At 40.2% G+C, this 140,935-nt stretch overlaps 10 protein-coding genes, 1 long non-coding RNA gene and 2 other non-coding genes across 32 annotated transcripts in view; 9 read left to right on the top strand and 4 right to left on the bottom strand.

The window, feature by feature from the left end:
- arl3b (ADP ribosylation factor like GTPase 3b) overlaps nucleotides 1-2,550 on the bottom strand; it is a 3,094-nt gene extending 544 nt beyond the window's left edge. The window contains exons 1-6 of the mRNA XM_038736657.1: nucleotides 2,343-2,550; nucleotides 1,689-1,832; nucleotides 1,430-1,546; nucleotides 1,213-1,263; nucleotides 524-709; nucleotides 1-421 (exon numbers count right to left, since the gene is read on the bottom strand). The exon at nucleotides 1-421 is cut by the window's left edge and continues 544 nt beyond it. Coding sequence (XP_038592585.1) covers nucleotides 374-421; nucleotides 524-709; nucleotides 1,213-1,263; nucleotides 1,430-1,546; nucleotides 1,689-1,832; nucleotides 2,343-2,345 — 549 coding nt within the window. The 5' untranslated portion in view covers nucleotides 2,346-2,550 and the 3' untranslated portion in view covers nucleotides 1-373. The remainder of the gene's footprint in view (nucleotides 422-523; nucleotides 710-1,212; nucleotides 1,264-1,429; nucleotides 1,547-1,688; nucleotides 1,833-2,342) is intronic.
- A 681-nt stretch (nucleotides 2,551-3,231) lies between these two features.
- sfxn2 (sideroflexin 2) lies at nucleotides 3,232-13,287 on the top strand. 2 transcript variants are annotated; one of them, XM_038736655.1, is made up of 12 exons: nucleotides 3,232-3,519; nucleotides 6,693-6,952; nucleotides 7,888-8,058; nucleotides 8,147-8,245; nucleotides 8,795-8,870; nucleotides 10,423-10,508; nucleotides 11,816-11,876; nucleotides 11,973-12,039; nucleotides 12,126-12,175; nucleotides 12,269-12,318; nucleotides 12,408-12,455; nucleotides 12,878-12,977. In XM_038736655.1, the coding sequence occupies exons 2-12, from the start codon at nucleotides 6,798-6,800 to the stop codon at nucleotides 12,975-12,977; spliced, it is 963 nt and encodes a 320-aa protein (XP_038592583.1). In that variant the 5' UTR covers nucleotides 3,232-3,519; nucleotides 6,693-6,797. The 2 variants fall into 2 exon arrangements, with proteins under 2 accessions (XP_038592583.1, XP_038592582.1); XM_038736654.1 differs by lacking the exon at nucleotides 3,232-3,519 and having other exon boundaries at nucleotides 6,798-6,952; nucleotides 12,878-13,287.
- A 2,296-nt stretch (nucleotides 13,288-15,583) lies between these two features.
- On the top strand, nucleotides 15,584-28,359 carry timp2a (TIMP metallopeptidase inhibitor 2a). Its single transcript, XM_038736656.1, has 5 exons — nucleotides 15,584-15,993; nucleotides 23,078-23,178; nucleotides 23,321-23,429; nucleotides 26,025-26,149; nucleotides 26,281-28,359. The coding sequence occupies exons 1-5, from the start codon at nucleotides 15,858-15,860 to the stop codon at nucleotides 26,476-26,478; spliced, it is 669 nt and encodes a 222-aa protein (XP_038592584.1). The 5' UTR covers nucleotides 15,584-15,857; the 3' UTR covers nucleotides 26,479-28,359.
- Nucleotides 28,360-41,333: 12,974 nt separating this feature from the next.
- On the top strand, nucleotides 41,334-62,633 carry LOC119915654 (cytohesin-1-like). Of its 5 annotated transcripts, none has more exons than XM_038735297.1 (13): nucleotides 41,334-41,421; nucleotides 49,491-49,573; nucleotides 56,843-56,907; nucleotides 57,439-57,505; nucleotides 58,037-58,155; nucleotides 58,722-58,915; nucleotides 59,205-59,353; nucleotides 59,841-59,952; nucleotides 60,189-60,191; nucleotides 60,565-60,641; nucleotides 60,760-60,831; nucleotides 61,353-61,507; nucleotides 61,608-62,633. In XM_038735297.1, exons 1-13 carry the CDS (start codon nucleotides 41,334-41,336, stop codon nucleotides 61,684-61,686), a joined length of 1,263 nt encoding a protein of 420 aa, XP_038591225.1. In that variant the 3' UTR covers nucleotides 61,687-62,633. The 5 variants fall into 5 exon arrangements, with proteins under 5 accessions (XP_038591225.1, XP_038591223.1, XP_038591227.1 ...); XM_038735299.1 differs by lacking the exon at nucleotides 41,334-41,421 and adding an exon at nucleotides 43,432-43,459; XM_038735295.1 differs by lacking the exon at nucleotides 60,189-60,191.
- LOC119915655 (E3 SUMO-protein ligase ZBED1-like) lies at nucleotides 52,703-55,708 on the top strand. The gene is made up of 2 exons (XM_038735301.1): nucleotides 52,703-53,407; nucleotides 54,175-55,708. Exons 1-2 carry the CDS (start codon nucleotides 52,936-52,938, stop codon nucleotides 54,876-54,878), a joined length of 1,176 nt encoding a protein of 391 aa, XP_038591229.1. The 5' UTR covers nucleotides 52,703-52,935; the 3' UTR covers nucleotides 54,879-55,708.
- Nucleotides 53,888-54,699, bottom strand: LOC119915656. Its single transcript, XR_005446977.1, has 2 exons — nucleotides 54,639-54,699; nucleotides 53,888-54,506 (listed from the first exon to the last, which is right to left on the bottom strand). It is a non-coding gene; the product is annotated as an uncharacterized LOC119915656 (long non-coding RNA).
- Nucleotides 62,634-64,122: 1,489 nt separating the features above from the next.
- Nucleotides 64,123-88,180, bottom strand: LOC119915653 (CDP-diacylglycerol--glycerol-3-phosphate 3-phosphatidyltransferase, mitochondrial). Of its 2 annotated transcripts, none has more exons than XM_038735294.1 (11): nucleotides 88,025-88,180; nucleotides 81,756-81,966; nucleotides 80,197-80,274; nucleotides 77,427-77,526; nucleotides 77,120-77,309; nucleotides 74,741-74,919; nucleotides 72,759-72,940; nucleotides 71,207-71,498; nucleotides 69,327-69,475; nucleotides 69,116-69,246; nucleotides 64,123-64,718 (listed from the first exon to the last, which is right to left on the bottom strand). In XM_038735294.1, exons 1-10 carry the CDS (start codon nucleotides 88,138-88,140, stop codon nucleotides 69,127-69,129), a joined length of 1,617 nt encoding a protein of 538 aa, XP_038591222.1. In that variant the 5' UTR covers nucleotides 88,141-88,180; the 3' UTR covers nucleotides 64,123-64,718; nucleotides 69,116-69,126. The 2 variants fall into 2 exon arrangements, with proteins under 2 accessions (XP_038591222.1, XP_038591221.1); XM_038735293.1 differs by lacking the exon at nucleotides 88,025-88,180 and adding an exon at nucleotides 87,547-87,617.
- A 2,150-nt stretch (nucleotides 88,181-90,330) lies between these two features.
- Nucleotides 90,331-95,412, top strand: socs3b (suppressor of cytokine signaling 3b). Of its 2 annotated transcripts, none has more exons than XM_038735876.1 (3): nucleotides 90,331-90,351; nucleotides 92,285-92,630; nucleotides 92,741-95,412. In XM_038735876.1, the coding sequence occupies exons 2-3, from the start codon at nucleotides 92,502-92,504 to the stop codon at nucleotides 93,296-93,298; spliced, it is 687 nt and encodes a 228-aa protein (XP_038591804.1). In that variant the 5' UTR covers nucleotides 90,331-90,351; nucleotides 92,285-92,501; the 3' UTR covers nucleotides 93,299-95,412. The 2 variants fall into 2 exon arrangements, with proteins under 2 accessions (XP_038591804.1, XP_038591803.1); XM_038735875.1 differs by lacking the exon at nucleotides 90,331-90,351 and adding an exon at nucleotides 91,264-91,492.
- Nucleotides 95,413-105,565: 10,153 nt separating this feature from the next.
- Nucleotides 105,566-108,508, top strand: tha1 (threonine aldolase 1). Its single transcript, XM_038736345.1, has 7 exons — nucleotides 105,566-105,927; nucleotides 106,772-106,855; nucleotides 106,943-107,031; nucleotides 107,125-107,310; nucleotides 107,490-107,627; nucleotides 107,715-107,907; nucleotides 108,006-108,508. Exons 1-7 carry the CDS (start codon nucleotides 105,642-105,644, stop codon nucleotides 108,305-108,307), a joined length of 1,278 nt encoding a protein of 425 aa, XP_038592273.1. The 5' UTR covers nucleotides 105,566-105,641; the 3' UTR covers nucleotides 108,308-108,508.
- A 460-nt stretch (nucleotides 108,509-108,968) lies between these two features.
- trnal-uag lies at nucleotides 108,969-109,050 on the bottom strand. Its single transcript has one exon. It is a non-coding gene; the product is annotated as a tRNA-Leu (tRNA).
- Nucleotides 109,051-109,441: 391 nt separating this feature from the next.
- eef2k (eukaryotic elongation factor 2 kinase) lies at nucleotides 109,442-123,814 on the top strand. Of its 12 annotated transcripts, none has more exons than XM_038735605.1 (19): nucleotides 109,442-110,253; nucleotides 110,903-111,159; nucleotides 111,708-111,767; nucleotides 113,075-113,175; nucleotides 115,579-115,639; nucleotides 115,744-115,781; nucleotides 116,402-116,573; nucleotides 117,436-117,585; nucleotides 117,674-117,806; nucleotides 117,899-118,026; nucleotides 118,512-118,728; nucleotides 118,835-118,899; nucleotides 119,706-119,783; nucleotides 120,511-120,576; nucleotides 120,996-121,127; nucleotides 121,901-122,089; nucleotides 122,204-122,328; nucleotides 122,477-122,655; nucleotides 123,331-123,440. In XM_038735605.1, exons 2-19 carry the CDS (start codon nucleotides 110,911-110,913, stop codon nucleotides 123,438-123,440), a joined length of 2,253 nt encoding a protein of 750 aa, XP_038591533.1. In that variant the 5' UTR covers nucleotides 109,442-110,253; nucleotides 110,903-110,910. The 12 variants fall into 12 exon arrangements, with proteins under 12 accessions (XP_038591533.1, XP_038591535.1, XP_038591532.1 ...); XM_038735604.1 differs by having other exon boundaries at nucleotides 109,445-110,131; nucleotides 110,906-111,159; nucleotides 118,509-118,728; XM_038735600.1 differs by having other exon boundaries at nucleotides 109,445-110,131; nucleotides 118,509-118,728.
- Nucleotides 123,815-127,416: 3,602 nt separating this feature from the next.
- trnal-aag lies at nucleotides 127,417-127,498 on the top strand. Its single transcript has one exon. It is a non-coding gene; the product is annotated as a tRNA-Leu (tRNA).
- A 152-nt stretch (nucleotides 127,499-127,650) lies between these two features.
- polr3e (polymerase (RNA) III (DNA directed) polypeptide E) overlaps nucleotides 127,651-140,935 on the top strand; it is a 14,661-nt gene continuing 1,376 nt past the window's right edge. The window contains exons 1-19 of one of the 2 annotated variants that reach the window (XM_038735793.1): nucleotides 127,651-127,800; nucleotides 128,596-128,709; nucleotides 129,712-129,762; nucleotides 129,906-129,983; nucleotides 130,068-130,183; nucleotides 131,312-131,394; nucleotides 131,690-131,797; nucleotides 133,703-133,752; nucleotides 133,844-133,963; nucleotides 134,151-134,236; nucleotides 135,054-135,098; nucleotides 135,201-135,292; nucleotides 135,711-135,831; nucleotides 136,059-136,140; nucleotides 136,256-136,315; nucleotides 137,384-137,541; nucleotides 137,695-137,756; nucleotides 137,868-138,313; nucleotides 140,521-140,598. In XM_038735793.1, the coding sequence (XP_038591721.1) occupies nucleotides 128,671-128,709; nucleotides 129,712-129,762; nucleotides 129,906-129,983; nucleotides 130,068-130,183; nucleotides 131,312-131,394; nucleotides 131,690-131,797; nucleotides 133,703-133,752; nucleotides 133,844-133,963; nucleotides 134,151-134,236; nucleotides 135,054-135,098; nucleotides 135,201-135,292; nucleotides 135,711-135,831; nucleotides 136,059-136,140; nucleotides 136,256-136,315; nucleotides 137,384-137,541; nucleotides 137,695-137,756; nucleotides 137,868-138,313; nucleotides 140,521-140,598 (1,875 nt within the window). In that variant the 5' untranslated portion in view covers nucleotides 127,651-127,800; nucleotides 128,596-128,670. Of the gene's footprint in view, nucleotides 127,808-128,595; nucleotides 128,710-129,711; nucleotides 129,763-129,905; nucleotides 129,984-130,067; nucleotides 130,184-131,311; nucleotides 131,395-131,689; nucleotides 131,798-133,702; nucleotides 133,753-133,843; nucleotides 133,964-134,150; nucleotides 134,237-135,053; nucleotides 135,099-135,200; nucleotides 135,293-135,710; nucleotides 135,832-136,058; nucleotides 136,141-136,255; nucleotides 136,316-137,383; nucleotides 137,542-137,694; nucleotides 137,757-137,867; nucleotides 138,314-140,520; nucleotides 140,599-140,935 lie in introns of both variants that reach the window. The other variant, XM_038735792.1, reaches the window with a different exon arrangement.

Below are 140,935 nucleotides of genomic sequence, written 5' to 3'. Positions count from 1 at the left end.
GGGAATGTTTGAGGTTGTGACTGGCTGCGGATGGTGGCTGGGATAGTGATGGTGACGTGGGTAGTCTGGGTGGAGGAGGTTTGTTTCCCGGCATGGGTTCCCTTTGAAGTCAAAGCCCCGCTCCTCTTTGTAGAGGCCCATGTAGGACGAAGTGTTGAGATTAATAAACATCAGCGATACAGGAATGTAAAGAATACAGGGGATTAAAAACTCCAAGTCCATGTTGGATTAGTAGTGTGTTTACATTCACAGGTATATCCCATCGTACTAAGGCTCAGGAGGGTGCAATGTGTGTCAGTGTGTGTGTGTGTGTGTGTGGTTGCTGCTGCTGCTGCTGCTGTTCCTCCTGAGTAGAAGAAGACTAGAAGCAAAGCTATTTTTTCTTGGAGTTCACACTCTTGCAGACCCAATTCATCCCCTCCTGAAGGTGAATTTAAGAGAAACAGCAGCACGGTGAGAAGAAGAGAATAATGGCACATAAAACAAGAAGTGCAAAATAAAAACAGAAGGTTGTCACACTCACCTGAATCCCCTCAGCAGTGAGGGCAGAGCAGGACTGGATCTGCCACATGCGGTCCCGAATGGTGTGCAGATTGAGACCCTCTGCGATCTCGGAGGCCGGCGCAGCTGTCAGCAGGTCCTGCTTGTTAGCAAAGATCAGCACCGGAACGCCGCTCAACTTCTCTTCATCCAACAACTCAGCCAGCTCCTGCAAAACACACAAACATCTGTCAGTTATAGATAAAGGCGCACGCACAAATACTTTCACAGAAGGAAAAAGAGACTCTAGTAAGAGACTCAAGTGCTTCATATCAACAAAACACTGAGCAGTAGACATGAGACTGTGATTAACAGCGATAGTTAGGTCACAAAAACTAAGACTTAGGGGCCAAAACATGCATTCACATATCAAGGTCACCAATCCAAGAACGGAAAGTCTTGAATTTGACTTGCCCCAAAATAATTAAAAATGACACAAGAAACACAGTATAATAAAAATGACAGAACAGTAGACAGAAATTTATTGTGCAACAATTTTGATAACCAATGAATGAATGAATAAGCAAAAATGCTCCCAAAAATGACTGGTTCTAACTCCTTAGTGAATTCTGTATTTTCTGGTTTACTTAGACATCTATCAGTGTAAACTGAGTGGGTATGTCGGACAAAACAAGTAATTAGCATTATTAGAACAATACGTGTTGTACATACCTGACCCGTTTCCTCAAATCTTTTTCTGTCAGCGCTGTCGATGACATAAATCTGGAACAAAATGGAAGTTTTCCTTGTAAGCATGTGCAGCAGATCTTCAGTGCATGTGTTATAAACCGTAATTTCACCAAGGCTGAACGGATCAAAGCCGGAATGTAAACTCAAATTAAAAAAGCAAAGCTTCTTTGCTGTGTTTGGTGCATCGAACTCTACTCACCAGCACATCTGTGTTTTCAAAGTAGTTCCTCCAGTACGGCCTGATCTTCCTCTGTCCTCCAATGTCCCAAACATTCAGTTTAAAACCCTGAGACTGGACGCTTTTAATGTTGAATCCCTGGAGAGAACACAACACATCTAGGAAGCAGGTTATAGATAGGGGGAGCATATTTGCCAAAGAGCAAGGCCACCCATCCTTGTTGTATTTATCTGTTTTCTCAAAGAAGGTGTTTTTTTATGTATGAAACTTTCCTCCATACCTGTGTGGGGGTGATGTGGCTGATGTCCTCAGATGCCAGCTGTTTGAGCAAGGTGGTCTTCCCGCCGTTGTCCAGCCCCAGCAGTAGTATCCTAACCTCCTGGTCGGGTGTGCTCTTTAGCTTACGCAGGATGGACAGCAATCCCTGCAACAATCAACGAAAACAGCCATGTGATGTTACTTTGCCAGAGAGAGAGAGGGGGGCAGGGGGAGCACTGTTGCAGCTAAGCACCATTGCAGAAATGCATCTCCTCCATCCAGCCACCAGGACTTCTCACTTGTAGGCCGTGCAAGTGCATTTCTTTCATCTTAAACACGCACTCTCCTAACAGCAACAAAATGAGGACAACAAATCCCGTGAGCAGCACATCATCATCTTTTATTTTCTTGCGACCCGTGTTGTTTCGATGCGCGGCCAGTTAACGACACGCAAACGGGAGCTAAACGTAGCCAACGTGCTAAGCTAATCTGCCCTGATGACTGAACGAAGCAACAAGGCAGCTTTTGCAGTTGAGTATTTTTCTCGGCAAGTCGCGCGCACCGGCAGCCGTTAGTATACGTGTCTTCGCGTGAGTGCCACTTAGCGCGAATATCGGCGCATTTTGAGCTTGATACTGAGAGTTGATGTCTAATTATTACGATAAATTAAACTCACCATCTTGTTGCCTTCTCTCCTGGAGACGCCACCGAGGGTTACTAAGGGGGGTGACGTCAGACGCACAGTTACGCACGAAACTCAAAAGCATGGAGGACGGTGGTGCATTCGCGTGATCCTCGGATGGTCCCATCTCCCGAATTGTTAAGTGCTGTGTTCAGGTGTTTTTAGGTCGGGATTTGGAAACAACATGGATTGTCAAAGTATGACAAAACAGTTTGAAGCTTTCTATTACAAAGTGTTTTTTTGTCCCAGAGTTGTTACTGAACCAGTACATCAGCTGAAACCACTAAAATACTGAATAAAACTAGTACTGCGAATAAATTTCCTAATAAATCAGTCAGTCTACACGGACAGCAGACTAACACTTATAAGCGAATACCATCACAAATTACACGTTATCAAAATATATATATACAATAAGTGATTTCGCACCATTAATCAAACGTTTCTAACCGTCAACCATGTTTTTTTTTTTTTTTTTTATTGAATCTTGAATTCATCTCTTACAAAGATCTTTAGCCAAAACAAAAGTACATAAAACAATAGAATAATAGAACGGGACACAACTATAAACAAAGGGATCTCGTGCAAGAAACAACAAAGGCATTACAGAACAATATTTTAACCTTTACATATTTAAACTGCTTTACTATTCTTTGAACGAAATAAAGTTTTAATATAATATTTAATTTCTATCTTAAAATGTCGCTTCTACCAAATTATTCTGAGTTGTTGTTCCGACTTCGTTGGTCGTCCACGTGAATTTTCCCAGTAGGGAAGTCCTTTTTCCTATTATTTCGACACTACTTGAATGCACAGTTAGCTCCTGCTAGAGCTAAATCCTCAAACGTAGTCCAACAAGAGCAGCTACACGTTTAATTTTGTGGACAGTTAATGCGCACAGACTTTGCACTAAGTGTACTGCGCGCAAATATGTTTCCTTTCTACACAAGATGCAGAACAAACCCGTAACAATGTCAAATAGGAAATTAGTCGGCCAGTGTGTCTTACTGTTGATATAAAGCAATAAAGCGTCAGGTTGGGGTCTCGCGTAAGGAGCTGCCCCAGCCTGTGATTGGAGGACGGCATGCCACGTGCACATGTCCGATGCCACACGAGTACATCTGATTACCTGGCAGGTTGCTCTGTTGGGCGGTTGAGAGATCTCGCAAAGGTATGTTTTCTCTTTTTGTCACCATAGATTGCAGCTCATGTGTCGATGCATCGGTTTGGTGTTTGTTCCGTATTTCGCAGTTTGCAGAAGTCAGACTCGGCCGGGTAACTCGAGTAATGTTGCATCACTCTGCGCTCCGACAGACGTGGTTCCACATTTCACAGCAGTTTGATCGGTTGACTGAAACACAAGACCCCCTGCTCTGTCCACACACCAAGTTTGTGTCTTCGTTGGAGGAACTGTACATATAATCTAGCACATGTTTTGCGCGCACAAGCGTTATGTGTTTAGATTATGGCGGTGCCATGGCCTGCAGATCCAGTTTGTCAAGCCTCTTGTGAACTGGAGACGATCCTGCTTGTACAGTACCTCCAGTTTGTGAGAACTTGATAAACCATTATCATGCAGCATGCACTTGGCCTCAGTGGTGGAATATAACTAAGTACATCTACCCAAGTTGTGTACTATTCTGTGCAGCTTCACTCCACTACATCTCAGAGGCAAATTTTACTCCACTACAGTTGTCTAACAGCTTTAGTTACTAGATTACAAAGTTTCCCTTCCTGTCCAGTGAAAACAATGTATCTCCAAATGTGATGAATTTTTCTGACAAACTGAAGGATGCAGGAGGATTTGAACCCAATAAACCCAAATCCCAATATTATTAGAGCTGGGTTATCGATAGGTTTCGTAATTAATCATTTAGTCAGTGAAATGTTAATAAATAGTGAACAAATTCCATTCACATTTCCTTATAACACGTGTCTTTTTAATTTGCTTGTTTTGTCCAACTAATCATCCAGAACGTAAAGATACAGAGGTAAAAGTGAAAACAAGAAGTAAAACAGACAGTCCTCACATTTCACTTGAAAAATGACTGAAACGATTAATTGATTGTCAAAACAATGCAGATTAATTTTCTGTTGATTGACTAGTCGATTAATTGACTAATCATCGCAACTCTATTTATTATCCATTCAGATATTCGGTTTACTGTCATAGAAGACGCATGCTCACATTTTCTCATTTCCCCATTGAAAACGATTTGATTATCAACACAGTTACACGTGTTATTTACTCCCAGTGAACCATTTCAGCTCAACCTTCCTAATTCCTGCATCAGTTTATTAAAATATCAGTTCCTTGATACAGTTTAAGTTGCATATCTATGAAAAGCAAATCTTCTGCAAATCGTCAAATATATCAGTGAAGACACGTGTGTTGAAACAATTAGGCGACAGAAAATTAATCGACAACCGTTTTTATGGCACATTTTTACTTCTCTGAAGTAATTTATCAAGCAAACATTCACTCTTTTCAGCTTCCCAAATGTGAGGATTTGCTGCTTGTGTCTGTCTTTGTAAACTTTAATATCTTTTTTTGTCTTTGTAAACTTAATATCTTTCTTTATTTTGGACAAAACAAGACATTTTGCAGCTTCAATCTTTGGCTCTGGGAAATTGTGATGAGCAATTTCTACTATATTCACACATTTTATAAACTAAATGATTAATCATAAAAGGTAAACTGATCATCTGTTGCATTCTGTTTTTTGATATAGTGTCTCCTTACATTACTGTGTAAAGACCTAGTTTCCCTACAGGGAGCTGCATGGTTTCTCCCTATGAAGCCATCACTTCCAGTGTTTGTTTTTATATTCCTATTGATAAGTCGTGGTATGCAGGGACACGTTGACTTTTGGCTTATGCTCAGTGTTCCCCACAAGGTTCAGCAGGCCTTTACCCTACTTTCTAAACAAACATATCCAGAAACAATCCAGTTCCAGCCAGGCTGAGCCTTCAAAGAGCACTGATACGCCTCTCCTCCTGTGCCCTTTACTAAAGGTGAAATCACATGGTGCAGGTTTCCACAGTAAATAATTAGTAATATAACAATGAAGATGCACTGTGGGATGTTTGAATAGTTTGAGCTGCAGTCAGCAGGTTCTGGTTCCTCTGGTTGTGTAATAGGAAGCAGAATGCTGCAGCTGCAGAAACCCAAAATGACGACGACCTGTGGAACCATTTACCAGGATGTGGTCTGTGATTTCTAGAGGAAGTTTGGCCCTTGAGAATTTTTAGGCAGCAACGAGGGTTTGTTTGAATCCAAGGCCATATGTTGGCAAACAGCAAGTGCAGCAGCTTGAAATGGGGCAAGAGCTGAAAAACTGCAACTCAGTGTGGTGAACAGAACGTTTCATTGACTCTCATATAAGACACATAAAAGCAGCACATTTAAGAAGCTGAAACCAGCAAATGTTTGGCTTTGTTGCCTGCAACATGCCAGAAACAAGTAATCGATCATGACAACATTTGCCATTCTCTGATCAACTAATTATTTAATTGACTAATTTTTGCTGCTCCAGGTTTGGTTGTGCCAGGAACTCGTTATCTTTTAGGGCTTAATGCTTTTTTTTTTTTTGTGATTCATTACCAAATACTTTTCTCCATAAAATGTCGGAAAATAGTGAAGAAATACCTATTCAGATTTTCGACAGCACCAGGTGGCTTCTTCAAAAACATTTTCTTTTATTCGTCCAACTAAAACTAACTAATTCATAAAACTCATCAATATTCAGTTTACAATCATACGTGACAAATAAAAGCATTAAATCCTCACTTTGGAGAAGCTGAAACAAGATAATATTTGTCTTTTTTGCTTTACAAATGACTAATCTGCAACTATTTTGATAATTTATTGAAAAAAATGTCAAATATTATCTGCTTCCAGCTTTGATGCTTTTGTCACGTATGATAATAAACTGAATATCGTTAAAGTTAATCGGCAACTATTTAGATAATTTATTATTCATTTTAATTTTTTGTCGATGGACTAATCATTGCAGCTCTATATGCGCGCACACACACACACACACACACACACCTACACTTTTGGGAAAATCCTGTGGGAATGCGAGTTCAAAGGTAAAGCAGTCGGGGCCTCTCTGACCCTGTGAGCTAAACATCTGTTAATGTTGGATCAGCTCAAAACAAGCCTGGCTTTTGTGACAACAAACATGAGCCAGACTGTGATAAACTGACAAGAGACATGCATGTAATTTATTCATTAACTATGAATCTGTGTGTGTTCTAGTTGCAGCTGCTTTTTATTTTTTTGTTTAACAGCACATTTAGCATTTAGCTAATTTTATTATTATTCCCCCTTTTCTCCAGGCTTCAGCTGCAGCTGCTGAGTAACCGCCTGCAGAGCAAACAGAGCTTGTCCACAGATTTAAACTTTTTAATGCATTAAGTTGGGGCCGCTTTTTAACAACCACCATGGCTTTGAGCTCATTCGACATCGACGCACCACGGTGGGATCAGTCTACGTTTATGGGCCGACTGAAACACTTCTTCAACATCACAGACTGTCGAACGGCGCTCTTACCTGACTCGCACTTGGACGAGGCCAAAGCTTTAGTGGATAGCTGCAGGTAAGAAGTTGGACTCTTAACTGTATAACGATCCTCATGCACATATTGTATCTTTTGTAAGTCATCTTTTCAGCAGTTTGAGAGAAAATTCAGCCTAAAACATCATAGATGTCAGGCTTTTGCAATAATTTGGGCTATTAACATCAACATCTTTATTTATGCATATATTATGAACTTTATGCCAAGTTTCTAAGGTAACACCTTTTTGTAATTGGTGCAAAAACACAGAAATATTAAATGGCTTCATAAGCCTAAACACATTTTAAAATATGAAATGAGTTTTGATTAAGTGTAAAATGTCCGACAGAAGTACAGATATAGCGCGCAGTATGTGAAATCTAATGAGTTGTTTTTTTACTTTGATATTTTGCCTCATACCCTGGGTTCTGCATTTTAAATGTGTCGTGCAAGTTTCAACATAAAAAATGTGTCAAAAACACAGGCTATGCAAGAATGGGGTTGACTGTATCAAAATTAGTCATACCATCAGCCCAATTTTAATACAGATATCTGGCATTTTGAGAGTCCGATAAACAAAAAATGTCTGCAGACACGTCTGCAGGCAGCCTTGTCAGTGTGGCTACTGTGGAACGATGTTAGTGCTCCCCCTTGTGAGTTTCGGGAAGTTGGTGAAAAAGTTAGTTTCGAGCCCTAATTTCTTCAGTCACCATCGTCTTTTCTAAATGTTAACATGTTTCCCCCTTCTTAAATGACAGCTAATCTAATATAAAACCGTCATTTGCTAGCCTTTAAATATATATTGTTATACTGTAGAGAATAAAGCAGTTGAATGACTTCACTTCTGACAAACTGTACCCTACACTACCCTACATTCTGAAATCTACAACAAAACAAATGTACTTTTTATTTAATTAATAATAAATCCATCAATAAGTTCAATAAGTGTGTTTTTGTGTTTTTTTGGCGCTCTGTAGGGCAGGATCCGTCCCTCCTGGCACCACAGAGGAGCAGCTTCACTATGCTAAGAAGCTGTACGACTCTGCCTTCCACCCAGACACAGGAGACCGCATGAACCTTATCGGCCGTATGTCCTTCCAGGTCCCTGGAGGCATGGCCATCACCGGCTTCATGCTGCAGTTCTACAGGTACCAAAGAGCAGACCCCCTGCATGTTACCACATCCTGTGGTTTCACAGAGGAAGCTTTAGAGCTTTCATAACTGTCTGTTTTCTAGGACAGTTCCTGCTGTGGTGTTCTGGCAGTGGGTCAATCAGTCCTTCAACGCTCTGGTCAATTACACAAACCGTAACGCTGCCTCCCCCATCACGCCCAAGTAAGTTTACTGCGCATTTAAGATTTCAGTTGATATGGACTGTTTAAAGGAACCATAATCCTGAATTTGGCCTCTTTCAGACCTGATTATGTAAATCTGATGATTTATCTTTCCTGAGTCACTTTTACATAAAAGTCACAACAGCAATCTTACTAGTAACATTTCCACAACTCTTCCAAAACGGCACCCTAATGTCAGATTAACGTAAAAGCAAGGGCAGCATAAGATTAAATACACAGAGATTAAATGCATTTACTATTTATCTATTAAGAGCACTGTATATATAAATGTATTATCTCTATAACACAAAGACACAACAGTCCAACCTTAACGTCTTGTTGTTGAGTGCCTGAGAAAATGTATTCGCTGTGAGAAGAGTCAAGTGCCATTATTTAATGCAAAATAAATCTGTTTTACACTAGTGCAGCCTGTGAATGAAGAAACGAGGAACATTTAATGGCAAAGTCTTCACTTTAACAGATAGATGAAGCCAGCAATGTTGTGTATTCAGTGTCTGAAAAAAGGTTGGGGTTTTTTTGTCTCTCTCAGGCAGATTGGAGTCGCCTATGTTACAGCAACCAGCACAGCATTAGCAACAGCAGTCGGACTCAACCTCTACACAAAGGTACAAACGCACACTGACCTTTATTTGTCCAACACTTGACACTAATTGGTCTGTTTTTAATGATACTTAATTTGTCGCCAAACTAATTAGGATAACTTGAAATGCTGAAACACTCAGGTGTGTCTCCTGTCTTGTAGGACTAGTGCTCTTTTAGCTCTTTTAAAACAAGGCGTTACCTTGATCAAATTAATTGTGGATATTGATCTTAATATTGAAGCTTTCAACCGCATCTTTGCAGTCTTCAGCAGTGGATGAAGTTTACTGGGGTTACAATCTACATATATTTTGATGAGAAACAATGGATTTGATATATGAATGATAATCTCATGATTCAGATCATGTCCAGGATAAAATTAGTAAGTGGACTTTAACTTTAAAAAATTATTTTGCTGTCCTAGCACTCTGGACCACTCTCCCTCCTACCATTAGATCAGTTGAGTCTGTTGACTGTTAGCTTTTTAATTAAATGGTGTGCTACAGGCGGTATCTGGTGGCTGAATGCTTTCTGTGGACGTATGTGTGTTGCATTTGTATAGGGGTGTACATGTGTATGACCGCTTTTAAATATTTTCACTTAAAAATAAACCTTGTGGTTTTATGTTAGTGCTTGATATTATGTACAGCATTTTGTAACCTGTGTTATATAAATAAAGATTTGCTTAGGTTGGGTTTTAGTTGAAAGCTACCCAGCAGTAATGTGGTAATTAGTTATAAAATCTGCCCCACCTTTACCAGCCTAAACATTAAAGTGATGTAAATGTGATTATAACCCAATAATATAATATACATAATTCAGAAATTTGCCACTCTGCATAGTAGTAAAGCAAGTACTAAAGAATTAGCATCAAAATATACAAAAAATTTTAATATTAACTTACTTCTTATAACATTTCTACTAGGTTACATGCTCATACAGTTTATGGAGTTTGTGAATTAATTTCATACACTTTAACATGGAAACAGTCCTTAAAAACAATTAATTTAATGTTTACAGGGTGTTATGCTAGAGAATGTAATGCTAAAGCAAAGAAATGTGGATTGGGCCAAAACCCCAGAGTGAGAATGACAGAAGCAACTTCTCAGAGTTGGAAAATGTCTCTTGGTTGGTCAGGGGCTGGGCTGCAGCCTGGCCAGCGTGACGTTGGCAGCGTCCTGTCACCCTGCCATCATGCCTGCCATCATGCCGGACGCTGCTTGCACCCTGAGCAGAGTGCTGTCCCAAAAGCTGCCCCCAGCGTTCGTATTCCTCTGCCTACAGGCTCTAACTCTGAGATGGATGTGCAGACACTTAGCCAGGTCCTGGTAGATATACGGTAGGTGTTTGCAGTGCACTGTTTATTTGAAATTAGTGCAAGTAAAATGTGTTTAGGGACCGATAAGCAAAATCAAAATTTGAATTTCTTAGAACCGGATCCAAATTAGAACCAATTCTCAATTGCCAACCCTGTTGACAGCAGGTCCTAATCAGGTGTTTGAAATTTATTCATTAAAATTTAGATCAGGGATTGCATCTTTAACACCTGACTTGTTTCATCTTCACTTTGTCCTGCAGAAAGCTCCTCCGCTCGTGGCTCGCTGGGTCCCTTTTGCAGCGGTGGCGGCAGCCAACTGTGTTAACATTCCTATGATGAGGCAACAGTAAGTCCTGCTGTGTCACTGTTTGAATATGTGGAGGCGTTTTTATTGTGTTGTGTCATGCATATTTTAATGGCGAGATCTGCTGAAATCAAAGTGTCGTTCTCAGATCAGATATTCTGAGAAGCTCAAAAAAGCTCACAGCACTGACATTTTCTGTGTTGGACCCTGAAAGATCTTACTGACCCTTTTAAATAGGGTGTGACGTGTCTTAACAAGGCAGCGTTTCATGCTGAGTAGATCTTAGTATGTTTGTTGAGTGCCAGTGCCGTGTGGAGGTCAAATGTGAATGGAACAAATCTAACAAAATATTTAGTTTTGGGGGTTTTTTGTACGCTATGCTAGTGGCATGGTGCTGGGGATGGCAATGTCAGTTAGTCTGTCAATCAATGTCAATGTTTGTTCGTTCCCAGGGGATGTATCCTACTGACTCTGGTGATTCCCTGACTTTTCCTCCAGCGCCACCAAAACTTGTTATATTAATCAGGCCATATTGCTAACCAGCGATCCTACAGGCTGGTAGATTACAGGTTGCAGAGTTGTGCCCTGCTGCCGCTGAAAATACTGAAGACAGATGTTGCCAATTGGCAGCCAAAAGCACCAGATCTCACCAGCCTGTACCACACAGGCTGCTGTCCTCTAACCCAGTATAATCTCATCAGCAGATAAACAGAGCAGGTTGCAGCTTAACATAGAGGAAGTGGTTAGCAGTGAGACTTAATACAGCACTTTTAGCTAACTAGTTTCATAAATGTTTATTTTCCCAGACAGGATAGTCAGACTTTAAAGCAGATGTTGCTCCAAAAAACGTTTCTCTTCATTGGTGTCTTTGTTTCCTGCTGGTGAATCAACAGTAAAATCAGCTCCTGTGTTGTGGTTTCTGTCGTTGCCATGGTCACACAGTGGCAAGTTGAAAGAAGTTGATAAACTCTGAATGCAGCGCCACACAGCTGTCCCCTCTCAATGCTGCTGTGCTGCTGACGTGTTTACAGTGAGAACAATGGAGGCAGCAGCGGCAACCACTCTGTCGGAAAGCACCTGCAATCTTGTTAAAAACATTGTCATATATATTTTCTGTAGCACTCTCCAGTAATTGGCCTTGTGAAGGTTTAATTTAGTCTTGTCTGTTGAACACCTCTTTTAGTTTTGTTTTGAACACTCCCTGAAGCTCCTGTGTGTTTTACAGTAAAGTTAAAAATACTCACCAAGTAACAGTTTGTTTACAGGGAGCTGGATGATAAGACAGCTGTTTCACAATCCGTTTCCCTTTTTGTTCCATTTCACCTTCATTTTTGTCTTTCTGTTTTCAGGGAAATTCTGAATGGCATTGCTGTGACAGATGAAAATGGCAATAAGCTGGGCCACTCTACGGTCAGTACTTTAGGACATTTATAAGAATAAAAAAAGCACAATAGTTATTTTACTATTCATAAACTGTCGTTAAATCTTCTTTTATCTCACCCGTAGAAAGCGGCTGTAAAAGGCATCACTCAGGTGGTCATCTCTCGGATCACCATGGCCGCACCAGGAATGAGTATGCAACAAAGTTTAATGTTATAAATATCACATTCTTCAAGTTGTCCTCTTCCGCTCTTGACCTTTTTTCTTCTCTTCTGTCAGTCATCCTCCCCATCATCATGCAGAGGATGGAAAAATACAAGTTCATGCAGGTCAGACCTTTTACCTTCATTACCGTCCTCCTGCTAAAGTCCCCAACATGAAAGTGTGCATCTGTCATCAAGCTTTGTTCTGTCTTTTCATAGAGAATCACGTTTCTCCATGGACCACTTCAAGTGATGATGGTGGGAGTGTTGTAAGTAGAGACTGGGATTGTAATGTACTGAGGCGTGTTTGGAGAGGAGAACTTTTTTTGACTCTTGTTTCTTTTGCTTTTTTTTAAAGTTTGATCTTCATGGTTCCTGCAGCCTGCTCGCTGTTCCCTCAGCGATGGTAACAAACATGTTTCTGTACTTTCAGTTGTAGCTTATAAGTGTACTCCACCGATTTAGCATTGTAGTCCTATAATGCTGTCCAATTTAAAAATGATCAAAATTGGTGCAACAGAATCAAAGAGATCATTTGTCTTCCTTGTTAAAAATGCTTGGCCTTTCATTGTTGCAACCAATACCTTACTTTCCTAATTATACCTGTAGTAGTTCCTTTTTTTTCAACAAAACTGCGTTCTCTCGAAAAAAACTCTCTCAAAAAAACGCATTAGTTTCTTTGTTTAGTCTGAATAATTCTGCATGAGCAAACACACCAGCGTTAGTTTGTTTAATCAAACAAAGTACATTCTGACCATGCTTCTCTTCTTTCTGTTTTCCTGTCCACATACCCTCATCTTCCCCTCTGTCTGTGTCTGTCTACAACAGCTCCATGACTGTGTCGAAGCTGGAGCCCGAGCTGAGAGACTCCATCGTGTCGCAATATGGAGACACAGTACAACGCGTCTACTTCAACAAAGGCCTCTGAGGCTGATTTGCTGAACTGAACTTTTCAACACACAAGACCGAATACACATGTTTTTGCATAAATTGTCTTTGTTTTCTAATTATAGTCCTAATGAAATGCTCGTCTCCCTACGTCATCTTCAAATCTGTGCTTATTGGTGGGAACTCGCTGTGGGATTTTTGATCAGTACGTCTTTTTAACTTTTTCTCCTGTTTTCTTACATTAAACAGACACAAGGGACATTGTGTACTCCTGTTGGGAAACCAAATGATCTCCTCTCAGGAACAGAGCAGTACTTTGCCAGATTAAAACTCTGTTAGTTTGTCCTCCACTGGATGTTTCTAGTTGTTTTCGTTAACTCAGAATGCTCTTGAACAGCATCATGCTCCTTCTGTCTGCAACGCTTCCTTACAATCTGTGCCTTCTACAAAGTGGCAGGAGCAACAACACTTTTCTCTCTTTCTTTTTTTAAACTCTTGTATGCATGGGTTAACTCATGGGTTAACTCTGAGACAGTCATTCGGTGTGGTGTGGAAGCTGTGTGATAAAGGTGGAGGATACTGCCCTCTTCTGCCAGGATGGAGGTAGATGTCTGACTTGTTTGCATGATTTATCTGAAAGGTTTGCACATCGGATCATTTCACTTTGAAATCCTCCAGAATAAACTGGAATAAAACCACAAAAATATTTTAAATGCAGTACCCAGTGGGGTTTCTTTATGTATTTGTATGTGATTTAATTAGCATTTTTAAAAATTAGGCAGTGCATTCACACCATATAGATGAAGAGGTTTCAGTTTGATGAAACTAAGCTGACAGGAAACAGACCGTGGCGGAAGAAATACTTTTACTTAAGTAAAAGTTTCAGTACAATGTAAAAATACTTTCTACTTACATTAAAAGTTGTGCATTTAAATTCTACAGAAGGAAAGTACTAGTTCTGCAGTAAAATGTACTTGAAGTATCGAAAAAGTACTAGTTCTAGAGTAAATTGTCCTGTGACTGATATGATGATATTAGATTGTTAATACTGATGCATCAATCAGCGTTTAGTGTTGGAGCTGGTCCAGGTGAAGCTAGTTTTAACTACTTTATATAGCCTACAGTTAGTTTAGTCCAGTTGTTCCCAACCTAGGGGCTGGGGGCCCCCAAAGGGTTAAATCTGGGGGGTTGGGATGATTAAGGGGAGAACAAAGATAAAACAATAGGAAAATTTCTTTAACAGGGAAATCTTTCTTTGGTGGACATGCTTTCTCAGAACTCAGATACTGATGTTTTGTAAGAAGTCACAAGCCTAAAAGGTTGAGAGCCACTGGTTAAATCTCTAATGTATTTTATTACCTTTTCAGTTGCTAAAAGTTTAATCTGTGAAGTAACAAGAAACTCCAGCTGTATAAATGTAGTGCAGTAAAAGCTACAATATTACTCTCTGAAATGTACAGGAGTAGAAGCACAAATTCACATGAAATGGAAATCCTCAAGTTATGTACAAGTACTTTGGTAAATGTAACTCCACCACTGCAGACAGAATGAGGAAGTTCAGCATTGCACTGTGACAGAGTTGAGTGAGTCACACCAAACCGGGTGTTTCAGATGCGGCCATTTTCCAAAAAGGAATTGTCCTCCAAATGCATACATTGTTTGTAAAGTATTAGTTATAATTACAAATTACAGATTTATCTTTCATGGCTTTACTTTTTTTTTTTTTGATTTATACTGCTTAGAAATGCTATATAGGGCGGATGGGGTCAAAGTAATACCAACAACTTTCACAAATGGACAATATATTTTGAGCACTGGTGAAAGAAGTATATTCAGATCCTTTACATAAGTAAAAGTAACAATACCACACTGTGAACTTACTCCACTACCTCAACCTTTGAATATATGTGATGTTTCTGGATTAATATTACTGCTGCATTAATGTGTATGTTGCATTTAGTTGCTGTAGATGTTTATGATTGAGCTAATTTTAACTACTTTATATTGGTTTAATCTAAAGCAGTGCATCATATTATTTAAGATCATCATGAGTTTGTAGCTCACTCCTGTGAAAAGCACCTTTCTCTAAAAAGTCACCCTCTCATGAGCTCAGAGAAACAGCCCTGTTTTCAGCATGATGATGCATTTTCCATCTGATCCTAGCAGGGTTTAAATAGTTTATTTATCTAAAGAAGGAGAAGAATTCTCTCAACCTATAAAGGATTTAATCTTTCTTTCTATCAGAAACATTCAACATCACCAAATCTGGAGATACATGGTTTTAACTGGACATGGCAGGGTATGAATAACTGTAATATGAAAAGTCACAAGTAACTAAATGTGTCTGACAAATGTAGTGGAGTAGAAGAAGTATACAGTTGCAGAACATTTGTACTGTACTTAAATAGGTGTACTTAAATTAAATTGTTAAATTGTTAAATTCCACCACTGATTTTGAGAATCGGGGGAACCCGAGATGGTACTTTACTTGGAAAAGGACCATAATTAGATTGAGGGACCAGGATCTGGGACCTTCTGGTCGAGGAAGCTCCGGTTGTTCCAGCCGGAGGACGCAGCGCCCTCTGCCGGTTCAGTCGTTACCGCCGAGGGGAGGAGTCGCACGAGCAGCTTTATAAAACCGCCTTGATCACAGAAACGAAAACACTCACGAAAAGACAGACAGTTACGCAGACATCTCCAGGGACCACCTAGCACGCAGTGAAATCTCACCTTTGCACCGGAGCTGAGCGAGCGGACCGTCCGGTGTTGTTGACGCCGCCAGGTCTCTGTCGGTAAAAAACAAACAAATAGAAGACAAAAGCGGAGGGGGACGCTGCTGCGTGCCGCTGGATCTACACTGCATAGCATCTGCGCAGCACACAGAAACGAAGAGGGTGAATCAAACGTCGCATCAGTGTTTATGAAAATGCCGTTTTCCGTTAACGGCGTCCTTGGCACGCTCGCGCTGCTGGTCCTGTGGCGGGCGGAGGAGCTCGCGGAAGCCTGCAGCTGCGCTCCGGTACACCCGCAACAGGCATTCTGCAACGCCGATGTAGGTGAGTACAGCACCGGGGACTGTTGTTGTTGTTGTTGTTGTTGTTTACCTAGCCCATGTTGCACCAGGCTCCTGCACAGATGACAGCGGTTTTCAGCCACTCTGCCCGCCTCCGGTTCTTCCTGAACGGGCTCACAGAAGCTGCTGGAAACCGCTGGAAAGCCTGAAGGTGGAGGGTGGTGTTCCTCAAGGCCATGGCCCGACAGTTTGCGTTGCGTTCAGATTGCAGACGCACGCAGATTGTCATATTTTGTCACGTCATGTTGACACGCGCACACTTCTTTCACGCCAAACTAGCCGCAGGAATAAAAACAAATGTTGTCTAGGTGTCATGGAGGCATGCTTTGAAGGAACGCACACCCACAAACACATGCTCGTTTTGAAGTCCACATACAATTATTTTTAACATCGCATTAAGGAGTTAATAGTGCGCAGTGTCACCCACCGATGAGTTAATGATGACCTTAATGAACTTTATTGTTAAACCGCTCTCCTTATTTCATTGTAACCCCTCAGTATAGCACTGTAGAGCCCACAAAAAGAGCACTATACTGCTGTATCTCTAAGTGCACCATGTTTGCGTAAGTCAGTGAAATATACAGGAGTGAGTCATGGAGGGACCGTCGCTGTAGCCGACATAATGTCTCATGGCTTCACCCACGGCAGCTCCCGGACGAAGCAGCGTCGCCTGGCTTCTGCAGGGCAACGTGGCACATGAGAGGAAAAGAATTAAACAAGGAGGGAAAGAGCGGAGAGGAGGACAAGGGATGGAGAATGTGAAGAGAAATTTTGGGGAGGGGGGGTGTTGAATCAACCACAGAATATGCCATGCTTTCCTCTAGTTTTTGAAATTTCCATTCCTGAGGGGTGGTGCTGGGAGGAATTGCAGGAATGCTGATGGGGTTTTCCCAACTTTGCTCCGGTGTAACACAGACACACACACACATACACATATTTTCATATAGCCCAAATACACAACTGTAGGCTTGCTGCCTTGCATCTATGACATCTGGCTGTCAGTCCAGGGTGTGTTTTTAGGGGGGGGAAAAAGCAATAAAACTCTCGGTCAAAGTTAAAATATGCATGGTATCCTTGAGAATGAGAAACCTCAAGACCACAATACTCTGGCTCTGTCTTTTCTTCCTTCTCCTGACTCCTTATTCATACACTTCCACATGCATGTGTGTTTGTGGACACGATCTGTGTAATTTCTTATTGAAAATTGAAGTTCTATTTTTAGGCGTGACTCAATCTCTCGCTAAGCTTGCACATTAAAAGGCGTGCAAACCGCTCCAAGTCAACACTGGTTGATGTCATTGTCGGATGATAATTTCAGGGTGGACCTCAAGATGAAACTGTGACTTTGGTGGATCTGAAAACCACCAATCTGCTGGGAGAAACACCCAGATAAGGAGCTGCAGAGGTAAAGGCTGGACTGTAGGAAAGAGGAGAAGCAGGAGTGAAATGGGTTGTGCAGGCTTGAAATGAGCAAAGAATCAGAATAGAGTTGGTTGTCCAGAATGTCCATGTAGGCAACAACAAAGTGACATTGTCAACAGTTATGTGGTCTGAAGTGAGATGCCACTCGTTCACACGTGTTCACACACATACTGTACGTGCAGGGACCAGCGGCATGTGCGTGTATTTGTGTGTGTGTGTGTAACCTGTTTTTCATGCTAAACGATACCCCAGGTCAGACCACAAGCCATAAAGATCCAGCAGTGTCATGCATCCACCACAAAATCTCACTCACACACACACACACACACACACACACACACATATGTACATGTGCAAAGACAAACAACCTCTTTTCATATATAAATCTGTTGCCCAAAAGGGGAACTTCCCCAGCAGCCCTGCCCAGTCAGACTGTCCTGAGGCTGGGAGGCATGGAAGACCAGAGTCACCCTGCTGTCTGCAGCAGGGGACATGCAACAACACACTGACTGTACACGTTTCCATTTATATAGACATGTTTTCTTCATGAAATACACTTCACTTTCATCATAACAAAAACAGTATCCTGAAACAACAAAGTTACACCCAGTGATACAAAACCTCAAGTTGCTCTGTTGAAAATAAATCAGACCATCTTGGAGGATATTTGAAAGAGCCTGGTGGATTCTGATAGCTATATTGTAGAGTAGAATAACATTGAATTACATTATATCAGCTAATGCTTTGTGTTTAAAGTTTGTTTACATGAACACATTTATTTCAAGAATCACTCATACCTGGTTGAGAAAGAATTGTCACAAGGATTTGTACAGAGACATACATACAACATAATAAACTTAATAATTAGAGACAACAGGGAAAATAAATATAACTAATAAGCTGCAATAATAGACATTTTTTTATCAACAAAATTATAACGTGTATTGTGAAAGAAATTGCTTGTAGTGATTAATCAACAGAGAATTATCATCCAAGTATTTTCCAGCTCATTGTTTTGTTTTTTTGGCCCACAGTTCAGCCTCACCACTCAATGAATGTCATTTCCAGCAGCAGGCAGCTGTTTTCAGTGAAAAAGCTCTAAAAACCCACTGAACACTCCCTGCTCAGCACACCAGAGACCAGCTGGTGAATTGAGTGGGATTTAGCAGCTGAAGAGGCAGATATATCCCTTAGGAGTTGGTACAGACCAAAAAAGAAAGTGAATATTGGACATACTGTATAATGTTGCTCCATAACTGCTAGATGTAAATAAGCAACTGTTTACCATATCAAAGTCATTATGACGGCATTGTCTTTGTGTCTTGTTCCACTGCCCGCAACAGACCAAAAAAATCAATTTATGCTGCTTTAAATATTATAGTGCTAAAACAATTGGCTGTTTGATTTAATTTACAACAAATTTGACAGTTCATCAACCAAAATGTTTCACCAGTTGCAGCTTCCCAAATGTGAGGATTTGCTTTTTTCTGGTTTTAATATAAGGGCAAATTGAATATTTCTGAATTTATTTTAGACAGTTAGTTGGACAAAACAAGCAATTTGGTGATTTTACCTCAGGCTCTGGGAGAATTTGATGGTAATTTTTCGCAATTTTCTGACATTTTGGAGGCCAAATAAGGGATCCATAAATCAAAAGTCATCTGATTAATCAATAATGAAAATAATTGTTAGCTGCAGCCCTAACCTACTATCAATAATATAAATTAAAACGGAAATAATTATTAATTAATAATTATATTACTAAATTAACTAGAATTAAGAAATGTTGATAATCTGACTCTTGAGCTCTTATCTCCTAGGTCAGTCTCCCTAAACAGACAGCAGCGCTGCTGCAGTAACTATATCATGAAATCATGGAAATGTCACAAAGAAAACCATCTTTGCGGCGCAGGTCTCCATACAGATGTTGTCAGAGGTCAGGGGACAGGCTTTGTTTGAGGGCAGTTTATCTCTGGTCAAATGAAGATGGCCTGTATACGTCCGGAGCAGAACAGACCACATCACTGGTCACTGGAGTTTGAAAAAATAAATGCATAGTTATTCAGTTGATTGAACGGGGGGCATTGAGGGTGTGTGTGTGTGTGTGTGTGTGCGCGCGCGTTCATATGGGGTTTGCATGGAAAACATTGCGAAGTGCAACTGATACGCATGTATAAGTCATTAAATGTCGTTCTGGTTGGGAGGGTAGGGAAGCATTAGAAATGTGGGTCAGTTGGTGTTTTTTTTGGAGGGGGCTCCTGGCTGCTGATTGACTGCTGGTGATCAGATGACTTAAGGATCAACCTGCGGTGAATCTCGGCGGCCTGCAGGCCCCCGGTAGTCGTGCTGTTTTAGCATCTCACTGTGTAGTCTGCTGCCTCCGCAACACGCTGTCTAGACTGCACAGGATCATCTGCTCTGGCTTTATTGCAGGGGGAAACTGAGAAGTAAACATGTCTGCAATGCCAAGGTGGACAGATAAGCTCCCACAATAGCAATCCATTGTGCACAACAGGGTAATTTCCCCTCAGTATTGTGTCCTGCTGCTGATTTCTTTGCTCATTAGTTTGTGGCTCAGACTGAGGTCAGGAAATGAGCGCGGAAAAACTGCATGGAATGCAGGAGAGTGTGCCAGCCAGGTGTACTGCTGCGTGTTTGTGTGTGTGTGTGTGTACTCTGGCTGCTGCTGCAGATTTGCATAAGCATCAACTGTGCAACTAAAATGCAGAAGTTTGCTTGCAGCATTTATTTGTGCTGATAGACCATTTTGTGTCTGCTCTTGTGCTAAATAATACAGGTGGGCCTCCATTTGTCCAAATTTCTCTTCTCTTCTTACTTTTAATAAACCAGACGACGACGACGACGACGACGACGACGACGACGACGACGACTACTACTACTACTACTACTACTACTACTAACGTTACGTCTTCATCTTCTTCTTCGTATGTATTCAACGTTTGAAGAGCTGTTTGTCCGTTTGAGCTACTGTAGAAACATGACGGCAGAACATGTTACTGTCCATTTAAGGAGACCCACAGTGTATGTAGATAGAAATGTCTCATTCTAAGGTAATTAACACATAACAGTTCATTATGTAAGGTCTTTATACAGCACTGAAAACATAGAGGTTACAAAAGACGCACAATGCTTTAAAAATGGAGATAACGAAGCATATTTTCACACAGTCTCTCCTGGAAGACTTCATAGTGATGCATTTATTTATATAGTTGTGTAATGAAGGAAAGAAAGAGAGTTAGAGACAGAAGTCAAACCCCCATCTATGCCCATTAGAGCTGCAACAATTAATCGATTAACTATTAAATGAATCACCAACTATTTTGATAATCGGGTTGAGGCATTTATTTTTTTTTTTTCTGATTCTAGCTTCTTAAAACGGAATATTTTCTGGTTTCTTTCCTCCTCTGTGACAGTAGACCAAATATCTTTGGGTTGTGGACAAAACAAGTGAGTGCGTCATATTGAGCTTTGGGAAATACTGATCATCATTTTTCACCATTTTCTGACATTTGATTGACCTAACAATTAATTGATTAATCAAGAAAATAATTAACAATGAAAAAATTTACTTAGGTCTTAATGTCAGATTGTCGCTTTCCATAAAATACAGAAATGGTTCGACAAAGCCCCCTTTAATCCGATGTTGAAGAGGTGTGGAGTTAAATACTTTGTCGTAATGCTGCTGTCAGATTTACTCAAAATTATTACACTTTGAGGGGGGCAGAGGTACTATCTCTTATAGCAAAGTCTATTGTGACTATTGTTTAGACCATCACCTTCTAAATTACAATCACAGGGTGAGAGGTGTCAGAATGTGGATGGATTTAACACGTCTGCTTAACAGTTTGTTGGGGGAAAGCCTGAAAATGCAACTGAAGCCCCGTTCTAACGTGATGGTACCATACTTCCCTGGTCAGAAAATGAATCCGACAACATTTTTGATTGTTTATTAATTATTTTAGTTATTCATCAAACACAAATGCCAAATACATACTAGTTCTAGCTTCTAAAATGTGGGGATTTTCTGTTTGACGTCATCAGAAAATGAATATTTTGGGGTTTTGGTTAGTTTGGTGGGGAAAAAACAAGCCATTTGAAGATGTCACCTCCGACCCGGAGAACACCTTCTGGCTATTTTTCACCTTTCTGACATTTTACAGACATGAACATTTAATCGATAATGAAAATCATTGTTAGTTGCAGCACTAACAATGCAGCTGTAATTACATGTGCAGAAAAGCGTGCATGTTTGGACCATGGCGAGGAATGAAAAGGGGGGGAAAAGGAAGTGGCGAGGGAAGGAGCCGAAGAATGAGAGACGCTATTAACTCTGGGAGCCATGAACCCCCATATTTGTGTCTGCTCCAAGCCATAAACTAAACCCAAGGGTGTAAGAGCAACAGCAGTCAACTGTGTGTGTGTGTGTGTGTGTGTGTGTGTGTGTGTGTTTATCTATGTGTACGTGTCCTCTGTTCCTGCTTATTTTATGTTTTTTTTTCTCTCCCTATTGCTCATATTTTCCATTCTGAATAAATGCCCTAAGCAGAGCTGAAGCTAGATGTAGTCAGTCATGCCATTAAAACACTACACACACACACACACACACACACACACACACACACGGTGAGAAACATGCCTCTGGCCTGCACTTTCTCTGTATATCAGCTTTCATGTTGTATTCCTAATCCTTAATTCTGGACATTGACGGTTTCCTGGTCATGTTTTGAGGCAGGAAGGTTCGTTTGGCAGGTAGAGTCAGTTTATGTGTCTGGCAGGTCTCATGCAGGTTTACACCCAATAGAAACTTTTAATTGTTTTCATTGACTGGGCTACTGTTGATCTCCAAGCTGAGCTTCTCCAGCTCATTTTTCTTTATTGCCAGTGCGGTGCATCAGTGTGGTATGTGCATGTATGTGAGACTTGAGGCAGCTGTGGAGGATGTTCAGCGTGGGATGGGGTGAACAAGAATCTTAGGCTTGGGTGGAGTTTCAGTATTAACAAATGTCTCTGGAAATAATGTCATGACGTTATGAATGATCATGTCTTTAGAGCGATTAATCAGACAGAAAAATTATCTGCAACTATTTTGACAATCTGTTAATAGTTGGAGTCATTTCACAAGCAAAAATACCAAATGTTTTCTGGTCAGTGAGAATTTGCTGGTTTTCTCGGTTTCATGTTATTGTAAACTGAATATCTCTGGTTTTGGAACTGTTGGTCAGACAAAACAAGACATTTAAAGATGTCACCTTTAGGATTTGTGATATTGTGATGGGTATTTTTCACAATTATCGGATATTTTAAAGACCAAACAACTGATTTATCGGGAAAAAACTCATTAGATTAATCGATAATGAAAATGGTCGTTAGTTGCAGCCCTACATATCTTGTTATCATTTTATATTTTTTAATTTTCAACCGTGCTCCAGTCTTTTCACATGAGCAGCCTTTTAGTGTTTTAGTGTTGTTGTTTTTTTCCAAAGAACATCTTGTTCACATACCTGGTTGCTTGAAGCACTCCCTCTGCATCCTTTTATTGGAAATGGTTTTTGCATCTTACTTTCTTTCTTTTGACCGGTGGGGTCGTGTGATCTGGTGCAATGTTCCTCTTGTTTCCCTCACAGTGATTCGAGCAAAGGTTGTGGGAGAGAGAGAGGTGGATTCTGGGAATGATATCTATGGGAACCCCATCAAGAGAATCCAGTATGATGTCAAACAAATCAAGGTGAGAATACACTGATCACATTTAAATCCTTAATTTGATATATTTTCCATCAGATGCCTCCTAGTATTTTAGTCAAAAGGGTTTGATGCTTAGACTTTGACTCCTTCATTCTGACTTTGGTCCCCCTCGCTATTTGTTCCAGATGTTCAAGGGGCCTAACGAGGACATTGAGGCTGTCTTCACTGCTCCTGTGTCCGCTGTCTGTGGCGTTACCCTGGATGCTACTGGCAAGAAGGAGTACTTGATCTCAGGTGTGTGTTACTGTGTTTTGTCTGTAATGAAAGCAAAGCACTGAGTTTCTGGAGTGATTGTCCCGTTGGTCATTTTACCCATTAACTAATTAATAAAAAAAAAATCCGAAAAGCATGTAACAAGTCAGTGGTGTTCATGCTAACACTTAGAAGAATAGTTAGACATTTTGGGAAATACTCTTATTTGAGAAGATTATCTCATATCTGTGAGTTAAGTATGAAGCGAGAGCCAAAGAATGGTTAGCTTAACTTAAACTGGAAACAGGAGGAAACAGCTAGTCTGGCTTTCTCTCGTATTTCTAAAGCTCACCAAAAACATGTTGTCTTTTTTACAGATATGTAAAAACAACATGATGTTGTTTTAAGGGGGGTCTCTTCAAATTCTTACACTTCGGCAACAATATATAATGTGTTAATGAGCTTTAGAGGTGCTGGTAAGCAACCTGTCCACCTGTTTCCAAGCTAAGCTAAGCTAACTGGCTGCTGACTGTAACTCCATACTCAGTGTATACCACGAGTGGTATCAGTCTTCTCATCTAACTCCCGGAAAGAATGCATATTTTGAAACATGAATAAGCAAATTTTAGTATTTTTATGTTTAAAGTTGGAACCTTTGTTCGATGTCATTTCACTCTCTACCCCCAAACTTCCTGTCTCTCTATTGTGTTGAAAAAGCCTAAAGGCCATTGCACAAAACTCGGTACAGTAATAAAGAATGAAAATAATCACTGCAGCTGTAATCTTAAATTTACAAAATGACACCTTTTAAAGCAGGTTTAAAGTTCTGTATTTTAAATTTGTAAAACGTACATAAAATAATACTACAAATGCTAGAATGATTACTTTCCCTTTAGTGGATGATGTGGACGTATGAGTAAGAAGAAGGGGATTGTAAAGAAAGACATCTTTGATTTCAGTTTTGGGTGGATAAACGATTCAACATACAGTGCAAACAGAAAGTGAAGAATAGACAGACGCATAGTAAAGCAACAGGAATTCACAGACAGATTATCAGATATTGACTTGAGTTGTAAACAACTGGGCAGACAAACATGAGATCAAATAAAGACTAACAGACCATTTTGTGTTCTGGAGGAGTAACTGTTTATGTTATTATGGGTAATGATATGCTGCTGACTAAACCCTGTGGAGCCTGGAAGCGACCTTGTCTGTCGTGCTACAGCTTTAGCTCCTGAGACTTGTAAATGTACGTATCGTATATCTTGCTCTCCCTTCTCAAGGTGAATTGACCATGAAATGAAAATAAAATATTTCAGTCTACAAGATAACAGCCTGAAGGGAACCTTCTCTAGGTGGCTGAATTTATTTTGACTTAGTCACTGTCTATCTTTAACCCCTGAGCCTGCATTTTTACATCTGCATAGCCTTTCTTCCACTCCAGTGTGATCAGTTGCATGCGCCATTTTGTCATTTTTCTAGAACAGTAGCCTTAAAGCAGCTATAATCAATATTTGTATATCAACAATTAATCACATGAATAATTACCCGTGATAGGGGGTTACTCATAGTGATGGATTACTCTGTAATCCCCATCAGATCTACAGCTAAATAACAAATTTCAGCTCATTGTTTTGTTTTTTTCCTGTTTTGGTTCACCCCCACTGCTCACATCTTGTCTTTTTTTGTCTACAGCAGGCAGCTGTTTACAGAGAAAAAGCCCTAAAACCCACTGTACACTACCTGTTAAGCACCAAACAGCAGACAGACACAGTTAGCGACTAGCTGGTGAACATAGTTGTGCATTCAGCATCCAAACAGACAGAAACAGTATTTACCTTACTTTTGGACAGAGCCAAGCTTTTTCTCCCTGTCTCCAGTCTTTATTATAAGCTAGGCTATCTGGCTGTTGGCTGTAGCCTATTCCTATGTTCGTATGCTAAATCTGGCTGGTGGTGTTGTTGAAAGCAGCAGATTGAGACATAGTACGGCGAGTAGAGGAGACACAGGATCATGATGTCATGCATGCTCTGGTTTCCACATCACTGACGGAGAGGCACCCACAAACACTTGCCCCTAATTACATAGAGTTGTAAGAGGAGGAACTGCTGAAGCCAGCGTCTCCTCTCTCTCAGACTCTTTTTCATTTAATTTCTTGCAAAGACAGTTAACTTTCTGCAGACCGGGGCATCTTTTGAAATGATTCATCTTTTGTCCAGTTCAAAGGGTTAATGGTTGGAAGCGTTGCAGTAAAACATGAGTCATCCCGTCCGCAAGGACATACTGTTCAAACTTCAACATGTTGATAGTTGCTCTGCAGACAGATAGTGGGGAAGTGAAGAGGACACGGCCTCAGCAGATCTGTAAAATCAACTTGAAATATCTTCTTGTTTTGACTGGTGCCACTTGTGCGTGAAACCTGAGGACAGGTGGTCTGTGTTGATGCTTGCGAGCACCAGTCTAAAAAATAACAAGATTTAATCAGATTTACCTGTGAATATGTGGTGTGACACTCACAGAAAGCATTTATACAAGCATCAGGAGCTGGGTGTTGGTGTTTTCCTGCATGTATGATCTTGTTTTGTCTGAATTTTCTGTCATTGTAAAAGCTTTTATCACTCTCTCGTTCTTTTACAGGCAAGGCCGAAGCCGGTGGGCGCATGCATGTAACCCTGTGTGATTACATCATGCTCTGGGACTCCTTGAGCAACACCCAGAAGAAGGGTCTTACCCAGCGCTACCAGATGGGCTGTGAATGCAAGGTAAGGCAGTGAAGGAGGACTGTCTGTGTTTGTGTGGTTTATCTTGGACTACAAAACCAGACATAACAGACCAAATGAGACAAGACATGAGCCAATATAGTAATGGGAGATTGTTTTGCGTGTCTCTGCAGATTGTGCGCTGTCCCTCTTTGCCCTGCGAGATCTCCGCTCCTGAGGAATGTTTGTGGACGGACCTGATGATTGAGAAGCAGGTGCACGGACGCCAGGCCAACCACTACGCATGCATCAAGAGGTCGGATGGCTCCTGCTCCTGGTACCGCGGCGTCACATCGCCCAAGAAGGAGTTCCTGGACGGCGAGGAGCCTTAGTCACGTGGCACACCTGAATGCCCACTGCACAGCCTGGCGAAAACAAATGTAAACGATTCCTTTGAAATTTAACAATATCAGGCAAAGCGATTTTTGATAACAAGGCTAATGTGACATAAATTACGTGATGGTCTGAAAACAATCTTTATCCTATTTTTGTTGTCAGCAAGTATTTCGGTCAGAGACAGCAACATGAGGTCGCTTTCAGCCTCAGCCTTGCTCAACATTAACTGACTCTGAAGAGGCTCAGAGGTTGTTTTCAGACACAGCTTCTGTAAAAAACAAATCAAATAGCATCATGAGACATAGACTGGTCAAGTGATGATGCAACTTCCTCCTGAGGCTGGCGTCAGGAGGATATAAATTCTCGGTGATACAGAGCACTTCCTGCCCCACAAAGCTCTTTAACAGCTCTGCTCTCCACAAATCAGTCCCCGATCTACGGACGATCATTCGTTACCCACCGTGTTTCTACTTTTATTACCTCGTTCTCCATTTTATTCCAAAGCCAAATTCCAAGTTGCCTTTTTTAAATGACTGTCTCCCTCTCGCCAAAATACTATTACTTACCGCATCTCTCATCTCTGCTGAGAGCCGTTTGGCCACTGGTGATGTTGGACGCCCACGACAATGCTTAACTGTTTCCTTTAAAAAGAAACATGAGTCATCTTGTATGGCTGATCTTTTCTAGGGGGATTTTTTTGTTGGTGAAAATCATTTCCTGTAGTTATTTTAATTGAAGCCTGTGGCCGTCACAGGCCTCACTGGACCAGTCTATGCTGAGTGAAGATGAGCACTCAAAATTTAAACCTGCTCATGAGGTAAACCAACACCTCCTCACTGCCCCACAGTCCAATCAGAAATAACCAAATTTCTCACTCTTCCTCTTCACCCTCTCCCTTGTTATCCCCACTATGTAGCTGTACAGTACCTATGCATATACTTTTGTTGTTACTTGATAATTATTATTTACTGCGTTAGAACTAGATTTGCACTTTCTGAGGATGAGTTCAAGTAAAGACAAGAGCCTGAGCACTCTGATGTCGCTCAGACCGACAGATCCACTTCAGGTGCAGATTTCGCGGATTTTGAGTGCTTTTGGTGATCCATATATTTACAAACGCAAGCTTATTCTTGCTATCTTTGTCATAACAGATAAAATAGTACTTGCAATGAAAGAAAAACAAATAAGTGGCGTGTGAGAGGTTCGAATATAAGGGATCTTTTTGCAGATTTTATGTGTGAAAGAGAAACAAAAAGAGCTTGTGGGATGTTATTTCAGTGTCTTTGTATTATCTATTGATTGTAAATGCCAACAGCAGTTTCATGATTTGCCAATATATTCTCGCAGACGGTTCATAATGAGTAATACGGTCTTTACGTGCTTAATGTTAGCTTTGATTTGTCTTTCCTGCTCCTTCCAGTTATTAATGAAAGCTTTATCGCTGTCATAGAAAGCAAGTTACTCAATCGAAGTTTACAGTGCTGTTTTATACACCTCAAGCTACATTAACTAAAAAATACAGTATATATATATGATGGAGTATTAGAGGCATAATTTAAAATTAAAACGTAAACTCTTTCCATTTTCCATTACTTTGTATTTTTTCAGTGTTATTATACCTGTCATGATTTTTGTGTGTTTTTGCTGTCTTTGTCTACAATGTCTTTAGCTGTAGTGCCGAGGTGAGAAGGTCCTCTTGCGCTGGAGTAACGTGAGAGTGAGAGAGCTTAATCCTTTTGGAGAGGTGTAGAGAAACGAGAAATGTGTACCATGTGTGAATAGAAGACTGTGCATGTGTTTGATGCTTTGTGTAAGTCCGGGCAAAGGACAAAATATTCAGTATTATCAAATAAAAACCACATGTTTGAAAGAATAAACGCTGCCTGTGTGAGTCATTTGACTGGCTATTGTCTCAGCCAAAAGTCAACAAGTATATTTTCACTTACCACATGAAATGTGAAATGTTGTGTTTTGTGAAACGTTAGAGGAATCACGCAATGAGTCTTTTTTTTTTTAATTAAAACATCTTTAGAAGTGAGAGAATACATGAAACAGAGTCTATGACCCAGAGCTCCTCTGGTACTGTAGGTTGTTCCAGAGTGTAGGGCCAGCTAAGACCCTGTCTCCTTTGGTTTTCAGCCTTGACTTTGGAATGGCTAGCAAATCCCTCCCTATTTCATGAAGGAACTTAATGGAGGTTGCTATTTTAGACTGGGCACTGGATCTTCTTGGGATATAGACCTGTGTGTCATCAGCATAACAGTGACACTGGACATTATATTTGTGTGTATATGTCACCAACAGTGAGCATATAGATGGAGAATAAAATGGGACCCAGAACTGAACCCTGAGGGTGCCATAGGGCATGTTTGTGTGGAATGAAACTGAGCTGGCCATAGTCACAGAGAAACATCTATTACAGTAAATCTTCAATTATTAGCGAAGTCCCAATTAGCCGCCTACCCCGTATACTGGCCTGGTGTGCGTCTACTGCCTGGTCTGTAAGTTTTTTGGATGTATTAAACCTCTTAAACCCCGACGGTTAACCTGCTTTAGCTAGATCTAAACTGCTTAGATCATGGATGCAAAAATGTTTAAACTTTTGTCAGTATGAACATGCTACACATAGTTAGATCGGATAGTTTCTCCACAATTGTTGTGACGTAATTGTTCAGTTCATTTAAGTGAAACAATGAGCCCCAAAGTCTAATTCATTCAGATTTACTGGTATGGTGAACAAGAGATGGAGGGAAAAAAGTGCAGACTCCCTTCCTTTGAAGAGGCCGTTAAGTCTGCATTGTATCCATTCCTCAATTATTTATATTCCTTTAGTCTGTAAGGATCCATTGATCAAAACAATCGAAACAGCTTTTTATAAAAATTCATTCTAGTGTTTAACACTGTCATGTGAAGTCCATTTCTCACTGTCTGCTCATTTCTGCCACTTCTCTCTACGTCCTGCATGTCCTGCACCATGTTGGTGGGTATGCTTGTTTCCGTTACCTTGCTCCATAAAAAAATTAAAGTGCATAAGCCAACTGTTGGAGGTAGATCAAATGAATGATATGTAACTGATATTATATACAATGTAAAAAATTTAGAAATTGATTTGGTTCTGGTTCTGACTGGGACAACTGAGTCCAATGTTGTCACACAAAGGTCATGAAAGGAGTTCACTGGAAGGTCAGTGTCAGAGACGAGAGGCAGCTCAGAAGACAAGAAAAAATCCATTTGAAAATGTACTAGCTGAACTAAATTTGCAAGAGCGAATGTAACTTCAGGTGGCGAAGAACAATACAAATTAAACACAATACTGCGCTTATTAAATATGCAGACAGAAGTTCCATGCTGTTGGTTTTTAGGCCACATGATAGAACAAGATCAAGAATGAGGCTCTCACCATGTGTGGGCCCTGTGTGGTGGGGAAAAAAAATGACTTTATGAAATGATACACATGAATATTAAAACCACCAATAAAACAGACCCGGTCATAATTAGATAGAAGCAGAAACCATTTCTGAACAAAGTATTTAGAAGAAGGAAAAATCCCTATTCAAGGCACTGTATACCTCTGCTTTTAACCATAAAATATCAATATGATTAGATGTAATAAAATAATTGCACTACACTGGCGCTGCTCTCTACCAGCTGTTATTTTATGGTAGAAAAGTTACATACTGTTGCCTGAAACATGGGAGCAAGCTAGCCAATAAAGCTAGACAGAAACCGACACACTTACAGATGTCCAAGTGTGCTAATAAGTTAGTACTTACGAGTCCAACAGCAAGAAGGCCAGCTTGGCAGTGGCGCTCCAACGGTGCAGCAGGTGCAATGTTGCAGGGGGACCCAGCGGATTACAAGGGCCCACAAGGGACGGCAACAAGTGCCGTGTGGATCATGATCAGGTGTAGCGTGTTTCGGTTGTGGTTGTGTGATAGTTGCAAACAGCAGGCTGTGGTGGTTTGAGTCCAGGAAAAACTTTAGAGATTAGATTTGCGTTTATAGATGTCCGTGGGGCTGATCAAAGGTTGCGGGTTTACAATTGCATAGTGTGTCTGTATGCCTGTGTGTACATGAATGCGAAAATTATTAAATTATTATTTAATGATTGTTTGCACCGAGGACAATAATAATTACATTACACTGCTAGCTAGCTCTTATAGCTAGCTTGCTGAAGCGTCTTGTTGGTGTGTAATGTGGTGCCGTAAAGCATTACAGTGTTCTTGGGATAGATTTTGTGCCTATACAGGCGCTGCGGGCCCAGAGTGGTAATGACAGAGACGCCATTATCCCTATTACAAGTCAGTGTACAATCAAAACACACCGATCAGCCATAACTTTATGACCACCTGGCTAATATTGTGTACACCCCCCGTTTGCTGCCAAAACAGCCCTGATCCGTTGAGACATGGACTCCACTAGACCTCTGAACGTGTACTGTGGTATCTGGTACCAAGATGTTGGCAGCAGATCTTTTAAATCCTGTAAACCGCGTGGGGCCTCCATGGATCGTACTCATTTGTCCAGCACATCCCATAGATGCTTAACTGGATTGAGATATGGGGAATTTGGAGGCCAAGTCAACAACTCGTTGTTGCGTTCCTCAAACCATTCCTGAACTATTTTTGTTTTGTGGGAGGGTGCATTATCCTGCTGAAAGAGGCCACTGCTATCAGGGAATACTGTTCCCAATAAAGGCTGCACATGGTCTGCAACAATGCTTTGGTAGGTGGTACGTGTCACAGTAACATCCACATGAATAGCAGGAGCCAAGGTTTCCCAGCAGAACATTGTCCGAAGCATCGCACTCCCTTCATCCCATAGTGCATCCTAGTGCCACATGTTCAGACCAGGCCACCTTCTTCGAGTGCTCCGCAGTCCAGTTCTGAGGCTCACATGCCCATTGTAGGCATTTCTGGCAGTGTACAGCTTGACCACCCTGACTGGTCTGCAGCTATGCAACACACTGCAAGGAAATGTGTGTTCTGACACCTTTCTATCAAAACCAGCATAATCTTTTTCATCAATTTAACCTCCAGTAGCTCATCTGTTGGATCGGACCACACGGGCCAGCCTTCGCTTCCCACATGCATCAGTGAGCCTTGGCTGCCCCTGACCCTGTCGCTGGTTCACCACTTTTCCTTCCTTGGACCACTGATAGGTACAGACCGTTTTGGAGATGCTCTGACCCGGTCGTCTAGCCATCAAAATTTGGCCCTTGTCAAAGTCTCTCAAATCCTTACGTTTGCCCATTTTTCCTACTTCTAACTCATCACCTTTGAGGACAAAATGTTCACATATTACCTTACATAGGCTATCTCACCCACTGACAGGTGCTATGGTAACGTGATAATGACTTTCACTTCACCTGTCAGTGGTCATAATGTTATGGCTGATTGGTATGTAGTAAATTTGAAATGATGTTGCTTTGAGAGGGACGTAAATTTAGTTACCTACATTTACTTTTCTGTATTTCTTTGGTCTGCAGTAATTAATCCTGACAGAAGACACAATGCCAGAGTATGAAGGAATATCATTAACAAAGGAAGACAATCCATGCCCCTGGGAAAAGACAGGATTTCCATAGGTGCTGGGTAACACCCCACTGGAGCTATTAAAATAGTAAGAGACAGAATGAGGAGGGTGAGGTGTTGAGGTTACCATTGGAGGTGATGAGAGTGTGCAGGATATGGAGGCATGAGATAAAATAAGAGAGGAAGAAGGGGGTTTCGGAGTGGGTGTGTGCTGTGTAAGTAAAACACTAGACCGCAGGGAGGCCTGAAGGGAGGGGATGGGATTTATTTTAGGTTGGATACTTTCAAAATCTAGCTTTCTCATGCTAGTTTCTCCAACATTGCCCTCCTGAACTTTAAAATTATCAATAAAATCCAGGTTGTCATGTTTTGTGAAATGTCTTATGTGAAATATGTTTTGTGAAATATCATTGTGTTTTGTGAAATGGCTTTTGTGAAATGTGTTTTGTGAAATGGCTTATGTGAAATGTGTTTTGTGAAATGTGTTTTGTGAAATGTGTTTTGTGAAATGTTGTTCTGTTTAGTTTAAATGTTATCGTGTTATCGTGTACCCCACGATCATCTTAATGAGAAACATTACTTCCAAATATTTGTAATGTTGGTATTTTAAGCAGTCAAACTTGGCCTTCATTTGTTGTTAAATTCCCACCGAGACTGTCAGTTTGTGAGGGACGTACTTGAAAGCGGTGTGGAGAGGTTGTGATGGGAGAAGGCCAGACAAATACTCTTACATAGATGTGGTAATTGACTCAACTAGGAAAATATTTAAGAAATGTTCAGGCAGAATCCAGACGGTTCTGTCATCTCTGTTCTTTCTCACCTCAATAATGTTAAACAGAATTTATATAATAATCACTTCTTCCTACACTCTGGGACACTCAGAGGGCAGGTGAATATTTCTAACGGAGGGTGTAAATTCATGTGTGGGTGACTGTCCTGACAGTTGCTTTTGACTTGTGTTTGAAACCAGTTGGGTAACCTTTGAGTACGTGAGGGATGTGAAATGTTGCTACAACTTCCGCTTTGCAATCTTGGCTACCTAAGACGGCAACAAAATAGAAGAGACAGAAATAATACTGAAGTTCTCATCCAAACAAGCGCAAACAAATGTGAACAAAATTATTGAATTATAAATGAAAGAAGACTAAACCCACCCACACCCTCCCATTTATACATGTTTAATTTTCACTCATTGTTATTTTTCTAATAAATAAAATGATGAGCTGAAGTGAGTGTGCTGTTGCATATTTGTGTGGAAACATACTTTCAGGATGCAGTGCCACAATAGGTTAGGCTTCAGATTTAGCCTTTTTCACACCTTAAATCAAGATAACATTTTAAAAAAAAATAAATACATGTACATAGAAACATAATTGATGGTTTAAAGACAATTACAATAACAGTTTCAATAACACCATACTCAATAATGGGCATAAGTCCTATACTTTAAATATTTTGAATGTACTTTTCTTGAATATATACATTTTTATCTTCTTAATTTTACGTTAAAAATTTATAAAATTATATATTGTTGAGGGATAAACTACCAAATAGAAATGCATTTAAAGAGTGGTATTTAAAATTGGATCCACCTTGACCTGCGACAATATTAATAGAAATGTTAATTATAAGAAAATAATTAGATAATATAATTTTTACTTACAATTTAAGTTACTTTTTGTTGCTAATACAAGTGTACTTTTACTTAGGTAACATTTTGAATGCAGGACTTTCACAAGAATTTCTACTGTGTGACATTTAATCTTCTTTTACTTAACTACAAGATCTGAATACTTCTTTCACCACGGATGGACAGTTAGCTTGAAGGCAGTGACAGTGAAGGAGGATGATCTATATTTTACATTAATACATTATCAGAAGCCCTCGAACTTGACATATTCCCTTTAAAAAGACAGAATTCACATATTCATTCAAGTATTATCACTTGTTTTCGCACATAAACCCAGATGCAACAGATTTTACCTGATAAAATACATTCATATCAATTATGTCCATCAAAATTAAATCAATTTGATCCAGTAAAGCTACACCTTCAGAGACCTGGTGTAAATAATTCATGTATTTCCACATAACCTCTGTCCTTTGTAGTTGTGATGCCACCCAGTGGCCACCAGAGAACACAGCAGCTTCTTCAAGCTCCACTAAGTCACAGTCACTTCAACAAATGCCATCCTTTACTCAGGAAGGTAAGGCAATTGCATGCACACTGGGGGTGGCCAACTGCGTCAACCATATGGGACATAATGTGCAATATTATGGACATAATCACTGAACAGTTTGAATTAACCATTTACACTTACCTTCGCTTGAGATTTGATATTGTACAATCATAGCTACATGTCACTTCTCATACATATCTATGCAACTCACCAAGAAGCCTTACCATTTACTACATATTCTGGCATTGTAAATATTTTAAATTTGCTCCTTAATATTACTTGATATTATATATTTGCACTTTTTCCTACTTTTTACTGCAACTGATGCAGAACCGTTTCCCTCAGGATAAATAAAGTTCTGTCTTATCTCATATACAACAGAATAAAATGAATAAAACACACCTGCCTGCCCAAAGACATTGAAAAACTCCACATCACATAAACTAAAGACAACAAATTACTCATAGGTTAGTAACTAGTCACAATCCTGAGACTAAAAGCACAAAAGGAAAAAAAACACAGTGTTGTAAAAGTATTTTACTGATATAAACAGTATGTGGATCATCCATATCATCATATTAACACCCACATATCTTCTTGCAAAATGCCGCATATGTGAGTCGTGACAGAAGCCTCTGCCAGAGAAAGAAACACCCAAAATTGTATCAGCTTGTGAATCTGACAGTTTTGAGTTCAAGGTTGAGCCATTACACACACATCACCTAAAGCATTTGAACAATAAGGGTCAATAGTTTAAATGTGAAGACACACAAATTGGATTATTTTGTTCTTTGGTCTGCAGTAAATTATTCAACAACACACCAGTTTTCCTCATAATCAGATCTGGATTGTTTTTTTAAGATCTTCCGTCTAATGGGTTGCCATGGAACTGAATTATTCCCAAAATAAGTCTTTCTCTGCGTCATAAGGGCCCATCTTCCTTCTTTTACAAGGTCCTTTCCCTCCAATCTCTTTTTATCTTATGAAATATGAAATATGACTGAACTGGTGCAGAAAACACTTGTTTCAAAGACATATTAAGTGATTATTACTTTGCCTCATTTGTTAAATTGTAATTTCTTTAGACACTTTCAGGTTGGGTCACTGCTGCTTTAAATGCTGTATATCTTTTTAAAACCACCTGATACCTGTGAATGTTTGAAATGTTCCTCCCCTTAAAATAGCCTGTAGAGCTCACATATCAAAAGCAACATTATCTATAATATATCCTGGTTATCATAAATCATAAATAAATTCCTTATTGATTCAGACTTGAAACATATTTTGAAAGAAGCTTTTCAAGATTTTAGAGCCTGTAATTGAACCCAGTATCCTCTTAAGAAGATGTACTTGAATGCAGCCAAACATAAAGCTCTGTCCTTTCCCTTTCAGAATTCAGATTATGTTTTTTTTTTATGTTTTAGAGTTTCCAGAGTGGTTTTGACCTTGTCTTTTAACAAGTTCCTCTCACCAGACTACAATGCAGGCAGCTTCCTCCCTTTTATCTAATCCAACAATGACTAAAACTGACATTGGCATCTGATGTTTTGAGTTAAAACACTGTCGGATGGATTGTTGAATTTTGGTACAGATATTCATGGCCCCCTCAGGATGAATTGTAACACATTTGTTGATCCCTTAACCTTTCAGCTAGCTCTGTCATCAGGTCAAAAATTACCTAATGCCTGCAGAGACATCCCATCACCCTTGTCTGTACTATGTGTTTACTGCTAATCAGCAAATGTTAGCATGCTAAGATGTAAATTAAGATGGTGAACATACCGGTTGTAAACATTAAAGCTACTGAACATCATCATGTTAGCATCTTTATTGTGAGCCTGTTAGCATACTGACAGTAGCATTTAGCTGGCTTAAAACACTGCTGTGTGAGTAGCCTACGGCCTCTAGCAGATAGCATCGCTGTAGATGTAACCTCTTTGTTTTTGTCCTTTATTTTACCCGTTTGTGCCCCTTTTGAAATATCATATTTTTTTGGTTTGTGATTATGAGTTAATATTTACACCCTATATTCACACATTCAGGTTAAAGACGTAAACATATATTTCTGTAAAAGAAAATTAGCCAAATTGGTGACTTTAGTTTTGGTGTGTACTTTTGGGTTTTTCTAAACATGGCTGGTTAATTATCTTTGACAGAAACCATTACCTCTGTGACCTGAATGTATGCCAATGTAGGCACAAACTGTGGCCAGGTGAGTTGTTGATTAGTTTTGCGAAGACATTAGCATTAATATTAAACTAACTTTTATTATAACCATAGACTGTAGATAAAAAGATTATAACACAAATGGTAACATTCATGTTTAATATTGTACATGGTCGCTTACAAATAAATGAAATAGTTAGCTAAATCAATAATAAATATTTGTTCTAAAGAAATACCACTTAAAGGTTCAGTGTGTAAGTTTTCGTGGCATTTAGTGGTGAGGTTAGGTAAATGACTCACTGCATTCACTTGCTCCTCAGACGAAATAAGTACTTTATAATAAATGTATTAATTCTAATGGCAATTGTAAATTCAGCCGTAAAAAAAACTTTGTACTTTTTCTTCATGAGGTTGACAATTATTTCTCGCAGTGTATGTAGATAGAGATGTCTCATTCTAAGGTAATAAAAACACAACAATTTATTATGTAAGGTCTTTACACACCACTAAAAACATAGTTATGGATATTATATTGCATTCCTGTCAAAAGATCTTTCTAAATATTACACACTGGACCTTTAAGTATTTAATGAAATATATATAAAATAAAATAAATATGTTAAAAACAGTTTCTAATGAGCAATAAAAAGGTGAATGATACTGCATCTTACCCATGAGAGGGAGAAAATATGTTCAGTGCACTTTCTTGGTCTCTTACATGCTAGTTTTTTTGGTTGTCATAGCAACCCGATGTGTTTATGAAAGAAGTCAAGGGCAGCTGCTTCGAGAGAGGATGTCACAGTCTGTCTCTCTGTCCCTCCTCTCCACCCTTTCCCCAGTCCCATCCACCAGGTGCCCTCAGACTGCCTCACCCATCTTCACCTCATCTGTTCCCTCATCTGCCCTGCAATTATCTTGCCTGCCCCGCCCACCTCCTACCCAGCATCTCACTCCATAATCAGCCAGTGTCTCTACATATACTGTATATCCCCAGATGCTTGGTCCCCCTAAAACCAGGCATTATAAAAACCATCAACTGATTTTTTTAAAACGTGTGACGCAGAGAGAGAGAGAGAATATAGACATGTGCCAACACGATATACAAACTTTATTTGATCATGAAGCCTAATCTTACTCTAAAATTCTGTGAAGTGTATAAACTACACTGCAGACTGGAGCTTCTGTTAACAGTGACAGACAGACTGTATCCTCACTGCGCTGCATTATTATAAACTATGATGAACTGGTCGTGGGTCACATCTCTGTCTCGTCCAGGTGCTGTCTCTTTCTTTTTATCTAGTTTCAGTTCTCATGAATTTCTCGCGTGTTGTTGACTGTGTAGTTTCTGTGGCTGCTTTGACGTTCAAGTTCGCTCTCTGCTGTAGTGTAAAACATTCTTGTTGTAAACTGTTGTTAATAACTGTTAGAAACGTTATCTTGGCCATTCAAATTAATACAAAAACATGAATATTGCTCACCATTTAGTATGACTTTGTTATATATGCTGACCTTCTCTCAGCACCACCAACTATGATTGACTTCGAGGGTCTCTGTCAAGAGGTTCCTTCTGAGTCCTGGAAGGACTTGACCATAGCTCTAGCCTCTCTGTCTGTGAACATTGGGCCTGCTAGCTTTAAGCCTGCTAAACTTTATCCTTCACCTCAGCCAGCTAGACTCCAGCCAGTTTCCCAGTCTGCTAGCCTCCAGCCTTCACCTCGACCTGTTGGCCTTCAGCCCTGCCTACGCCTCGTGTGCTAATACCCATTCTGCACCCCGGCCTGCACTTTGCCGGCCTCCTTGTCCTGAGCTGGCTAGCCTGCCACAAGGTCCAATCCATCCTTAGTTGTGACAGAGGAAGTGAAGAAAAGGTGAGTACATCTGAGAATGGTGCTACTGTATTTTTTATTTTTTCCATCAGGAGAATCACGTATGCAAGAGATGAAAATAATGTGAACAAGCATTTGAAAGTACTGAATCCTGTTATTATGTGTTGTTCTTTTTCTGCCCACTTTGCTGTCAAGAGAGTTTTTTTTTGTCATCCGGACAGACACTACTCATATTGCGAGAGGTAAGACATCAGGAGATGAGGCTGATTTTTGATGAATTATGATTTCCTCGCCTTCAGCATGTTCATTTTATATACCGTATCCTGCCAAACAAAAAAAACATTAATCGCCCTACATGTAATTGAAACAACAGGAAGTTTTGACTGTTTGCGGATTTCACATCAACACAAATATTGTACTTTTTACTCCACTGCAGTTAGTTCACATTTATAGTTACTTTGCAGGTAAATATTTTATATGTACACAACATATAATGAATGACAACATATAATGAGTTTACTCATATGCGATTTAAATGAGCAGCAGCAGCAGCAGCAGCAGCAGCAGCAGCAGCAGCAGGCAGAGCAATTTTAACCCAGCTGTATATATCATCTATATATATAGAAAGGTCAATTTGTACGCAATTTGTCAGCATCATGAATCTTGGTGCTGAGGAAACAGACTCTCTCTCTCTCCGTTTTTGTTTATTTTATATGCAAATTGCATTAAAAGTTCACTGGGGCTGCTTACATCATACCGCCTACTCTTGCTCTGTTTTTCAGCACTACCTGCCACCTGTGATGTCTGGTTTCTAGGTCAAGATGTACATAATATTTAAGTGTATTTTGTGGGTTTTAATCTTATAAAGCCACAATATACTGTCAAAGTTGAAAAAGTTTTACGGTCAAGATAGTCCTGGTTGTCAGGGGTGTTGTCAGATCTGACAGAGGGAAAGATCACACACTATGGAGTAATAGGTGGCAGAAAAAGTTCAAGAGTGAGTGGGTGAGGCCAAGTGCAAATGAAAGAGGTCAGCTCTACAGAGAGAGAGCAGGAAAGGAAATTTGATGAGAGAAAGAGAGAAATGGATTGATGCTGATAGGAAATGTAGTGCAAGTCCCAAGTTATGGGAACTGTGGAATAAAAATCAAAGAACAAGGAAGTAAATTGTGTTTCAAAGGAGCAAATTCAAGGTCATTCGTATCACACTCACTCACAGTGTTAACCTAAATAGCAGCACCACTCCTTCATGGCAGATGCAGTATATAAATAACTAAAGTGGATGTACATGTAGATTCTATGTGGAGTAGCAGCTCCAGCACTTGCTACAACAATTGCTAGCATTTTACACACAATGTTACGGTGAGTTGTCATACAAACATATGCATGATGGGAAAACCCTTTCATTCTTTGATTAACTAAGGCCAAGTGATACTTCTACTGCCAATATTGTTACTTAAAATTGTTACTTTTGATATTAATACTGCTACCAACACTACTTCCTTTGTACTGATATTCGCTACATTTCACAAAAATTTCAGTGCCAACCATAGACTTTATATAAAAAGGTGCCAACGTAAAAACATAAAGTAAATAATAATTTTTATCACTTTAGTTTTTGTCTGAGCTCCAGGAATAACACATTATTATACATTCCTTTGCATTTGATAGGTTTATAGCTACGAGTTCTTCCACTATGATAAAGGTTAAATTTACTTCTACTGTTGAGACCTTTATAACTGTAATAAACTGTTAATAATACTCCTAATGTTACTTCTGCCATAACTTTCTATAAGCATGACTGCCATATAAAATTAATTAGGTAGACGCTTTAGTTCAAAACAACTAGCCGTACTGTAAGTGCAATAAACCTCCACAGAAACGAGAGCTAGGTGGGGGGGTTGGCTTTGTTTTTCCTACCACTCATTCTAACTGATTGATTGATTCTGTGCTTAGTACTAGTTTTTGAGATTGTAGTTATTGTTTTTGTGTTGGATTACATACATTAGTGGAAGTAAATTTTCTCAAGCGCTGTACTTAATTACAATTTTAAGTTACGTTACTTGAGTATTTCTGCTTTATGCTACTTTATTGTACATAGAATAACATTTCAGATGCACGTAATTATACCGTTCACTTAATATTCACAAGTTACTTTGCAGAATGATTTATCAATTTATAAAATATGACGCATTCTCATAGATTCAAATCTCTAACAGATACTGTTGTATCACATAAAGACAAAAATACCCCAAACATTAATAAAAAATCTCCCAATAATTTAATGAACACAATCAACAGACAATACAGTCCATAACATGGACATAGAATTAAAACACTGTATGCAACCTATGTAAGTTTTTTTGTTACATGTTATTTATAAAAGTGTAATACTTAATACTTAAAGGATATTGATACAACATAAATACACCTACATACATTTTGAATACATGACTTTTATTTATAACTGAATGAGTATTGCTACTTTTACTTAAATAAAGGGTATTAATACATCGTCCACCACAGACATGCAGCATAACGTGTGTGTGTGTGTGTGTGTGTGTGTGTGTGTGTGTGTGTGTTTGCTCAGCTCTGACTAAACTAAACTGGGCTCTGATGTGTGTGTGTGGGGGGTGTGAAACAGGAGGATACAATGTGTGTGTACATTTGTCATCACTTCCAAGAATACTTTAACAACTGTTCAAAGTGACACAGCAGTGGGTGTGTGTCTATATACGGTAATATATGTCCTTTTTCTCTTACGTGAATCACTAAAATCTATGTAATACATATTGATAATGTGTATTATAAAACGACAGGTTTTTTGTGTAGTGCAAGTGTGGAGTGCGTGAGGCTGAATTCAGGAGTGAGGTCAAGTGTGTGAACAAGAACGAGGAGGGAGGAGAGAGAGTGAGAGTGGAGAGTGTTTTTCTGAGAGTCTGTCAGAGTCTGGTGGCAGTCGGGAGGTAAAACACTACAGCCTGGGTTTTTCAAGGGCCAGAGCTTTAGCCTGCTGCTGATTTGTTCTCCTGTTAGTTAAGTATGCTGCCGGCTTAAAGGGGAGTAAAGCAAAGAGATGCTGAGAGAATACCTTTAGCCTCGAACGCCCTTTAGTCACAAACTCTTGAACACATACTGTGTTGTGATGGGGACTGTGAGCGAGCTGTGCGCCTCCAGTTTCCAGGCTTTTCTCTGTCCTTCGGTACGACCAGGGGCACCTGCTGCAGCCACAGGTAAGTGTTTTTAAGAAAACACACTTTTCTGTCATCTCAGAAAATAAAAATGTGCATGTACATATTTGTGAGCGTGTGAATAATTAAGCAAACAACCTTCATTTTCACCAGAGTAAGTGATTTACGAATCAAGTTGTCATCTTTGTTATTATCACAGGTCTTTGCCGGTTATACGTTGCTTATGTGACTCTTTAACGCTGAGAAAGAAGACAAACAGTGAGACATGGAGAGCAAGACTGGCACAAAGTGTGATTAATGTGCAGTTGCCCTGGTGATTTTCTGTTAGGTTATCAAGACACAGAGAGCTCTGTAGTGTTTGTGTGTGTGTGTGTGTGCCATGCTGTGTTTTTGACATTTTTGTGTCCATGTACACGCGAATCAGACAAACTGTCATTGTGTGTGTGTGTTTGTGTGAGATGGTGGGCTTGATTTTGAGAGCATGACGCACACCCATCATCCTCTGGTCCAGGATCCTCCTCTCCAGTGGGTGCTGAAGTGACATAATCTCCATCGCTGCCCACTGATATCCCTCTGTGCAGGTGCTTTCATACTGTATCAATGTGCTCATTCAAAAGCCATTCTGACACAATGAAAGCAGCTCGGTACTTGCCCTGGTTATTTCCATATAGCCAGACAGTTTTTAAGACCGTTCTTTCTATAGCTGGACTTCCCCCTCTATTTTCTTGTCATTTCCTCTGCTTTCGTCTTTGTTACTTTGCTTTGTTTGTCCTTATTATTTTTTTTGCCTTAAGCCTCAAGTGCTCTGTGATGATTTAACAGATAAACCCTTTAGCCGTGAAGCAGATTTACTCAAAAGGCTATATACCGTAGCTTCCTTAGAAATGATTACTATCTTTACATTTACCCTTCATCTGCCAAAAGTATTAAGTTTATCTCTCATGCAGTCAGGCAGATTGGTTTAATTTAACCAGGTTTTGAGAAGCAGCATCTGTGGGAGACATTTCTCCACCTCACTACAATGGAGGTGAAGGAGATTTTATTTGTAGTAAAATTCATATTTGAAACCTCTCTTACAATGTCCCTCTTACTCTGTCAACAGTTTTTTACCAGCTTTCTACCAAAGAAATAGTCCTCATGAAAACATATCACAGCTTGTTACTAACTAGAAGGGAAACTATGTTTTGTGTTTGGGTGAGCTGAACCATTAAAGTGTTAAATTGCAGCAGTTCTTCCCTACCGTTCTTTAGCATATCCTGTTATTGGTGTGTCCAGACCCTGAATAAAGCGCTGATTCAAGCGCACAGCTGCAATCCTTTGCCCTCCTTTCCTCTATCCTTCCCTACATCCTCTCCTCTCCCTTCCTCTGTCTCTCACACACAAGCCATCCATATCTAATATCAAACCTGCTTTCTCAGCCTTCACACCCATTAAAATATGTCTCTCTTGTTCAGCAGGTGGGGGAGTATTATTTTAGAGTCATTTTCTTACTTCTTGTTGAGTTGGATAAATTTCATTACTTTGTACATGCATATACACAAACCAAGAGGGTAGACTTGAAAAATATGGAACCTGTGAGCATGCAAACACATTATTTGTTTTCATTCCTCATTCATTCCTTTTCTCTTTATAACCATACGTATGGAAACTGTTTATGCCAAAGAATAAAATTAGCTGGAATGTTACAATGGCAACTCCACACGTATGAGATACGATACAAAATGATGAACTATTAAGTCATTTAGAAAGTCAAAACTGTGACATACTATGTCATAAATTTGATCTACCATAAGTAGATAGATAGATAGATAGATAGATAGATAAAGGTTGTTTGTGCTCAGTCGCTCTCTGATTGGCTGCTGCCGTTGAAGCCACGCCTACCTCATCCTGTCTCTGCGCCGGCTGTCTCTCCGCAGAGACAGTTGTCATTAACTGCCAGTCTAACGGAAACTGAGTAAGAAAAAATTGTGAAACCTTTCGACCTTTAAAGTTACTTTAAAAGTGAACAATTTAGCGCTGTTCTCTAAGCCGTCGCTGCCCAACATCACAAACATGGTTTTAAAGTCGGAAGACGGAGTTGGTAAGTTGCCTGACCCGCTTTAACTAAGCTAGTTACAGTCGGTTATAGTGAGCAGGGCTAACCTTGGGGCTAACCAGGTTAGCGGGCTAACTAATTTAGCAACTAACCTAATTTTATCTAACGCTAGATAACGGAAGTGAGCGCGTCTGAATAAAATACATTCTGGTGTGTTTCTGCATTTAATTTCCTATCAGCACAGCGAAAGCAACAAGTCCTCATTGGAGTGATTTGTTAATGCTCTTTGGCAGTCTTTATTAACTGGCACAAGGGATCCATTATTATTAATCTGGATTGAGGCCAGACCCCATGGGGGCTTGACCTTATTGTGCAGCACTTTATAGTTCATGTGTCTATAAATACAACCAATGCATCCTGTTATTGGGTTCGAAATTAAGGAATTGCTCTCCAAAATACGGGGTTTTCTCTTTTGGTTGATTTGGCTGCATGCACATCTCTGCTCACTTTCCCAGCTTGTGACAAAAGTGTTGGACACATAGAGAGGGAGAAACTGCCACAAAAACATAAGAATGAACTTGGATTATAAATCAGCTTCTTTACAAACGCACTAGTGTTTCCTCTGAGAATTTGAGCCACTCTTACAGGATGTGCTTTACAGTCACGTACCTTAGTCTGTCTGGAGAGGAAAAACCTGTTAAAACAGATTACAGATGTGCTTTAAAAGTAGATGGCTTATTCTGTCCGGGGGGGGAAATGCTATCAAAATGGACTACCAATAACATAAGTTGATTTTTAAGTAAGGTAGCTGCTGTCAAGTAGGAAGTACTTTTCAAAGCTTTTTTCCACTTGACAAAGTCAGTGCTACCTTATTTTTAAGATATAATCCTGGTAGTCTATTCTGATAACTTTCTCCCACCTGACAGATACTTCACTTTAAAAAGTTTTTCCACCCTGAAAGAGCAGCTCAGGTTGTCAGCAACTTCGTCTCGCTGTCACTTAAGGATGTTTTTCTTTTCTGTGCAAAGGCACATTTTGTCCTCCCCCGTTATTCCCCTGCTGCTGGATTTGCTTTTGCTTCTTATTGGACTTTCGAGCCTTAAGGCCGTGTGAATGCGATCAGTCAGCAGGGAGTTTACCATAACCGCAGGATTATATCACGTCTCTGTTGAGCTTGTTATCCTCGGGCCAGGGAACATTCATTGAAACACACAATTACCACCTTGTGAACACAGAAATGGACAATTATCGCCTTCAGAACAGTGTTAGACACTGAAACTCTCAATCTCTAAACACAGATAATTTTCTAGTCATAACCAAACTGCTTTGCCCTGGGTCCTGGGTCAGCTGCCATGCTGTGGGTGAAATAATGAGACAAGCCAATGAGGGAGCTGTTGTTGGTTTGTGTGTGCGCTCTTTTGTATGAGCAAATGCGATGAGCAGAGAAGGAAGTCTGATTTTATTCTGCCAAGAACAGAGAGCTGTTGTGTACAAATGTGTTATTTGTTGCATTTTGGTGGTTGCTGGTGTCCAGGCGAGGTGCACCCTCCTTGTCCCTTTTCCATACACTGTTATGAGGAGGAGACATGCGAAACAGCACCTCCCCGCCGTCTTTCTCTCTTGGACACTGGTGTCCACGTGGGGGAGCTTGTGTTTGATGCTGTGCTCACTGAGGGAGGGAGGAGTCAAGATGGACAGAGGGGAGGAGGGGGGATGAGAGTTCAAGGGTTTTCCCTCACACGCTCAACCTCATTCTCATTTAGCTGCAGGCCCGCTCCCCTCCTCGCCCCTCTCCCCTCTCCTGGAACGAGTGCCTGAGGATTAAGAAGCAGGGAGGCTGGACTAGAGGACCACAGGATTGGGATTGGGATTGGAGGGCACGGGCAGGACTGGATTATTGTTGTGCTGCTGCAGACACCAGACTGGACTGCAAGAAACAAGCTGTTGTGTACTGGAATTTGTGGCTACGTTAGACTCGTGGACTCTGGAGCCAGAGTTATAAAAATAACTGGAGCAAGAATCAAAACTACTAAATACTAAAGAACAGGGTGTTTTTTGGCTGCACTGGGGATACTGGGACCATTGAGACTGGTGGTGCAGTCACTCAGCAGACAAGCTTTCTCTGGTATGAGCCTCAAGATTAATGACACAAATGTGTAGGCGTTGAGTGCGTCATCATAACTTCTGCATTAGAGCTGTTTTGCAGAAATTTATCTGAATGAGTGCGTGGATATGTGTCGTCACATCTTCCTGAGAAACCTCATTGGAGCCGGAAACCTAGTTAGATGTATACGTGCGGTTTTATTTTTTTGCGTATGTCATTGTGTCTTCAGAGGAAGTAATGTGCTGCATAACGTACAAACCAGAGTGGAAGTAGGAGGACAGAGAGTGAACTTTATGCCTGGATATGTTGGGTCATCCAGAGCAGCTGGTCATGAGCAGCATTGCCGCAACAAGGTGTCCCATTACTTGCTAACATAAACACACACTCGGTGACCTCGAGACTATGCAGGGAAGCTGGTTGAGGAGCTTGTCGTTATTTGCGTCAGAATGTGTGTGTTTGTTTGCTTGAGAGACGGATGATATGACAGTGTAAGCCGTCATAAAAAAATCCACTTGCTCTTACTATTACCTCTCTTAATGAAAAGCTAGAGACAGGGAGGGAGTGTGAATGCCAGTTTCACTGCCTCTCTGCTCACAATGGTGTGTTATTCTTGTCCTGAGGTTTATAATAAGAGGTACTCCGGCCTACTTAAACTGTTTCCTCTGTGGGCGAGGGGTACGTATGTGAGTGTGATGAGCGAGTGCGTCACTGTCTGTGTTTTTGCAATATGTAAATTATATCAGTATCCAAGGCTGGTGCACCTGTCACACCACCTTGGACTTGACATAATTTGCCTTGTACATAGCCACAGGTGTCTGCATGCCCTGAGAAACTCCATTTTAAATGGTCGGACAAAAGGTCCTCTTACTAGCTTTTTTTGGAGCTTTCAATGCATGTCATGTTTTTGGGCAGATACGACAATTTATAATAATGTCATATTTGTTTTTGTAGAGCTGAAACAATAAGTCAAATAATTTACTAGTTGATTGACAGAGTATTAATCAGCAACAATTTAGAAAATCAGTTAGTAGTTTATGTCACTCTTTAAGCAAGAATTTCTCCTCAAATGTGAATATTTGCTGAGATTTTCTTTTTCTTCAATGATAAACTTTTGGGTTTTCTTTGTCAGATAAAACTAACATTTTGTCAACATGCGTTCAGCTTTTTTTAAATTTTTTTTTTTTTTTTACTATTTTCTGACATTTTATCGCCCAAACATCAAGAACATTTAAAAAAAATAATCATCAGGTTAAATCTATAATTGAAATACTTGCTGTATTAGATCATTGTAGACTGTAGCCGTGTAAACTCTAGTAAGTTGACCTTGAGTTAAGATATATTTTAGCTCCCTTAGCCCAAAATGATTTGCTATACTTTCAGTACCTCAGAAGTTCATATGATCAAACAGACTTCTTCTGTTAATTTACATACTTATTAAGTTAAATGAATGTAATATATCATTGTAATTACTAAAATCATTGTAAAATGCTATACATAATGATTAAACATACTAATACTTTGTTGCCCAGAGAGGTTGACACTGAGTAACTTGGTCATGAAGGCAGCGTGATTCCACTAATGAGGCAGACAAACAGCAGCAGCAGCACAGCTTGATATGTGTTCTGTGGCTCCTTGTTACTCTGCATTAATTGCACCTTCTCTTTACCTTTTGTCACTGGTTAGAGAATTTATACGCCTCAGAAAGTAGCCATGAGGCACCCAGTGGAGAGGAACAGCAATTATAAATGACGGCGAAGAGGTGTGATGTTTGAAAACCTTTTTAGATGTGAAACATGAAATATGCAGTTCAGCACAATAACTCCCTGCGTTCACTCTCTTATTACTGGAATATAATCTTTCTTTTTTCTCTGTCGCTCAAGTTTTCTTGAGAAAAACCACAATGTGGTTCTGTCAGTCACTGCCATTTCCCTCCTCACCTTATCAATTCCTCTGCAGACACACTTGTACAGTTAAGTTGGCTTGTAAATGTAAGGCGGGGTGGATATTTGAGCTTAACAGATATCAACTCTAATGTACCATTTTTAAACTATTATTCATTAGACATTTGATGTTTTGTTTGACGTTTATGATTCATGCTAAATGCTGCTGTTCATCTGATGGACTATACTATTTGCTAGTTTTAATAATAATAATAATAATAATAATCTGTATCTGTATGTTGCATCCTTTGCAGTGGATATAAGTCACAGTTAAGAGGACGTTTACGCTGATAAAGTAACTCCTTTTTGTTTAATCTGTACCAACCGTGTAGATTTACACAAGGTGGGTTAAAATCAAGAGTTCACTGGAGAAGCAGCTGTCTGGAAAATATAACCAGTGTTTGGAAGCAGCATCTGTTTTACAGCAGTATGTATCTCAAAGGTGCTAACAATAGCTACTGGCTGACATTAGCTACTGGTCATACAAAACCAAGTAAGGTAGCAGCAAAACTCCTGAGTGTAATTAATAGAATTTATTGCTTAAGTATTTGCAAAGTGAGCCTATTTAACTTTTGCTGAACAGCAGCTACTGTGGCCACAAGTAGAAATTTAAGGATAAGAATAAATGCTAACATGTATTGTAATGCTAGTGTGTCACTTGCATAGTAATATTAGGGATGAAGCGGTATGAAATCACAATTATATTTCCCAAAATTATCATGGTTATCAGTATTATTATGGTATTGTAAAAATGTGCCGAAAAAGATTAAAATGTACTGATATACACACTGCAACCATTTCAACAAGTTTTATATTGAAAACTGCAAGTAAAAGTACCATTTTGTTTGCATAAACAATAAAATGAAAGCCAATACCTTTTGTAAACATATGAAAACCATCTAAGTGTGCATTATCAAGATTTTATATTTTATATTGTATAGGTAATGCAATGACCCCATGCACTATTACATGAAAACAAACAAGTTTTTAAAAGACAGTGAGCCCAACAACTGACATACAGAGGAGTCTGTAGCCTTTCTCCTGTTCTGACACTTTTGCATCTAAGTTGATAGCTGCTATATTTAAAATGACCAAGATATGCTGGTTGGGTGACTAAACTGCCTATCGTGTTATGTGCATTGGACAAATAGTCTGCAGGCACACAACGCACACAGCAGAAGAGTAGCAACACTGAGAGCTTCCATTTACAAGCTGTTAGCAAGTCAGACAGACAAACCAAAGCTAAAAGTTAACTTACCCTGCGTTCACTAGAAGGTAATTTTCATCAAGTTTCAATCGTTTCATCCCTAAGTAATATCCATCTAAAGTTTGTATACAGTAGCTACTATGAAGAATGTGTTATTTCTTCCTGGTTGAAGATACTCGAAGGCGCCTCTTGGAAGAGAGACGAAACGTCTTCGAGCATCTTTAGCCAAGTCCAGTTGCCCTTGATTTTTTACCCACCTGGGGTAACTATGACCTGGATGACTGAGAATCTTCATAGACATGTAGAAGTAGTAGTTTTCTCTCATTCGTCTCTGCAGAGTCTCTCTGTCTCCTGAACATACAGGTTGTCCATCATTAATGTAACATTGACAACAGATAGAGAAACACTGTTCTCATCAAAATGTCACCAAATGTGTAGCTGAAAAACTGTGAAAACATGTTTGATTTGTACGCAGTTTTTCACGTATGGGTTTCGTGGTATTTAGTGAAAAGACGTCTGTTAATACATTTTTGACCAACACTGACTGACAACATTTTTCTGTGATTAAATGGCCTTTTGTTTTATATTGTATAATTTGTTCCATCTAAAATGAATGTTGCAACTAGAATGCAGACGATATTTATTATTTTTATTATTTCCTCCTCCTAATATGACCAAAAAGTCATCATGTTTCAGCGTGTGTGTGTGTGTGTGTGTGTGTGTGTGTGTGTGTGTGTGTGTGTGTGTGTACTATATCCACTGTGTGTGTCTAAGAGAGAGTATTTGATCTTTGTATCTGAGTGCTACATGTGCTTCTTTCCTCAGTGCCTGATGACCTCAGTCCAGAAGAGAGACAGGAGCTGGAAAGCATCCGCCGCAGAAAACAAGAGCTGCTGCATGACATACAAGTAACAACACACACTTCCTCCTAACGCCTTTATTTCTTTAATCAATTTGTTAAACAAATTTCCAGCTGAATTTATCTGTAGTTCACTGTAGCTATGCCCTTCAGCTGTTACTGCTTGGGCAAAGTGCTTTCTCAACAGTGCAGCCAAAAAAAAGGGAGTTTGGTTTTGTCCCTGCTGTGAACCCTGTTATTGTCTGGACTGTTGAAACATTTTAAATGAAAAGTTCACAGTTCTTACAATGTAAAAAATGCGGGACAGAATCCGCAGTGCTCGTTCTGTGCAGAAAACGTTTATCTAAAGTTAATATGAGGCTGCAGATGTCTGAGTTAGACAAATCAAGTGGATATCTTTTAAAGTTACTGCATTTCTTGTGTAAAATTCTTCTTTTTTGTTGAGCTGCAGTGGAAGGAAAGTAACAAAAAGAGGGAATTTGGTTCTAAAAACACAAATTTTGGAAGATATCTACTGATCCACAAATCTTTCAATACATTTTTGCACAGAACGAGGACTGCACGTTCGGAAGGGATTTTTTAATTGTCAGTATGAACAGGAGGAATAATTACAGCAAAAATGGTTTCAATATTCATATGTGCACCTATTGTTTTAAGACAGACTTGAAACATGATGAACCTGTCCTTTTAAACCTTTTCAATTATTTCAGGGAATTGAAAGAATGACCAAATCATACAGCATGTTATCTTTACCGTATTTCCCTCTTTGTCTGAACATCACATTGTTCAGGTTGTTTTTTCTTATCTCTGTGTCCTTGAGTAGATTTGTACCTTCCTGTCTAGACCACTGTGCCTAGGGAGGTAGGTGTGGGTGGGTGGAGGGTGGGGGTTGTGGGGCCTAAAGGCGTATTACCACCAGAGCGTTACTGTATGCATTCACGATAGATGATCCTCTTTGTGTGGGATCCACGTGTACGAGGGGGGTGTACCTCATATATATGTGTGTGTGTACATACTCTAGCTCTGCCTGGGGGGACAGGTTAACCCCCCCCCCCCCATCCCAGTGCCTCGTACAACCTTAAATAAATTAGTGGTACTGTCTGTTTCAGCTCTTAATCTGGGTAATATGTTTTGGAAGATGGGAGAAAGCTGGCTTAATCCTCATTAACAAAGATAAATAAATGTTAAAAGTAGTCCCAAAATCATAAAATAACTAATAATGACCCTATACCTCTACCGTTGTGTATGGGACTAATTTCATCCAACTCCCATATAATGGAGTCAAGGGCTGCAAGATTATTTTCATTTGGGCTGATTAACTGATTGACAGAAAAATTAATTGTCAACTATTTTTATAATGGATTAAAAAGGTAATTTTGTAAACAGTATTCTCCCAAATTCCCTAGTTTCAGTTTGCCAGTTGTGAGGTTTTCTCTCTCTTAATAAACTGAATATTTGTGGTTTGGACTGGTGGTACAGTAATTTGATGACATTAACATGAGCTTTAGAAACTTGTGAGACCCATTTAAGCCAGATGAATTGATAATGTTACTTATCAACAATAAGACAGCAAAAAGATACTGAATCATACATTGATATAAACATTTGAGAATAAATCATACGTAAACATTTGAGAATGCAGGATCGGATACTTTTTTACATGTTGCTTTATTATTAAAATTGTTGTTGACTTAAGTTTACCTGAAAAAGTGTGGTGGGAGATTCTGCCTTAAAGGACAAGTTCACATTTTCAGGTCTGTCTTAAAACAATACTCACATTCAACAAGGACTACAGATGTTACTTTAGAGCAAGTGTATAAGCAATGGATCTCTTTATGGCCATTATGGAGAGAAAGAGACGGACAACAGTTACTGTCAATGCACATATGGGCATGTACGTATTGATTAATATTGATAGATGTAGAAATTGCAGTGTTTCCATAAAATAAAAATAAAATCACAGTTACAAAACATACAACTTACACAAAATGTGAGGCAGATTAAAAAAAACACAATTACCAATTGTAAAAATATATTAATTTAAACTACTAGGTTATACTACTATACATCATTAGAGTAGTAGGGCCTTTAAGATGTCTCTCTCTGACTATATCTGTGTAAGAAAGTGTATACCCTGCTTTCAGAAAAATATGTCTCCTCTCCCTTCCCAGAGGGGAGTTATTATATATTTCAATTGCCGTGGCCTGAAATGACTTCTTGTAGCAGCCCTTACTGCAGAAATAATGGAGTTACCGACTTTGTTGTCTGACCAGTAGTTTGTACTGAGGATGTGAAGTGTTCTCCATAATGTTGAGTAGTCTGGGCAACATTCCTCTCTCCACATACAACGTGAGAGGCTCCAGGGCACAGAGCGAGCCTCCGAACTTCTGCTAATCTAAAAAAAAAAATGTTTTTAATTCCTAAATTATGGTTTCAGTGACTTATGATGCTCTAAATAGCATCTCACAAGGTTTACACCCCTGATAAGGTTCCTGTGATGAAACGGCAAATACAAAAATGTTGGTATCAGCCTTTAAAAACTTGTATTACTTGGTTTGTAACTTTACTTTACAGTGAACGGTTAAACCATTAGATATCTATTTAGATAAAATGTTTGATAACCAGAGAAGAACGAGTGCTCTGCCTCAGCCTACTACCAGTACTGCCAGTATTACACGGCATTCTGGGACCAGCAGCAGTGCAACAACAATTCAGGCTCAAAAGCAGTAACAAAATATGTGGTGAAAGCCCTACACCCTTTCAACACAGTAGAGTCTCTGTGATATAGGTATGATGCTGAGAGAATCAATTTAGTTACCTAAGATGTCGTCATTCCCCACCAAACAAACTACCCATAAAGGTTCTAGGCCTGGGCGAAAAATCGATTGAATGAATTAATTCGAATTTTTTGTTGCGGGCGATTTAAAAATAAGTAAATCGAGTTTTTGTGTAATAGCACATTTTTGGCTCCCCGGGGTTTCCGTAGTGTTCGTTTCCCATAGCGACAACATCATACACTAAACAGCAACAGCAAGCGACAAAATGGCTACCGGTGAGAGCGGGAAGTTTGTTCCCAAGAAAAGAATAAAGTCATCTGTTGTTTGGAACTGGTATGGGTTTGCTGCGACAGATGTGGAACAACAGACACCACGCTGCAACATTTGCCTAAAGCCTATCGCAGTGAAAGGCAGCAGCACCACAAACCTATTCCAACACCTGAAACAGAGACATCCAGCCGAATATGAAAAATGCCAGTCTCTCCGCGATGAACAAAGCCGCACTGACCAACAAACCTTAGCTAAAAAACAGCTAACTGTAGCCGAATCCTTTGCACAAGGCACCGCATATGACAGGAAAGGGGCACGGTGGAGAACAATCACCGAAGCGGTCGCTTTGCATATAGCCAAAGACATGGTACCCATATATACCGTGGAAAAGACGGGGTTTATTAATTTGATTAAAACGTTAGACCCCAGATATGAGCTACCCAGCCGCAAGTACTTCAGTGAAGTCGCCTTGCCCAAGCTGTACAACATTACACGAGAGAAAGTCAGCAGAGAACTGGGGGAGCTGTCCTTTTATTCGGCAACAACCGACATGTGGTCCAGTCGGACTATGCAACCTTATATGAGTTTAACGGTGCATTTCATTAACAATGGGTGGGATTTGCGGAGTATTTCCCTCCAAACGTCATACTTTCCCGACGACCACACCGGTGAACTTGTTGCCAAGGGACTGAGAGACGCTCTCGACTGCTGGAACCTGTCTGAGAATCGTCTATGCTGCATGACAACTGACAGCGGCACCAATATGACTAAAGCCCTGCGAGTGAACGGATGGCCAAACCTCCAGTGCTTTGGACACAAACTACACAACGCTATTGGTAAGTCTAACAATAAGTAAAATAAAATATTCAATTTTGACAGAGCACATATTATATATCTATTATATTATTATATTTAATATATTATCCTCATCCAAACCGCAGTCAAGCTAGATGACGCTCGTCTTTTCGTAATACTACTACTACTACTACTGTCATTTAGCAGACGTTTTTTTCCAAAGCGACTTACACCTAGGAGAACAACACAAGCAAAATATCTAATAGAGGAGGGTCCAGCATGGATAAGTTTTGGTTAGATTGCTGTGAGTCCCGCTGGACACAGTTGCTGCCATGCAGTAATAGACGAGTTGTTTCTTCTTTTTTTTCTTTTTTTTTTTTTCAGTCAGCCAACCCAACATCTACTCAACTACGAAAAGACGAGTGTCTGACTACTTGACTGCGGTTCATCCACCGTTTAAAAAGTTTAAGTGCTGTACGTGATTTATTAATATATATATATTTTAATTAGGCCTGCCTAGCAAAAAAAAAAAAAGATGTTTCAATATGACATGTCCATTTGATCTGTATTTGATTCATAAAGACAGTAGAATAGATTATTTTAAAAAATGGATTCAAATTTCTCCACATCTGCACATATGCCTATAGTAAACAAAATTCTATTTGTGTATCTGCAGTGTCTGAGTTTTGGAATGACAAAGTTTTGAAATACAGAAGAAAATAAATAATTTTTAGATGGATGTAGACTGATATTTATTAAAGTCCCCAATAGTGATGTATGTCTTTGTGTTTTATTCGTTATCAAACAGAGAATGGTGTTAAGGATCCCCGCATAGATCGTGCAATTGGAGTTTGCAAGAAAATAGTCGCTGCTTTTTCCTACAGCTGGAAGAAAAGAAGAGAGCTGGGTGTAGCTCAGTCAGAGCTTGGCCTTCCCCCTCATCAGCTAACAACAGAATCGCCTACCAGATGGGGCTCCCGCCAAAAGATGATCGAGCGATTCCTGGAACAGGAGAAGGCTATAGCCCGTGTCCTGGGGTCTGATGTTAAAAGCCGCCATCTTGTGCCATCTTGGCAAGACATCGAGGTTTTGGAGTCAGTAAACAAGGCGGTTAAAGGTCTCCAAGACTTTACGGATGCGCTATCAGGGGAAATGTATGTCAGTGTCTCATACATCAAGCCTGTTATCCATCTGTTCAAAACCAGTCTTTTGCTGCCTGAGGACAACGACACGGAGCTTACCAAAACAATAAAAAGGAAGATACTGGGATACCTTGTTGAGAAATACAGTGATCCTGTCAAGGATGAGCTCTTGGACATGGCCTCTCTGATGGATCCAAGGTTCCGGACATCCTACATCGACCCAGACAAGGTGGAGCAAGTAAAAAAAGAGCTGTCAGTGAACTTCTGTCTTTCCCCACTGACAAAAGCACACCACAGCCTGGTCCAGTTGTGCAGGTGGACCAGGAAGAGGCAAGGCCTCAGCCAGACCCCAAGAGGAAAAAGACCTTAGCAACCTTCTTCAAGAAGAGTGTTGTTTTGCCAACCTCTGACCAGTCGGAAGAAGCTAAAATAGAGACTGAACTGGCAACCTATCTGCTCTTGCCAGAGGCAGACCCTGACACCGATCCGCTGCAGTGGTGGAAGAGCAACGAATTCAACTTCTCAAGGCTCAGTCACCTGGCCAAGAAATACCTCAGTATTCCTGCAACAAGTGCCCCATCTGAGAGGCTTTTCAGTGTGGGGGGAGGAGTTGTCACATGCAGCAGAGCTTGCCTCAAGCCAGAGGCAGTGGACAGGCTGATTTTCCTTGCCAAAAATGTTTAAATGTTATTGACAGCAACTTAAGCACATATCTCATGTTCTGCACCTCAGTCAAAATGTGATTTTTCTTTTCTGTTCATACTTTCAGGGACACAAATGGCACGGTATATTTTTTTTAAAGCAAAGTTTGCACTTTATCAGTTGGAGTTGATGTGTAATTTATTTTGCACATTTTGTACTCTGCTAAATTTTGGTTTACATTACTATTTTACCCAAGACAGAGGTGTTGCCTCTTTAGGTTGTTATTTAAAATTCTATGCAAAGTGCAATAAAAGAGAATATTTTTTGTTTTTGGTTTGAAAAATTTAATTCTGCTAAGAGTAAGATGTGCATGTTCATGTCATGTATCCCTGTATGTTGTTGCATTGTTTGGGCTAGACACAATGAAAAATGTCACTGTCTAGTTTTCCTCAGATTTTAATATATTGTTAATGCTTTAGAAAATGGTGCTACTTCATCCCAGAAATGGGGGTTACATTTGTCTTGCTTTTGATTAAATAAAAGCAAAATTTGCTTTAAGTAGTCTGTCGTTTGTACTTATTGCTTTCCTTAAGTAGGGGGGGAAATCGGAAAAAATCGTAAATTGAATTAAAAAAATAAAATCAGAGATTTTATTTTTAGGCCATATCGCCCAGCCCTAAAAGGTTCAATAAGACATTCAAAAGGATTCAGATTTGATGCTACCAAACCTCATCCCTAGTCCTCGGTCAGCAACCAAAACACACACACAGAAAAACCCACACAAACATGCCCTCGGGGCAGCAGCACTGTGCGAATAGATTGATGGCTTTATTACGGAGGTCGACTCTCGTTTGGCGCTTTCCTCCTGAAAGCCCCGCCCTGTCTTGCTCCGGCGGGCTGATGGGTAATGAGCCATGAAATATTCCAGTACAGGAGACGGAGGACGCTGTTCGTTTATATGGGTTTATAACCATTGACGCACGTGGAGTAATCCAGTCAAGTGAAGTTTTTACCTTCTTTACCTGGTTTTCACACATATACACATACTCACGGAGAGTTTCAGATGATTAAAGCTCTAATCTGAGACACCGGCCTCTTCTATAATTATCCTAGTTCGTCAGTGTTTCTCCGTCTGTTTCCCCCCTCAGTTCTTTCCTCCCATAACCCCTCTGCCTCTGAGCTCTCCGGAGCAGCTCCTCTAAGCCAGGCAAAGTCTTTGATCCTGCATATTCCCGTCTCCCCTCCAGTGTGGCACTCAAACAGACCGGGGAGGGAGTCAGGGGGGATAAATCTGGGTCAGCACAGGGGAGAGGAGGAGCCAGGAGATGGTAGCAGGGGAATGGTGGTCAGCTCTGACCCCAGAACAGGTGCTACAGCTCCCACAGAGAATTTTCTGCAGAGGGCATCTGTTCCACATAACTCCTGCCGTGAGGAAGAATGAGTCGGACTCGGGGAGAGTGAATCACGTCTGCATTTTTAGGGTTTTTTTTCTGGGTCATCTCTTTACTAAGAAGTGTTTGTCTGGATGTGTTGGTCAGTGAGATGTGGCTGGAGCAGACAACCATGTGTGATGCTTTGTGCTGACTTAGAGATCAAAGCATCTCCATAGAGGTCAGAAGTCACGTCACACGTATGTATCTGCTGTTGTTGCCTCCTCTTGTTTTTCATCACTCTCTCTCTGTCTACTCTCAGAGGCTGAAGGATGAGATAGCAGAGGTGACCAATGAGATTGAGAACCTGGGCCTGACTGAAGAGAGGTAAAGTATCTCTCATCAACCATTTTGGCGCGTGTGCGTGGGCAGCTATGGTCCACTCAGCCTTTGTTTTAGTGGAGGTGCATTCATGAGGGAAATGTCCAGAAAAATCTGCCTGACCTTCAGAACAGAACCCACTGTAACAAACTATTGTTCACATAATCGATTAATCTTTCAGATATTCTAAACACAAGGTCTACTTACTATTCTCGGAGCTTTCAACCATATCGAAAGCTTCACCTCCTTCAGCTGAGCAAGGCTGCGGTGTGTGATATGTGTCCCCAAGGTTGAGAAAGAATCTCCACACTCAAAGACATTTAGTTTACAATTACATAAAACAGAGAAAAACATCAAATCCTCACACTCAAGAAGCTGAAACTAGTGAATGTATGGCATTTTTTGCTTGATAAATAACTTAATTGATTTAACGGTAAATCTATTGTTTCAGCATTAGTGGGTTTAAAACACTGACAATGTGTTTGAGTTTGCAGAGAGCCGTTTATTGAGGTTCTATTCTGTTTAATCTGGTTTTAGGAAAAGCATGCAGAGGAATAAACAGATGGCCATGGGCCGTAAGAAGTTCAACATGGACCCCAAGAAGGTGAGAATAAATGTTGAGCCAGGCTCTTCCTTCATGTACCGCAGTGTAGTGCTGCAAGTAGTGATTATTTTCATTGTTGATTCGGCTGTTGAGTATTTTCTTGATTTATCATTAAGTCTATAAAAACCTCAGAAAATGTACACGCCTGTTTCCCATAGTCCACAGGGACGTCTTTTTAAATGCCTAGTGTTGTCCTAACTAACTAGCCCCAAACCCAAAGTGACTATGTATGTGACAAAGTACTATGATCGTGATTTAGTTTCTCCTAAGTTCTCACGTAAGAGAACCTGCAACCAGAGATTTTTGGTATTTTTACTTACAATTGTTCTTTTAGGCAGTTGCAGTTCTACATTAATGTCTGGTGAAACCGACACCCTGTCTTGGACTTTTTAAAGCATTGAAATAACAAGTGATGGTGTTTGTACCTCACTGAACAAAAACTAATTTCTTTCTGATCTTCATATTTTGTGTATTTGTATATTTAGTGTGTGATGTTAAGACTGGGTTGTGTGTTCTGATTTTCTCCCTCAGGGGATTCGCTTCTTGATTGACAGCTCCCTGCTGAAAAACACCAGCGATGACATCGGCCAATTTCTCTACAAGGGCGAGGGGCTTAATAAAACGGCTATTGGCGACTACCTTGGGGAGAGGTAAGTGATACTAACGACGTCCCTTCCAACTGATGATTTTTCTACAGCAGACATTTTGACTTGTCACAGCAGGAAAAACACAGGTGTAACTAATAAAATTAACAATAGCTCCGTTCTATTTAAGTGTTTCAGTAAGTCACCTGAAACTGAAGCAGCTAAATGGAATTGAGCCATCATTAATTATATTATTTACTCCTGTGCTTTTCCTGTTGTGACATGTTAAATAGTCTTCAGTTAAAAAAAGGTCTATTCGTCATCAGAAGTAATGAGAATAACGGACTCAGAGAACCTATTCTTCAAAAAGCGATAATCCTAGTATAAAATTCAGGCCATATCAATAGATTATACTAAATATATGAGCTGGTGGTGCATTAGCAGTTCTAAAAGATCATCCAGTAATCTGTTATCTCATTTGTCACATCTCATCCAACTCCTTTAGCTGTCAACTCAGTGAGCGAAACAGAGCTGCGTTCAGTTCTTGATCCTGTGTTCGTTCTGTTTACTCCCCCCTGTGTGCGTGTGCATGTGGGGGTGTGTGTTTGTGTGGGCTTGCGCGTGTTGTGCAGAGATGACTTCAACATCGAGGTTCTGCACGCCTTCCTGGAATTACACGAGTTCTCGGACTTGAACCTGGTTCAGGCTCTCAGGCAGTTCCTGTGGAGCTTCAGGCTGCCTGGTGAGGCTCAGAAGATCGACCGCATGATGGAGGCGTTCGCCCAGCGATACTGTCGCTGTAACCCCGGAGTGTTTCAGAGCACAGGTACATAAGGGTGTGTGTGTGTTCAGGAAACAGACAGCCCTGGTTTTGTTGAGTAAGACATAAAAACTAAAAAATACAGAATTTATTACCGGAGTCAATGACAAAGAGTCCTTCTCACATGATGTATTCTGGCCCCATATTGTATGTAGGGCTCTGAAATATTACATCACAGACTCCTGTACACTTTCCGCTGCTTATTGTATCAAAATGTAAATAATTGAAATCAGCTGATGGCACCGAGGCACGCAAAAAACTGAAAAATTGTACACCCACTTTGCTTGTTTTACAGACACCTGTTACGTGTTGTCGTTTGCTGTGATCATGTTGAACACCAGTCTACACAACCCTAACGTGAAGGACAAACCCACCGTTCAGAGATTCACAGCGATGAACAGAGGCATCAATGATGGAGGCGATCTGCCGGAGGAGCTACTAAGGGTGAGAGATTTTCCTTAAACAACTCAAATTTAAGCAACACAAACAGTCTGAGATATACTTGTTCAGAAACAAAGTATTATTTATTTAGTAAAAAAGCACTATTACAAAAACACAGTCGATTTATCTTATATAAATTATTACTATATATTACTTTGATGAACGTCACATGGAGCTGCAGTCGGTTTCACATCCCCAACACGCAAACTAACAAACTCACTCAATGCTGAGGATCATTAATATTTTTCCTGCCATCAAATAAAAGGATTTTGAAAGTGTTTGTGCTCTTGAGCGTTTCAAAAGATAGTCAGGACAGTCCCATTTCATAGAAAATAGGCTCTTGAGATGCGAAAGCAATTTCTGCTCTTCTACTTTTTTTTTCTATGAAACATGACTGCCAGTAAATATCCTGCTTATATTCATGCTCATATTCCACCCAATAATCCATATTATAACATTTCACCACCTTTATCTCACCCCCCACCTGTAGAACCTGTACGACAGCATCAAGAATGAACCCTTTAAGATCCCAGAGGATGATGGGAACGACCTCACACACACCTTCTTCAACCCAGACAGAGAAGGATGGCTGCTGAAACTCGGTGTGTGCATCCATGTGCTGTGAAATATTTCATTTACTTTTTGTTAAATTAAAATAATTCAGTCTGGATCCGTCAATCCTGTAGTTAGTCACTGTGAGCTGGAGGGCCCTCTAGTGGGCTGGATCTGTAACAGCACCTATAACATGTTGCCTTGTGTGGAACAAAGTAATTTTTTTGTAATACTCTTTTGTTGACATTCTTCTTGTTTGTTTGTATTTCATGGGTTTTGACTCCAGGAGGTACGTACCCTTAAACTCCCCAGCTTTAATGCACTGCTTTGCTTCTGAGCCGCCCACACCCCACCCCTCCTGCCTTTTTATCCTACTGGCTGTGTGCATTCACCTTCACCTTGATTCAGAATAAAGAATTCATTATTTGTATCTAATGTCACCCTGTGCTGTATGTTGTTGAGCCAAGATGTGGACACATCTGTTTCTAACCGCTGGGCCCAAACTTTACCCTCAGCTTTCATCTTTGCGATCAATCGGCTCAATTTAACCTGCTGATTTGTGCTGTCAGTGTGCTTAAAAGGGTTGCCGTCGTCATATAATTCCAACAACTGAAGTTTTCTGTCTTTACTGAAGTCATGGATCCCCTGTAATCTCTATTCAGGTGGACGAGTTAAGACCTGGAAGAGACGCTGGTTTATTCTCACAGATAACTGCCTCTACTACTTTGAATACACGACTGTAAGTACTTCCTATTTGGCTACACTGGAGCTTAAGAGATATCTGCTAAATACTGTACGTAGGCTTAAGTAAGTACTCTCTCATTGTATTTATTGTCCCTCTCTCTGCTGTTTATAAGGATAAGGAACCCAGAGGAATTATTCCACTGGAAAACCTGAGTATCAGAGAAGTTGATGACTCCAAGAAGCCGGTAAACTCTTTCTTCTATCTTTTATCTGCCACATCTAGTTATAATTTCCTGTTTCTGCTGTTTTTCTCTCTTAGTAAAAGGTATTTAGCTTAGTGTCACGTCAGGAAATAGCGATGGAAATAAACAAGGTGATGAATGCAAAAAAAAACAAATGTATCCAAAAAGTTCAAATGAAAATTAAGCTATTATTGGTGATGTCTTTAAAATCTCACCTTTATGCCCCACTAAATGTTGATATTCTGTATGTATCTTGCACCTATTGTGGTTGGACATCCAAGTTGCTTTATTGAAACCTCACTAGGTGTCATTCTTTGTTTTCATCTTTAAAACAGTGTTGGGAGATACAGAGCAGCATCTTTCTCACCACAAATAAGTTATTTTCTTAATGATTTATATCCTGTCGTCAGGAAATCTATTTATTCCCCCCCCCCCCCCAATCCCGAAAAACGCATAACATGTTGGTTTTTGCACTTTTCAGACATTTCATGTTGACAGATCTTGTTTGTTTTGCTCTCTCCCAGAACTGCTTTGAGCTCTACATCCCGGACCACAAGGATCAGGTGATCAAGGCCTGCAAGACGGAGGCAGACGGCCGCGTAGTTGAGGGCAACCACACTTTTTACAGAATCTCCGCCCCGACCACAGAGGAGAAGGAAGAATGGATCAACAGCATCAAGTGAACCACATTTAAACTCCCTCTCTCCTGCAGATGATCATGATTATGATTTCCTAAATGTCGTGTTCTCTAACCCTCGTTAATCATCTTCCACCTGCAGAGCTGCCATCAGCAAAGACCCGTTCTATGAGATGCTGGCTGCTCGGAAGAAGAAGGTCTCGTCTGTGAAGGGGCTGTAGAGCTGCTGAGGATTAAACATTTCTTTACTTAATGCAGCTGCTTGGATGTGGACCTGATACTCTCGCTGCTGCAGTGGACCTGGACACTTGGACCTGCCACAGAGGATACAGCTTTTGAAGAAGCTCACCCACAGGTTTGACCTTATGTTCATAGTTTCATTTCCCGTCTGGAGATGAAATGAATCAGTCATAGACCTCTTTTTTTTAATCCTCAAACACCTCCTTTTGAACACTCTGCTCCTGCAGTACTGTGTCAATGCCGTGCCCTGTGGTTAGGACTCCCACTCTTAAAATCAGCTGTTGAAATGTGTCTGATTCACTTCAGTGCCGCTCCACACAGACAGTGTTTGTGCTGATGTGGTACAACGAGTCTCTACAGCTACTCAAACATTTAATTGGATGGAAAATAAAACAAGAGAGCTGGGAGTATGTAACACTTACTAAAACAAGAATTAAGTTTGTTCATAGTTGAACATAAGGTGAGAAAAAGACAGAAGTGGTTGTTGCACTTTTCAGACGTGTGTGTGGGGGGGCAGCTGATGGAGAAATCACATCGTACATTAATGTGATTCAGATACATTTCAGAAGAGCCTAAAAACACTTTCAGTTAAGTTTCCAATCTCTATTGATCAGTTGAGCTCGGTTTTTCCAGACAGGGATTAAACCTTGTCCTCCAATAAAAACACTTGAAGAAGAAGAGACCTACTGTAAAACACATTAAGTGCAGGACTGATCGCATCTGGGACGCTGGACTGTTTTGTTTAGTCTGATTTGCCATAAAAATGCTTTTTTCTAAGCCTGTTTTCTTATTGCTGTTGGTCTTCTGTCAAAGTACTGTTAATGAAAATGAAGGTAATGCATAAATAGCTAAATATTTATTTATCCAGAATTCTTGTAATTTATTGTAAAGTTTTGTCTCATTAAAAGGTTTGTAAACCAATATTCAACTTTATTTTATTTGACTTTTCTCGGGAAACTAAAGTGTGATTGCTTTTTTCATTTAGACAAAATTCAAAATAAATAAAAGTACGTTAGATTTGACAAAACTGACAATTTTGGGACTTTCAGGTGGAGCTTGAAGGTTCATTTTTGACCTTGACAAAACAACTTTGAAGCTTGAGAAACACCAAGGAGAAGTGGACCTTGTAATGAAAATGTGTTTATCAAACTAGATTAGGCTTCCTTGTGTTTTGTTTCTGGATGATTTTAATACAGCTTGGACCAAATCCTAACTACATAATGTAGAAGATGCAGCCAACTACTAAATACTGACACTAAAAAAAATAAATCTGACAAAGTGCTTATATAGTGTAACTATAGCTATAACAGCTCAAGCATCATAATGTTGTGACACCATCAATGAAACCACAAGTGACCTCAATCGGGAAAAAAGATCTAATGTCAAGGTTTTTCTCAGGTTATTTCCTGCTCCTCATCTACATGTGGTCATCTCTCATGTTTGGTAAGGCGATCACACTGCTGTCAGATTTTAAACTTGTTCCTGTGAAAGGCGATGAGGCAGAGCAGGAAATTCCCCTTCAGAGAGTTGGTAAAGACCAAAAACAGAGTGAATATTAGACTTACATTCACCAGGTGCTTAGAACCACGACTCCAAATATATAAAATGTTGCACCGTAACTGCTAGATGTGTAAATAAGCAACTGTTTGTTAGCCATAACAACTTTAATAGGAGAGAATACTCGTTTCAGCCACGTTTCAGAAAAATATTTATTTTGTTTTTTGGACAAAAAGCATGACAGAATCAGATTTGTAAACCAAATATTTAATGCATTTGAAGTACATGTTAGCGTAGTCTTTTTCCAGTTACTCGCTATGTTTGAATCTTTCTGTATTAAACATATACAAGGATGGAAAATGAACTTTGTTCACCTATAATGGGGCTGCAAATTTACAAGATTACTCTTTTATTTATTTATTTTCCCCTTAAACCTGCAATAACTGACTTTGGCCACTTGAGGGCAGCAAAAACAAACAACTTGTTAGTAAACTGTTGCTTATTTACACATCCAGCAGTTACGGAGTAAACATTAGGGCTGCAACTAACAATTATTTTCATTAGAGTAATCTGTCTTTTATTTTTTTATTGTTGTTATTTGTTTGGTCTATAAAATGTTAGTGTCCACAACCTAAAATATTCAGTTTACTGTCACAGAGGAGTAAAAAAAGCTGAAATCAATTTGGACTTTTTCTTAATTACTCAAACCGGTTCTCAAAATAGTTGCCAAAGCTAAATGCTCCACAGTGTTCATCATCTAATCGCTAACTGTGTCTGCCTGCTGTTTGGTGTTGGTACAGAAAATGGTCACCTTTTTGGCCGATATGACATCGGGAACATTGCAGTTGTCCTTTTATCTTCAAAATAAAACGTCAGGGTTAAAAATGCTCCATTGCATCAAACAAAAAAAAAGTCAAACATTTAAAGTAATTTTAAAAACTCACCACATCGTCCTTTAATTTACAAAGATAACACACAGAAAGTGGATGGTTAGTGGTTAGAGGTTAGTTAGAGCTGTAAACTCACTGCAAGAGCTCTTAAAAACTGTTATTAAGGCTCCTCGAGGGATTTTAATACTTCAACACACCCTTCTGTTAACCATCACAGCCTTCATTAAACATCAGGGACATTTACTGTTGAAGTCTGTATCACTATCTTATACATGCAACATGTACAGTAGTAGTATTATTTTTAATACTTGTAGTTAGTGATAAAAACAGAAATCCACAGTGTGATGACATCGAGTGTTGAAACAAACAATTTTAAAGGAGTAACAGATATTCAGGATCTGGAGTTTAAATGAAAAGATTTACCCCCTGAATGCACCACAAACATCTGCTCCTGTGTGAGTCTCTCTTCCTGGCACACACTGAGGGTTAAAACCGAGGTGACACTGAAGACTCCCAGCATGCCGCTGATACTAGAGTGTGTCCGGCCCTCCCGTCTGCAGGAGCGAACCGATGTCCACCGAGACCTTCAACCATCTGGACTGAAGAAAACCGAAGCCACCTGCCTCCTGCTCAACAAAGAGAAATGATGTTCAGTATTTAGTCTACGACGTCTGAGTAAGAGTTAATCAACTGTGGTTCATTGTTATCAGGGATGTTAAGGCTGAAGAGAACTTGGCCTCAGTTTGTGCCTCACATTATCACCACACTGTCACAAGCATCCGTTTCTTTTCTTCCAGAAACCCAGAGTGTCATGAAACAAACATGAAAACAAACTTCTGAAGATATTTCCAAATTCTTCAAACACTCTTCGGTCAATCTGAATTAAACATCTGCTGCCAGAAACAAAAGATTTCTAACCCGTTTCCCCAAGTTGTTTTTATTCTTCAACCAAAAAAAAGGTAGATGGAGGTAAAATAAAGGAAAATACCACTAATATATTATCAGGTACATTAATCTAAGTTTACATGTCACTTCCTGCTACCATCTTTGGACTTAGAAATAGATTTGAAGCTCTGACGAAGATCCGACTGAGCTCAAATGTCTATTTAAATAACCAATAATAAATAACCTACTATATTTATAATACATAATATAGGAAAAAAATAAAATAAATAAATAACTCGAGGAGAAAATAAATTCTGCTGCTGGTGGATGAGATCCATCAGATGAATTATATAAAAGGGAAAATTTAGTTCCAAAGGTGCAGACAATGATGTGATTCCAGCTTGTTTTGTTTTTTACACCTCTGATAAATGCAAAAAGAAGGGAAGTGATACCCTATTTAATGTTCAAAGTATCTTGTTTATTGTCTGAATTAGACATTCTGCTTCACCAAATGTTTCATTCATCATGATGACCAATGATATTTTGTACAATCAATCGAAAACATGTCTCAGAACACTCAAGAGACCTCTGGAGCGGTCTTTATTCCTTTCAGCAGATAACGTCAGGCCCTGTTTGTAACCTACAGAACTCTGCAGCCATTGATGGGCTGGCAGGGGGAAGTTCTATGTATGAAACCACTAGAGGGCGGACAGGTCCCTCACAACAGCCTGTTAAACCAGCATTCATCATGATGCTGTGTGAACATCAGCTGTGTTTTCACCCTGCTGACTGGGAAAAGAGTTTGGAGAAGATCCAACCTTTTGTCACTACTTTCTAACAATAGACGTGTGCTGTGCTGCCGATAAGGACTTTTTTTGTGCTTGTTATTCTTTTAACCGGCAAAGCTATTGTTGGAGGGCCATGTTTTGTTTTTTCCTCTGTCAGGAAAAACAAAAAAGAGATAAGCGGTAAAGTACACAGATCACAATGCCAGACAGATACAAAAAGCGAGTGAACAAACTGCTCTACAAACCCAACAGACAACATTCAGACAGTGGTTATACTGTATAATTTTTCTTTTTTACATGAATGTTACAAAAAAGTAGAATAAAAGGAAGCCATGATCCAGAAATACGAGAATTAAAAAAACATTACAGATAAAACACAGGAAAAAAACAAGAGGAATAAAATGTCTAAAATCTAATATCTATGGTCGATATAACCTTTTCTATTGCTTCTATTACTCTATTTAATTGGAAGTATTTGTGAATCAAATTGAAGTAAGTGTGAATCATATATAGTTGTTTTAATGTAAATCTAGTTAAGGCCGTCTGCATTTTTCTTACTCTGTTTCTAAATACTTAGACTTCCCTTCCCTCTCTGTAGCTGTCAGCCTTTATCCCACTGGTTCCTAATAAAACACGTATATCTTTAAAATCGGGTCACAAATATACAGTTAAATTTTTTAGCTACTCGGCCGTCTGACGTGCAGTTTCCCAATGACGTATACTGGCAGCTTAAATCAGCACATTATGTTAAACCACAGGTGAAATAAGTCAAAACTAAAAGATGTTTCAAAGATCTGCAACCCAGAAACTTCACCGCAGCTCTCACAGATTTACTTCATGTTTCTTTCTGAAAACATTATGAAAACAGTGCAACTTAAAATACTTCAAATCCATAGTCAACAACAATCCTCTTACTCAAGTCACTGAAAATCAGATTTCACAGCTATTATTTCCAGCTCTCAATCTTTGTATCATTTGTCACTAAAAAACTTTTTGTCTGTCTAAATATGTTTTTGAGTTCACAACTTTTAGCCCAAGGTCTCTGAGGAGTTCCATGGGCCAACCTCTCTGCGTGTGCGTCATGATGCCGGTAAAACGAGGACTACAACAAGTATTTGAAACAACGGGCCTGAATGTGATCCTGCTCACATTACTGTCTTGAAAAGGTGTTCACATCTGCTGCGTGCATATTTGTGAGTAGAGTTTGTGCTTAAGGAAGATCTATATACACAACGGTTTCCTCCTGGCAGCGTTGTCATTCAATTTGTGTGTCTTTTTCATTTGACTCTGTCCAGGTAGCGATAAGACACCGCCCATTTACCGTCATTATCCAGCCTGTCATACTTCCTGTTCTGAGAAACTAACAAAAAAAACCCCGACAAACTGTTGAGTGTCTTTTCCTCAATCTTCTGCTTTGATCTTAACTTATTTCCCTTAGGCTGGAACTTGAGTTATAAAACATACCTTACTTTCTAATTTGTCTTTTACTACCTCTTCTGCGCCTTCAACATCTTCTGTTTTCACAAACAAAAGTACACATCTCTTCAAAATTAACTTGAAATGTTCACTGTTGACTCAGTGTTTCAGTGTTGACGAAGACTCTAGCTTCACCCCGCCAAGTCCTCACAGGACTCACAGACCACACTGTCAAATCATCACCATAACGCCGCACTGACTCACTTCTTGACAGGAGTGAATCAGCCGACACACTGTCCCTGCTCTCATTTTGGTGATTTGGGCTGCTGGGAAGGCGAGGACGGGACCTGCGATTTGGGACACGCCACAATGACTGCAGGCATTTTCTAAGAAGCCACAGCCTGTTTTACTGTGTGTGTGTTTGTGTTCAGTATGTTCAGGGCTGTATTTTGTCTACTCTGCAAAAATCAATCTGAATTTGACAAAAATGGAAATACACAACTGCAGGGAGATGTGAAACATATTTTTAAGGAAAGTTCTGCTTTATTAATACTCGCTTGACTTTCATTTGTATTGGCTATAAGTTAGTCAGTTCTCATATGTATATTAAAAAGTCATTTTTCAAGAATAAAATGTCACCATGGCTCTATGCTTTTCTGAGATGTTAAGGAATTAACAAATTAAATTGTTAGTTTGCAGCCTTAGTATATTCTGACTCGTGCATTCTGCTTAAAATTTGTATATATATTTATAGTGTTCATGAGACGTAGATGTAAGGATGTTTAGTGTGCATGTGTAAAGGAAACAACAATGAAGAATAAAACAAAGTCGGTAAAACACCAGTCTGAGATGTAACTTTAGTTTGGATAAGAAGAACTTGAATTTTAATCAATAACATTCAAGGTTTTTCTGGCTCTTGGAGTTTTAGAAAGTTGGATTAATTAAAGGGAACACAAGGGGGTCAGAAATAAACATAACATGGTTGACTAAGTTTCCTTGGAAGCTGATATCTAGTAAATCAGCTTTAATAACATGGTGCTGTCTAAAAGTAATGATGACAGGAATACTGCTGCAACCCTTAAAACAACAACAAAAGTCTGAAGGGGAGCTGTAAAAAGCTTAGTGAAATTATCTAAACCACTTCATTTGGAGAAAACATGCAAAGCGAGTGCACCTGAAATGTTGGTAATAATCCCTCACTGCACAGAAAGTGCTGTAGGTCAAAGTTGAAGCAGGAAGTTGGTCTCTGAACAGACAGTTTGGGTGATTTAAGATTTTTCTCTTCTCTCTGTCTACTGTTTGGCTGAACTGGTCTGGCTATGACTATTATTAAAACTTAGAATCGATATGTTGCTTGATTTGGTGACCTTCTTAGCAGACAGTTGCCTTTTTAAACATCCAGCAGACACAGAGCCTCTTTATTATATTATGAAGTCACATTTCTGTCCATCTGATGAATCTAAATAAATATTTCACCCTCTATTTAGCTCCGTTTTTGGTCTCTCTAACTCCTGAGGGAAATATCTGGCTCTTTAGCAGCTAAATGCTCCACTATGTTCACCAGACAGTCTCTTAACTGTGTCTCTGCTGTTTTTGGGCTGTGCAGGAAGTGTACAGTGGGTTTTTAGAGCTCTCTCTCTCTCTCTCTCTCTCTGAACAGCTGCCTGCTGCGTCTGGAAACGATGTGAGATTGAACCAAAATAGTAAAGTTGCAGCCGTAAAAACCAAAATCATGAGTTTAAATACTCTAAAACGCTTCATACAGTTGAGGAGAGCTGCAGAGTTGGGTGAACTGCTCATGTTTCTTTTCCAATTGGACTTTTATTCCCCACTTAAAATAAATTAAATTCAAGATGTTAAAAAACTGGAATAATCCTTTAACACGTGAGTACATTTCATGTGTAGCAAGTGTGTACATTTCTTTGTTTTACCACCTGGTGGCATCTCAGAAGAAATTCTTGATGAGGGGAGTGACTAGTTTCACCCACAGCTTCACGTGGCGATCCGGCCGCTCAAACGTAGAACCGGAGACCTCAGTGGAGCACTGGTACAACGTCTCCTGCTCCTAAGAGGCACACAGTTTAAAACACAGGTGTGTATTCAGTAGAGTTACACGGTCATTCATCACAAAAAAAAAGAGCCGACCTCCTGCAGCTGGCTCTGTAGCTCCTCGTTCTCCGTTATAATGGCGATTTGGGCCTCCAGGTCACGGTGAACCGAGCGGTAACCAAAATTAGGGGAGCCAATTAGAGTGAGGCAAGGTCGATCCTGCCCCTGGAGGTAATACCACAGGCCTGCAGGAGAGGAAAAAAAGTGCAGTGAGCTAGTAAGGTGGTAATGCTTCAGAGGGGCCGTTTCTCGCAGGGATTTCTGTCGGCCCAGACCACAACTAAAAGGAAGCGCATGCAGAAATCCCCAGCGTCGATCCAAAACCCCAAAGTATGAGAGAGAGAGTGAGTGTACACATCCTTGTCCTGAGGCTACGACAGAATGACTGTACAAGCCCTGTTCTCTCACGCTAAATACCAGCGGGACCACAAGAAGAACAGCAGAGCAGGGAAAAGAACAGGGAGAGTAATGTGCTTTATTATTTTCACTGAGCCACATAAAACTAGTCTGGACAGCCAACCCTGGCTTATATTATAATCTCTTGTAAGACATGTTGATTTGATGTGGGAGTTTCTGCAGAAACAATCAGTCGAAAAATGAACAATGATGCTGCGGCTATTGTGCAAATATTTCTGTTTTCAGACATATTTGTGTAAGCTGTCAGCCTCCGAGTGGGCGTTTCCTATTGTTTGAGCGACAGCTGAGAGCCAGCACTGCCAGGAGGTGTGCTGTCAACTTCCATGGTGTGCTACTGCCTGCAGCACGTAAAACTGTTTGCTACGAACATTGTTACAACATAATGTTAGCTATCGACCGTTAGCACTCCGTGAAGAACACTTAAATAAGGGGTGCCATCACTGCGAAAATGTCTTCTTTTTTGGTAATTACAGAGACTAAACAGTGGTTTTCAAACTTTTTCACATCAAGGGCCCCTAAAATTAAGATTTTGTCCCAGGGTCGCCCATCTGATAGGATTTTTGCTTATAGATGTTTTATTACAGAACGAGTATGACCAAAATAGTCACACGTTCTATCCTTGTGTTAATTATGGATGGAATTATAATGAAAATAAATGATTCCTCCTCAAGCACCTCTAAGCACACAAGTCAAAACACCAAGGAGATAAACCGGTATATTAATTCAGTTTAGACCTCTGAATCGTCCCTATATTTGTTCTGACATTTGTATAGATTAGGTGCTATTGTGCTTATCGATGGCTGTTTCAACCCATCGGAGACGCTGTTGATAAATCGTAGTTTTGTCTGCGTTATTAAGAATGTCGACGTCATCTTTCTGCACAGCCAGCCACATCCCTGAAAAACAGCGTCAAGGAAGAGACTGTTGCAGCAGTTGTCCTCAAAAACTTTAAGTTAATGGCTTCAGCAGCCACAACCACAGCCTCTGTGCTGACTGATAATCACTGCTGATTGATTAAGGCAAAACAAAACGCCCCGCCTGCCAAATATCCTCAGTTTCCTACTTCTCAAAAGTAAAAACTATTACATGCATATGGAACATGCATATGGATGGTGCTTTCCATACATACAGATGATGTGTTCAGAAATGTAGATGTTTTTGTCACATGATTTGAATTTAATCATTGACCATCACAAGCAGATTTATAAGCACACACCTGCTGATCATTCACAGATTCATCTGTATGACTGAACTAATAAATCAAGATGATCTAAACATTCCTGGTGTGGTCGATGCTTATATTGTCAATGCTTTCTTTAGATTTTGTACTATTGTTCTGACAAAACAAGTAATTTTAAGATCTTGTTGGGCTCTGGGAAATGGTGATAGGGCGTATTTTTATTATTCACTAAACAATAATTTGACAAACTAATAAGAAGAATACAATCGTTAGTTGCAGCCATAGTGGGAATGGTGGTGAGTGCTGTTGTTTTTCCCACCTTTTGCGTGGAAGGTCCACTTTGATCTGTGGTACTCGTGCAGGTGTACTCTCTCCTGCTGGCCCAGCCGGCACACCTGGTTGTAAAACTGTTTGGCGATGTGGATGTAAGCTGCAGGGATCGCTCCGGCGACACCCTTGGCGCCGAAGAACCCGTTGACCTCGGGGGAGGCGGTTAGGATGCGGTAGCTGGCTCCGGCCCCGAGCACCAGCCGCATGTACGCCCGGGTCAGGTTGAAGTAACCCGATGTTAGAAACACAGTGGAGTCTGGCCCGGCGTCTGTCAGCAGGCGCTTGAGGTTTAACAAGAAACGGAGAGTGAGGAAAGATGAGTTGCAGACGTGTTTCTAATTCCTGGTACAAAATAGAACAAGTAGAACTGGTTGCTATGCTATAAACTACGCTGGATATTAGTGTTTTATTACATAGAGCTCACTATTGAGCTTATCACATTCATCTTGATAACAATAAATGTAATAGGATAACATGCTGATTAATGCAGCAGTGCATAATATTTCCTTCCTCATGTTTGCTCAAGTCTTTTTTAATTACTGTAAACACTATTTAAAATTCTGATTTCTTGACTGGAGTTTGGTCTGATTTACTAGTTGAACTTCTGGTTAGAGGTTACTGGTTGATGGAGCTATTCAGTTTAATTATGTGAGGTTTATTTTTGCAAATTTTGTATATTTTGAGATTCATATAGTCAGGAATTATAGTCAAAAATAAATTTTGTCTGTTTACTTCTTTCTTTTTATACACATACTTAAATCTGGTTATTCTCATCGTTAAAAACATCAGCGAGAAAATAAGTCCAGCTAGTGAAACAACTTTATAGTCATCTGTTTTCTGGTGCATGACACAGCTCATTTTCTTTTCATCTCTAGATATCTTTTTAAATTTATTACAGGAAAATGTCTGACGCAAGAAAACCTTGTTTATTGTAAACTTTAATCGGTCATCTTCTTCTTACTGAAACAACATTTGGGTGCATGTGGAAAAAAAAATCCAGATTAAAATCAGATTAAACTGTTCCATTTTTTAGATGAGTCTGATATGTGCACAACAAGACGTTAACCTGCAGACGGGCTGTGTTTGTGAACAGCCGCATCACCATCAGTTACCAAGCAACCAATGATGGATAGTCCTGCAACAAGTCTTCCCTTTGTGAAACTGAAAATGTTAAATATACGCGGAGATGCTGCTGATTAAACTTTTTATGGTACTTTAAGACCACAGTGTGTGCTGCTGTTTTACTGAATTACGTTATTGCTCTGATCATTTTATTGCATTTGTTCCTAGAATGTGAGACTAATAAAACTGAATCAAGTTCAAATATTTATCATGGTTAATTAGTCACATGGCAGTTTATTAGTCACATGTTCCAAACATCCCTTGATGACAACAAAGGACCTCATCTAATGAGATTTATTACTTGTTATTAAGGAACAAGTTAGCGAGCAAAAGGTCAACTCCAACAAAGCACAAATTATGGTTTCAAACGTGACAGATCAGAAGAGGTCACTGTCATTGGGGGGGGGGGGGGGGCTCACCTGTGTGACCTGCTCGTCCACCTGGATCCCCAGAGGTTTCATCTGAACCAGAGGAAACACCCAGGTGTCCTCCTCCTCCCCCTCGTCCTCCGACCCGTTCATCAGCCGCTGCCTCACGTGGGCTGCGTTTACAACCTCCATGATGCGATTCCTCGCCACCGCCGAGAAGTCCTGCCTGTTGCCTGGTTGCCACGGAGATGTAAAATGTGAGTATATACACAGATAAAGCTAAGTGGGTGCAGCGGGAGATAGGTCAACCTGCCCCCTCTGGGTCACAGTGCTCCGGGCTCTCTATGTGTTTGAGAGAATTTACAGCCACTTAAGAGCATGAAGCAGAGAGTAGGATGAAATAAAAATACAACCTAAGCTGAAGAGTTGTTATTTTGGAAAATGCTTGGTTCTGATTGGGTGGCAAATGGCCGAATTGTACATGAGGACACCTCATAATAGTTTAACCATCAATTTAAAGATGTGTTTAGACAGACAGTGAAGAAAATTTTCGCCCCCACACAACACAGAAGACACTGGAAAGTAATAACTTGTGCTCAAAGGCTAGTGAGTAGCTCGCAAACATTGTGTGATTAAGCAACCTGCACTTTCTACCACAATTTACATGACGTCATTCTTCTCCACTAAATCTCTTGTCCCACACGACACCACTTTTTCAGAAATCACAAGGGAGTCTAGTTTCGGATAATTTGAATAAAATAAACAAAATTTTCACCCAGCTGCAGAGTCCTGCACTATCTGGAAAATAAATGGGACACACTTGTTGTCGCATTGGGCTGCTTTCATTGGGGCTTTACCATATTTTTCACAAATTTGACTGCTGGACTGTTCGTGTTTATGACGACATGCAACAAAAAATGTCCCCACTCAAAAGGAAGCCCATAGAAACAACATTTCTTAAAAGGTCCAGTGTGTAATATTTAGGAAGATCTATTGAAAGAAATGCTAAATAATACACATATAACTATGTTTTCAGCGGCGTATAAAGACCTCATATGATGAACCATTATGTTTTTATTATCTTAGAATGAGCCATTTCTGTCTACATACACCGGGGTACATGGAAGTCGCCAAGTTGTGGAGACTTGAGTAGTTGGTTGCAATTCACAACCCTCTAAATTAGATGCCACTAAAACTTACACACCGAACCTTTAAAGCAACATTTTTTTGAAGGCAATACGCGTCACTCATTACTGATTGGTTAATCCAAAATTAAACAAAATACCCGTCTCGCAACATGAAATTGTGTACACAATGTCAGGCTGAATGAATGAAAGGGACTCTCAGTCCACTAGAAATGAGTGAGAACATATTTGAATAATTTGGGTGAACCGGTCCTTTAAACTGCAGGTATCTGCACAGCAACAGTATTATGTGATATATTATCAGTTCACTCTTGCCTCTGCCTCGTCTGTTATTAGGATGCTTCGTTGGAAATCAGTTACAGATCTCCTCTGTTATTCTTATTAATGTCTTTCATTAGAATTTCACCATCGGCTTGTTTCTGAATAACTGTTCCCGCCGCGTATTGTCTTCCAGCAACACCACAACTCTATTCCTGGTGTTCGTTACAGCGGCTGTCCAGTCCTGCAGACATGATGTCATTCACCCCTCAAACTAACATCCTGGCATTCTGTGCTCCAGTTACGGACACACAGTACGTGTGTGTGTGTGTGTGTGTGTGTGTGTGTGTGTGTGTAGAAAATCCTGACAATTTCAGATCCGGCTGCATGGCTAGCCAACCGCAAGAGCTCTCTCCATCTTTCTCATTGTACTCACAAACACACACCCACACTCACACACTATGACCATCATCTATTCGCTTGCCTAAGCTTTCAAGCTCCATTAGCAAAATCCATCGGCCCCTCTTGCTGAAAACCGGGATGCTGCCACTGAGCATGAAGTGTCAAACTGTGTCAAAACACGTTATAAGTGTAAACATGCACACACACAGTCAAGTGTTTGGTTTCTACCTTTGTACGGGTGCACCATGCCCTCCAGTATGCTGACAGAGTCATCAGGCTGAAGCTGCAGGGAAACGTCGCCCACGGCTTCCACCAGGTCGGAGAAAAAGTCGGCGAGCTCGCTGCAGTTCTCCAGCAGCACATAGCGGTCTTGTCTGTTGGTGAAGTACGAGTCGCTCAGGTTGGCCCTGAAAAATGAGAGAAGACCGCTTTTAAGAAACCGGGGAACAGAGAGAGAGAGCACAGAGGTGTTTTGGCAAGGGGAATGCAAGAGGAAAAAGAAGGATGAAGGGACAAAAGTTGGGTCCATTTTGGACCTGGTTCCTGGTTACCAAATTACTTAAGCTCAAATGCTAACGAATCTCTTATCAAACCTTTCATCTGTCTTCACTCTTTTTATTAGCAAAGAGCAAGGGAAAACATACTGATAGGCAGCAGGCTTCTCCTTGGGGGGGTGATGGTGCAGTGGATAAGCCACATGCTTTTGGTGTGAGAGACCTGGGTTCAATTCCCAACTGTGACACATCCACCACTGTGTCCCTGAGCAAGACACTTAACCCCTAGTTGCTCCAGAGGCGTGCAACATCTGACATAAATAGCAATTGTAAGTCGCTTTGGATAAGAGCGTCAGCTAAATGAATAAATGTAATGTAATTTTCAGATTAAATCTGTAGTTAATTATCATTAACTGTGTAACGACTAAAATGAAAAGATTCTTCTCTGGTTAATAAGTCCTGAATGTGTTCTTTTGTAGTGGTGTAGTGGAGCGGTGACTCTTTTCCAGAGAAATTATCTAGCTGACTTCCTCAAGTCAGTTGAAGAATCTCGCAGTTAAACTTTCACATCATGTCAACATTTTAACTTGATGAACTTAACAGCCTCAGTATTTGGACTAAATAGCTTGTGACTTACAGTGGCCTAAATGAATGTGTCAGATACATTTACTTAACATTTCACATATTTTAAGTTTTAGGTTGTTGCTGCTGCAGGGTGTCAGTGAGTTTGTCAGCAATAACTGATGCTTGACTTGATGCTGTAGGATTTTCTTTTCCTGGAAAGGCAGCGATGGAGGTGCCTTTGTATTTGTTTTTTTTACCCCTTGTACATGTGGCCATGCTCCCTTCAGGCTCCACCTGCCCATACACGCTGCTCTCCATCTGGCCCTTCCAGTGAACAGGCCGTTACTTACCAGGGAAACCAGCTTAAACGGAGTTTATAGCACATTAGGCAGCAGGTATGACCTTGGATGCCTGACAGCTGACTGTCAAAACAGCAGCAGGAAGTGTAGGCAAAATTACTCATGTTAAACAATTGTCTGTTAGGGTGTGTGCAACCTGTTAATTTCACCTTTTGATTGAAATCTTCAGTTTTGGCAGACAGTACAATCCCTCCATTTGAATTAAGCCATAAAAAGACATGTAAATACCAAATTGCCATGTATTTGTTTTTTTCTTTTTCTGGGGGTGGTCTTATATTTCATAAAAGAATTTACGATACCAGTACCAAAACCAGTACCATTAAAGTGATACCGATACCAATAGAGTACTTCATTCGGTCCCTTGCATAAAATGCCAATTGTTGAAACCATAGTACTTGATTCGTGGCCTATTATTATTTTTATTGTTGTTATGGACAAGCAAGGTTATCCATTTTATTTTTTTCTTGTATCAAATAACTGTTACATAAAATGAGTCCAAAGTGTCTCCGAACTTCTTCACTGTAGAAACAGAGTGAATCATCTGTCAAGCAACTGAGAATGAACCCTGTCAGAGATCACTCGGAGCTTGAAAAATTCTGACAGCCACAAAATAATTCTGATCGCTTCCAAGACTGACAGACAAGCTACACTACTGTGGGATTTATGTTCAGCTTTAATGATATTATTACGGGAGAAAAGGTTTCAGAGATGAGGGAAACATTAATAACCAGTGTGAAAGTGTGTTAAAATCTCCTTTTTCAAAATCAGGTTTTGCAAAAGGAATGTCGTATTCTATTTAGGCCAATAAGGTACATGTACACTAGTCTCTATTGTTTAGTGCACGTGGTATTTTTGTTTACTTTCCCCGTAAGCCGTCGCTTCAGGTCAGTGTCAGAAGCATGTGCAATTGTGTGTGCTGAACTGAAACGGAGGGGAAACAGCCAGCACAATCCATCACTATGCTCATTGCCACTGGAGCAATGGCGTACACCGAAAACATTTCCTAGCAATGGTGGTAAACACTTGCACTTTGATGAGAAACACGTGATGGACCAAAAACAAGCCTAACCAAAGGTGACAACAGACAGGCGTGAGAAGGAGAGATGACTTAAGTCAAACAAGCAAACTCAGTGTGAGAGTGTGAGAACAGTTATATTGACGCAATGGGTGTTGTCAAGGAATCAACATACCCACTGATGATAATGCTGTCATCAAACAGGTAGACTTTGATGTGCTGTACTCCGATGGTCTCATTGAAGCGCTGAGGGACGAGCAGCCGCAGCAGCCCCCTCAGGTCCGGAGTGTGGTAGAGAGACACCCGCATCTGAGAGGTGAAGCGCTGCAACAGCGGCAGCAGCATGGTCCTCGAGTTAATCTGTCCTGCACATAAAAAATAAATAAGTAAAAATATAAGCAAACAAATTACATTCAGGAGGATGAGCGTGGTGCTCCCTGCTAACCCTGCAATTAAGAGATCTCCTGGGAAATGTCAACAACCTCGTGAGCCGCGTGTGTAGTCCAGCAATATTGAGACTTTTAGGTCAGGAGCGTGACTGTTTTCCTGTGAACGCTGCAGAGCTTCCTCCATACAGTCCACCTTAAGAAAAACAAAGAAAGCAGAGGACAATCAAAACATGACTGAAAGAGAAATACACCAATTTAGCACTCGTGATAGTTTGAAGGATCAAAATCGATGCAACAGAACCAGAGATCTTTTTTATTCACATATTCCTCTTCCTTCTCAGAATCTGACCTCTACATTAACCACAATGAAACTTGACCGCCTGTGCTAGTAGCAGCCAATATAGCCTCAGAGCCCCCCACCACCTGTCAACAGACTGAATGATATGTAAAATTGGTAGAGTTCCATCACTTCCATCTGACAGACAGGCAAACATCCATTGCACAAAGTTGGCTAATTTACATCTGCAGTCCCCGAACAGATAAACACACACATAAACACTAATGCAATTAATCCAAATACAAGTTCCAAATTACAATGAATTCTAATCTATTCACATGGTGTACTGAAATCAAGGTGTCAAATCTGTCTGTCAAATTAAAGTACATCTGAAGAGCTGAAACGATTAATTGATTAGTTGATCAACAGAAAATTAAGCAGCAACAATTAATAACCCTTTAATCTTTTCTACGTTAATTTCACTGTAAATTGAATATCTTTGGATTTTGGACTGTTGGTCAGACAGAACAAGACATCTAAGAGTCACCCTGGGCCGTTTTCACTATTTTTTCATTTTGTAAACTAAACTATTATTCAATAATGATAATAGTCAATTAGTTTCTGCCCTACTTATTTTATCTTAATTTGAAAGAAATCAAGATTCTAGACAAACTAAAGAACATCAGCAAATGAGCTACAGCTTCTAGCTGCTCCGCTCTTTTCACTCCGGCAGAAAACTTGTGTCACTGTGACAAAATGTTGCCTGTTACCACATTTTCATTTGTCACTTCATGCAATTGTTCAGCAAACCACAAACTAAGGTGTGTATTCCTATTTTTTTTAGTCAGCCGGTGACACTGATGGTCAGTTTTCAGCATAACATGTTCTTTGAAAGACACACACAAAGTGGGACAGCACAATAGTTATGTCCATGTTGCTCTTGTGGTGCTTTCAGACCAAACGCAAATTTAATCCCTGCTTCACGCCGCTCGACAGGAAATCGCGTCTTTGCATGTAAACTCACCGCCCAAACGCTCGCTTCGCTTTTGGTCTGAAAGCACAGTTACACTACACAAAACAAAGTAACAGATTATTGAGTAACTGGCAGCAAACACAGGCTTTTATTATGTGTTTACTGTGGGAGTGTGGGAAAAGCATGACTAACTCCTTTCTGCACAAAGAGGAAATGGCAGCTCTTCAGAGGGCACCACGAGCATAGAGCATACCATCTTTATTTGCGGCGTGCTTGGCATTTGTTCCCCCACCTGATATCAAAACTGTTTTACTTCGGCTAAACTGTGCATCTGGTGCCCATTCATTATAAGTCACCCCAGAGTGCCTGCTTACATGCCAGTAAAACATTGCTTCTTTCCAGTGGAGAGCTCTGTGGGGACATCACCACCCCCAACGCTTCCAGCTCTGCTCTGGAGAGAAATGTAACATTGAGTTTGAGTCCCACCAAATATGATAAATAATGTTGTATGTGGTTCCCGTATCAGGTAACATGAAGACTTCCCAGCCTCTCTTCAGGTAGGACTCTCATACTGCAACACTTGTCTTTGGAAAGAGGGAAAATGACAGGATAAAGTCGCTAACCTGCCTGTCAGCTCGCACTGATCTGTTTCGGTGGATTTACCATAAAGGCTCGAATACGTGTGCACTCCAAATTTAGGTGCAGCTAGCTTAATCGCCTTCTTAGAAACAACTGACAGAAACACTCAAAGAGGGTGAGACCATTTGTTGCCTTTTCTAAGAAGTCAGCCATAGATGGAGTGGATGTGCTAGGAGACAATTCAGCAGAACAGTGTCTGCAAACAGCAGGTTTTGCGTCTTTCTCCGACACTTTAAAATACTTCCACACTGCCGACATGTCAATGTAATTGTTCGGTAAAATTTATTTAATTTAGGCGTCCCTACTTTATGGTGAAATCACTCCTGCAGTTTGCATTCTTCAGTGTAAACCACAAACCATACTCACATTTTTGTATTGAGTTTATTGTGTCCAATTACAAGCAAACTTTGGCTTAAAAATAAAACTCATATGGACTCACTGCACCTTATTGACTCAACATTTCTAGTAATCCATCATCCTGTGAGGTTACAGAGTTGGCAGCAATCACAGCCGATTCAAATGCTTTTAACTGTAATACAGCATGTTTGACTTGTCTGTGCCTTTTTCTGTAATTCACCCTCTCTGCTGCCCAAAAAAAAAAAAAAAAAAAAAAAAAAACACGAAAAACAGCAGAATATGAGCATCAGTCCAGACTGTGGTTTGCTTTGGGTTAATGTTGTTATGCTAGGCTTTCCAAGCATGAAGAACAGCAGGCTATCACATGCCAAGATTGGTCTCCTTATTCCCACAAACCCTTGCATTTTGGGGTCATTCCTTGTAGTTAGCCTGTAGTACATTTTCATTCTGAACAAACCACACCGCGGTTCTCTTGGAACGCGACTGACTCACATTTTCTGGCATCTCTGACCAGTTATTTGGCACGCGCCTGTGTTTAGTTTTGGGCAGGTGAGAACAATGCCATCCGATGTCGTAAAAAAAAGGTTTGCTTCCCACACACAGACCACTTTTCTCACCAGTTCCTGCTCCAGCTGACCTGTTCCCAGATACAACGAGGCCATCACCACTCGCCTCTTTGCTGTCTTGATTCGTGCCTGAAGTGAAATGAAAAACAGAAACAAACAAACAACAGTGATTTAATGGAATCTCACAAATGTCTGATACTAAGAAATGATAAATGCTACATTTCCTGCCAGTCATGTGCACAGACATTCAGTCTGCACAAGAAAATTCACCCGATTCCTGGAGCCACCAGAGCACCCACCAAACAAAAAATACTGTTTTCAGAAAATAAAAAGCAAACTGTGAAAAAAAACTGAGTAAGAAAAATGTCCTTTTTGTGAAATGACAGGTCCTTTCTGGAAGTCAAAATGTCCAGAGAGACCTGTTAATCACACAAATCTAGTCACATCTCTAGTTGTATCTAGGACAGAGGTAGACAGTTGATTATTAGGGATAAGGGAATTTTTGGTTTTTAGATATCCCTCTCTGAGATTTCTGCCTCCATCTCAAAACATAGAGGTGAAGGAAATTTAGGTTATGGTGCTCACAGGATTGAAAAATGACATTTAAAAAGAAATAAGGTTCCACAGAACATAAACAACATCCTGGAAATACTCAAGTACCTCAATTGCACTTAAGTACATTTCTTGAGTAAATGTACTTAGATTCCACCACTAAAATTAGTGTAAAAGGAAATTAATCACATAAATTAATTAATTAATCACATAAATTAATTTCCTTTTGGTAAGGGTGCTATACGTGTGTGTTTTTCAAAATCAAAACTATTACATTCAGATTCAATTTGTGCTGGCACTAAATTAACTCCATGACCTTCTAGAGCCTTCCCAGCATTCAATGTTATGGGGAAGTGACAATAAACAACAAAATGCTTTTGTGAATCACACCCATTCACACACCCCTGTTACATGAACTTACTTACATAACATAACATTAACTCATCATGACCCACATGAGCATTAAAAGGTGAATTATGTAGTATTTTTAGACCTCATTATATACAAAAATGTAAATATATCAGGGGTCAAAAAGTTCATAAAAATCAAATTAGCATTAAGAAGCCCATTTCTTGTATGTCTAAAGCGAAACAATGGCTTTCCATGAGGGAACTCCTGCCTGGCAGCACATTAACTGCAGCAAATTCCTGTTTTTTTGTTCCTGGAACGTCTGAATAGGCTAAACATAAAAGGAATCCAATGACACGCAGCAGGTGTGGGACTATGTCAAGAAATAAAAAGAAAAAAATCTGAAAGAAAATCCAGTAGTCAGTTTTAATTCTAATTGTAAATGTGCCCCTTTCTTTACTTAAATGTGCAGGGTGGCATATTTTCATAATTGTGTTAACATTTTGTAAAGGCAAAATTTCAAGCAGATTTATTTAACGAGGATTAGGTGTAACACATATGTAGAGGAGACAAGTCAGTTTAGAGCTGAACAATTTACTCCTGTCAACTCAAAACAGTCAGATAGTTTCCCTGCCTTCTTTGTCATCCATCTGTCATAATACATGCCAGCAGGAACATCAGAAAATGCTTATTTTCACAGTGACACTGACCTTCATGGCCTGGTAGAACTGATCAGGTGAGGTGAGGATGTGGATGTGGGTTCCTGGCACCCTGAAGGCAGGTACATGCTCTGCCATCCATTGGAAGCGGGTGCAGAGGCCATCTGTGCCCTGAGCCCCAGCTGACCCGGTGGGCCTGGAGACACGTCGGGGGGCCGGGTCGGCTTCAGCCAGGAGGGGGGCTAGTAGCAGCACCGAGGACCTGGGGGAAACGTGGACATGGCATGAACTTGTTTTTATGTTGGTTCAACTGAACATTTTACAATAGTTTTCTTTAATGTGCAAGTGTATTTACATGTTTATTACAGGACACTGGAAAAACTGGCGAGCGCTGGGCAATAATCTGATGTTATCGTGATCGCTTGTTATCATTTTACAAAACTAACAAAATTAGTTTAGTTTTACATGTGTGAAGGGTTTTGTCTTATGTTACGATCTCACTACAAGGTCCTTTAGTAACTGGAGCTTTCGATCATGTCACACTGTTTTCCACCACAAAAACGTTTGCACAGATTTACGAATTGTACACTATTCCTGTTTTCAGGGCACTTACCTTCAGGTCGACTCAACAACTTCATCAGAACGTACGTTTAGTAGCTTTCAATCATATCACACGTCAGATGTCACAAGCAGCAAACCCAAGCAACAAAGGGTAAAATGGCCCTCTTATTATTTTATCATTCATCATTCTAAAAATGCAGGTAATGTTTTTATTGCACTACACCTCAGAATACAGAGCAGATAGCTCTGAAAGTGGACGGCACGTAACAACTATTCAGCGTGATATTGTTGTGTCGACTGCTGTTTCCAAAGAGAAGATTGAACTTTGAATTTCATCAATGTGATAAATTTTCCATACATCTACCATATCATGATAGGCTGCATAGTAAAAAATATAAATTAATACACAAACTTGTTTTAGCCTTTGTCACCAGCTTTTTATTGTTCTCCCTTAATTCTGTCCTAGGATTGAAGTTACTTACTCACTATCAGGTCAAACCAAGTCCAGACGGATAAGAAAGTGTAAGAGATTATGCCAATGTTCCCCTTATAGATAATGGATTAGTGCAAATAGAAATGTATTTTTACTATTTGTATTTCTTTTTTTTTTTAAAGTCTGCATGGAAATTCAGCTGAAAGTGTGGGTTGATTCAAACATTTCCAGAATAATGAATTCTTGAGAAGTTGCAGGACTCTACAGTGGAAAATGAATCGTGCTTCCAGTTTGCCTGAGGAGACTAATGGTAAATGGACTGTACTTATATAGCGCCTATCACGTCCTCCAACCACTCAAAGCGCCTCTAATCATGCACACACACACACACACACACGGTGAGCAATTTGGGGTTCAGTGTCTTTCCCAGGGACACGCTGACATACAGCCTGGAGGGGCTAGGGATCGAACCACCGACTTTCTGAATAATGGACGATAAAACGAGTCAGTTTGCACTATCACAGGGAAACAGTTTTTTAAATATCACGTTTTGTCTTGCTGCCGTCAGCAGACACACATCAGAGCTTCCCACCAGCACTTTGAACACACCAAAATACTGCACAGTAATTGTTGGCCAAAGTGAACTAGATTCAAACACATAACATGACAGGGAAGGTGTGCGGTCGGGCGTGACACCGGACAAAACGTTGGTTGGGATTTTTAAGTGCATTTAAACTAGGGCTGCAACTATAGCTTATTTTCATCATCGATTCATGTAATCTTAATTTCACCAGCTCAAGGTGATGTCTTTGTTCGACCAACAGTCCAAAAACCAAAGATAAGTCAGTTTACTATCAGAAAATGTTTGATGACGGAAACTAATTTAAATTGTTTCATCTTTAAGCGCACAGATCCACAAGAATATTTAACTGTGTATCTGGTTTTCGTTTGTCAGTGTCCAGAAATTCACCCCAGCCCTTTTGTGTTTGCCATACAAGCTCACAATTTGTCCTGACAATGCAACCACATTAAATAAAGACAGGGTGGAGTGTCAACCTCAGACATGTCTGTGACCCGCAGAGGCTGATTGTCAAAAGTCATTCTACTAAATTCCTTCAGTTATGATCAAATTTCATCCTACACACACACACACACTTTACGTTTTGGTTTGGATTTGTCCCACAAAAACTGTCTACATGAAGTCCGAGGAAACAAAAGTCACATTAAAAACAGAAGACACAGCTCAAGGCTTTTTTCCAAAGCCACAATGCTGACTGAGTTATAGCAAACACAGAGAGGGTGGGATTTCCCAGTTGTTTGAAATTTGAGTCCTATCATAAACACACAAATTCCTCTAAGAGTACTATGATAAAATAACTGTAGCATGAAAGACGACTTCCTCATATCTATACAGCTTAAGCTGAATTATCTGTATTTTACAGCAGTGTAAAATCAAGGTTCAAGGTACATTTATTTATCATTCTACAACACAGGACGGCTCAATGAAAGTTCACGCTACACACACAGAATATATAAACAAACATTTAAAATCAAAATAGAATAATAAACATAATTATATGACAAACACAATAAAAAAGGAGTACGCCAATCTTGCTAGTATGCTTATGTAATGTGAAAAGATAAAGAGAGTGCGACAAGAGATAAGGAACACTGTGACCTCTGCTCCAGCTCTGTGTTTCAGTACTTTAGGGGACCAATATAAAATAAACTATTACCTCAAGCTACAGTGGAAAAAAAGCAAAGTCAAGGTAGATATGTTAATCACCAAAAAGGTGTGAAGACAGAAGGAAGTTTTTTAAATGCTGCACACTCTGTTCCAGCAGTGTAGCACATTACGAGCGGTTTCATGATAGTAGCTGAGATGATTTAATGATGTTAAGAGATTAATTTAATAATACGAGGCTCAAGCTAGTATCTCCAATGAATAGAGGAGCTGTTTAGTTTGGTGTGTGACTACGCCACATCCCTCATGATTTGAAGCATGTGACCTCATAATTCCTCAGAATAAAAAAATTGCCTGTCTGGGAACTCTCGTGATCGCCTTGCGTACATCCTCATTCATCTCGACTGACCTAGATTAATTCAGCAAACTGGAAAAGTTGGTTGTTATCTTCTCTCGCAGCTCTTAAGATGTAAGATCCGAGCAATATTAGTACAATCATATTGTAAATATTACATATTTTAACATAGTGATGACATAGTGATGAAAAGCAAGACACTACAGGTGCTGGTCATATAATTAGAATATCATCACAAAGTTGATTTATTTCAGTAATTCCCTTCAAAAAGTGAAACTTGGATATTATATTCATTCATTACACACAGACTAATATATTTCATTTCATTTAATTGTGATAATTAAAACAGAAAACTAATGAAAATCCCAAATTCAGTATCTCCAAAAATTAGAATATTACTTAAGACCAATACAAAAAAAAAGGATTTTTAGAAATGTTGGCCAACTGAAAAGTATGAACATGAAAAGTATGAGCATGTACAGCACTCAATACTAAGTTGGAGCTCCTTTTGCCTGAATTACTGCAGCAATGCGGCGTGGCATGGAGTCGATCAGTCTGTGGCACTGCTCAGGTGTTATGAGAGCCCAGGTTGCTCTGATAGTGGCCTTCAGCTCTTCTGCATTGTTGGGTCTTGCGTATCGCATCTTCCTCTTCACAATACCCCATAGATTTTCTATAGGGTTAAGGTCAGGGGAGTTTGCTGGCCAATTAAGAACAGGGATACCATGGTCCTTAAACCAGGTACTGGTAGCTTTGGGACTGTGTGCAGGTGCCATAGCTTTGGGACTGTGTGCAGGTGCCAAGTCCTCTTGGAAAATTAAATCTGCAGCAGGAAGCATGAAGTGCTCTAAAACGTCCTGGTAGACGGCTGCGTTGACCTTGGACCTCAGAAAACACAGTGGACCAACACCAGCAGTTTTTCATTAGTTGTCAGTTATAATCATCAAAATTAAAAGGAATGAACACTTAAAATATATCAGTCTGTGTGGAATGAATGTATACATTATACAAGTTTCACATTTCACAAGTTTTTTTGATGATATTCTAATTATATGACCAGCACCTGTACATGGCCTAACGTATGTGGACACTGGAACATGACACCTATATGTGATTGCTGAACATCTAACTTTAAAACCATGGGCTTCTGGGAAGGCATTTTACAACCTGACAGGAGGGATTTTTTCCCCGTTAACCCTCAAGAGCATTGGTGAGGTTGAGTGTTGGGTGACAACGCCTGCATCACAGTTAAAATTTCATTATATCCCAGAAGTGTTGAGGTTGAGATCAGGACCCTGCACAGGCCAGTCAAGTTCTTCCACACCAAACATTCATCTCTGGACCTGGCTCTGTGGCACTGTCATGTTGAAACAGCAAAGGGTGGTCCCCAAACAGTTGGAAGCACAACAACAATACTGTTAAGAAATCTTTATCTTTTAATTAGAACTAAGGAACCTAAACCATAAACAGCCCCACACCAAAAAGCACACATCTTTTTGGCCATATACTTTTACCATACTTTGATATTGGTGATATAAAGAGTCTTTAAAATGACTGCTAAACTAATATCGAATCCTAAGCCACACACATTTTGTAACCTTGCCTAAGTGCTGGAGGAGATAATGCCAGGAGACAATCAAAGTAGTAGAAAAGATAAGAAACAAACTGTATGTGGATAACAGATTTCAGGCTCCATGCCCGCACTTTACTTCCTTTTCATAAACCGACAGCAAGAGAAATGTCGCCTCTGTGTGTAGATTTTGTCAGGATGCCAAATGAACCAGAAACAGCCTAACAATTGCTCTATAAGTCAGAGGTTGCACGCCTCGGGAACAACTTGAGGTTAAGCATCTTGTTCAGGGACACATTGTGTCTTATCTAGGGATGAAACGATTACAGGTTTTATAACACGTTACGTAGTTTAATCACCCTAACGACATATTTTCTTCATTTATAATCCGGCTGTCTACATAAGGTATTGGTTGATATTATTTGAGAGGGGGTTGTAGCCAATTCTGTGGTCTGGTCGCTGCCACACAGACCACTGGTCTCTGCCACACAGACCACTGGTCGCTACCACTAGGGGCGCTAAAGATACTGGTCGCTGCCACACCGACCACTGGTCTCTGCCACACAGACCACTGGTCGCTGCCACACAGACCACTGGTCGCTGCCACACAGACCACTGGTCGCTACCACTAGGGGCGCTAAGATACCAGTGTTGTCACCTGTGAAGGAAAGTGTGGTGACCACTTGTTGGTTGAATCCAAGCTAGACCAGTGGTTCGTGGGGCAGCGACCAGTATCTTTAGCGCCCCTAGTGGTAGTGACCAGTGGTCGGTGTGGCAGCGACCAGACCACAGAATTGGCTACAACCCTTGCTGTATTATTTTAATGGCTATGCAAACAAAAAGTTCATTTTATTTGTGGTTTTCAATAAAACACTCAGTTGGTGTATCAGTAAGTTACATTTCGATAATTTCAGCACATTTTAACACTACCCTGATAACCGTGATAATTACAGCCACTAAGATGTGTAATCTTCATACCGTTTCATCTCTAGTATTATCCAACCTAGGTCTCTCAAATTTTGGTGATTTAAAAATTATCACAGCGATGTCACAGTTGGAAATAATAAAAGTAATTTAGGTTGAATTCCATTTAGCTGCTTCAGTTTCGGGGTCTTGGTATTACGCATGCTGGCTCATACTTACTGGCACACTTGTATGCAACAAAGACGTCATTAACGTTATTAGTTACACCTGTCACAACTAAATTGTCTGCTGTGGAAAAAATGACAATAATCTGACCTTGTTCCAGGGAGGACAAAGACGTTACACCCATCTGCTAGTTTAAATAGTGCCATGCAGTTCCTGTAATTTATCCGCAGGTGTGCTAGTGAGCAGTTACCTGTGTAATCAATAAACATGACTGAAAGGAAGACCTCTGCGTGTCACATGATGGGGACAGGTGTCAGGTTTCAGCAGTGAGACGGTCTGTGTTACATAACAAACGTGGAGAAGAACAGCATGTCCTCAGTCATGGAAACCTCTACTTTCTCTGACGTTTTCCCTGCTGTCTGCTAACCTGACAGCCTAATTTCACAAACTGGTGGCTAAACGCGTTAAAATATCAAGCAGTCTTTGAATCAAAACAAGACCAACGTAGCCGGTAATGAACGAATTAGCAAAACATCAATAACTTGCTTCATGACAGAGGGGTGCTGCGACAGAATAACGTGTTTTTATCCTCATGTTTGTGTCTCCGTGGATGAGCCGTGTCTCTTACCCTCCTCTTCTGTCCCGTGCACGGAAGAGTCTGTCAGATATTCGGGTAAAAACCCCGGCGATGGCCGGTGTGTACACCGAGTACACCAGCCTCCTCCAGGACATGGGAGCCGCCATTGCTGCAGCAGAGACACTTTGACTAAACTTTATCGACAAAAGCGCCGAGTTCACAGACACTATGTATATAATGTAGTGGGTGTTAGAAAACGACGGCTTGGACTGCACTTAGCAGTACGTTAATTATTATAATTTTACCTGCAACAACAAATAAAAAATACAGATACATAATATGCAGTGGTGAATGAAGTAAAAATACTGATACCACACTGTAAAAAATACTCTGGTACAAGCAAAAGTACTGCATTGAAAATGTTACTAAACTAAAAGTATGTAGGCTAAGTATAATCAGGAAAATGTACTGTAAAAGTACTCAAAGCCGAAAGAAAAAATGTCCCCGTGACTGTTGTTCTATTATATAATATTATTATTATAACTTATGCGTTAATGTAAAAGCATGAATTTACTGCTGTAGTTGGTTGAGGCTGAACTATTGTTTTAATTAATTATTTTCATTTTGGACTAATCCGCTGATTTTCTTTTTTTCATTAATCGAAATGTTGTCACAATTTCCCAGGGCCCTAATTGACTCCTTCACAATGCTTGTTCTGTCAGTCCAAACCTCAAAATTATTAAAAATACATTAAAATAATCAAGAGGAAAAGCAGCAAATCCTCACATATTTGTGAAGCTGGAACCATGAAATGTTTCTACATGAAAAATGTCTTAAACAATCATCAAAAGAGTTGCCAATTAAATTTCTATCAATTGATGACTGTACAAGTTGTACTCTTATAAATTAATGGGGAGTTGAATTTATAACAAAAAAAATATTTTTTTTAATTCTTCGTGTGTTTTGTGTGTAAAGATTTTGATTTTTAAAGTAACTGAAGCTGTCAGACAAATGTAGTGTAAAGTGTAAAGTGTAAAGTAAAAAGTACAATATTTCCCTCTGAGTAGAAAGTGAATAAAAAGAAAATACTCAAGTAAACTACAAATACCTCTAATTTGTAATTAAGTACAGTACTTGAGTAAATGTACTTAGTTACTGCCCACCACTTTTAATATGTTACTGTTTGTGTGTATTTGTTTATGTTTTGGAAGCTTTTAAATCCCTTTAAATGACCTCTAGTGGTCAAAATGCAAACTACTTTAATTTTGTAGTTTGCCATTTTAGCATGTGTACACAGCTCACCAGAGGCCCACAGCATAGTGGGACTTCATGGCTTTCTTCTCACACCTGCTTGATCTTTGCCCTCCATATCACATGTCAAAGGAGTGATCACATCTTTTCAGTCATGCAGAGAAAGTGTTTTGTGTAAACAGGTGTTTCCTCTGGTCGGAATGGGGATTTCATACCTCTTTAGCACGAGAGGACTGCTACAACCAGTTGATGCTGATCGTAACACAGTAATGACACTATTTGTAGGGTGGGAGCCCAATAGTAGTAGTAACATGGGATGAGCATTAATAATTAGTATTTTGTGTTGTTATTATAGTTGTGTGGTTGTTATAGTATATTATGTGTGGTTATTGTTATGGTATCTTCCTCTTTGATAGAGCAGGAAATGCTTTTTGCTTTTTCTCATCACCGGTGTTGGAAAGTAATGAGTAAAAAGTAAAATCCTGACGTACTTGTGCTTTAGGCTACTTGAATATTTCCATTGTCTCCTACTTTATACCTAAACTCTAGTTCATTTCATAGGGAAATATTGTACTTTTGTTGCACTACATTTACTGTATTTGACAGATAAAGTTACTCAACAGATTTTAAAAACATGTGATGGGCATATGCAATGTATTGTGTAACCTAATAATTAAAAGCACTTAACAATAGCTCACCCGACCAGATATAATGTGAAAAAGCTGTTTACACAAAAATGTACCATTAACAATAATCAAACAATACAATATAAGATATATAACATGTAATATGCCTTTCTACATAATGAGAGCTTTTACTTTTAATACCTTCAGTTGATTTTGCTGATAATACAAACATATTTAAAATTAAGTAAGACTTTGAAAGCAGGACTTCTGCTTGTAGCGGACTATTTCAGGTCAGGATCAGGTTGTTGCTGCTTGTTGCTCAAGAGCACTTACAGTAAGTCAGACGCTTCCTGACACGGCATCAGGGCCTGAGGGACCTTATCTTTAAACATTAGGCAGCACGTAATAGCTCAAATGTTAATCATCTGTCATGTTGTGAAAAAGGGGAGTGAAGAGAAATGAAAGGGCTGTAATCTAGCCTAATATTCTGACTAACTTAAGGTAAGGGTTTTTTTATCTATTGATCGTCAGTGGGTGAAAGTAACGTGTTACAGCAGCACAAGAGACTGGCTCTGACTAAAGGAAATGGATTAATTATTTAAATGGAATAAATAAAATAACTAATTAAAGAATATAACATTCAAAAGCTATACAGTCCATTATATACATTACAACAGACTACATTATTGCAGTGGTAGAAAGTAACATTTACTTAACAACAAGTACTGTGCTTAAGTACAATGTAGAGGTACTTTGTTTGACTTCTTTCCATTTTATGTTTCTTTATAATTTTTATAGCAGTAAAAAATTACTACAGCTCCACTTTGACCAGCTACAATATTAACTTGCTGCTCACACATTCAGTAGGTACAGAACTGTTAATAAAATAATATGTATAATAAAATGTGCATTTTACTGACTTAAATATTATTTTGAATGAATTGAACTGGGTATTTTTATGAATCACATTATTCAGATCATCAGCTATTCTACATTTGAATGTTTGTGTGTGGAAATAATGAGTCCAAAGGTGCATAAAGCATAGTACAATAGTATATTCTGACAATATGATTTGGAGGTCTTCAGGTTGCACAATATATGGCAAAGTCTCATCTGTATCTGCAAATAAAGTCTGCAACCTTCAAATAATAATTTAACAGTATTCTACTTTTGTATTGTTCCATATGTCGAGTTTCTAACGTGTTCACCTTGTCAAGAAGGGAACCTACCAGTACCAGGAAACAGCCCGACAAAGGTCACGCTGATTATTTATTGGAAATCTGCCAAGGGAGCGCGCGAGCACGTGTGTCTGTTCTTTGCGTGCGTGCATGTGTGCGCGAGCGTGCGTGTGTTTACTGGAAGAACCTCTGAGCGGAGGAGGCGGAGCCTTACGAACATCGGCTTTACTCACTGGAAACAACCTCCGGTAACCTTCCTCCACACAGGGACAGGATCTCTCCGGCAGATATCGCCGCCGCCACATTCCTCCGCTTAGGAAAGAAACCCACACACTTTCTGGATACGTTTTTTTTAGATTTTAATGCCTGAGTTAATAATTAATCTAGCACTACTCTCGGGTAGTTTGCATATATTTTCCTTTGGCGACGAGCGGCTGCGGTGCGGGGCTGAACAAATCCGCAAGGTAAGTTAAAAGACTGTGAAAAAACATTTAAAGCGGTTACATCATGCAAGTGGGACAAAGTGACAGAAAAGAGATTGGTAACCGTGCAGATTAAAAGCACAGCTGTTGTGATTTAGCCGCTTGGGCTCGTGGTGCAGTGCAGCCTCGCGGGGTGCAAGTCTTTTTTTGGGGGGATCATTTGCTAAATTTGAATGTGGGACCGACTTCTCCTCCTGTAGCGGTTCTGAACCTTTATGGCGCCTCCTGCTCCAACCGCTCCCGCACTGTCCGGTGAAGCCGACTTTTAATTCACCCCTACCCTATAGGGGATCCGAGCGAACCAGACCAGACGGGACACCCGTTTAGTCACAGTGAAACCGGAGAACGGGGCCTCTGTGGCGCTGGTCGAGGAGGGAATAAGGACTTATTTAGTGAAAGAGGGGGAGAAAAAAGCGCGCCGGACTCTTTCACACTGACCCCGTTTCTGAAATCCCTTGTTGCGGTACGCCCGATCGAAGACAATTGAAAGCAATCAGGATCCAGTTGCTGTCTGCCTGCACGGTGCAGCTGCAGCAGGCTCAGCGCGAGAATTCATTTAAACTAAATATAACCTGCCTGCTGGCAGCCCAATCTTGTATGCATTTGTCACTGTCGTCCATAACTGCATTTTATTGGGGTGAACCAGCTCCAGTGAGGCAAAGTTGTCCTTTATTTATGTCCATGTTTATGAATGACTTAAGTTTTGCATATGTGTATCAGTCTATATATAGATGGATACACATAATCCATACATCCTTCTTTTCTCCTCTCCAGCTGTGTTTAGGTGCTCTCTACCAGCCCCTCTCTGGATGCATCAGACTCCCCTGCCCCGGGGCCCTGGACCCGGTGTGTGACCCCACCACCCTTACCCCATTCCCCTTCTCTTTCCTCTCCCCCTGCCCCAAACTCCTTCCCACCTGTCCACCTCCACACTCCTGTTGTGGGCCCCCTGCCTCTCGACCAGCATGCAGAGGCAGGGGGCCATGGTGCCATGGTAGCCTTCAGTGGACGCAACCCCCTCGCCATGAGCAGCGTGACCCCTCCGGGGGCCAGGGTTCAGAGGTCGAACTTCACCCCGCATCACTACAAACCCTTCAGCTCGCATGCACACTACCAGCAGGTCAGTCACACCTGAGTTTCTAGAGAAAAAACTGAATGTGTTATTGAAGAATGTTCACAGTGGCTGATAACATGGTACTGTTGGTAATGTGGGTTTTCTACCAATTTCAGGTGATGCTTGCATTGCGTAAGCTACAGGAGAGTGGTTTTTACTGGGGGGCTGTAGGGGGCCGGGAGGCCAGCTCCCTGCTGCGCTCTGAACCACCTGGAACTTTCCTGATCCGCGACTCATCGGACCACCACCACTTCTTTACACTCTCTGTGCAGACGGCTCGTGGAACCAAGAACCTGCGCATCCACAGCGAGGGAGGCGGCTTCTTTTTACAGCCAGACCCTCAAAACACCCTAGAGCCCCCACAGTTTGATTGTGTGCTGAAACTCATAGCGCACTACATGGGGAAAGGGCCGGATGCTGGAAGGAGCAGAGATGGCGCATGTGGGGGCAATTCAGGAGAAGCTGAAATGAAGGGGCGCAGCATTTATCTGATCCACACCGGCGGAGAAAGGATTCCCTTGGAATTGCGCCGGCCCCTCGCAACTTCTCTATCATCCCTGCAGCACATGTGCAGGAGGACCCTTAACAACCAAGGCTTAGGGGGGTCGGCGCAAGTTGACCAGCTCCCGCATACACTTAGAGACTTCCTGCAGGAATATGACGCTCCTATATGACTGACAGGAACTGCAGAGGTTCCACTTCATAGACCAGGTGCCTGGAGGACGGCACACACCAGTTCTCAGCACATACGTGAATATGGCGCCATCAGATACTGACCAGAGTTAGCCTTAGATGCCAATATGAGGTCAGTTTTTCATTGTGACTAGAATCAGCTGATCCCACATCAGGTTTCAACACTGACGGATGCCATCTACCTATTGTCTCCCACCGAACTGGAGTCTGGGATGAGGAGTGTGATTTGGGTAACCAACAATTACCTCGTCCGTCCTGCCTTGCAAAAACCGACCACTGGGATGAATGGCAGATGAAGCCAGAGGTCAAGGGTCACTGTTTCCTATGAACTCAGACGCAGAGCAGAGCCTCGTAGAAGATTAACCTGATTGGTAGATTTTTAGATGACAGCGACGACATGATCAGTACATCACACAGTGATCCCTGTGGGGTTAATGTGCTTAAGAAGAAACCCCTCTCCTCTGTCAGCCTGACATTTACAACATTTTGGATCACTGGACAGAAAGAAGGCAAAGACCAGAAAGGCTTAGAGGGGGTAAATGAAGTGGAGTTATAGAGAAAAGGCAAAGTCCAAACGAGGGGCCCAAAGTGCATACAGTATTTGTTTGTCTGAGTGTGTGTATTTGTGTGTTGTGGTGGCATACACATTTCCATTGCTGCTTCCCGCAAATGTTGCCTCATAGGGGGAGGGGGAGGGGGGTCATGCGCACACACAGGTACAGACCCACATTTTGTTAGCGTGGGAATGAGAGAGGGAGGAAAAAAGCATTACAAAGCATCTTTTCCTTCTCCCGTTTGATATTGTGGTTCTCCTCCATTAACTCTTCCCTGCCCCCCTTTTCAGAGTTGCATGTGCGCTTTGACAGTGACAGAAAACTGACTGCTGTTGCCGAAACAAAAGCTTGTTACTCAGACAAAAGCCTCGGCACAGCACCAAACAAAACAGCAGAACTTATTTTTATCCAGACTGGCTGGAAAAATGTCAGTGACACTGTAAAGCTCCTTGGGGAACGACGATAATGATCCCAGAGGGTGGAGAGGGTGCGAAGAGGGATTGAACGAAGGAGAAAGCAGAGCGGGAAATGGAATTAGGCAAGGGAAATTGAAGAGGACAGAGAACTGGGGAGTGGGCTAGGGTAGAGGAGAGGGGGAGGAGACATACTGGTATGCAGCTAAACAAAAACATTGACGTGATTGATGTCCCAGACTTAGAGGAAATGATGGCGCTCAACAGGACGCTGCTCCTGTAAATGTAAAGCCATGTTTACTAAGAAAGTTATTTTTTTTCCCCCTGTGAAAAAGAACGTTTTGGCCGAGTTTTAATTCTGTCTTTATAGACCTTCTTATTTACATTATCATCACAAGCTTATTTCTTTTGGTCTTGGTGTGTTTGAGTGTGTCTGTCTGCTCTCTCCCTTCTGGTTTCCTCAAATCACTGTTCATGAAGGAGATGAGAGGAAATTAACTGTTATGCGGACAGTTTAATCCCTGGAAATTTAGAAGGGTCCCTCGCCTCATCTACCCTCCATTGTTACCTCTGAAGCTGGAGCGGACTGTTGGGTTTGTCGGTCTGAATGTCAAGGGAACACAAGACTTCCTTAAAATGATTCTTAAAAAAAAAAAAAGCCTTTTGTAAAATGAAGACTCAGATTTGATCAAAAATGTTTTTGTCTGTGTTGGACCAGTGCTCATACTTAACCTGTGATCCATATTGGAGTGGTAGTCCTTTCACATCATAAACATTTTGTGATCTCATGGGGCCACAAGAGCACTGAAATATAACATGGTGATACACATTGTCTTTGTCAAATCTCAGCCTTATTTTTTCACATATCAACACCAAATTTTTTGTTGTTGCCCCCCCCCCCCCCCCCCCATGTGCTGCACCAGGACCACACGTGTATGTGAATCATTTGTCTTTTATAAAGACTCTCTTGCAAAAGGCTGGCCACTAGTCTGGCAAAAATACAAGCTGTAATATCTGAAATGACAAAGCATTACAAAAAAAATAAATGAAAAGGAACGTTGCACATATTTATATTTCTAAAATATTTCAATAATTTATATTAAAGAGCACTATTTTTACAAAAGTCAATGCATTTTCCCTGTGTGTTACTTCACTGTTTGTTTCTTAGCCTCCTTCTCTTTTCTCTCTCTTCACTTCACTGAGTCAATATTGACTTGATAAGCTCTAACTTCCAGTAATGTATTGTAAGGCAGTCTGTATTCCAGCAATGCCAGGCCTCACAACCAGATTGTTAACTGACAAATGGGATTTCCTAGTCAAACAAAGCAGTGTTTATTCAGTTGGGAGGGGTTTTAAAGAGACCAACTGGGGCTGTGAGCGGCGTGAGGATGATATACGTTCATCACAGGGTTAAAATTACTGCAATCATAACTTCTTGTTTTCTGTGCTAGAGCATTGTGGATAAATTCCATAGGCATCATAGTGCATATAGGACGGGGTGGGGGCCCAATTTTGTCAGACATGCCTTGCAGATGTACACAACACGCAGTAACAAAGGGATTCCCAGAAGCACTCAGTTATGTTAACACCATCACACATACACACACTTTGACACAGCAGTTACTGTGTGGAAAGCTCACTTTGGGCTGGACCTAACTGGAAAGGAATGCAGCAGGGTTTTATACATCCTGTCTGAAGGGTTGAGTGAGGATGGTGTCCTCTAGAGAGAGAGAGAGAGAGAGTGTGTGTGTGTGTGTGTGTGTGTGTGTGTGTGTGTGTGTGTGTGTGTGTGAGAGGCCAAATAAGTGAAAGGGTCCACGTGGAGGAGATTTATGATTGTCTGTGGTTTTAGTTTGCAGCCAGGGTGGAGTGTGTGTGTAGATTGCTGTTGGTAAAATTAAGCAGGAGGCTGAGTTTCTTCATTTCTATATCCTCCCCCCCCCCCCCCCCCGCCTCTCAAACACACAAATGCATACCTACTGTTCTGTCTGAAGCTGGCTTCCAGGAAATGAGGCACTTTAATTGAGTTGACTTTTTACGGCTTGACTGGTGATAGTGTGGGTATGAGAAATGAGGTGTCTTTGTGTGTGTGTGTGTGAGAGAGAGAGAGAGACTCCACACCTGAAGATTACAGCATTAAAAAAAAATTGATTCAGAAAGAGCATCAAGTTCACGTATAAAAAAAAAATCATAAATGTGATGTGAAACTGGATTGTTGACACTTTTCACTTTTCACAATACATTACACCATTCAACACACACACACACACACACACACACACACATACTGTATATCTGGATATGAGCCAGTTACAGACCTCTGTGGAAATAAGAGGACCATGTTAATAACTGTTTTTACAGCTTACCTCAGAACAGGTAATTACAATGATTCAGAAACTCAGTTCCATAGTTCCTTACAGGAAAAAATGTGTGTGTGCTAGAAGTTGCTGTTTGTACGCTTTGTGTTTGTGAGTGTTTGTGTGTGAATGTAGGTGGATGAGATTTGTTTATGAGAGTAAGACGGAGTGGACAATTACAGATAAAGGTGACGTAGCTTAAGAAACAGAAATGGTGAGCCTTCTTCCCAAAATCCAACCAGACTAATCCAGTTTTACACACAAACACACACACACAATGTCTAAATAAGCCAGCTCAGCTCACTATGACTCATTTTATGTTTCTCATAGTTGCCTGGTTAGTGGGGCTGGAATATTTTGCCTGTATCCCTCGCTCCTCTTGTGAATCTCACACACTAACAGAAAGTCTTTCCACCGTGATTCATTTTTCGGGTAATGACTTGCTGTGTCCAGCTCAACAGTTGTCAACAGCGTCCCGGGCCAAGCACAACACCCGGCCCTCTCAAACAACTGAGCTCTGGTTAGGAGTTGACACTTTGCCCCTCATAGCTTCAACATTGTGTTTTAAATGAAGCAAGTTGAAAAACAGGGAGAATGTTTTAAAAGTGAGCTGGCTCAGCTGATAACATTATGCAGTCTAATTAAAATCTAACTGTTATTAATGGTTACTTTTTTCTTTTTTCTTTTGTTTCATTTCATTTTTGAGCTCCCGCCAATGTCTACAATGTCAAGCTTATAAGGTGGAAAGAAAATTAAGGGTTAGGAATATGCCCTGCAAGGAGCAATCCACAGTGGTCTTCCAGGAAGGGCCTCCGGTTTGCTGATTATTTCTTCCAGGAAGGCTTTTTGTTGGCTGATCAGCGCTTATAGGAAAGACGTTTGGTTGGCCCATCAGCTGGAGTATTGTCACAGCCGCTTCTGATAAAGCCAGACCAGCTTCCAGGAAACCAGAGATTTACCCTCCAGCATTCCATCATTCCTTCACCATCAGCGCACAGAGAGAGACAGAGAAAAGGAGAGGGAGCAGGAGCGGTATAACAGGGACACTCATCAATAAAAAACATATGGGAAGCATACAGATAATACAATGCACTCAAAAACACGTGCATGTATGTATTTCTGTGTGTGCACAAGCCTGTAAAAACACACAGCCCTGCCCTGCACTCACTGACCAGCTCATTGTGACACACAAACACATTCAAACCACAATATTTCTCTAAGCTGGCTGCACCACCATCCCTCCTTCGCCCCCTACACATTTGAAACTTATTGTGACTAACATTATTTTCACTTGAATCATCACTGAATTGGTTTTCCCGTAACACCTGTATAGCCTAACAGATGGGTGTGCCTGTGCTATTACTGGCTGCAGAACAAAGAAGACTGGGATGCCCTGAAAGGTACAAAACAGGTTGTAAAAAGCAGTTGTAATAGATAAAGTTACATTGTTTAATCTAGGATTTGTTCTCTTGAGTTTTTTGCTCTCAATTCACAGCTGTACAAGCGTGGCAGCAGAGACGCTCATTGCCAAATGGCTTACTGTAACCTGATGGACTCAGACCAAACCCTCTAACACTCTCAGGTGTCAAACAGGACTGCATCATATTTTAAGTACTAGCATATGCACATACATATATGGTGAGTAAGAGGTTTTTGGTCATGAATTACGGCCCATGAGTTACTTACATTGATGGAAGAAATCCTCAAAACCAGGGTAATAATAAAAGCAGTAAAACGTTCTCAAGTAACAAAAGTACTCAGTTGAGAGTCGAGTTCAGTTTCAGTGTCAAATTAAAACCTTGCATCTCCAGTTTTGGGGATTTGAATTCTTTAACGTCAACTGAGAAAAAAAGAACGAAACAAACAAACAAACAAACAATAGAAGGAACGAAGCAAAACAAATGAAGAGAGAATAAAAGGTAGCATGAAGGAAGCAAGGAAGAAATAAAGGAATGAAAGCATAAGAAATAGAAAGAAAGAAATATGACGACATTACTCCTATTTTAGCTTCATTACACTGGCTCCCAGTATGTTTTAGAATTGACTTTAAAATTCTATTGATCACTTTTAAAGCTCTTCATGGCCTCTCGCCTTGTTATATTTCTGACCTTTTAGTCCCATACGCACCAGCACGTACCTTGAGATCCTCGGGCAGAGGTCTGTTGTCTGTTCCAGAGTCTCGACTGAAAACTAAAGGGGACAGAGCGTTTGCTGTCAGGGCCCCGAGGCTCTGGAACAGCCTGCCCGAGGAAATCAGGTCGGCTGAGTCAGTGAACTCTTTTAAGTCCCTTCTTAAAACATACTTTTATAGGAGAGCTTTTCCCGATCTTATTTGACTTTATTTTATCCCTTTTATTTTATTGTATTTTACTAATTTTATATTAAATTTTCATGCTCTTATCTTTTTTTTTGTATTATTCTTTACACTTGTTAAAGCACTTTGTAACTTGTTTTTGAAAAGTGCTCTACAAATAAGGATTATTATTATTATAAGCAATAACGATATAAAGACATTTATGAGTATAAAAACTTAATTCTTAACTTTGGAAACAATAGTTTGACAAAAACATCCTTACTAAAGGTCTACTTTCTAGCTTTTTCTAGGGCTTTCAACCACATCCCCAGGTTCTCCAAAACAGATGAGTTTGCAAATTCCAAACAGGTCTCACGGTCTTCCTCAGCAGACGGCCTTAATGACTTTGAGTATTAAACTCCCTCCAATGAGGAAGACTTAAAAATCTTATAAATGGACCTTAAGTCAAGATTATTTCATTTCATATATATGACATGATATATGTAAACATCACTAATGGATGTTTACATATTTCATGTCATATAAAAACTCTTCGAGTAACTAGTAACTGCAACCAAAAGTTAGGGAAATACGCTTATTCATTTCATTGCCAAAAGTTAGATGATGAGAAGAACAATACCACTCTCATTACTGTATGCTAAATATGTAGCTACCACCAGCAGCTTGCTAACTTGGTTTAGCATAAAGACTGGAAACATAATAAAGTATAGATAACAAAATATGTCTACAAACACCTATTTTTCCCAAAATGTCAAACCTTTCCTTTAAATGTTGTGGTGTAAGAAGAATAACAGCCACACTAGTGTCTCTGTTTTGGCCTCATGATGGCACTAAATGTTCCCCAAGACTATAGCTGTGTCCAGAATTGCTCCCTTATTCACGCACGACTACCTAATAAGTAGTTTACTCTACACAGAGCTGTAAATCGAAATATCAGACACTCATGAAAATTAATTTACATCGTCACTGATATGTGTAGAGTTGCACAATGATCTTTCTCTATGTACTTCTACTGTATAAAATGACACACACTGTGTTTTCAGCAGAAAGTAGTGTACATGCCATGAACAAATTTTTTGTCATATTATTGTGAGCATTTTTCAGGGCACCAATTAGTGGGATGGATTTCGACACTAAAATAAAATGGTGGATAGTGAATATATAGAGCATTATGCAGTAAATAAGTAGGGATTTCGCACACAGCACATGATTTTCACAGTTGTCAAGATATGTCACTCTGAACCAGCCATGCCAACCTGCTGTTGGCGCTAGAGGATAAGTTACGGGATCACCAATGTCATTACGATTCATCCTCTGAGGAACATTAATACCGGTAGAAAACTAATAGTTCACCAGTAATCCAATAGTTGTTGAGATATTTTACTAATAAACACAAATTTCAACATCATGGGGCCACTGGAGGAAAAGACTGGGGATCACCAAAGTCATACATCTTCTGGGGACAATAAATTAGTGTATATAAAAAGTACATTTACACCTTATAAATATTGGAATATAAGAAGAAATGGCTGCATTTATATCACATTTTTAATAATTAAATTATTCAGTAAAGTACCCTCACTTGCAATAGCTGAACCTACTTCTGTTTACCTACGAGCACAGTATAAATCTGTCAAACACACACACACACACACACACACACACTGTTTATCCAAGTCAACATAAGCATATGAATTGATGGTAGTAGGAAAAGTGTGTGGGAGGGTGTCGGTCTTTGGCCGTCAGTCAGTTACATAATAAACATCAAAGAGACTCCACTTGCCTTGGCATTTCTTTTCTCTTCCATTGTGGTTTCCTTATTGGATAAATCATTAACAGTCTCTTTTCCCTCCCCGAAAGTACACATCCAGTACCAGCTGGAATATAAGCTTAAGATAATATAAGCTGTGATCCCCCCCCCAAAATAAAACTTTCTCATGAGTCAAAACCAAAACGGCTTATATACAAGATTTTTTACAAGGTTTTCACTACAAATAAAAAACAACAGAAGCCTTCAATTTGAACTGGATTCTGAATATGACCAGTGGCACTTTTTTGCCAATAACTGACAGGCTGCTCTGTTTTGTCTCAACAAGGATCCAACTGGATTAAACGAGTCTCAGTGCTGAGCCCTCTGCACTGAGTCCATTCAGCCATTGACCTGTCACAGCACGCATCCCACAATATTAAACAAATGGCACTTCTCAAGCTTAGTAGATGTGTGTGCAAGTGATTTCACCTTGTGAGAACAGCCCACTCATTAAACTCATTAAAGACTAATCATTTCGAATACTCCTTTTCCTGCAAATGTGTAGACACACACACACACACACACACACACACACACACACACACACACACACACACTTCACTCAGTTTTTTTTATTTGTGAAGGATCACATTTGTTCCTGAAAGAAGAAAACAGGGGGTCCGCTGTGTGTGTGTGTGTGTGCCCAGCAGTGAACAGCATCTGAATGCAAGAGCCAATCAGAGAGCTGTATAGACACTGAGCCCCCCAAGTACGCTGGTTTATAGGGCTCAGCTTCAGAGAAGTCACATGACTTCCCAGAGTGAGAGAAAGCGAGAGAGAGAGAGAGAGACACAGGAGTGGGCAATGTGGGAAAGGAGGATGAAGAAGAGGAGGAGGAGTGAAAAGAGGGTCAGGAGGGCGACAGGATCGCTGCGAGGGGTGAATTTAAGGTTGGTAAATGAATGGAGCAGAAAGGAGGTAAAATAGAGAGAGATGCCACTGTTCTCGGAAGTGAAATTGAACAAGCTGGTCATGGTCTATAATTACAGCTGAAAATGAGAAATGACTGACTGGGAGGAGAATGTAGTGAGTGGATGAATGAAGGATGAAATGAATGAGTACACACAGGCGATCGTGGTTGCAGTTGATTACTACAGCGGATAATCTTGATGGTCTGGTTAACCCTGCCTCATACTGTCACACTATCTTCACCACAATGCTTAAAGGGACAATTCCTCTAATGGCATTAAGACAGTCAAAAAACTAAAACTACAATGGAAGTGAATTCAATTTTATTTGAGCACTCAAAGCATTTCATCCTTTGTGTCTTTCCAGAGGCATTTTTCCGGTTACTATGATCCATAGATGTTGGTGTCAAGAGATTTCACTGGGACTATTTATTTAGTATAAAGTGGTTCCAAAGAAAGCTGCTGAAGCAAGTTCTGTGAAAACAAATGATACTGTTTTCAAAATATCAGTTTTCACCACTCATACAACCCCAAACATTCGCTTCCATAGAACTGGGGTGGAGACTGAATAATATTTTAAAACTTAAACACAACTGCATGGCCAAAAGTATGTGGACGCCCCCATCATGTCTAATGAAGGGGACTCTTAATGTTACAGCATACAGTAATACTTTAGACAACAGTGTGCTTCCAAACTTGTGGCAACAGTGTGGGGAAGGCCCTTTCCTGTTTCGACACGACAATGGCCACATTGTGCAAAGTGAGGTCCATAAAGAAATCTGAGATTGGTGTGGGGGAACTTGACTGGCCTGCACAGAGCCCTGACTTCAACCCCATCAAACACCTTTGGCATGAACTCGAGTGCTGTCTGCGAGCCAGGCCTTATCGCCCGCACATCAATGCCCGGACTCACTAATGCACTTGAGGCTGAATGTGAGAAAATCCCTGCAGCCAAAATCTTATGGCAAGCCTTCCCAGAAGAGTGGAGGCAGCATATTTATACCCACATTTTATGTATGGGTGTAATGTTCAGTTGTCACACAGTGTATATACATGGTTATCTGTTTTTTGTTATTATTTGGTTGAACTTAGCCTTTAAAATGCTGAAAATGGGGCAGAGAGGACTACCCCATTTTGGAAAAAAAAGAGAAAAAGAAAGAATTTACACCATGAGCATCGTAAGTGTAATGCATCTGTGTGTGCGTGTGTGTGGTTAAGCATGTCCACATGGCCCATGACATATGAAGAGGAGGGGGAGGTGTGAAATGTGAAACAGCTGTTACTCTTGTTTCGCAGGCCCTGGTGTCGACACCTTTACACTGTGCACAGGGAAGAAGTGTATGTGTGTGCCTATTTGTGTGTGTATGAAAAACCTCATTTGAGGGAAGGCTTCCCATAAACACCTGTTTTGTTCCGGTTAATATCTCTCGTCATGGTGAAGAAATTATGGCCTCAGTGAAAGAGGAGAGAGAGAGAGAGAGAGAGAGAGAGAGAGAAAGGGAGGGAAGGAGGGGGTCACCTCCATTTCCCTCCATCTGTGAAAGAGAAGAGCTCATGTGGGATGAACACATTCGTTTATTCATTCGGCCCGTCTATTTTCGGCCCAGTGGGTTTATGGTTATTGGAAAGGCGTTGCCGTCTCGCTCCTTCCCAGAAGGAGTCAATATTTCTCCCTCTCCTTCATTTCTCCCTCTCTGCCTCTTTTTCTCTAATTCAATATTTTCTCCAAAACACCACTCTCATCCTCCACGCACAGGCAAGGAATGCTGGAAGGCATTTGAGAGAAACAAAACACACGAGCAAAAACACAACGCGCGCACCCACCCCCACCCCCACACACACACACACACACACACACACACACACACACACAGTCAAAAGTGTGAGGTTACAAAACGCAGTGCCAACAGTGATCCCGGAAAAACTCTCCAGCTCAGGACATATCCCACTATCTCCATCTTATCTCAGTTATCCATCGCTGCTCTGTCTTGCTCACAGGCGCATCTTTATCTCTCTCTGTTCACGGCTGTTGTGGGGCTCTCGAGACCAACTGTGGCCTTTTTATGGTGCTGATGTTTGCTAATGACTTTTAATGACGACTTGTTATGGCTCATAAAACCTGGCTCTGTTACTGGCAATATCAACTTTAACTACAGCACGGTGCGGTCCTGATAACACACACGGGGACTTTTATCGAGTGATTTAAATCAGACAAGACAGCATGAGTATGCACGAGGGTGGGAAATGTGTGCGTGGAGAGGGAGTTGAACCATTTGTGGGTCAGAAAGAAAACAGTGGAAGGAGGAGGGAGTTGATTTGTAAAGACTGCACCTCCCTCGTAGCCTAATCTCAGTCCACGGTAGATAAATTCACACAAGGCTTCACCTCCAAATATTGACTTAGTCCCAGAGACATGAGGGGAACTGGGTTTTATTGCTGACACAAATAGAGGGTTGGATATAACCGGTTGAGTGTGGGCTTGAGCACCTCCTCTCTCACTCTCTGCAGAAAGATAAATAGATGACAGCGGGTGACAGCAAGGTAGAATTAGCCTAACAGCTCAGTGTAGGGATAAAGGTCGAGCCAAAAGCAGGTTTGTGACCCCTGAAGAATCTGAGGGTGTCACAGTTATTTCAGAGCATATGTGACCACAACATAGCGTAAACACAGCATACACACTGGCACAGGAAGAGACAGACACACACAGATGCACAGAGACATATATGTTCATGCGTGCCTCACTCACTAAGTTGGAACAATGCAGGACATGGTGAGAGTTAAAACTAAAATGTACTGATTGTTGGAAACAGAAATAATTAATTTTACTGTGAGAAAGTAAAGGAATGTATCTGAGAATGTTTTGAGAGAAAAGCAAAAAATTAAGACAGCCATTGTGTCAGCGCAAGATGATCCATTTCTATCTGAATATTCAATATTCAAAACTGAAAAGAAGAAAAACACATGAAAATATTGTTTCCATTGTAAGTACCCCCCAGTACACCAACGCTTCACATGAGTATCTGAATATACACTAGAGCTGCAATGATCAATTAAACAACTTTTTTGATCCACAGTTAATCTCCACCTGTTTATTTCCACAATGCCTTTATTCTTTATACTATGAACATTTGCACATATAATTTTCTTTGTTTTAATCCCTGTACAGCTCCTCATACGATATATTTTTTTTAATGTAAATTCCTGTTGTTATTATTTAGATTACCTTTTTGCAGTTCTCCTACTTTAAATACAGACTGTTACAGACTGTTATGCACAACAACACCAAGACTAATTCCTCTTTATGTGAAAACCTACTTGGTAATCAACCAAATCAATGATTTGATGGTTCCATGTTCTCAAATGTGTCAGTTTTTCTATCAACTCAGTTTTACATCATGGTAAACTGAATATCTTTGGTTGGACATAACAAGACCTTTAAAGACCTCACCTTGTCTTCTAGACTATTGTGATGGTGATGATTTTTTGTAGACCAATCAATTAATCAAGATGATAAGATAAAAATGATCACCCATACAGTTTATTGGGATCCAGTACAATAATCTTGCAACAGTGTTCAGGTCTTGAACACACATTCTAGCCTGCTGATCTATTGTTATGGACTGCTTTAGACTGTAGTCACCCTGTTATTTTGTATTCAATGTTTAAATGAAAGAAATACGGTTATGTAAATGAGATTTTAATTCCCTGTATTATGTTAACAATTAGGCTACAGTTCAGAAATGACAATAGTTGCACTGGAACAGAGCATTCACATATTTTTCGGTGTTCATGTGCAGTATAATCAGCTTTATTGGGATAATGGCGCCACCTTGACGTCCACACTGCTCTGTGCACGTTGATGGGCGGATAGGTCATCCATTAACTTTCCTTGCAGTAAATGATTATCGATTACGAAGTGAACGATCCAAAGTGCACGACAGAAACACCATCAATGAACATGGTGCATCATGTCTTTGAGAAGATTTACCTGTAGGGTTTTGTTTAAATGTTTCAACCACGGTGTCGTCGCTTCAAATGCACGAGATGCAGCAGCCGCCGTGCAGGGACGAAGCTCCGCGCGGGGCTACTACAACACCGGTAAACCCAGGTGTACGGGACCGGGCGGGGCGGCCCACGTCCGGGTGGTGGACCTCCGCAGCGACACGGTGACCAAGCCTGGGCCGGGGATGCGGAAGGCCATGGCGGAGGCCGAGGTTGGAGATGACGTGATGGGAGAAGACCCGACAGTTAACGGTTAGAGCCGAGCCGTGAGACCGTACTTCACTACAACAAGGAGAAAAGCAGGAACTAAGTTATCTATGAATAGTTAAAAAGTAGTTCCTTATAACTATTAATGACTAGAGTAGATGTATTGAAACTGCATGAGAGATAACTAATCAGAATATAATGTGTTTACTACATGTATGTTTTTTATTATGGGTGTAATGTCTATTCTGATTAGATATTATTAAACTAGTAATAAATATGCAATGATGCATCTGCATAATATCAAAGACCTGATTTACAATTTTTTTCCTTCTTTTCTTGCCACAAGATTTGCACAGACAAGTAATGTCATTACTGATGTCATTAAACATTATTTATCAAACACAAAAGCAAATTCACACAAGCTTTTATTTTAAAACGAGTCAGCAATGAGTTTTCAATTAACTCACTGACCCAATGTTAATTGACAGGTTACTGAATGATGATATTGTTTTTTGTTTGTTTGTGTATGTGTATATATATATATGTATGAATTAATTACATATTATGCACATGCACACTTTAGTTATTTTTGTGTTCCCTTAAGTAGAGCGTCTTCCTATTGTACCAAGTTAAAAAGTGTGTTGATAAAGCCTAGGAGTTATCCAAATAGTCAGGTTAATTTTATTGATATTGCCCAAATTTACTAATTTGCCTCAAAGTGCTTCACAATTGGCTTTATGACACCCCTCTAGCATAGAGAAGTAGCACGGAGCTCACTACACAATTCGAAAGTCAGAGAAGAATTTGGTTCAATGTAAATGCTTGCCCACCTGCATCTTTACTTGAGAAATGCCACCTAAACCTATAAATATTGAATGAATTTCTGCAGAGTTACAGAAAATTGCCGCTGATATGTTTCGGATGGAGGCCGCACTGTTCGTTCCCTCTGGAACCATGAGTAATCTCATCGCAGGTGAACTGAGCAATTATTGTCAGAGTCTGAATTAATAGTCTTACGAGGTCTGAATGGTCATAAATGTGTACTCATTTCATCATGCAGTGATGGTGCACTGCAGGGAGCGGGGCGACGAGATGATTGTGGGCGATTTGTCCCATTTACACATCTATGAGCAAGGAGGGAGCGCGCAGGTGAGTGGACCAGAGACCCCTGTGATTGGGCCCTCTGCATCTCTTTCCACATCATCTGCAGTGCATTCAATGTGTAATTGTGTGTTGACACAGCTGGCTGGTGTCCACGCCACCACGGTGCCCAACCTCCCCGATGGAACATTTGACATGGAGCAGCTGGAATCGAAGATCCGCCACGGTTACCCCGACCCCCACTACCCCCGTTCACGCCTCATATGTGTGGAGAACACGCACAACATACAGGGAGGACGTGTGCTGCCTCTGACCTTCCTGCAGGAGGTGTGTGTTGATGTGTTTTCATCTTGTGGTGCTCCGTAGCAAAGCTCATGCTGATAGAAAAATTTCTATATGTCGATGTGTGAAAGCAGCTGTGATACTTGCCTTACCGCGACAGAATGGGGAATACAGCTGCTCTCAACGGTTTGATCATCATTGGATGATTTATTTCCGTCTCCAAGGTTCGTGATTTAGCAGATAGATATGGTCTGTCAGTTCACATGGATGGCGCCAGGGTGATGAACGCCGCTGTGGCCCAGGGGTTGCCTCCATCTACCATACTGCAGCACACACACACCGTCAGTGTGTGCCTCTCCAAGGTGGGACTGCAAAACACAAACACACAGACGCACTTAGTGGACTCGGACATACTTCATCATACAAATTCACATTATGGTGTATAACAGGGTTTGGGTGCCCCTGTGGGAACCATGCTGGCTGGACCCCAAGACTTCATATCCCGGGCAGTACGGTGCCGTAAAGCCCTGGGTGGGGGGATGCGCCAGGCTGGTATATTAGCAGCAGCTGGGAAACTGTCTTTACTGGAGATGGTGGGAAGACTGGAGGAAGATCACCGCAATGCAAAAACCTTTGCTCGAGGTGAGTAGCTTGTATTTCTGTCTATGAAAGTTAAATCATTAACTTGCTGCCATTGTAGTCCTGGTTGTAACTACTTCTTGTTTCTTCACCTCTCCCAGCTCTGCTCGACTGTGACAGTTCTCTATTCGCTGTAGACATGGCGGCCGTGGAGACAAACATCCTGCGTTTCCGTCTACAGGACCCCAGTTTAAGTCCCGCTGAGTTCTGCGCCCGCATGGGGCAGGTTAACGAGGGAGAAGAGGCTGCACTGGGACAGGGGATACAAGTTCTCATGTACCCCCATTTTGGAAATTCGGTTCGGGCTGTATGGCATCTTGAGATATCCCCTGAAGATACCAAGCTGGCCATCCAGAAAATGCAATTTGTGGTTTCTCAGTACTCAGGGCAAAGTGACACCTGATACTTACCGAGATGTGCGGTGTGATCGCTAGGACTGATCATAGAAGATGGACACAGACTAATCTAGAAAAACACTAAAGGATGTCCAACATGGGACAAATATAACTGGAGTCACTTTGGATAGCGGACATTTTTGTATCATTACTAATTTAATTCAATTCAGTTGTCTGGCAATTCGTATTCATTAAATTTGATAAACCACTTTCTCTTGTTTTGTTCTTTGTTTATATTTTTAGTGTAAGTATTTTGTGAAGTATATTTTACTCACTATTTTACTTTACTTTTTATATTTTATTATACTTTTATCAGAGAAATGACATACAACAAAGATCCCCAGCTGGACTTGAACCTGGGATGCTGCAGTTTATGGTTGGTGACCCAACCCCTAGGCCTATTAATTGGAAAACCGTCTGAATATGAGCAGCACACCACTATCTGTTTTCTTAATCTCTATCTCACTATGAGTGAGATTTTCTGCCGAAATATTTGCAGTAACCCTACTGCCACAAGATGGCATTACTGCTATGTAGTGTATTTTGGTAGAAACGGACAAGAGGAAAAGCCTTTTGTGTGTTGTCTATCTTATAAACGTTTAAACTAAATCTATTCAGGGGTGTATGTGTGATGTTGTTTATCGCTAGTATTTGAAGCAAAAATTATGCTGGCAGCGGTGGGATTCGAACCCACGCCATCGAAATGACTGGAGCCTAAATCCAGCGCCTTAGACCACTCGGCCACGCTACCACACTCCTATGGAAAGAGGGACCTAACAATTTATATGATCTCATTTTCAGCAACTGACGTCTACAATGTAAGTTGCTGGTTATGGCGAGTGCCGTACAGATTAGCCGTGTTGTCCCGTTTAACATATCGTTTGTTTCATAATAATGACAGCTAAATAATGTAATGGAGGTTATCACTTTTATTTAATAATCCCCGCTAAACGTTAACGTAAGCTAACTCTACTGGTAAGCAACGCTTATAACGTCACACAGGAACGTTGGGACATCCCAGGCGAATATCTCGCGCGAGTATAAACAAAGCGTAAAATAGTTTAGGGGAGGTTACAAACACTACAAACACTGCTGCTTAGTCAACGCTACAGCTACCTTATATTGATTAGCTCCATTCATTCATATGAATGTTTTAACGTCATAGTTAAATTGTCATTAGCTGAGCTGTCTGGCGTCAACTCCCAACGCAAATTCGTCGACCTGCTGCAGATAAATCAGTTCTCTTGGCGGCTCGTTTGCCTTGTGTCACATGTTACACTAACGTTATCCCTCATATATAACGGTAGCGGTATCCAGGGTATCTAACGTAACAGCACATGTTTTTTTTTCTACACAGCTAACTTTATTTATTTATTTATCCATACTACCGTTAGCTTAGCTGTAACGTTAATTCATCAATTGCAAAACACGAGCTGCTTTCAAATGCTCCTCCATTGTCGTAACTACCACTTTCGCGCGTTTCTGCTTTAAAATAACAACACTGACCATTTTTGTATTTAGTGTTTATATTTTTAATGCACAATGGTGAAACTAACAGTTAACGTTAGTTTAAATTGACTCGAAAGTCTTTTTAGATCGCGATAGACTCCTCGTTCACATCCACGTCCGTTTATGTGCATGTGCTATTTCCTGAATGTAGCAGGAGGCAGGGCTGTGGCTGTCACAAAACACTGTGCTACGTGCAGAGGTCCGACGTCGCAGTGGTGGACGGTAACAAGATACACAGTCCGCTGCCAGGCAAGTCCCCGGACCTTCAGGATACACTGGAGAACCAGGACCGAACCAGTCAGGTCTGGGAGGAGCTTTAAACGGTAACTTAGCTCCTGCGATCCAGTGTGTTTAGCTTCTGTGAGACGGAGGAAGACCGAGCTTATTGGCTGCACTATCACAGTCTGTCAAGATAAAGCGATTAAAGGTGTGTCCAGGCTATAAGGTTGGTTGTTTATTTAAACAAACGCGCATGCATCTAACAGCAGGTGACAATAGAGCAAACATAAGTTAATAGTTTTGGAAATCGTATTGAAGCATGCTGTAATGTAATGTACTACATGGTTGCTGCAGCATGATTTCTATGGGAATTTTTCTCAACAGGAGCAGGAACTTTATCGTGCTTTGTTCTGCATACAGCTCCACCTGACAGCTGTCAACTCAAAGCCACAAATACTTTGGACACAGTGGAGCAGATTAGTGCTTTTACTTGCTGATTTAAAATATATTTAGTGAGCTAAATTGCTTGATACTTACCATGCATTGCTTAAAATCACAGGGCAATATTATTATTATTATTATTATTATGATTATTATTAGCGTAAAAAATTTATGTTGATTGCCTTTTGTTTTATGCATAGTAAGTTTGGTATCCAAGTTTCAGCTACTTCTAAGATAACAAATACATTTCTCACATATGGCATTAGGTGTACATGTTGTGTAGCCATGCTGCAGTGTTGTTGTGAACACATGTAACATGGCTGCCAGAGATTCAACTCCAAACTGTCTTTATGTGGCTCTGCTTTCCACTCGATGCTCGTGACTGCCCTCTCAGTCCACTCACACTCCTGTCTCCTCTCTTGTCAACACTTCAGCAGACATCATGGACGATGACCTGATGTTCAGCATGGACGAGGAGGGCAGCGCCAAGAGACCCCCCGTCCAACGAGGTGCCCCCTGTAAGCGGGCCTCTTCCCTTAGTGACGCCAACGCCAGTGATGACGATGACGAAGACCACTTCATCTGCCCCATCCTGGACGACTCCGCCAAAGAAATCTGTCACTACCTGAAGGATCTGGTTCACACCCGGCAGCTGTCAAACTCTCTTCCTAAGAGCAACTTCATGTTCAGGGTGAGACGTTGCCACTGCAACATGATGCAAGGTGCACAGAGAGGATAGCCGAATGGAAAGTAAAGGGAAAAGTATCAGCAAATGTTACAATCAAGTGCTGGAGGATTGCAGAGTCGTGTATTTAGTGTTTTGTGCTCATGCACCATAAACACTGTTGTGCAATTTTCTGCCTTATAAGGAGAGATGATCCGTGCATGCCTGCACATAAAGTCTTTGTGCTGTTTGTATGTGTGTATCAGTTTATTGGAGTGGAAGGCTATAACTGTACTCTCTTAAGAATAGGAAGTACCAGAGAGTGGTTTTCACCTCATGTGATTAGGTTACATTTCTCACACATTCTTAAGTGCTCAATTCAGTGCAGAATGCTTCTTATCAGAGCCATTGTGCGCCAGTCATCTGGCCTTTCTAGTATTTGTGTAGTGTTGTTCTTTAAAGCATCAAGGCATTTCATGTTATTTAAAGTATTTGAGGATGCTATGTGAATGTTAGATATTTTCTTTTCTGGTTGTTAATGAAAAGCCATTCGTTTTCTTCACCTTTCTACATAGAATGAAACAGAAACAGTGGCAGAATCTCGGTCGTACAAGGTTTTGTCTGAGAGCGCACGGGTACGTTACAGATCAAATTATATATTTTATTTCTCTCCATATTCACCAGTGACCATCTACACCTCCCTTCTTCACTCTGTAATTTACTGTCCCTTTCCATCACTGCTTTGAAAAGTTTCGTTTTACTTTTGCAACGTACTTTCCACTTTTTCTCATTTGTGTATACTAATCAATCCCTTCCTTCAGACTGTGTTCCTGTGCTTTAATTAATCTACACACAGCAGAAACACAGCAGAAATATTATATTGAAAGGTACATTATATTATAGATGCTGATGCTTTAAGACTGTTTTAAAAGTGAAAGACATTGTATTTTGGGCGTAGCTGTGCATTTTAGTATCACACCAGGCATTACCATTTAATCCTTAAGTCTTGTGATCAGGCTGTGATATTTGTGACAGCATAGAGAAGTTGTATGTTCCTGCAGGAGAACGAGGTCTGACGTAAAATGTGTCGCCTGCTCCTCGTCACAGACGTCACGCTCACTCGAAAACATGACCCTCCGTATTTCTCTTCATGTAAATCCTTCGCTCTAAATATAAATATGTCTAGCTTGCCTGCTCTACAGTGATCAGTGGCATACGAGGGAGACGTGCTACTGTGCAGTATGGGATGGGTCAGGGTTTGGGTTACTGGAGCTGGCTTGAATTACTAGTGACACTTGATTCATGGTTCCTACTATCTTTTGAAAATGGCACAAGCAGATGGTCATCAATCATCACATGATGGACACATTAATTTTTAGGTATCAGGAAATTATTTAAGTTATTATGGAACAGGACACTTTAGTTGACCCCCACTTTATACATTTAGTGGGAGGCGTGCCTCTTACTAAAAACCTATGTACTATTTCATAATAAATTCATCAGTTAGTTTGATTTACATGAAATTGTAAGGAGCGTGTGCTTTCTTCCTGGTTGAATATGTTTGAATTTATTTGCACACTAAACAAGTGTCATCCTAAGAGCAGGCTCTAGTTTACATTGGTGTGACCCTGATGCTAAATGTTCTGCATGTAAGGTTCCCTAAACGTAATCTGATTAAATGCAAATACTTTAAAGAATTAGGGGAAGCTGTTCAATGTTGAAACTGTGAAATTGAATTTGCTTGCTACTTAAGGTGGAAAAAGTGACTGTTGTGCGGAATGTGCACAAAATCAACTTGGAATTGCCTTTATTGTACAAATTTTATAAATTTGCATTTAATGGCTTCCTCTCCTCCTAGCGAAACATTTTGTGAAATTGACTTTACCATTATATTTGCACAAAACACTGCAGGCTAATAACTCATGTTTGTTCTTTGTGACAGGATGCATGGAAACATGCAATTGAAAAGGCCAAAGCCATGCCCGACCCCTGGGCACAGTTTCATCTGGAGGACATCAAGACAGAACGCTGCATTCGTTACAGGTATGAATAACTCTGCATAGCTATGAATTAACAGCGGTAAAAGATATTTTCCATACCGCATCATAGCGGGAAAAGCACAGGGGAAACAAACTTGGTTAAGTTGTCTCAAGTGTGTCAGTAAAAAGAATATTTTGAGAACTTTAATTTGAATAAAAACTGAATTAATTGATGTTTTAGTCACATGGGGGCAATGCAACTAGCTGTAAACACAACACGGACACATGATCACTTTATAAAATTGATTTTGCAAAGTCTTTAGCAAACAGTTGCAACATCTTGCTCTTCAGTTGCTACACGCTCCCACTATGTTCACAAGCTAGTCACTAACTTTCTTGGTGTTGAGCAGGTAGCATTCAATGAGTTTATCAGAACTTTTTTGTAACTGAAAACAGCTGACTGCTGCGGCCAAAAACAGAAACAAAACTGTTGAGTTCTGGGCTGTAAAACCAAATAATTAGATGTAAGACGCTAAAAGACTCTAGTGCTAAAAGCTAAGAAGAGTGGGGCGATAATTCTCTGCAGTTTCATCACTACGGGCGACCACTTTAACATTACACAAAGTCACCTGACTCTTTGTTGTTGTGAAAATATTGACTACTTTTAAAGTATTAAGCTGCAACATATTTTATTATTACTTGACACTGAGCTTAGCCTGCAATGGTCTAGAAGTGTCATTAAAGTGGCAGCACGATTCACCGTTTGTGCTTATGTTTTCCAACTGTTGACAAAAAGTGGGAAACACTTATGCAGAGTTCTCAGAAGTTGGCACCGTTACAGTGAGGCAGCGGTACAAACTGAATGGGTGTGGTCAAAAAAGCAGGAGGAAAATAATTTATTTTCCTCTGTGTGTGTGTTTTAGATCTATTACATAACAGCTGGGACTTGACCACGGGGGTGGGGGGGATTGTCAGGAGTTTGGATTTACCCTGGCGATCTCTTTTCATGTGCTAATTTTACCCACATGTAACCTCACTCCTCCTTCCCTCTTTTAAGTATGAACCTGGTGGAATTAATGTCATGACACACTACGTTTCCAGGCTGAAGCAGTTTGTTGGCAGAAAAGAGTGGTGATTAGATTTTGGATCTGGAATAGAGCACTGTTCTTTGAGTGGAGAAAGGGAGCTTTATAGTTTCTAGGTTAAAGGCACTCAGCTTTTAGCTGTGAAGACTTGCAGCTGCACCTACACTTCATGCAGTATTCATTAACTCTGGACACACCCCTGGCAAAGCCAAACAGACACACTGACCCAGATGTACAGTGTGTACACATACATTTGTATTACCATAATGATTGTATGAGTTCAATCAAATCAAAATATCCTGATGTCCAAAAAAATGGGCAATAATGCACAGACAATATTAACTTTTCTTTGGAAAGACAACACACGAAAAAACACCCAACTTTTTGTTTTAGTCTTGTTGTTTGTTGAAAAGAAACTAGATGCTTTATATGCCTCCGTGATAACAATTGATAATGGACTGTTGACAGACAGACTCCCTCACAGAGGGCAAAGAGTAACTTGGCTAACATGATCAAGACTGGAACGTTGAGAAAGAGTACTGGTAAACAGCTCAGTGTTGTAGACCATCCGGTGTGGGGATTTGTGATGTAACAGGTGGAGAACAAAAACAAGACCCATTTTCTCCCCGCAGAGCAGGGTCAGGGTTCTGCTCTGTGACGTAAAAAACGCCCCGCAGATGGTCTCTCAGCCTCTGCTTGAAAGGAGGTGCTGTTTTACAGAGCCTCAGTAGACTTAAGTTTCCAAAACTATTGATAGAGATTGTGCTGAATTTTAATCTCTTTATTTATTTTTTTCTTCAATCGTGTATAAAAAGTCAATAAAAAAATGGCCATCACAATTTTCCCAGAGCTTGTTTTGACTTGATTTATGCAGCCAACAGTCCAAAGCCCCAAAGATTACAGTGACATCAAGTTAAAAAGCCGAATAAGCTAATGTTTGATTAAAAGGTTAACTGATTATCAAAATTGTTGTCGACTGACTAAATCGAAAATTGATTAATCATTTTAGCTCTAGAAATAATCACTATTTGGTGTCTATCTTTACTTTCAGAATCTAACATGCTAGGCTGACAATGAGAATGCTAACCAACTATTGAAATAACCAAAGTTATTGCAATTCATCCTGACGGGAACATGAACGTCTGTACCAAATTTCATGGCAATCCATCCATAGTTGTTGCGATATTTCACCCAAAGCCACAAATGTCACCCTCATAGTGGCCGCTATCCCTAGAGCATGGCAAAAACCACACTTTTCTATGTGTTTAGATTTGCTTTAGATTTGCTTTGCTGTGGATTCAAAGAGCATCAAACATTTTGGAAAGCCATATTTGAGTGAACGCAATCTATATTTTGACTTGATTCACTGTCCCTCTTCGCAGGTACAATGCCATCACAGGAGAATGGGCTCAAGACCAGGTCCACCTCAAAATGGCTGCCCAGGTATCACTGCTCTCTAGAAAAATGATTGTTTTGCAATTATTTAAAGAAAAACAACAGTTTCTTATCTCGTATCTAACTCATTTCCTCTGCTTGGTTTCAAACAGCCATTTGGGAAAGGGGCCATGAGGGAGTGCTTCAGAACGTAAGTTTAGAAACAAAGCAGAGGGATATGTCTTTCTTAGATTTAGCCTATAAGTAGTGCAGGTCAGCATTCCTCACATATCTTACTCCAACTTGGGAGGATTGCTGCTCTGTAGTTTCAGAGCCAAAGATGGTACTGAGAATATCTCTCTGACTTAGCTATATAAAGTCTTCCATGGTGGCACTGGGGATTTATCTTTAACATTATTGAGTCCCTGGATGGTTGCTATTTTCGATAAAATGGAATTTAAGCACACTCCACTGTGTTCTGGCTTCTGCATGACGTTGCAGAATGAAAGAGTTGTGTTGTCTATGTTCATGTTATGTGGGAAATGTTAAAGAGAGGCATCCATCAACCCCCACTGGTTTGTAGTGTCCCACAGAAAATTCCACTCTGACAAATATGAAAATAAGTTCCCAGGTCTCTACAAGTCCAAACAAGTTAGAGGGAAAGGAACGACTTATTGTTTTCTGTTTCTTGGTTACTTTGGGCACATCTGACATCACTTCTAATTGATGCTGATCAAAAGTTATAAAAACTGTGGGTATATGTATATGTATATGTAATTGAAATTCTACTCACTACAGTAGTATCTTACTCTTATGCTTTTTTCCCTCCAGGAAGAAGTTGTCAAATTTCTCACACAGCAGCAACTGGAAGTCAGCATCTAATTATGTGGCTAAGAGCTACATGGAGACCGTGGACAGAAATGTTTATTTTGAGGACGTCAGGCTGCAGATGGAGGCCAAACTCTGGGGAGAAGAGTACAACCGCCACCGACCTCCCAAACAGGTACAGGACATAATACTGACAAAATCAGTGATAATCCCAAAATGCTTAGAACGCATGGCTACACAATTCCTTGTTATTTTGATAATGGAAAATAATTTTAATTTGATTTATGGCTGCGACTACTGATTTTTTTTCATTATCCCTTAATTTGAGAATTACAAGGTTATTTATGTTTAAAAAAGTAATGTTATCAAAATAGTAGTCAGTTGTTTTTCTGTCAATAGACTAATAAGTGATTTGACTAATCATGTCAGCTCTACTTAACCTTTAAATCTGTATATAGGGTTGGATCTGAATCAAAAACACAGTCATGGGATATAAGTGTCAGTAACTTTCGAGAAGACATCAAAAATGATTTAAAATGGCTTACCTCATTATTAGGAAATACATTAAAAAAGTTCCTGGATCCAGATCTGCACAAATAACTAATCCTCATCCATGTGGCATATCTTTCTATAACATTTTATTTATGTACTAGTTTTTGACATAACAACAGACAGACAAACTGAAAAAGTAATCTTTGTGGTATATTTAATACACTTTAATTTAGTGTTTGCATTTCATCATTAAGACTGAAGACTTTGGTGTTGCCACAACTCTCATTATTTCAGCACAAAAAAAACTATAATCGCATCATTATCTAAGGATTGTAAACAGGAATGTATTATTTTCAAGAGAGTATCAGTATCTGGCCAAGCGTGGTCAATATATTAGAATTGTGACATATGTTCATCTTTACATCTATATATAAATGTTTGTCTTGCTATTTTTTATCCTTTTTCATTCTTTTTCTACTTCTGCTTTTCCGCAAGGCACACTTAAAGCATATACCAGCTGTTATTTATCTCATCCTTATCCTCAGGTGGACATCATGCAGATGTGTGTGGTGGAGATGACAGACAGACCAGGTAAACCTGTCTTCCACCTGGAACATTACATCGAGGGCAAGTACATCAAATACAACTCCAACTCCGGCTTTGTGAGGGATGACAACATCCGACTCACTCCACAGGTAAGTGACGTCACCTGTTGGTATTAATACGTGTTCAACAAATAAATACTTAATCATCTTCTCCGTTAATTCATTTTGTATCCATCAGGCCTTCAGTCACTTCTCTTTTGAGCGATCGGGCCACCAGCTGATCGTGGTGGACATCCAAGGAGTCGGAGATCTCTACACTGACCCTCAGATCCACACAGAGACGGGGACTGACTTTGGAGATGGAAATCTCGGTACACTTCCCTTTCATACTGACAAGCTGCTGCTAGATATTTGTTTAGAAAATTATTCAACAAGCTCCATTTTGATTATGCCTGTGTTCCAGGTGTGCGAGGCATGGCATTGTTCTTCCACTCCCACCTGTGTAACAAGATCTGCAAGAGTATGGGCCTGACGCCTTTTGACCTTTCCCCTGCAGAGAAGTCCCAGCTGGACTGCACCAACAAACTGCTTGTAATTTTACCATTTTAATAAAAATAAATATAGTGTCAGCCAGGGCCAGAAGTCAGCAGCAGGTCATGGTACAAATAACCTGGAAAGTTCATAAAATAATAATAAAGAAAATGGGGGAAAATGTCCTAAAGAAATAGAAGTAAGATTTGTTGGATTTCACAGTTGCCATATTTAGGCATGAATGTGACTCCCCTGCTGTGGGATCTTATTTCCTGTAGGATACTTTGTTTTTGATAAGACTGAATATGCAGCCTAAAACAGTAGAGAGGAAAGAAGGAAACAGCTGCATTCTGCAAGCGCGATGAGTGTGCCACAATATGACTTTAACAAATTTTAACTTTAATAAATCTTGTGATAGAATCACAGCAATTTCTAAGAACTGCTACCTGCTCTTAGTATAATGTTTTATGCTTATTTTAAGTGTATTATTCCATCTACTGTTGCTTTTTTCCTTGAGAAAGATTAATCTTGTTTTATTTCAGAAGTCTGCCCAAACAGTGCTGAGGGGCTGTGAGGAGCCCTGCGGTTCTCCTCGGGTTCGGACCCTGTCTACAAGCCGGGCACCTCCGCTGTTATCCCGTCTGTCTGAGACGTCATCTGCAGAGGAGAGCATGAGTGACGTAGATTCAGTTCCCTGCTCCCCTCTCATCTTCCCCTGCTCCTCGCTTCCTGCACATGGATCTATGGCCAAGTCCCCTGTCGGTATGTGCATGAACACATTATAACGTTCTGCACATCTGTAACAGCATGTATTATATAGTTAAACGTGGTGTCTGTATTTGTTTTGTATTATTTCTACATTTTACAGGCTTATCTTTTACTGGAATGTACGAGCAGGAAAGACTCAACAGTAACAACACAGGTGATCACAAGGTGAGCAATCACTCAGAGAATGTGACTCCAAAAAGCACATAAAAATGACGCTGTGTCACATTTTACCAAATTTTCAGTAAGTCAGTACGGTAAGAGCTCCATGTCTGAATTTAATCCTAAATCTTTAATGTCAACATTAAAGTCAAGTTGTTTATTTTTTATTTTGTTACATTCATATCTATTAAACAGATATAGATAGATAAGATTAGATTATATAAAATCTAGTCAAGAGAAGCTGAAAATATATGTTGAAGTCATCTTCATCCATCAATTAAATACAATAGCAACATTTTTAGTGCAAGGGACTCAGTATGCTCACCATTTGCATGTAGGTCATATTGTCGACTGATTGGATGATCAACTAAACTTCAGGTCAAATGTAAATAAAAGGGTTAGTGTGTGGCTGAAGTCTATTATAGTCATAATAAAAAACTAAGTCTCAAGGTGGTTTACCTTGTAACTTTGAAAATGAAGTATAAAAAAGATATATAATAAAATGGGATAAAAAGCATAAAATAAACAAACAGAAAAGATACTAGAACTTGATTTTTTTTTGGTTTAACCCTGAAAATAGTGATTTGCAAAAATCTAGACATGATAATATAAAAGCTTGAATGACCTTCTAAACATCAGTGTGGGAAAGGAAACACCCTATTATTGTGATATTCCACGGCTGGAGGAAACATAATTGGAAAACCTCTAAGATGGCTGAGTCCTGATTTGAGTCACAAGTCCACCTAACTGCAGGACTTTCACACAACTCACAAGTCACTAAACAGATATTTTTATTGAATTTCTGCCTGTAGGAATCTGATAGCGGTGGTGACAGTGGCTACCCCAGCGAGAGGAGGAGTGAAGGCGACCCAAATGACCATGTAGACGGGGTAAAGATTTACACTTGACTTTCATTTAATTTAATTTTGGCCAGACCAGGATTTATTTCTGTCAAAAAGATACAGAGGAAGTGGTTACGCACACATATCCCTCAGTTAACCTATAGATAAACAATGCCAATAACTCTATTTGTGTATACCCGACATTTTAAGTTGCATATTAAGTGGCAAAATATATTTTTGATGTTATAGCTGATTGAATAGTGTATTTCTAGTGTCCAAATTAGATTTACAAGTAAAAGATTTGTAAGCATACTCTGGCATATTATCTTGAACAAATAAACACATCCATTGTTAATAATTATTAAACGCTGAGATAGACTTCTCTTGTTACTGTATGTAGTTCAGTCTCCTGTGTACTTTAGTCCTGACAGTAGCTGTTAGTATGTTAACATTTCCTCATCTCTACATTAAGTTTGACTGTGAGATGTTCTGACAGCAGGTTTTATAATGCATGTTTTATAATCACGTAGGCCCATCATCGCTACCAAAGACATTATTCTGAGTCGGATGAGGACAGTATCAAACGGGTAAACAAACAAAGAGACAACAGTGTGTAAATGTCTTATCATACTCCTCATATTCCTCCTCTAATTTCATCCTTGTTTCTACACTTTGTCTTTTCCCCTTTTTTTTCTCATCATATGCTTAACAACGAAAGCCATTCTTCACCTTTCCTCTAATTCAGCTCCTCCTGCTCTTTGTGTTCCCTCACTAGAGGAAGATGGTAGCTCCTCCAAGAGTCTCTGCAAACTTAAGTTCATACAATTCTCACAACGAATGGGTGATTATTTGCATGGAGGCGTGAAAACCAGGTGTTTCCCTGTGCAATGTTGTGCAAATTACAAAATGACATTTGGAACTGAAACACCATCTGCCTCTGTTTCACCAACTCCACCATCTTGCTAACAATTCTCAACATAATAACTGTGTGTTGTGTGTGTGCTCCTGTTCCCATGAGTTACATGTTTTTGCATTCAATGAGCGACAATCCAACAGGGATGTACTCCTCCAGCTCCGAGCTCAAGGCTGATCTCTGTTGTTTATCAGTTCTAATTAAAGCAGACCTTTCTGGATGGGTACACCCCTGAGAGTGGAGTGTGATTTCCTTTCTTGTACTTGATTCACCTTCAACATTTTTCTGATTACTGAGGTAACATTCTGTCTCCATCTTGTATATCTTGACTGTCTTTTTCTTCTCAGTTGACAGAGGATAAGTGGAGCTTCTACCATTCGTCTCGCGCTCATGTCCACCGACCTTCCTGCGTGGCCACTGAGGTGGAGCGACTCAACGCTTTGATGCAAAAGAAGATCGGCCAGTCGATCCTCGGAAAGGTAAAACATCAGAGTGGTTGACAGTAATAAACATGATATATGTGACTGCAAAATGTTTTTCTGATGGTTTGCTGGCCAAGATCAAGAGCTGGATCATTCTTACCACCATTCGTAAATTCTTTACATGTTTTTGCAGCTGTGAGTAGCCGTTTTTTAAGTAAGCATGCAGACTTTATTGAGTATAACATTTACTGTGTGAACACAAGCTCAAGACCTGGTTAGAATAAAGTAGTATAGAATTTGGACACAAAGTCCTGCTTGTTCCTGTATCAAATCAAAGTTGGACACCCATAACAAACAGTTTAGGCTGCAGTTTGCAAGTCAAGAAATTAAGGGAAAATACTGAATTTGGAGGAAATGGTGAATGAAGGGACCAGGCTAAAGAAGACTCTGTAGAAAGAGTTAAGATGTGAGCTTACTAAGAGTTCAGGTGAACTTCCTTCCTTTTTTACTGTTAAGACAAAAAAAGTATGTACTTGCACGTTGGTAGATTACAATTTTTACCTCTATCTGCCATTTTTGGGCAATTTTTATATATAATTTTTTCTCCTCTGCTACATGATGTTTATGGTCCCAAACAAAATAATCCTAATAGGAGAGACAGGCATCAGTTACACAGAAGGCAAATAATCGGAATCACTGAATACTTTATGATGTATAGCTCCTGTTGATAACACCTGGCCCAGACTGGAACAGAATCTGTCCAACCTGTCAGGACAGTCAAATCATAAATATACTCAACTTAAGATCTGCTAATCAATCCTCCTTCCCAGGTCCACCTGGCGATGGTGCGGTACCATGAAGCGGGCCGTTTCTGTGAGAAGGATGAGCAGTGGGATCAGGAATCGGCCATGTTCCACCTGGAGAGAGCAGCACTGTGTGGAGAGCTGGAGGCCATTGTAGCCATGGGACAGTGCTGTCTGCAGCTGCCTCATCACATACTGCCAGACATGGAGCTGGAGGTAGCATTCACCTCATTTAGCCCTTTTTTCTTCACCTGATTTGACTTTGGTTTTGTACTGTATGCTCCCTTTTACATCTTTTTATTTATTCTTACATCTTTGTGTTGTTGGCAGGATAATGCTGGAAACAGGATGAGAGGTTTTAAGTATTTGCTGCTGGCTGCTGAAGCTGGTGACAGATCGTCTATGATCATAGTGGCCAGAGCCTTTGATACTGGGATCAATCTGCCAGTTGACAGGTCAGTGAAGATTATATTGGAGCAGTCTAAACTAGTCCATCCTGGTCCAACAGTCTTGATAATACTGCCCCCTAGAGGGATTTCTAGAGATTTTCTATTAATTTTACAATGTTTGTGTGTTATTTGTTTTTACTTCTCAATTATGCAGAAATCAGGACTGGGAAGAAGCGATTCGCTGGTATGACAGTGCATTGAACATGACAGACTACGATGAGGGAGGAGAGTTTGATGGGACGCAGGACGAACCCCGTTACCTGCTGCTGGCCCGAGAGGCAGAGATGTACCAAGAGGGAGGCCACAAACTCACTGCAGACCCACAGAGAGCAGGTTAGATTCCATGGCTTAACAGTGCCAAATATACCGGAATATAACCACATAATTTTAAGGAATACTCCACTGAAATCTGTCTTTTGAGTATTAAACACCCCACATAGGCTTGAAATGAGGCTCCGAAAAGTTTTTAACTTTCTCCTTTATGGAATCTGGTCCATAGAAATTTCTTAAACCACTCCTGCAGCATATCTATGCTACTAATCCATATGTTCAGTATTTGTCCAAACACACAACAGTTTCTGCACAACATGGCTAAATACACACTTTCTGTCAGGCTGATAGCTCAGAACCTCAAAATTATTAAAAGGAAAGCAGCACATCTTTACATTTGTGATGCTGGAACTATGAAATGTTTTTGAATGAAAAACATCTTGAAACATTATCAAAATAAATGTTAATCATTTCAGCTATACTTGTTTATACTGTTGGGTAGCTTAATTTGGCTCTATGGCACAGAGGAACAAGATATATGAGGCTACACAGGTAATACTTGTTAGTAGGATCATCAACATATTTCAGTTTTTTATTGGATTTGTTGACAATAAGTAAATGTAGAATACCAATAGCCTTATCCTAACAGTGTTTGTTGCTGATTGTATGTTTCCAATTAAAAGCCATTCACTGATGCAGATAATTGTCTCTAACATCTCATAACATCCCTCTGTACAGGTGACTTGTTTACAGAAGCAGCAGAAGCTGCCATGGCGGCTATGAAAGGTCGATTGGCTAACCAGTACTATATGAAAGCTGAAGAAGCCTGGGCGCAAATGGAGGAGTAATTCTGGATTCACATTTTTATCACAAAAAGGCCACGGGAGTTAATGTGTCTGACTGTTAGTCAGGCCAGTTTACATATTTGTATTCTCTGCGTGTGTGACTTCAGCCCTCTAGGATCGGGTATAGGTGTCCAGGTTTCTATTTTTATTTCTATTTTTATTTTTTTTTTCATGTTTGTGAAATGACTTTAATTCCCTCTCTGATGACCTTTTGGCTAAGTGAATGTTGTATGAAAGAAAAGCTCTTAAGAATCCAAACAAACAATGTTTACTGACTTTGACCCAAATGTTAACACATTTCTGTTGGAAGAACATATGTAAAAATGCCTGGAGAATAAAACTGTAAAATAAAGTATGCATTGCTTTTTATGGGTAAACACTTGTCATTATTCGTTCCTGGATGTTATCTCTAGTTGACGAGCTCTGTAACTGAGACGATATGTTTTCCAGTGAGAGATGTAAACAAAGTGGACTGATTCCCAAACCCCCACCACACGATGTCTTTGACCTCATATTACACTATAAACTTAATAATTTTTCACACTTCACAAGCATTTTGCAATATTGACTGTAAAAAATATTGACTTTTTCGAAACACCATTAAACAGTTGATCTCAAATCCGAAACACTTGAACTCTAATTCTGAACATTTGTAGATTTTGTCACTCATGACACAGTACCCTAAAAACACAAACAGGTAGCACCGCATTATGAAACAAAAATTAATATGCTACATTACAGAAATGCTGCAAATGTACTTAAATATTTTTGCACAGTAATCCAAAATGCACTAAATGAAACTCAAGTACTTCCAGTAATGTAATACTAACAGTGGTGGAACCAGAAGTATTCAGATCTTCATTACACTGTAAAAATAATCTGTTACAAGTTGAAGTCCTGTATTGAAAATGTTAAGTATAATCAAGAAAATGTACTTAAAGTATGTCCCCCTTTGATTGTTACATTATCATATATTGTATCATTAGAGTATTATTACTCTAAAAACAGGATTTTATGTTGTAGTTGGTTGAAGCTCCTTTTTAACTATTTTGTATAAGAATGCAACTAATTATGATTTTCATTATGAATAAATCTGCAGGTTAATTTCTCCATTATTGAGATTGATTGGTTATCAAAAAATAAAGAAAAATGACAACCAATAATACAATTATTAAAATAATTAAAAGGAAAAGCAGCCTGTCTTTAAGTGTGTGAACTTAAACTACTTTATTGATCCCACTAGGATCAATTAAGAACAACATGTCTGCAAAATAACAAGTACGGTGGGAAGGCGGTTCGTTTTGGCAGGTAGTGCTTGACAACGCCCAGATGGCAACAGAGAGAATTCAGCTGCCAGGGCAAAATCTCGGAGAGGCTAAAATACCTGCTGCCTTCTGGATGATTTTTAGTTACAGAAAGCATTAAGGTCTCTCCATTTCAGATTCTGAAACCAGCAGATGAAAGAAAAGCTTAAAAGACTCTCAATAAAAAACTGGTAAAAGAGTGCCCAAGTGTTTATATGATAAGACGATTTCCACCTTTTTGTTATGTGTGATGCTCTCTGAAGCAGCATCTCTGTTCTGCCCAAAGTCCATAATTACTTATTTGGTTTTAGATACATTTAAGTTAAATTTTTATCACACACCCTGATAAAATACTGGACTCACATACTGGACTTTGGAGGATTGACAATAACACAGTGTCATCAGAAAACTTAACCAAATAGCTGCTCTCCTGGGAAGCTACTGCAGCCAGTCTGGCTACTACAGAGAAGGGGTGGTGAAAGGACGCGCCCTTGGTGATCCTGTGAAGATATGGAATCTGAAGAACGTACATTTACAAAGACCCTCTGCTCTGTAACAGTTAAAATATCTAAAATCCATTAAACGAGTTGGTGAGGCAAGTTAGCAGCATTGTTTCAATTGTGGCTACTTGTATAGCATATGCATGCTTTTGGGTAGTTTCATTTATATAAAACATATTTTAAAGTAACTAGTAACTAAAGCTGCCAGTCAAATGTGGTGGGGTAAGTACAAAATTTCCCTCTGAGATAAGTTATAGTCTAGTGGAGTAAAAGTAGAAAGTATAAAAAAAAATACTGAAGGAAAGTATATGTACCTCAGGTTTGTACTAAATATGAATAGTAATAAAATGAAGGCAATTCATCAATTAAATGAGAATCAGCTTCTGTTGGCATTTCGTTTTATCTCCATTTTAATCATTTTAATTTAGATTTAACAAGACTTATCAAATGGGTGTTATGTTTGGTTTTGAATTTAGATTACCTTTTACTCTCTGGATTACTGTCTCTCCGTGCATTAGGCAACTATCACTACTCCTTTATGATTTATGCGACATAATGTGCATATCATGGACATAATCATTGAAAAATTTTAATTAACCATACACACGAACCTTGAGATATGATATTGTACATACATAGACGTACAGTCGCAGGAAAAAGAATTTGAACTCTTTGGAATTACCTGGATTTCTGCATAAATTGATCATAAAATGAGATCTCTTCTCTTCATTTAAGTCACAACAACAGACAAACATGGTCTACTTAAAGTATACCACACAAACAATTATATGGTTTCATGTTTTGGCTCTGAGGGCCCAGTGATGATTATTTTTTTGAGGACTATGAATATTTTTTGAGGGCTACTTTGCATTCGCTCGCAATTCTTTTGCATTGCCTCGCAATACTTTTGCGTCCCCTTGCAATATGTTTTACGTTCCCACGCAATACTTTTGCATGCCCTCACAATACTTTTGCATTACCTCATGTGACGCACACAAAATGTATGGCAACATTTTATTCTTGGTTTAATTTAACAATATCTTTTATTTTGTAACACTGTGTACAAATTTGATGTTGAGTCACCAAAGTCCTCCAATGTTTTAGCATTACGAATATGTACTCCGCTAAGACAGTAGGAAGCACCAGAGCACTTTCCTACTGCCAGTTGGCGACTGTTTTGATGACATAGCTGTTGTCAATGACAAATATTTTTTGAGGACTACGAATTTTTTTTTCAGGACTACTTTGCATTTGAAGTATTTGAAGTAAGGCACCACCCTCCGTGGTGCCTGGTCCTTTTTGATTAAGTAGCCTACACAAATATGCCTATTGAGCAGTAGTAGGCTACTATATCAACATAGTAAATGCTCCGTTCAAAGTAAAATTCAATAAGCTGGAGTGTTGCGCTGAGAGCAGCTGAGCATACACAGCTATGGCTCAGAAGTAACGGAAGAAGAAAGGTATTGAAAGGGAACGCAAAACATATTGCGAGGGAATGCAAAAGTATTGCGAGAGAACACAAAACATATTGCGAGGGGACGCAAAGTATTGCGAGGGGACGCAAAGTATTGCGAGGGAATGCAAAAGTATTTCGAGGGAACGCAAAACTTATTGCGAGGGGACGCAAAAGTATTGCGAGGGGACGCAAAACATATTGCGAGAGGATGCAAAAGTATTGCGAGAGGATGCAAAAGTATTGCGAGGTAATGCAAAAGTATTGCAAGCAAACGCAAAATAATCCTCAAAAAACATTTCATAGTCCTTTTAAAATGTTCCTCACTGAGCCCTCGGAGCCACCGTAAAAATGAGTGCATGTATGCATTTTGGATATATGTTTATTGATATTTTATATACTGTGACCTTGCACTGTGTCCTACTTTGTACTGCAAGTGCTGCACAGCAATTTCCCACGGGATACATAACTTACAGTTTGATCTTATTTTATCTTATCTTAACAAAAGGAGTAGGTCTGTAAACAAAAGTAGGCCTATGTGAAAACAATTAAAGGTTATCCACACCGTTCATTCTACATAGTCTGCTGTTGTGAGGACTGTGTGAAGAGCTATAAAAATATGAAGGGTAGGTTTGATTTTAAAGCTAGAACTTACAATAAAAACGATTAGTCATAAAGCAGTACCGGATATTATGAAAGGGGCTCCACTGAGTTCGTATCAAGGTAGCGTGGCCGAGCGGTCTAAGGCGCTGGATTAAGGCTCCAGTCTCTTCGGGGGCGTGGGTTCGAATCCCACCGCTGCCATAAACTTTTCACACATTACAGCATAATGAATGGCATTGTACACACATTAAATGCTTGCGAAGTGCACACAAACCTGGTGAAATGAAACAATTAGAAAAGCCAACTGTGCAGTCGGCTCGCTGTGCATTATGGGCATGGGCTCCTCCCCACGTGTCCTGTGTGTGGAGCAGAGTCAACATGGTACCGACTGACTTCAGCTGTGATACCCTGAGTTAGACACTCCTCCTACACCTCTACGCACCACATTTCTGGACTGTTCAGACACGAATGAAATAGCTAAAACTGTACAGTGCAGTGTGCAGGTGAGAGGTAAGTCCATTCTGGACTTTGTTTAGGAGAAATGAGGTGTAAAATCAAGCTCCTGGTGACTGACTTGTGTTATTTTGACTGTGCATGTGTAGGTTAGCACGCCAAGCTAGCTAGCTTGCTTATGCTAAAGTTGTCTTGCTGGGGTACTTGCCACCGGCTACCTTCATGTTAGGTAGTTTCGTTGCGTATACGTTTGTTCAACCACAGGAAAGAGACGTGTTGAAGCGGTTTTCCATTGTTTTACAAGTGTATATTTTTTGTTAGGGAATGAAAATCTAACCCGCAGTGTAAGTTAGTGCAGGCCTTTGACAAGTGGCTGTTTGTTGCTAGCTTGCTAATCAAGCTAACAGCCGTTAATAGGACTTTCTGTTCAAGAGTAATTTCCTATAATGACTATTGTAACAGTCTGAAATCACTGTTTGACATGTTAACTCTAACGTAACAGCCATTTAATTTGGATTGCAGTGTCTTGCATCATGTGAGTTTTTTATTACCTGGCTGTGTCAGTGAAGGCATCACTTGACAGACTGCATGAGCATGGTCTGGCTTTAGACTAACTTTAGGTTCACTTTCTGTTATGGGTTAAAAGATAGACCCTCTACTACAGATTTCTTGAAGAGTGAAACAGTGACAAATAGTAATGAATTCTGATATAACCTTAATATGTTGGATTACATTTTTATTTAATTTTATTCGTTACCAGTCTGGGTGTTAGCCACTTGGTACTAGTGATGTGAAGGTGTAGCCATAAAATAAAGTCCTCCGGTTCAGTGTTTCTTTGTTTCCAGGTTGCGTTTCTGTGATCTGCTGCAGCTCCTCTCCTGTTTCACCTCCTCTCCCCTCCACGCTCTGCTCACATCAATATGGCCAGCGGGGATGACGATGACCCCATTATAGAAGAGGTATGTCCATAGGCCAGAGTCAAAAGATAAGGCTGGTGATTTATCCGGTCAAAAAGTGTTCCCTGTGTAGGTGAACCCTGATATAGCTTATTCCTCTGTGTGCAAACTTCCATTGTTGTTCAAAAACTATTAAAAAACACACCAGTGAAGAATGAATGAATGATCATGTAACCGAGTTCCCAGACTGGGTGGGAAAATTACACAGTATAGAGAGATGGATTAAAGCATTGTTGGGTGGGATTTGTTGACAATTACACAAATATAGAACTACATCAGTCTTCTACCTTCAGTTTGTTTTTTTGTCTTAGTTATAGCTGTGAACTACCCATGTTAAGCTAGTCTATTAAAATGTCACGTAGGCTGCTGTATTTTGAAAACTGTGTACATGCACAGTCCTTCTGGGACAGAAGATATCTAATCATAACCATTTAAGATCCTTATTTATCAAAGGCTTGCAATGCCTCCCCGATATCCATTTTAGTAACCTCAAGTGTTATTGCTTAACATAAAGGGCATTTGGCTCTGTTTAATATGTTGGGTGTGGATAATATGATCTGACTTGTTCCCTCCCAATTCTGGTTCCTCAACTCAGGGGTAATCTGCTAATAGTGCTTCTCAATCGTAAGCCACTTGTGTGCTCTTATTTTCCATAATTTTCCATAATTTAAAATCCGTGTCCCACAGTTCCAACTGCACTTGGATCATTTTTACATAAGGTGACATGACCCCAGGGATTGCTGTGTCGCTGCAAACAGAGTTAATGAATGTAACGGAAAGGAAAAGCACTGAGAGGCAAGAGTATAGCAGAAGGAATAGAGCAGAAGAGAACAAAACACAGCAGGTCACAGACAAGCATTTACAAACAGCATCAGAAGCAGTTACACAACTCTCTTCAAATTCATATAATGGCTTTGTAGAAAAGGCTGCGTACATGAGAAATACTTCCAGGTATAGTTTGTATACTCAGAGAATAACTTTGATCAATCTTATTCTCTCTTTTAGATTGATGTGTACCTTGCCAAAAGCCTTGCAGATAAGCTGTATCTTTTCCAGGTAATCTTTTTCTTGGCTGTACTTAATGCTGAAAAGTCTGACTCATTGTGTTAACAGTTTCTATAAATGATCTCATCTTTGTTCTTCTGTAGTGTGACTGAGATGTCACAAGTCACCTTTTATTGTTTTTTTTTCTGACACAGTACCCCGTCCGACCATCCAATATGACCTATGATGATGTCAACCACTTAGCGGCTAAGATCAAACCCAAACAGCAAAGGGTAAAAAGGCTCTTTTCTTATTTTTATCATCCATCCAGTATCGAAATAGTTTTTAATGTTTTTTTGTACCACCCCATAACACAGGTGGAGTTGGAAATGGCTATGAACACAATGAGTCCAAACTACTGTCGCAGCAAAGGAGAGCAGATAGCTCTGAATGTGGACGGGACGGCTTATGAAGAAACCAACACATATTCAGCGTATGTGTACCTAATCAGCACTCACACTGCCAGTACCCTGTTTGTATGCTACTGTCCACGAGAGCTAGTTATTATTCACCGCCAGTGTCTTAAAGCAAAAGTTTGACAGTTTTGGGAAATGTGCACATGATATCATCTTTGTATTCAGAGTGTGCATGAAGAGGAGGGGCTATTCACAGACGGGTCTGTTGTCAATAGCCGCTTTCACACTGCCTTATTTCAGAGCGCTTTTCATACTCTGTGATGTTATTTACAGAAGCCCAACAATTCCCACCAAGAGCAAGCACTAGGCGACAGAGGCAAGAAAAAACTTCTTTTAAGAGGCAAGAACCTCGAGCAGAACCATGGCTCAGGGTGGGCGGCCATCTGCCTCGACCGGTTGGGGTGAGAGAGAGAGAGAGAGACAGAGAGAGAGGGGGGAGGGAGGCAGCCTACACAATATATACACAAAGGTACAGACAGTAAAGGTAATGTTGCTATAGACTGAATGAATAATGGTACTGATATTTACAGTAGTGTTAATGATAATAATCGTAATGTTAATGATTATAATAACAACAATAACAATAGGACTAGTAACAATAATTGCAGCAGAGGGTGTCGAGCAGGAACACGGGGGCAGCAGGTAACTCGCAACCACAGATCCAGACTCCACAGCTCCAGAGCCAGAAACACCTGCAGAAAGTGATGAGAAGAAGGACGAGAAAGCACAAGACTATGGGAAAGGGAAGAAGTCACGTTAGTAACGGTTGCGGGATTATGCTACAAACGTATGAATGAGCGAATGCGGCAGAATGGAGGATCATTTTTTTGCATTTATTGCGGGATCTTTGTATGAAAGCAGCTACTGTGTTTGTGAGAAAGGGGGAGGGGGTGAGCAAATATCTGAGCTGTGCACTAGGGGCTGCAGCTAACAATGATTTTAGTAAGAGTATTCTATGGATCATTTCATCGTTTTAAGAAGTACTTTTGCTTGGCGGTGGCAGTCCCAAACTCCCGGCCCAACCAAGTGTATTTCACCAACATGTCGAACTATTCCTTTCACATTAGATAAAAAGCTGGTAACTGGCAATATTGTCCAAAAGTAAAATTTTGGCTGACTTTTGTCCTCTTATTTTTCTTTTCCAGGAAAATGATGGATAAACAGACCTTTTCCTCCATCCAGGCCACCACCAACACCTCCAGATATGCTGTTGCTGTATTTCGCAAAGGTCTGATCTGAGCACCGTGCACTCGTTGGTTTCTCTAAACTGCTTCTTGTAAATACACAAAGGTCACTTGTGTGTTCACAAAGTCCATGTGAATCTTTCTAAGCGTTACCTTTTTTATCTTAAGCATTGTTATTTTGGTGGAGTTTACTGTGTGTTTACATTAAAGATAACCAAATCTGTCAACATGATCGAATTCAAGACATACAAACATGAATCCACAATCAACCACCGCTTCATTATTACTGTTCAAATGTAAGATTTTGCTTTCTGATTGTTTGATTATTTATTTGAATAGGTGAGCTTCACGTCACACCTCTGACGGGAATCCTCCAGATGAGACCCAGCTTCTCTTACCTGGACAAGGCTGACACTAAAACCAGAGAGAGGGAGGCAGCCAATGAAGGTGAGTCTCTTTTTCATCTTTTCAAAATAAAAATATATATGGTATATACCAAAGTGTAGGTAATTTTTTTTTTAAATGTATTTTTTAAATAACAGAACATCATAGGGATTTTAGTTTTTACTGTTTCTTAATTCTCTGTTATTGTTCAATTTAAAACATGACTAGTAGGGCTGCAAGATCGGCGCGAGATTAAATTGTGACAAGAATTCCCGTCAGGTAAAAAGCTATCTCGCGAGACTCACGCAAATAACTTTTTTCACACGCTCTCAAGCCACACATTAAATTTCTCACGCAGTGAATTACAAATGTATAACTGATAAGAGACTCACGGAGCAAATCAACTCCACCCAGCTGATTCACACCGCTGTTCGCCGTGATAGGGCTGTTGCAATAACCGCAAAATTGAAATACCGCATATTGGTCAAGCCTACCACGGAGGATGGCTAGTACCGCAATGTTAATACTTTACACTTCAGTGCGTGTTAAATTAATAAATTAGTGCTTCAAAAGTTCCACAACTGTAACGAGCTCTGTAACGGTGCAAGGACGGATCGCCATGGGCTGTACGTGACCTGACCTCACATGCAACATGCAGTCCCAAACTGCGTCGGTCAAACGGTCTGAAGGGGATAGTTATTACCAGCAGAGCAAAGGGCAGGTAGACATTTCATTAAATGATGATGTTAGTCTGGTAATATTCTGCGTTTTTATCTGGACATGTCAAAGAACATAGATCTGTGGGAGAGATTCTGAATGTGCAGAAAGTTTAGACCATGAGCAGAAAATTTGCTGAAACACAGGAGCTATTGAAGTCCTGGAGTTTATAACTAAATTAGAAGTAAATGATTTATCATTGAGGTGAAAAGGTGCCACAGTCACATTTAAAGAGGTTACTTCTAGAGCCCCTTTTCCTCTTCGGAGATCAGACTTGCTAACGCTCCCATTTTTCCAATGCCCTCTTCAGGCTAAGCAGTGTCAACAGCAGATAACGCTGCCTGTTGCTAAATAAGCCACAAAGGTAATGCCGTGTTTATCAGTGGAGGAGGCTAAGTTTATAATTTGCCTATCTAGGAGAGCCCTGTTTAACATTATTATGATAGCAATGACATGAGAAAATCCCAAAAAAATCCCATATCAAGCAGCACAGAATGCCCGAGAGCTGTGCTGACTTATATTCTGTTAGTTAGGTTATAGATTTTGTATTGTCACCTGCCACCTGAATTTTGTTTGTCTTTTATATAAATACATAAAAAAATCTCCATAAACTGGTGCAGAAAAAATTATCAGAATGCAGGAAATAAAGTGTTTAATGCTCAAAATTTTCATATAATTCAGCATTAAATATTTCTTAAAAATGGCGTTAAAATCTCGTCTCGATCTCGTGAACCCAATCTCGTCTAGTGCCGTGGGATCAGTGTCTTGTCACGTCCCTAATGACTAGTAACTAATATCATGATCTATAATTTGTGTAGTCTTTTTAAAGCTGCATTAAATTGGTTGATTAATTCATTAGTAGATTGACAGAACATTTAGACTTTTTGTCACAATTCTTTGCTTCCAGCTTCTCAAATGTGAGGATTTACTGCTTTCCTGTTTTATACAATGATAAACGGGTAAAGCTTTGGGTTTAAGACTGATTTTCAGATAACACAACACAATACATTTAGAGATGTCACCCTAGACTCTGTAAAAAAACAATTTTCACTGTTTTCTGACATTTTATAAACCAAAAAATGAAGCCCCCTACAGCAGAGATAACAAATTTGGCACATATTTTACTTTTTTTATTTTTTATTTATTTGTTGCTATAAGTAGAATCTTGTTGTTTATTAGAATAAAATGTTGTGCTAACTGGTGTGATCATGTATGATGACTGTTTATATGACCAGAGTCTTATGTCTGCAGGTGGAGATTCCTCACAGGATGAAGCAGAGGACGACGTCAAGGCTATCACGGTGAAGATTTGTGCACACAAACTCAAGATATCATTGAATTTATGTGCCAATTTAAACCCCTCATTTCTAAAACTTTCCATTTACTCTTCAGGTGAGGTTTGCTCGTCCTGAGTCGGAGCAGGCTCGGCAGAGGAGGATCCAGTCGTATGAGTTCCTCCAGAAGAAGCAGGCGGAGGAGCCCTGGATTCACCTGCATTACCACGGTGTCAAGGTAGGGCGGGCACTCATTCCCTCTTCTTTTTTTTCTTTTACATGCATCATTTTTGGGTCAGTGGACAAAGGTGATTTATCTTGTACTTTCCTCTGTTTGATTACATCCTCCTTCTGTTGTTTGGTTATACTAAGCTAGCGATTGTCTGATTTTACATTTGGATTTTGTCTTTGTCATGTTAATTCAGGATAGCCGCTCAGAGCACGAACGGCAGTACCTGTTCTGCCAGTCAGTGGATGCCTCAGAGAACTCTGAACTGGTCAAATCTCCTAAGTGAGTATCAGTGATATTTGAATACATTCGATTAATTTCACTAAAGAGTGATTTATACTCCTGCGTTGGGTCTACGCCGTAGCCTACGGCGTCAGCTACGCACATAGCCTGCATACGCTTGCATTGTTCTGCAAACACACTGCCAAACGCTAGTGTTGACTTTTGCCGGCTAAGCAGGCTTACTTTCGGTTTAGCCCTCCGCTAACTTGAATGTGGATAAAATTATTTTGGTCTGTTATGTCTGTTATAGACTTCTCAAATATTTTTGACTGAATGGATCACATTCTGATAGTGAAACGAGTCATTTTGCCTGGGTTGTGACGCTCAAATATATTGATCCACTGTGTTACAGCCACTATTTGGCTGCTAGTAAAATTTACTTCCAAGCACAGGGCACTTCCTTTCAGCTCGGAGGCATTACGAGGCTACCCAGCTGACCAGCCAATCTGCGTCGCCCTGATGCGTAGTTACATTTTTGAGGAGGTGCATGTCAGGCCGATTCAACGCAAAAGTATAAATCACACTTTAGACTGGGAGTCTAGATTATTTCTTAGTAAGGGGTCTGAGCCAAATTCTTTTTTTGGTTATGCAGCATAGAATTACAAAGCAAAGAGGGGGGGTATTTTCAGTCACCAAACTACCTCTGATTGCAAATATGTGGATTTTAGTAAATGTCTGATCAGCGGGGACAACCAATTCCCTGGTTTGTCGTTGTTGGAGATGTTTGGGCTATGATTGCTTATATTGATGTAATTCTTCTTGAATCCCTCTTTACATGATCACCTCTCTCCCTGACTTCCTTTTCTTGTTTTTGTAGGGAGTACCTGGCAATGCTGATGCCCCCTCTTGCAGAGGAAATAGTGTAAGTATTCTTAACACTTCTAACCACAAAAAGATCTAGGATTTCAACAGGATGACTAATCCAGAGTCGCATCATTAACATTGTCCTATTTGACTGCTTCAGTGTGAAGCCTGCTGGTCCCAGTAATGTTCTTTCCATGGCTCAGCTCCGCACTCTGCCACTGGGAGACCAAGTCAAGACCCTGATGAAGAATGGTAGGCCAACACACAAAACTGACCAGTCAGATAGATGTGACATCTGGTCCCATGCAGTTTGTCTTTGTGCCACACGGGGGTGGCAAAGCATTAGTATGAATCCCAGACAAATGTGAAATGGTTTAAATTAGACTTATTGCCAAGCAGGTGTTTTAACAAACAAGGAATTTGCCTCATATTTTTAGGGATAATGATGTACATGGTAACTAAATGTGAAAAACGTCTTTTTTCTTCTTTTGTTTTTACCAAAAGGTTGGTTTTCAGTATGTACTCGGATCAGCTTCTTTGTTTAATATTATAGGCTTATGGTTATCATCACTTAGGGGTACTCTGTCAGTTTTCAACATTTCAACAGTTAGTTGTCGTTCCTCTGACAGGAATGGTATATTTCCTTCATCATGTCTCCTCTCATCTTTAGTCAAGGTGATGCCGTTTGCTAACCTGATGGGCCTGCTCGCCTCTGGCACGGACTCGACCGCTGTGCTGCGCTGCATCCAACAGGTGGCGCTGCTGGTTCAGGGGAACTGGGTTGTCAAGAGGTGAGACCAGACCGCTTCAATGCAGATTATTTTAAAGGGAAGCAAATGTCACAACGTTTTACACAGATTAATAGTGTTTGAAGATTACGTCTCACTCAACTCTCAAGAGAGCTCTGCAGATTACAATGACAGGGCTGTGTGTTCATTATGATTTTAATATTTTTCACATTAAACTCACTGTCATTGCAGTTGAATGATATTTCTGTATTATTTTTCTTTCTTCCTAGTGATGTTCTGTATCCTAAAAACACCTGCAGTCCTCACAGTGGCGTTCCTGCTGAAGTGCTCTGCCGTGGTAGAGACTTTGTGGTGAGCTACTGTTACTCAACATTAAACTAATAACAGTGTAATTCCTGATGGCGTATTTTGTGTGTGGTAGACATGGTTTTAAAGTGATTGTGACTCATTTGTTTTCCTCTTGTAGATGTGGAGGTTCACTCTGGAGCGCTCTGTGATGAGAAAGGAGATTACATCCATCATCAAAGTAAGGATCACAACACACAGTCCCAAAATGGCTGAATGTTCCAGCTCGATAATGACAGCTGAAAATGGCCCTGGATCTTTTGTGCCCAAAAAAAAAAAAAATCATATATGTTTTTTTTTAGAAAATGGCTTAGTTTGTAACAATTTTTTACCATCTTAAAAATTGCAAGTTAGCAGTGAAAAACGTATGCTGACCCAGAGGCTGCTTTCATGGTACATTAGTCTCTCGGGTTCTTATTTGCAAGAAAGTGCTTTCCATCCATCCATTGTCAACCGCTTATCCTGTGTACAGGGTCGTGGGGAGAAAGTGCTTTCTCTTTTTTAATTTTGTAGACTGGACTGAATTGGTTGGTTATATTGCCAACGTATCCTTCTGATTTGACAATTTATTGCAGAAATATTGCAAGTAGTGAATAAAATAGCAAGCCTCTTAAAATAATGTGTGAATGAATTTGCACAAGGGATTGTTGAGGTTTTTGGAAGTAGGCTGTATGAGTTATTGAGCAGCAAAACGTATTTTAGCCACCTAAAGGAAGGCCACTGAAAAAAATCACTCAGTGCATGCTATGTTTAGAATATTTTCAGCACGTTACCTTGCCGTCAGACAGCCATTTCTTTTGAAACTATATTTTCTCAACTGTAGAACTGAGTACACAGGGCCCTTTTTTGAGAGGAGAGCCCACAAAGATACTAAAATGAATAGCCGTGGATGCGGGGAGGGACCCATAGAAAATTCTTATGGACAGGGTACAGTTTTTTTTTTTGTGCAACACCCCTGACTACATCATACAGCCCCACTTCAAAAATCCTGAACTGTCCTTTAATTGGTGTGTTTGCAAGACTATGTTCTTGTTTACATCAACAGCCAAATGAGGTTCTTTGTGTGAGAGCTACATAAACAAACTGCTACACCTGGGACATGCTTTGTCTTTCATGGTTGTTTAGGTGCTGAGCAGCTTCATTGGAGCAGAAGTGTCTTTGAAAGCTTGCTTCTGTCACCTTGAGGCTACAGCTGATTTGTTCATCCAGGTAAACAGAACTAACACGTCCTTCCTTCTGTCTCCGTCAGCTTCCTCCAGAGGATGTGAAGGAGTTCCTGGAGCATGTGGCAGTTCCTCGAGTCAACCGTGGCTGGGAGTTCCTGCTGCCTACTGATGTAGACTTCATTAAGAAACACCAAGATGTTGCCCACAGGCAACACATGCTGTGGCTTGGCATCCAGAGCAAGTAGGTTACACTCAGAGAAGCAGGAGGAATGTTTTTTTTAAACTGCAGAATCTGCTCCATCACACCAGGGTGGTATTGTCAATTATGGAAGTGCTATTTAATGTTGCTGTTAGGGTAGTAGATGTTTTAATTTGTACCAATCTTTCGTTTTAGGTTGGAAAAGGTCTTTAACTTCTCTAAAGAAGACTTTGTGCCAAAGAATTCTCCTCAGGCTGGTGTGTACTGAGTTGTGTTTGTAAAAGCCACCTGTTAATAAATTGCAAATGAAATAATATTTATTTATATCTATCTTGAGCCTGGTTATGTGTGTGTGTGTGTTTTTTCAGAGCTTGTCCATGTCAGCGGGGAGCAGCGCCTAAAGATGGCTCAGGAGCGTGCACAAGAGAAGCAGTCTTCCCTACAGAAGGACCTGGACTCCAAGCGGGCAGGAAGCAGCGTCCGCATCAAACAGGAACCCGAAGACGAACCTATGGACACTTCCCCTTCCCCGTCCTCCTCCGCCATCCTCAACGGTTCGGTCAATGGTTACCCCGGCTTCGATCACACCAATGGTAACGGGGGAAGTCCTGCCAATACGTCGTCTCAGGAGCTGCTGGACTTTGTGAGAAAGACTTTCAGGAAGCATTTTGTACTGACGCTGAACGAGTTTAAGAGGCTGTTTAACCTCCACCTGGCTTCAATGCCGGTGGGACGGAGCGTCTTCCACTCCATCTCGGACCACATGCTGCAGGACGCCATACTGCTCTGCCAGTGCAAACAGATAATGGTTCCTGTGAGTATTCAGGGAGGAGATCATCTTCAGTTCATTCACACTGGATGCTCCTATTTTCCTCCCATCTCTCAATCTGTGTCTCTATAATTTGTGTTGCCTAATCACATTCCTGAGCAGTGTACAGACTGACATTATTTTGGCAAAACGTTGCACGGGGCTGCATTAGTGTGGGTGAGGTGTTTAAGGGATTATCGGGCTTCAAAACACTTAAGAATATATTGCTTTCAGGCGGGAACAATATTTTTCTCCTCCTCCCAATTTTCCCTTTAAACAGTGCAGTTAGTGCTATAGCTGCAACAAGTTATTAGTGATAAACAACTTCAGAGTGTTGTCAGGTAATCACTAAGTTGTTTGGTTAATAAGTTGAACAGTTTTAATAATCAATTAATCATTTGTGTTTGTTTTTTTTAAAGCCAAAATGCCAAGAACTTTTCAAATGTGAGGATATTGCCAATGTTTTGTCACATATGTTAGTAAATGTGATATATTTGGGTTTCAGACTGTTGGACAAAACAAGCAATTTAAAGACGTCTCCTTTTCACTATTTTTGACATGACATTTTGACTTGAGTATAACAGCAAGTGTAAGTGAGAAGATTAATCAATAATGAAAATAATTGTTGCCGTCCTCATCATTACAATATATGCTGTTTATATAATAAATGTAGCACAGTTCTCATCTGGATATCCAGATGAGAAATTGCTATAAAATAACCGAGGGATAGATACTTGGGTAGAAACAGCATAGAAAAATCTTGTTGAAAAATGTGTATCTCATAATATTTTATAAATATATTATTACACTTTTATTTTCCTATTAGAGACCTCTGAGTCAATACAGTAGTTTCAATTAAGTCAATACGACACAGTGCTGTTGCGGTTTTGAACACAGTCCTAGTAAATGTGATATCCTCTGCAGGATCATTTGATTACTCTTACTCTGACGCGTTGAACTGCAAGTTTTTAAACATTTCCCCCAAACATGTGGTAGTTACATTTCATTAATTCGATGAGCGTTCCTCTGTTTCACCTGCACATCTGATTTTGAAGCGCTGAGATCACTGTCCCGTTTTGTGTCTTGGATTAAGAGCCGCTGCCACTCTGGTACCTGTCTAGTTTAAACTGCCTGCGGGTGCTGAATGAGGGGGTTTTCTCGCTGGCAGCCTGAAGTTTTCTCAAACAGAATAACGACATTAACGGTAGTTTCGCTTGTGAGCTCTTTGTTGCTTGTAAAGCAGTCGGTGCACTGAAGCAATGCAAACCTGGTTCTCAGGTTCCACTCAAGTTCCAGCAGCCACCTGACACCTCTGTGTGTTTGTAGCGTGTTTGTCTTTCCTCCGTGTGTGGATGAAGGTTGCTGTTTGTTGGCATAATGTAGATGGATGTAATCTGTCAGCGTTGCTTTTTTAGCTGGGGTTTAATTGACATGGTGTTTGCTCAAAGGGCAGGGTCATCTGTGCCCCATGCTCTTGTTTTATTAACCAGGTCTCCTACCAGGACCAGCCCTGTCCTAGCTTAGGTCTCATCCCATCTTGACGTAAGAGGATTTTAAACACTGTAGGGGAAGGAATGGCCAGACGCCATATTCGTTATGCAACAGATTAGTAGCCTGAAAGTAAAGCTCATTACTGCTCAGCCAGTGGACAAAGCTGGTTTGTTGTTTGCAAACGCAGGCAGATCTGGAATCAGGTGACTCGCCTTCTACGTAACTGTAAACACTGTTGTTTAGATGTCTGACTGTTCATAAATCAGGTTTGAGTCGGTGGCTTGTGTCTGGAGGGTAATCCTGGTTTGGAGCGCTCAGTGTTGGTCCTTGTGGTAACAGCAGTGCTTGGCCTCTTGTTGTGTTTGGCATTTGGGCAGAAAATCTAATTAACGGACAAAAGAGGAGTCTGACAGAAAGGAAAGCAACTTGACATCGCTGTTGCTTGTTAGTTAATGCATAAAATGGCACTCTTGAATAAAGGTTTTGTTGGACATACATGATTTATTATTTTTGTTTTAAACACGCGTTAGCCAGTCCAAACACAATCTTGTAGTTAATGACTAATGAATCTTTATACAAGTGTCTTTCTTCGTAGTGCATGTTTAGAAAGGAAAGAGTATGGCTTTACTTCCCTGCTCAGACTTAGGAGCAGGTTCAGGGATTTGAAGTGGTACACTCCTGGTCAAATGCTTTTCTGACTTGCTGTTTCCCTCTGACTTTAGTTTCCTGCTCAGAGCACAGCCGCCTCTGATGAACAGAAGGTGTTTGGTTTGTGGGAGACTGGAGAGGAGTTCGACAAGGTAAACACACTTTTTGAAAACAGGTTTATAGTAGTCAACATATTTCCTGTCTCACTTTTTACATGCAGACTTTTGCAGACACAAGTCAGAGCTTTCAGTGATGACTGAATTTCCCGTGAGTTTCAGAAACCACATGCAGTGTTTCTCATAGTGGGCATTGATTGGCTAGTTGCAGCGCTATTGCAAAGCATCACAAATAAGAAAAGTAGGCCACAACCAAAGTTAGTGGCAAAGTTGCCCACCAAGTGTTTTTTTTTTTTTTTTCTGTCTTGTTTCTTCGAATTTCTTTTAATGTTAAATGAGAGGCAGTGACGGTTGACACTTTGTGGTCAAACAG

The sequence above is a fragment of the Micropterus salmoides genome, unplaced genomic scaffold (assembly GCF_014851395.1).
Source record: "Micropterus salmoides isolate LMB-PRFRI ecotype aquatic unplaced genomic scaffold, ASM1485139v1 Ms_hic_scaffold_21, whole genome shotgun sequence".
NCBI lineage: Eukaryota > Metazoa > Chordata > Actinopteri > Centrarchiformes > Centrarchidae > Micropterus > Micropterus salmoides.
The sequence above is the reverse complement of the archived record's forward strand: the minus strand, read 5'-3'. Positions and strand labels throughout refer to the sequence as shown.

Bases quoted from the DNA above. Each gene is read 5' to 3' on its own strand.
- eef2k (XM_038735598.1), top strand. From the start codon at position 110,911: ATGGACGATGACCTGATGTTCAGCATGGACGAGGAGGGCAGCGCCAAG. The intron at 116,574-117,435 runs GTACAGGACATA...CCTTATCCTCAG, and splicing joins GCCACCGACCTCCCAAACAG to GTGGACATCATGCAGATGTG. The intron at 117,807-117,898 runs GTACACTTCCCT...CCTGTGTTCCAG, and splicing joins CTTTGGAGATGGAAATCTCG to GTGTGCGAGGCATGGCATTG.
- LOC119915654 (XM_038735297.1), top strand. From the start codon at position 41,334: ATGGGGACTGTGAGCGAGCTGTGCGCCTCCAGTTTCCAGGCTTTTCTC. The intron at 49,574-56,842 runs GTAACAACACAC...GTCTACTCTCAG, and splicing joins AGCTGCTGCATGACATACAA to AGGCTGAAGGATGAGATAGC. The intron at 56,908-57,438 runs GTAAAGTATCTC...ATCTGGTTTTAG, and splicing joins CTGGGCCTGACTGAAGAGAG to GAAAAGCATGCAGAGGAATA.
- LOC119915653 (XM_038735294.1), bottom strand. From the start codon at position 88,140: ATGGCGGCTCCCATGTCCTGGAGGAGGCTGGTGTACTCGGTGTACACA. The intron at 72,941-74,740 runs GTAGAAACCAAA...CGTGGCAACCAG, and splicing joins CATGGTGCACCCGTACAAAG to GCAACAGGCAGGACTTCTCG. The intron at 71,499-72,758 runs GTGAGCCCCCCC...TTAAACCTCAAG, and splicing joins TGGACGAGCAGGTCACACAG to CGCCTGCTGACAGACGCCGG.
- tha1 (XM_038736345.1), top strand. From the start codon at position 105,642: ATGTCTTTGAGAAGATTTACCTGTAGGGTTTTGTTTAAATGTTTCAAC. The intron at 106,856-106,942 runs GTGAACTGAGCA...TTCATCATGCAG, and splicing joins CATGAGTAATCTCATCGCAG to TGATGGTGCACTGCAGGGAG. The intron at 107,311-107,489 runs GTGTGTGTTGAT...TCCGTCTCCAAG, and splicing joins CTCTGACCTTCCTGCAGGAG to GTTCGTGATTTAGCAGATAG.
- LOC119915655 (XM_038735301.1), top strand. From the start codon at position 52,936: ATGGTACCCATATATACCGTGGAAAAGACGGGGTTTATTAATTTGATT. The intron at 53,408-54,174 runs GTAAGTCTAACA...GTTATCAAACAG, and splicing joins CAAACTACACAACGCTATTG to AGAATGGTGTTAAGGATCCC.
- timp2a (XM_038736656.1), top strand. From the start codon at position 15,858: ATGAAAATGCCGTTTTCCGTTAACGGCGTCCTTGGCACGCTCGCGCTG. The intron at 23,179-23,320 runs GTGAGAATACAC...TATTTGTTCCAG, and splicing joins ATGATGTCAAACAAATCAAG to ATGTTCAAGGGGCCTAACGA. The intron at 26,150-26,280 runs GTAAGGCAGTGA...GTGTCTCTGCAG, and splicing joins AGATGGGCTGTGAATGCAAG to ATTGTGCGCTGTCCCTCTTT.
- sfxn2 (XM_038736654.1), top strand. From the start codon at position 6,798: ATGGCTTTGAGCTCATTCGACATCGACGCACCACGGTGGGATCAGTCT. The intron at 12,319-12,407 runs GTAAGTAGAGAC...TTTTTTTTAAAG, and splicing joins GTGATGATGGTGGGAGTGTT to TTTGATCTTCATGGTTCCTG. The intron at 12,456-12,877 runs GTAACAAACATG...TGTCTACAACAG, and splicing joins TCGCTGTTCCCTCAGCGATG to CTCCATGACTGTGTCGAAGC.
- socs3b (XM_038735876.1), top strand. From the start codon at position 92,502: ATGGTAGCCTTCAGTGGACGCAACCCCCTCGCCATGAGCAGCGTGACC. The intron at 92,631-92,740 runs GTCAGTCACACC...TACCAATTTCAG, and splicing joins CGCATGCACACTACCAGCAG to GTGATGCTTGCATTGCGTAA.